Source organism: Equus quagga, chromosome 4 (assembly GCF_021613505.1).
Source record: "Equus quagga isolate Etosha38 chromosome 4, UCLA_HA_Equagga_1.0, whole genome shotgun sequence".
Classification (NCBI taxonomy): Eukaryota; Metazoa; Chordata; class Mammalia; order Perissodactyla; family Equidae; genus Equus; species Equus quagga.
This window is the reverse complement of record NC_060270.1, coordinates 126,307,058-126,451,236: the sequence shown is the minus strand read 5'-3', so window position 1 is coordinate 126,451,236 and position 144,179 is coordinate 126,307,058. Positions and strand designations below refer to the sequence as shown.

The window sequence follows — 144,179 nt, the reverse complement described above, 5'->3', positions numbered from 1 at the left end:
TTTGCTCTTAAAAATCCTTGTCTTTACCCTTTTATCACTCCATTTCTTTGTTTTCCTTTTCAGCAAAACTTAAAAAGAGATGTCTATGCTCACTCTTCCCACTTTCCTTGGTCAGGGCTTTGCTTTCCATAATGCCAGGGGGCAACATTCACGTTGTAAATCCAGGGGGGCCACTCACTTACAATATAAATGCTGGCCCCTAGAGTTGGCACCAAGCTCTTAAACTAACTTTCAGTCAGGCATTTGCCCTTACAACTCCACCAGAACTACTCCCTTTGAGGTCCCCAGTATCTTCCATCTGAGCAATCTAGAGCTTCTTCTCAATGCTCATCTTTCTTGACCTTCAGCAGCACTTGCCAGCTGATTACTCCCTCCTCTTTGAAACACTATGACCTTTTGGCTTCTAGGACACCACTCTGTCCTGGTTTTTCTGCTCTTTTGTTAGTTCCTCCTCATCTTCCTCACTCTAAATGTTGGCCTACTCAGGACTCAGTCCTCAGACCTTGTCTCTTCTCGATCTACACTCTCTCCCTTGATGATCGCATCCAGTCTCATTGCTTTAAAAATCAATCAGCTGACTCCCAAGTTGGGTGCATACTTCTTCCCTCAACTCCAGCCTCCAGTCAGTTAAATATGTATATTTAATATATATAATTTATATATATATAAATATGTACATGCCTGATGTGGAGGCCTCTTGAATGTCAGTGGGCCTATCAAAATCAACATTTCTAGAACCAAACTCTTGTTCTTTTGTCCCAACCTGATTCTTCTGAAGTCTTTCCTTTCTCAGGAAGTGGCAACTCTATGCTTCCAATAGTTACTCAGGAAAAAACTTTACAGTCATCCTTAATTCCTCTCTTTCTCTCTACTCCATATCTAACCTGTTTGCAAGTCTTTCTGATTCTACCTTTAAGATAGATTTAGTATCTTTTTCTCCATTTCCCTTGTTACTATCATGGTTCATGCTACCATCATCTCTCCTTTGTGTCCTTGTCTCTGAGCTTGTCTTCACCCTCACTTTATAGTCTTTTCTCAACACAGCAGCCAAAATGAACCTTTAAAAATATAAGTCCGACTGTGCCAACTCTGTTCATAAGCTTCCAAAGGCTTCCTGACTCACTAGGTATAAACGTTGAAGTCCACATAATGTTCATAAGATCCTACATGATTGGACAACTATGCCCTCCCTCTCTGACCTCGTCTTTTCCTGTCCCTTCCCTTCCTCACTCTGCTCCAGCCCTCCTGGCCTCTTTGATGCTCCTCTCACGCTCTGGGCACGCTCCTCCTACCCCAGGACTTTTGTGCTTCCCCGGTCTGGAATTCTCTTTTCACTGACATCCACGTGACTCACTTGTTTGCCTCCTACCACTTCATGTCTTTGCTTTGACGTTCTCTTTTTTTCAGTGAATCCTTCCCTGATCTCTCCATATTTAAAACTGAAATTTCTCCTTTCCTCTGAGCACTCTCTATGCCTTTTTTCTGCTTTCTTTTTCACCATAATATTTAATGAACATCTGATATTCTGTATATTTATGTACTTACTGATTTATTCTCTTTCTCCTCCCATGAGAATGTAAACTCCATGAAGAAAGGGAAGGATATTCTCCATTTTCTTTATTATGCCAGAATGATGCCTAGTATAATAGGCATTTAACAAACATTTGTTGAAAAAAATGACTGTAGAGTCACTATTGTATTCATTTTAAAAGTTGATGTTAGACTAATTTATACAATCCCAAGGGAATCACAATTTGAGTTAAATTTAATGTGACTTGATCCAAACAACAAATGATTTTCTAACAAAATGGTTTGCGTGCAGGGTGTTTTTAGAAATTTACATGTTAGGAATCTACACTCTTGGTTTATGTGTTTGTATTGTGTAAGTGAGTAGTCTCTCTGATAGGTTTGCACACTTATCTGCCTCTCTCACCTATGTCTGTAGATATGAATGCTACAGTACGAAGGATTGACCAGTTAACCAACATCTTGGCCCCCATGGCTGTTGGCCAGATTATGACATTTGGCTCCACGGTCATTGGCTGTGGTTTCATTTCGGGATGGAATTTGGTGTCTATGTGTGTGGAGTACTTTCTGCTCTGGAAGGTTTACCAGAAAACCCCTGCTCTAGCTGTGAAAGCTGCGCTTAAAGTAGAGGAAGCTGAATTGAAACAGCTGAATTTACACAAAGGTAAACTCAACACAGTGATGAATCCTTTTATTCTGATGTTCAGACCTTAGATGGTGAAGACCAAAACTATTTTGGTTCTAATACAAGTGCAGGCCTGCATGAGGTTAAATATCACTTGGGAGGAGAGTCAAAACTCAGGCTTTTGAGGGTCTGAGGAACAACTCTGGGTTGAAGCTCCTTGGTTGAAATGGGACCCCTGGCCCTTTTCCTTAATGTGAGCAGTAGATACAGAGGGACAATTAATTGAGGGATGGCTGGGCAAAGTTGAGCATACAACAGGGAAGAACAGTAGGAAAAAAGAGACCAAGAGAATTCCTAGGAGTGTATGAAGAGGGGAGTTACGTGGCCTTATGTAGGCCATATGTAGGACAGGGGAGCGGGAGTGAGGACATGAAGGTGGGCATTTCCCAAGAAAAGAGGAAGTTGGGTTTCTGGGCAAATGGAATCTTAACAGGGCTCCAGAAAATAAGATGCTGTGTTTTCCCAGACAATTATTATATTTTATCTGATGAGTTTTCCTGTTATTTACTTTGGTCAGAGTATAATTTCTGAGAAAGAGATATACCGATGGTATTTTGTTGCTTTAACATGCTACTTGAAGATTGTTCCTTGGCTGGAATTCTTAGATTAGTAAAAGAAAATACATGTTATATTGTAGAAGCCAACGGTACCCATGGAGGAGGGAAAGAAGAAAAGGAAAAATACGGAGTAACAGAACTGGCTTTCTTTTCCCCATGAAAATAATGTTGTCTTTTATTAACAGAAACTGAGCCAAAACCCCTGGAGGGAACTCATTTAATGGGTGAGAAAGACCCTAATATCCGTGAGCTTGAAGATGAGCAGGAGCAGAGCTGTGCCTCCCAGTTGGCCGAGCCCTTCCGCACCTTCCGAGATGGATGGGTCTCCTACTACAACCAGCGGGTGTTTCTGGCGGGCATGGGTCTTGCTTTCCTCTATATGACTGTCCTGGGCTTTGATTGTATCACCACAGGGTACGCCTACACTCAGGGGCTGAGTGGATCCGTCCTCAGTGTTTTGATGGGCGCATCAGCCATAACTGGAATAATGGGAACTGTGGCCTTTACTTGGCTCCGTCGGAAATGTGGCCTGGTTCGGACTGGGATGATCTCAGGGTTTGCACAGCTTTCCTGTTTGATCTTGTGTGTGATCTCCGTGTTCATGCCTGGAAGCCCCTTGGACTTGTCCGTTTCTCCTTTTGAAGATATCCGTTCTAGGTTCATTCAGGCAGAGCCACTGTCCACAACTACAAAAATACCTGAAATCTTTACAACTGAAATGCACACATCAAACGGATCTGATCCTGTTAATATTGTCCCAGAGACGAGTCTTAAATCTGAGCCCGTAATCTCTGTCAGTCTGCTGTTTGCAGGCGTCATTGCTGCTAGAGTCGGTAAGACATCTCTTTTTGTATATTGATGAACTAAAGTATCTTTTTGCAGTGTGGTTCAGAGAATTCAACAATAAATGATCTGAAACATTCCCTGAATGTTAATTTAAGCAAAATCCACTATTTATCCTTATGTATAATTCAGTCTTTTATTATAAAATTTTTATTTTATAGTTGAAAAAACTATATTTGTGTATGTGGGTATGTACATATACTTTCGTAAAACATAGGGCTTGAAAAATTTTTCTAAATGCATATCTTAAGTATTACTCTTTTAATGTAATATAATTTTTAAAAAAGATATTAGCTCTAATAATTATACTACCATTTAAAAATTTAGAGTCTTTATATTGCTGTAACTCTACCAAAAGGATTATAATTTAGAGAATATTTCTATGGGACAAGGTAAAAAAGAGAGTGTTTTTGGTTTAAATAAAAAAAAAGACACGATAGAAAAAAAAATCCTTCAAAGGTCCTCTCTAAGCTGATGTGTATTTATGGTATACTTTGCCCAAACACATGGATTTTATAGCCCTGGAAGGAAACACAATGTAAAGACATCTTACAAAGCAAAATTTAAGTAATCATTAATAGAGTCTTGATGAATTATCTCTGCCTCAATTCGTTCTTGAAATGAAACTGTATTCATCTTGTGATACAAAGCAGTTCGTTAATTTATCAAAGACATTAATATTCAAGTAAGACAGCTTTATTGCAAGGGCTTTAGAACCCAAGCAGTAAATGTAATAATGGTTTCAAGTTTCCTTACCCTTTAACCATAACTGTATATTAGGTCCATTCATTTTAAACTTTAAAAATACTAGTACATATAATAGGATTTATTGTGTCTCTGAAATCAGAGTTTTGCTTTCGTAGTATGAATAATCACAGAAAAACAGGATTAATTTCGTAGATTTTATCTTATGGGTGTCAAAATCATTTCTTGAAGCCACTAATAACCCAATATCTATTAATGAAAAATAATTCTCTAAGGTAAGGCTATCATAATACATATATGACTTTCAGGTGATAGGTCTAAAATGTATGTTTTGCACATGTCAACAGATTTTTAATCTACAAATCTGAAATGTAAAGCTGTAAATTAAAAATCTATCTTTAACAAATATCTTTTATTATAGGTCTTTGGTCCTTTGATTTAACTGTGACACAGTTGCTGCAAGAAAATGTAATTGAATCTGAAAGAGGCATTATAAATGGTGTGCAGAATTCCATGAACTATCTCCTTGATCTTCTGCATTTCATCATGGTCATCCTGGCTCCGAATCCTGAAGCTTTCGGCTTGCTCGTATTGATTTCAGTCTCCTTTGTGGCAATGGGCCACATCATGTATTTCCGGTTCGCCCGCAAAACTCTGGGCAACCGGCTTTTTGTCTGTGGTTCTGATGAAACAGAAGTTACGGAGGAAAATGCAGCTAATACATCTGTTGTGTAAGACAGTTTTAACTGCTGCCGTCCCTGTTACTAGATTATATCGAGCACATGTGCTTATTTTGTACTTCAGAATTCCAGTAAATGGCTGGGTGTTTCTCTCTGGTTTTACCACAGCTATACCTTGAGGGCCAAAAGCTATTGAGGAAACCTAAGTCAGCAGAGATGAGCTGGCTAATTTCCCTTACATTTAAGGATGGGAAAAAAATCGGAAAAGAAAAACTCAGTTTCAGTATGGAGACTAAGCTAGCAATACTGATTTTCCCAATTTCTCATGAGTAGATAAAATTTCACATAAAAGAGTGGTTAGTCATGTGAATTAAGTTATTTTTTGGCAGATATTTATGATCTATACCAGAATTTAGATATGTCAGTTTTCCCTAAAACTCACTCTTATTCAAGTCTAGCTAATGTACTTTTTTTTGGTATCTTATTCTCAATTATAGGAAAAAGCAAATAAATTCTGCTCCAAGTCTAAAGATTAAAGTTTGATAACCAGTATTATCCTTATTGATCCTATTAATCTTAAAGGATTTACTTCTATGTGGAAAAACAAAATACGTCACTAGAATTCTCTAAAGGGGTTGGTGGTTTAACTTTAGAGAGCAGCTTCATATTTTTACTATCAGATAGGGCATAGTATTATATTACACATATGTAGCACTTTGTAAAATGGCTATCATGTAAGTTGCAGGTAGAAGCAAAGCTAGATTTATAACACAATGAATGTCTGATGACTGCACATACGCCAATAGTTTGTCCATAGAAACTAGAAGCTGAGAGTCACACAGTACGACAAGATGCAAATTTCACTCGTGCCGCTGTCATTAACGGTCTCTGTCTTGAAATATGAGCGAGTCACCTTTCAGCCTGGCAGGTGAAATGTAGAAAGCAAGCCCACGCTCGGGAAGGTTTTGTTTCATAAATCATTTGATTTCACTTGGAACGCGCTCTGGTAGAGCGTTTTTACATTTGCTGTTTTGTACCCAGGAGTTATTTTTACTTAGTTGTAGAACAAGACTGTCCATAAATGTATCCCTTTCAAATGTCTTGGAGAAGATGGAGGAAAAAAGAAAGACTTTTGTATATCTTTTGAAAAACTGTTGTAGACATCATTTTGCCACATGCCAGTACCACCGTGGTACTTTGCCTTAACTGTTCATGCACTTTCATGGAGACTGCAATACGTTGCTGTGAGCACTTTCTTTATTCTTGAAGTTTAACCTTTTTCTTCTTTCTACAATACGATGTAATGATTTGCTATTGTTGTAAAATCTTTGTAAAATATTTCTACATAAAAACATTTTTAAAATCTTGATTTCTTTTTCCTGAATTGTGTTGTGCGTTTATTGAATATTGCTTTTATTACAGAACATGTTTTGGATAATGTATTTTTTCTCTTTGAAGGGCTGCAGTTTCATATTAATTCATAATTTTTAGTGTTATCTCCCTGTTTATGCGTCTAGTGTATGGTGGCTTGGACAAAAGTGTAGTAAATGCAAAGCCCATACTCATTCTTTGACCTTGATGAAGTCACATTAACTTAAGTTCTCTTTTCTCTTCTGTAAATTGGAGATGATATTATAAAACCAATCCTACTTAGCTCACAGCCTTCCTGATTGAATCAAATAAGTCATGTGGAAGCCCTTTGTGGATTATACAATGAGGTAGTAATATTATTAGAAGTTGGACCTGACTAGTGGCAGAGCCTTAAAGATAGGTTCCTTCTGATGGCCCAGAGAGCAGACCCACATTCTAAATTCAGCAAATGTTTCTTGAATGCTTGATCTATGCCCCAAACTGATTGGTCCTGGGATGCAGATTTGACTCAAACCTGGTTGATCAGAGGCTCCTTTTCTTTTCCCTAAAATGGGGAGCTTGAGAACTTTGGCATCGCCCTTGTAGCTACTGATCTGCTTGTGACTTTTGAGCGGCGGGTAGATACCTCTGTTAGGTTTGACTGCTGTCTTGTACAGGTCATCCGCTCCCTCCCACAAGGATCGAGCTGGGTGATCTGCCCTGAGTGTTTGCAGCTGTAATTGAAGGCCTGTGACTTTGTAAAACGCATAGCGCCGTATTAGCAAAGGAAGGTCTCACTCAGCTCTTAATATGGGCATTTTGCCATATTGGGGGCCTAGAGCGAGAGGCCCTGTGTAGGAGGAGGGAACATGGAGTTGGAGAGTTAGGAATTTTTACAGCTGCCTCCCTTATCTTTGCAGAGTACTGTTCAGAACGGGAAGAGGAGGGAAGTGGAGGAGGAGAATCAGTGCTGGGCTGGACAGCCTTTGCTGTTTACCGCCCCAGGGCATAGGAGTAGGGCAGGGGTAGATGACTTGTGCGTCTGGGTCTGGGTGTGTTTCTAAATGGGGTCAGACTCAAATATCTACAGGGTCAGTTAGGTAATCCAAATGAGTGAAAAATATTAGATATAGGAAAATAGTCTCTTGTGTAACATGTAATTGCATTTCACAAAAGTGTCCCTTATTTTGTTCCCACTTAAAAACAAATTTTTACCTTTATTTTGTAATGCTCTTCTCTATTCCACACATGCTTCTTCTGGTTTGCTTGATATTCTTTTCTTGTCCCGCCTTTAAGAAAAGAGTGTATAAGTAAGAAATTACTTTCCTGTTTACCAAAAGACAAAAAACAGTGCAAGAGGCTTGTTAAAGGGAGCATGGCACTGCAAGCGCTATTGGGGTGGTCAGTCTCTGGGGACTGGAGAGTGCGCCCAGGCTAAACGGGCAGCTGTAAGCAATCCCAGTGCCATGCAGGAACATGGGCCCTGTGTTGGCATATGTTTTGATCTTTCAAGAGAAGCCGGGAATCTCAAATTTTGTGTTAAGTCCCCAAATTCTTGAATACTGGCAACTAATTTGAAAATGCAAGAACATTTTTCTGGCCAAACAAAATACATCTGTGGGCTGCCTCTGAGCCACCCATGGGCTGCCATTTTTTTGAGCTTTTGTCTAAGAGGATGGTTTGTGAGCAAGAGAATGGTATTTGATTAAAGTATGGGAGGAGAGGAGGTATATATACAAAAACTGTAGAGTACTGAGGACAAATAAAGAACTGGGCCAACACATATTTGGGGGAAAAATGTTAAGCTATCATACATCCTTACCGGAAATTATTTAAGGTCAAATAACCTGTGCGTTTATTATCTGCTATATTGATGTTAATGAGAATTCTGCCCCATAGTTTCTTATTCCATATGTTGTTTGCACTATTGAATTAAAGGATAATGATGATTTAAAAAAAAAAAAACTTTTGAAGTTTGTCTGAATTATAAACATAGCATGCTCCTGTTTGTAAAAAGAAAAAGAAAACCCAGAATTTTGAATTGTCAAGGCTCCTCTTATCCCACTCCCCAAGTCCTCAGACGTACCAGTTTAGGTTGCATCCTTATAGATAATTTCTTTTTAATGAAGATTTAAAAAATAACTTTTTATATCATCATTTGGTTTGTTTGCCAAGATCATATTGATACTTATCTATATCTGTTGATTGATCGATCAATGTATATTTTTTCCCTTAAATTCTGAGGGTTAAAGTGACATTTGCATTAAGACTGTTGATGTAGTAATTAAAAACTTTAAAAACAAAAACGGTAATTAAAAGCTTTGAAGACCTAGATATAAGTATGCAAATTACCTAGTCTAATGTATTTGTTATGACTGAGAAATAAATTTAGTCTGAGATTCGTTCCAGCCAACAGACCACTGTGTTTAACATTTTCCTCCCAAATGACACTTACTTTAAACTCTATTACTTCAGTTAAACGTTGCTTCTTTTAGTGTCCCCTTTTTTTCTCTTGATCTACCTTTCCAAATAGTCTTTGCTATCAGAGCATTTTTCTTTCACAAGATAGCAATTCAAGAATAGAGTTGAAAGGTTAGAACTTTGTGACAACACGTTTACATTTTCCACACACAAGTCTGAACTGGCTGCATTTAGCCACACTTTCAAAAGATAAATGACTTTCCCCTTATATGGATGCTTGTTTACATTTCCAAGTCCAAAAGGGAGCAAATATTTTATCTAAAGAATGGACAAATGAGAGCTCAAAGTTCAAGTAAGTGCTTTTTTCCTACCTCCTTCACTCTGGCCTCTGTGTGAGTTAGTATGTATTTTTCTATTTGAACATTTTCCGTGCAGCATTTTACTGGGAGAAAAGTGCATTGCAAAGCTCCTGAAGTAGTTATATTCAAAATTGTCTAAGAGGGTGGTTGTCCTTAATTCACGTTTGTAGTCATAGTAATGATAATACAAAAGTTAATCTAATTAAATAGATTGAAGATGTAAGAGGATAAATATGTTTCATAGTAACTAAAACACTTCAGGAGAAATATATGTTTTGAAGAACTAATTTTCAAAGAACTTACAATAAATGGTCTCTAATAAGCAGGACATAGTCACATATTAAGTCATACCTAAAGGAATATTTGAGCTTAATGTATATATATTCTAGAAAGAATGGTTCTCCAATGATAGGTTTCATTTTTACTTAGTGCTGTGTATTGACCAAATGGACACATATCTTCTTATCTATTAATTCTAAGGTATTTAAGTAAAAGACACTACAGTGGAAAGGAATTAACATTTAAACATCTATTATTTATCAGCACTTTATTCATTTAATTGTCATCATAACTCAGTGAAGAAGGGATTATTATCTGTGCTTTATAGATAAGGAAACTGAATCTCAGCATAAGTGTCATGTACTTAACACAGCTAGTAAGTGGCAGAACAGAATCTAAAACCATTTCTGTCTCTCTCCAAATGCTGTCTTCTTTCCTCTGTCCCACACAACCCTAGCATGAGCTTTTTCTAACAGAAAGGGTCAGAAAATCCTTAATATCCTTAAGGGGTCTATTTGTTCAAGGTAAACATTTTAACTTACAGAGTGAAGTGGGTATAACTCTACACACTGACTCGTTGAACATGAGGGTTTCTACTTGTGTTTCCAGGGAGCTAAAGTTTTTCCAATAGTCATAGCTGCCTCATCTATTTTAAATGTCTTCATTGGTCCTTGGGCAGCACTTACCAGTACTCTGAGGGTGTCCTAATACATATAGGAGGTGGACTAGGAAAATGGTTAGAAGCAGCAGAGAGACCTGGGTTCAAACTTTGGCCTTGCCAGTTACACTTGCCAATTACTTGCCAGTTACACTTGCCAATTACTTGCCAGTTACACTTGCCAATTACTTCTGTGCTCTTGGGCAAATTGTTTAACTTCCATGAACTTCTGTTCTTTGTTTGCACAAAGGGAATGTTAATACCTATCTCATAGGGGATTAGCAATCTTAGCCCAGTACCTGATTTATAGCCCCCAATAAAGCGTCTCTTAAGTTCATATGAGGAAGAATTGAGAGTGTTCTTTGTTTCAACATAATTTGTTGTTACCTAAATTATTCTGATGCAAATGTGTCATGTTGGACAAACTATTCAGTTAAATATACCAATTAATTTTACCTGTTCATTTTTTTCTTCAAATGCGACATATTCGCTTTGACCATGGAAGTCTACACAGAGACCTGTCTAGAAGAAAAAAACACTAAATTAGGTTTAGTTTCAGTTCTTTGGAAAACAAATTGCTGAGATATCTATTGTGGGTATTATAAAGAACCTCTTTGAAAAGAAAAAGAGGAAAATTCTCATCACTGTTTTTAATTCTAATATCATTTCCTAGACTACAAGGTGCTTATCTGTAAAAGCAAAGAAGAGAGGAACAGAAGGTCAGAAGGATGGTGAGAGGAAGGGAGACAGGAAGGAAAGAAGGAAGGGTGTTGAGATCAGGGAGGGAATTCACGAGTTTTACTACAGGATAGTCAGTGGAGTACTTATGTTCATCCACTCTTCCTCCTCAAATGCCACTGAAATGACAGGAAAAGAGTACCCCAACCCTTCAGTTTGTTCTTTTAAGAACAGGTTAGGGTGGGATCATCAGAGCAAAGGCAAACTTCTGGCATAAGGAAAGTAGATAAGAACATATTGACATAAGCCCTAGTACAAAAGGCTGCAGCACAGACGTGAGCCCCCTTTGGTGGAATAGCGTGGGTTGACCAATACGGAGGACCAGGGAGGGAAGTGGGCAGAAGGTTTGCATGCAAAACAGCTACTCCTTCCCCCCATACAGAGCAGGTATTCAGTGCTGCTGACCTGGTGACATTTGCAAAGTGCGTGATTAGTCTGGAAAGGGCTATCGCTCCTAGTGAGGATGTGAGCTCCAGAGAAAGGCCCTCCTGTGCTGATATTGGAAGTGAAACCCTCATCTTCTTTTTGTTCTGTCCATGTGTCTTAAAGAGCCTCCCCATCTACGTGAGTTGCCCACTTACCCAGAAATCCTCCCAAAGTGATGTCTTTTGAGAAAAAAATCCCTATTCAACAGTAGAGGACATCCACATAAACTACTCAAATTCATTAACCTAGTTTTTCTTTCGTAAGTATGAACAGATAAACAACGATGGCCAGATATTGGGGGAAAATCAACAGCAACAAATAATAGGACTAAGATGAATAAAGAAAGTGATGGACCAAAAAACCTCCAGCTAATTCAGGGAACAAAATGAATTCTTTCAATTCTAGTTAATAGCCTCAGAGAGACTTAAAAAGGAATGATATCTATAAAGTATAACGTTTTTTGCAAAAAGAGAATAGGAGGAAATTATTGGACATTAAAAATATGATTGCTTCTCAAAATGCAGCAAAAAGATGGATTTAAAAGTAGAGCAAACAGGCAAAAATAAAGTATGAGAGAAAAATAAGTGACCTTAAAGATTAATCCAGAATGTCAAATATCTTCCTATTGAGGAATCAAGTAAGAGGTAGCAGACAAATGGAGGAGATGAATGGGAGGGGCGGGCTGAAGCGGGGGAGCCAGATTAAAGATAGGATGAGAGTTTCTATGCTTTTTGTCAAACAGCAACAAAAAAAAGGCAACTAGAAACTTCAGAAAAAACCCAAAAACTTGTAGCACAAGAAAGCCATTTCTATACACAAAACAAAGTAAACTGTGGCATAATTCTGAGGAATTCTTGGAGTGAAAGAAAAGAGAATTTTACTTCAATTCTTAAGTCATTGCCTTTGAGTGGCACAGTTTTTCTTACATAAGATTACATTTCTTTCTCCTGAGGTCTAATCATAATGCTTGATTCTGCAGTGACTAATATTGACATAATAATAATGTTTTATATGCTATTTGTTTTGAATTTTTAGAATTAACTTCTAAACAAAGCTCAGAATCTTCTTAATAAAGTTATAAAACAAGGACAGGGTGGCTGTAAATGTAAATGCTACACATACTGATAATTTAAAAGTCCTGGCTTAATTTTAAAAGTCCAAAACCTGGAGTTTGGGGTAGAGAAGTCAAAGATAGATTAGGATTCTTATTTCCTCTTTTTATAGAAAGAGAATTAAAATAATGTCTAAAAATGATGAAACAATAAGTGGAATTTAAGCATATTATTTGAAATTATATAAATTATATCATTTGAAGTTATATGAAATTTTGAGATAATTCATGCTATATGACTTATGTAACCAATAAAAGAGCTAAAAAGTACAGATTAACCAACAAAACCCAGGAGAAGGGGTAGGGAAAAAGAAGGAAGTATTGTAAGATGAATTACTTACCTGGTTATAGTGGGTCATTGAAAGAGATTGTCTTAGGTTGCTAAATCAAGAAATAGAGAGACATCAGTAATATTGAAAATTAGATGTAGCTGGCTTAACATCAGCCATTCTAGCAGATCCTAATATTTAATAAGTCTTTTATCTATATGTTAACAAGCTCATTCGTCTCAAATACAAGTCTAAACAAGCCCAGTGATTGAATTATTGAAAGAATAACCTACACTGTTCGTTTGGAAATACAAGTTTAGGAAGGCATGAGAAGACTTTTTAAAAAGGCTATTGTGATGTGTTAGTGGTCATTGACTTGACTACATCTGTAACAGATTGCCTTATTTTGAAAGTGAAAAGTGTATTTGTGTAAAATGAAGGAAAATATTGTGTGGTCTTAGAACTATAAGTTAATTGCAGTGTTGATAATATAAAATGTGTCATAATGTGTTATAAATTATGTTATACTATTTTCATCAGATGCAGTTATGTTGACTATGGCTGGTAGGTTATTTGCAAGTGGTCCTTTTTCACTCTCCTCATTTCTAATCATTATTTCTTTAATTTACTCTCTCTCTCTTTTTCCTGGCAGTATTTCATACATATTCTCCCATGTTTTACATTTCTTAAAACTTTTGAACCATTGATTTTGAGTAAATAAATGCTTAGCAATACATACAGCTCTTACAAACAGTTTTATATAATGGTAAGTTCAAAATGGTGACACCTGATTGATGTAACACGTAGAAATTCTGAACTTAATTTCCAAAAGATTAAGTAAATAAACACTCAGAAAGACATTGACTAATCTGCCAGTGTCAATATTTATAAAGGAAGAGTCACAGCTTGCATGTTATCATTAAAATCTGGTGTTTCATTGGCTGGAGGAGCACGTGAAAATCACACCTGTTTAAACATGGGGAAACAAGCCTGATGATGAGGCGACAAACTGAAGACAAGAATAATGTGATGTGAACATCTCTAGTTGGTGTAATGAGGGGTAAAGCTGTAACTTTCATTTACTACCGTTCTGTCCTGCTTGAATTTTTTTAAGTAGCACTGTCAACACCGTAAAACCAACACTGTCCTCTAGAATATGTCTATGAATACATTAACAGTTCAGATTAGGTCTTTCAGTTTCTAACCAACTTCATTTAGAGGGCTTCTTTTCACTCTTGAGGTATCTGACATGTTATCTACCCCCTTTTCACGTATTTTATATATTAGATATTATATTGATATCTAATAATAGTTACTAATTAGAGAACATTTCTACCTGCAATTCATATCTGTTACTATAGTTCAAAGGCACTAACCCCAGAATAAAATTTGTAATCTGGCTAAAGGAAAACCTCACAGGATGAAGCCAACAAACTGATAAGAGGAGCTTATTGTGAAACATTTTTCAGTGTTGCTCAGTGCCAAAATATTTTTTTTTCAATGTCAAAACAGAGACAGAGTTCACTGGAAAATTTGGAGCTGAAATAAAGCACGCCTAAAGCAGAGGCCTCGAGCAAACACTGTTAACGATTCCCCAGCGCCACTGTCATTGAAGGTAGATGCCTGTTGCTGGGTGAACTGTTCTCGTTTCCAGTTTGCAGATGCAGAAAGTGAGAGTTCCAGAAAAGCAGACATGTTCCCAGTGAGAAATCACTGTCAGTCATTGTCAAGACTTAAACAGCAGTTTTCACAAGAAGACTTCTGAAGGATGTTGGTTAATTTATTGAGACCCTGTCTCTTGCTTGAAACTAGATAGATCTACTAAAAAAGGAGGCCATTACTTTGCATTTCTCCATGATTTATCTCACTAAAACTATTGGAAAAACCCACATCTTAATCTCATAAAACTCACATCTATCATCTTGAACAATGTATCACTTTACAGGACATTTGTTTGAATTCCCAAATAGTTTGAGTTATTGGGTGTCTGCTACATGCCAGGCTCTATGCTTGGTGCAGGGAAAACACAGTAAATAGGATATCAGGGATATTCAAGAGCTGATGATTTAGTGGAGAGGGATGACACTTACCAATATCTTTACATTGTAATGTGGATTTCCTATGGTTGAGATGTACATCGGGTGATATGGGAAATCAGAGGGCAACACTTAGACCAAGCCGGAGTTAGGGAAGGCTTCCTGGAAAAGGCAATGCTTCAGTTGTATCTCTTCTGTTTCTTTTTTTGGTGGTATTTATGTGCTTGTTAGAAAATTCCAAATAATACATGAAAATATAAACAAGAGACTAAAACTCACCCCAAATCACTTCTCACCTTGTGATAATCACAACTGACATTTTGGTGAATACCCTTCTAAGCATATCTGTGTGTGTGTGTGTATTCATAATTTTATTATATGAATGTGACCTCACTCCACATGTTATTCAGTATCTTGATTTGGTTTTCATTCAACAAAATATCCTGGACATCATTCCAGATCAATGAATTTAAAATTATATCACAATTTTTTTCATGGCTATATAGTATTCCATTATATTTTGTGCCTTAATTTGTTTAGCTAGTCCCTTATCAAAGTACAGTTAAGTTGATTCTGTTTTCTTCTTTTTGCTATTTTGAATAATGATCTCCTTAAGATCATTGTATATATAGCTTTGGACACTTTGGCAAAGATCTCCACAGATAAGTCTCTGGAGGAATTGCTGGATCATAAGTTATACACACTTGAAATTTTGATTGATTCATAAAGGCCAAACTGCTCTCCAGAAAAGCTGTACCAATTCAAATTCCATGTTTTCCTATGCCTTTGTCAACGCCGAATGTTTTCTATTATGTCTTTGCCAATCTGATAAATGAAAAACTATCTTTTTATTCTAATGTGCATTTCTTTAATCACTGGTAAGTTTAAATGTCTTTTCACATTTATTTTGCCTATTTTTTCTTATTTTTGTGAATGACTTGTGTATGTTTTCCTTGGCATGTTCATCACCATCTGGTTGATTTGTAGATCTTTGTATGCTAGGGACATTAATGTTTGCACATCATATGTACTATGATTGGTATTTCGCTTCTTCATTTGACTTTAATTATGGTTTTGAAATGTTTGAGTTGGGCCTACTAATCTCTCCTATTTTGATTTTGACTTTTGTGTGGGCTGTAAAAAGGTCTCTCCACATCAAGATTTCTAAAAGTCCATATTTTCCTGCTTTTTATATTTTTATGTTTATATTTAAATATTTGAGCCATCTAGAATCAGCTGTGATATGAAAAGTAAGGTAGGGTTTCTGTTAGTCCTCTATGTTGAACGATCTTTCTCCCTTGTTGATTTAAAATACTGCATCGTATAGTGATTACTAGGTCTTGGAGTCAGGCTGCCTGAGTCCAAATTCTGGCTCCGCTGTTTAGTTATTAGGTGAAGCTGATTTCTTATATATAAAATGGGGGTAATCAAACTACCCATCTCTTGGAGCTGTCAGGGCTGCATAGGTTAGTGTATGTAAGGGGCTTAGAAAGATACATGGTGCGTAATAAGAGCAGCTATTATTGGATACCAAATTCACGTGTCACGTGGGATTATTTCTAGACTGTATTCTGTTACACTTACTGGAGTCTAGAAATTCATGGGTCAGAACCAACTCTATCTTTATAACATATATGTGGACAAGTTCTCTCATTATTTTTCAGAATTTTCCTGATTCTTCTAGCATTTTTACTTTTCTAGATGAACTTTAGAGTCATTTTGTCAATTTGTAACAAGCTTATTAAAATTTTGATTGTCATTATAGAGAATAGTTCTATTAGGAAAAATTGATTTCTTCATAATTTTGAATTTTCCTTTTCATTAAATCGATAGGTCTTTCCACTTATTCAAGTGTTTCTTTGTGTTACTTAATAAAGGTTTATAGTTTTATTCATACAGGTTCTTCTCATTTCCTGATATTGAATATTCTGAGCTAAGTCTTGAAGGATGAACAGGAGTAAGCCAACAGAGAAGGAGAAAAATTGTTTGGTCATGTCTCTTTAGCTGCCAGAAGTCATAGTTATGCTTGGAACACTCCTAGTTCTAGAAATAATTTTCTTCAGTCAATCCACATAAGACATAAGCACTAAATTGAACTGGAAAAAAAGAGTGAGGTATTTTCCACAAAGAAGTGAAGTGAGACAGGCAGCCAATGTTAGGAAATATTTATGCAGCTGTTGCCTGAACTAGTCCAAGAAACTTCTGGGGACTGGCAACAACATACATATTCGACTTCTTCTGAATCTATTGACTTGTTTAAAAAATCCAAAGTCCAATATGCTCTCAATCAGTGTGTATGAACCAAGGAGTTTGAATACGGATTGATGTATGTTTGTGGTTGTTTTGAACAGAGCAGGACCTAGGCAAGTTTGTGAAGTGGTTCCAGTTTTCCTTCATTTGCCATTTCATCTCATTTTTAGCCATCCCACCTCAACTTCAGAACCACGGCCTTGGAATACCATCGTTGGGAGTTCATTTCCTGCCTAGGTACTTGCATTCGGTGCCCTGTTCAAGCTAACACTGAGCAGAGCCCTAACCTTCAGTTGTCTAGCCATGAGTAGCTGGTCTTAGTAAATCTATGCTGAGCCGAGTGATGAAATAAACAACAATATACTCCCCTCCTCCTACAGAGTGTGCCTCACAGCACTTTTTATCCAGTTATCCTTCAGATCTCAGAAATTTTAAAAAGATTTATAATCCCAAATCTTGTGAAATTTTATTGCTATCTCTACAGCAGCTAGGAACATAGAGTTGTATTTGCTGCTTCCCTAAGCCTTTTAAAAATACCATCTATATTTGGGTAAGGAGACCCATTTCATTCTCAGGGCACGATTCCAACCTACATGCCAACCTACCACCCAACTGTTGAAAAAAATAATAATTAGGCTCTTGCTTTTCTCTGTCCTGCCAGACTCATTGATCTCAGACCTCCTATGAGACAGCTAGGAAGACAGAGTTCATCCAGTATTGTTCTCACGCTAATTAAAATTTGTGCACCTCTCCAACTTAAAAAATTCTGACAGTTCCACTAATAAAGTGATTTCTTCTATTATGCAATATAGCCTTGCAGGGACTGTAGGAAGAATTCTAAAAAGAGTATAATAATCGGGGCGGGGGAAGATTTGCTAATTTATTATGCAAAAAAGCATAAGTCAGTAATGTTCTAAAATTAGATTGTGGTGATGGTTTTACAATTCTGTGACTATATTAAGAACCATTTCATTGTACACTTCAAATGGATGAAATGTATGGTATATGAATAATATCTCAATAAAGGCATTTTAAAAAGTTGTAGAAATCCAGTCTTAGAGCCAAAAAGAAAAAAAGAAGGAAAGAAACATACTTACCAGTTATCTTAATCTGACAAAGTTACTGACTGCTACGAATACTAATAGCTGCAGTACCTGGAGAGGATTCTCTGGAGTGGGCAGTTTACGTGGTCTCATTTAATGTTCGCAATAAACTTATGAGGACAGAAACGCTATTATTACCCCTATTTCACACATGAGAATTTGATCCTTGAAGAGGTTGACTACTTTGGCTAAAGCTGTGCGGTAAGTAGGGATAGAGCTGGGATCTGAGCCTGGGCATCTGTCTCCAGAGCTCCACCTCTGAAACACTGAGCTCATCCAAGCGCCCAGGACTGGCTTGGTTTTGACTGCCCTTCACTGTAAACAGCAATGATCCTCAATGTTAGTCGTTTCCAGAAGACTTAGACAAGTTCTTTCACCTAACTGGTTCTAGCTGTGGCTTGATTTTATACAATAGGCTCTGTAAAACAGTTATTTACATACAGTAGATTCTCAATTATCTTTAATAGACATCTCCTGAAAAAAAATCTATCAGATTCTGCAATTTGAATTATATTTTAAAGCATCCAGGGCTAGAGCAGCTTGCTGTGGGAAGAGATCCCTTTGCCTCCTAAATAAATAAACAAAAAGGGTGAATATTTCCCATATCTGTAAACCTACATTTTTAACCTGTATTTGTTCCAAGCAAGGTACTCCTAAAATCATCATGGTGTTGAATTTCTGTACATTTTTGGGAAATTCTAGCATCACTTTCACTGAATATGCATCCCACCAGCTCAGGGGGAAACCAAGGATATCACGTCAGAGGAGAAAGCAGAGACTCCCAGTCCTCTGTAGGGAAGCTCAGCCTTTAAGATAAATAAAAAACAGACTTGGATGATTTACTGTGATCTTGTGAGGAAGTACAAGGAAGAACTACTTTTATTATTATTAATATTATTATTATTTTTTTTTTGGTGAGGAAGATTGGCCCTGAGCTAACATCTGTTGCCAATCTTCCTCTTTTAACTTGAGGAAGATTGTTGCTGAGCTAACATCTGTGCCAATCTTCCTCTATTTTGTATGTGGGGCACTGCCACAGCATGGCTTGATGAGCAGTATGTAGGTCCACACCCAGGATCTGAACCTGAAAACACTGGGCTGCTGAAGTGGAGCATGTGAACTTAACCCCCAAGCCACTGGGCTGGCCCCCCTACTTTTATTGTTATTGAATGTTCAATTTAAGTAATATTAGGAGGTAAAACCAAGCCTTTGTCTTTTGCAGACAATCTTGTACTAAAGAGCAATAGGAACAGCTATATATGAAAATTTTGTCATGGGAACATTCCTGAGATTAAGATTTGGGATCACTTTCAATAGGGCTCGTGGGTGCATGAAGTTTCCTTCTGCTGTTCCCGGTCCCTCTCCAAGTCTCCAGCTGTTAGCAGCCCATGGAACATTCACAAGACGGTTCTTACGATGTTTCAAAGATAAAGTTACATAATGCAGTGATTAGTGTAAATTTAACAAAGTAGATATTTAGATGAAATAATAATTTCAACCTTCCGTTCACCTATTGGCTGGGAAATTTATAACGCAATTTCTTGGTGTGTCAAGTTGATTTTCCAGTATCATTTTTAGTTTAAATTAACAGTCCTTAATTAGTTGTCTATTGAAGGCTCAGAACAAACCACTGGAAGGGCATATAGAGGCATAGAGAGATGAATAAAGTGAATCCTCACTTTTTAGGAGCTTGCAATCTAGCAGACAGGATAGGACAAGCATGCCAATAACTCTAAAGAAGAGCATATTGGGAAGGCCGTCAGTGAAGACACGTGTTCAGCATATACCATGAGCTCCTCACTCTGCTGGGGCGTGTGTTAAGTGGAACAACAGAGGTGCAAATAAAATGCTGAGCATCAGAGATTCCACTGGGTTATCAGAAAATGACTTCACAGAGACTACAGAATAAACAAGTCTTTGGCCTTAAAGAATGTAATGTTTGGAAGAATCCATTTATGTCAAACCCATTAGAAAAGAAAATAGCATGTGGTCTAGTTTGCAAAGAATGGGGTGCCTGTACAGCACTGGCAGGAGATAAAGAAAACCAGAAGAGTATATCCACAGTACAGAGGTCACAAACGCCAGTTTACAACTTCTGTCTTGGTCTAAAATTTATAGAGAATGGGGGAATCAATTGTGTTTTTCAGCTGAACTTTTGAAAGTGGAAGAAGGAGGGTATAGTTCAGAATGCAGCAGAGAGAGGCAGAGGTAACAGGAAGCAATTTAAACTACTCAGGTGAAAAAGAATGAGGGCTTTGCACTAGGATAAGTCAGAGAAAGATCATTTACACATCAGAGGTAGAGACAACAGGATTTCTAGAACTATTGGACATATGAGAACAAGGGGAAAAACATGTATGCTAATTGCAAGGTTCTGAGCCTGGTTGAGTGGGAGAATAATAAACTAACAGAAACAATGTAAGGAGGGGAGAAGACGGCTCAGGGAGGCAGAAGATATGATGCTTTCAGTTTGAGTTTTAATGAGTTTCAGGGGCAAAAACTGGAAACCTGAGTCTGTCGCTAGGTAGAGAAGTCAAGGCTAAAAATATCAACTTAGGAATCAGATGCCTAAAAGTAATTATTGGGTCCAAGGAGTAAATGCAGTCACAAGGAAAAAGCAGGGAAAGAGGACAGGATGGGAGTATACTTTGAAGGAAATTCTACATTTAACGTCTGGAAGGAGAAGTGTGATACAGTGAAAATGGCAAAGAGTGAGAATAAGGCAGGAGAAGAATCAAAAATGGAGAGCTGGGCATGGGAGCCGAGGGCTGTGAAAGAAGAAGGCTAACGATGGTAAGGATTGCACGGTGATGGGGAGACGGTCTCTTGGGTTGTTGTACAAAAAACCTACTCCTGAGTCCAGTTGTCTCCATCTTAAGAAATAACATTAACTATCTTATCTGAAATGCTCTCATTATTTAAGTTCTTAAAGTCTAGCAATATTACTTTACCCATTTCCACTTCTTTGAAATTAGTCTTGGGTAAAATCTAATTACAATATCTAAATACTGAACAAAATTTTCCATAGCTTTTACCTTGATAAAGGCCTAGCATTCATAAATGTGCATTCTTCCTCCAAATGGCAAGAACAGAGAGGATGGCAATATGCAATGCATGAAACAGAAAAGTGAGAAAAAAATATTCTTTTACAACTTCTCTCTTTTTCTTTTAGTATGATTTTCTAGAAGATCGGTCCAGTTGATATAAAACATGGATTTGGTCCTCTTATAGGTTGAATTGTGTCCCCTCAAAATTCATATGTTGAAGTCCCAAACCCCAGTAGTTCAGAATGTGACCTTATTTGGAAATAGGATTGTTGCCAATGTAATTAATTAATTAAGATGAGGTCATACTGGAGCAGGGTGGGCTCCTAATCCAGTATGACTGGGGTCCTCATAAAAAGGGAAGATATAGGGGCTGGCCCCGTGGCCGAGTGGTTAAGTTTTTGCACTCCACTTTGGCAGAGCAGGGTTTCGCCGGTTTGGATCCTGGGCGCATACATGGCACCGCTCATCAGGCTACGGTGAGATGGTGTCCCACATGCCACAACTAGAAGGACCCACAACTAAAATATACAGCTATATACTGGGGGGGATCTGGGGAGAAAAAAAGCAGAAGTAAAAAAAAGATTGGCGACAGTTGTTAGCTCAGGTGCCACTCTTAAAAAAAAAAAAAGGGAAGATACGGACACATAGGCACAAGAAGAACACCATGTAAAGATGAAGGCAGAGGTTGGGGCGATGCAGCCAAACCCAAGGAGGGAGAAAAATTGCCAACAAACCATCAAAAGGTAGGAAAGAGGCATGGAATGGATTCTCTTTCATGGCCCTCAGACGGAACCAACCTTGCCAACAACTTGATCTCAGATTTCCAGCTTCTAGAAGTGAGAGACAATAAATTTCTGTGTTTAAGCCACCCAGTTTGTGGTACTTTGTTATGGCAGCCCTAGTAAACTAACACAGATCGATAAACAAGTCAGTCAAGCATGTGTTTCCCCAGGTGGTGCACATTGAAATCTCATGTACCACAGAGGAAACAGAGTGACTTAGTTCACTCTGAAAAAAATATGTTCACGTAAGCAGTTTAAAACTGTTTCATTTTCCAAATCCGCTTAATTCTCCCAGAGACAGCGGTTCTTTGACCAGAGTTTACATTGAGCAGGAACAGCCCAGTTTTGGAGAATAAATCTCTTCCACTATGTGGGACTACAAACTCTTCTAAACCGACCTAATAATAGAACTGGCCTGTTCACAATGATTGGCCGTTGCACAGTCGAACCATCAGAGGTGTTATAAAAATAAAGCCAGATGAAGTTGCCTGTTAACAAGCAAAGGCTCTGAATAGGTGTTTTTAACGGAGAAAGTGATTATGATTTCTGGAATTGTTCTATTGATGCTGTCTTTTGATATTCAGTGTAACTGGAAAAAAAAACCCAACTGCCATTTTATAAAGTAGCCTTTTGTATAACTTTGGACATTTACCGCTCATCATAGTTGCACCTGGCTTGGCAGAAGTTTCTCCCTGTCCAGTAAAAACATTTTGGTTGTCAAGTTGCCGAGTGGGTGGCTTCCATGGCAGAGATACTGTTCTTTTGGTACCCGTTAAGTACATTCAGCATTATGCATTTCTTTCTACAAGACCTTTAGAAGTTGTTCTGTGGCCAAAACTTTTCTTCCCAGACAAAACAACCCAGATTCTGGCAAACATCTACTGGATTTAAAACATGATTTTATAAAGCATGATATAAATCTGTCACTGGCTAAATATTGCTAAAATCTAATTTAGTCTCCTGTTCCCTCAAACTGAAACAAAAGCCAGGGCTTCCAAGTGATCATAATCTGCTGAATCCTTATGTGTGTGAGTGATTACTACAAATCACCCATGAAATAATATTGTCAAACTCAGTCTGTCTGTACCCAAGAGGAGATGGTGCCTTATGGGTGACACTTACCATGATGATCCTTGTCCCTCCTTCCAACTTGTCTGTGGACACACTTATCTCCTTTCCCTGGTTCAGTCTAATTCTCTGTCCAGTGCTTTTCAGAGATAAAAGTTGTGGCCTCCCCCAGGCAGGTTTTTAAATTTTGAATGGTTGTCCATTTGGGCAGTTGTTTGAAGGACAACTGGTAGGAAAAAAATGGCGCGGCCACCTGCACTGACTGAGTATTGAGTGAAGCAAGCCATCCCTAAATCACAGAGGACAAGCTGATAATAACAAGCCACACTTGGCTCTTAGGCTCAGCTGGGAACACAGGGAAGGCAAGGATGGTGGAGAACTGAAGACCCAATTCTCCTTCTAAAAGAGGCAGCTGCGGCTCAGTTGATTTCTGCTATGGAAAGTGGACCAAGTGTGGACAGATTTCCCGATTTTCCAAGAGAGGCCAGAAAGAGATATATATACATTTAATGACAAATCTTCTGATTTTTAAATGGCAGAAACTATATTAGCTTCCTATTGCTGCTGTAACAGATTTCCACAATCTGAGTAATTTAAACAACATGAATTTATGATCTTAAAGTCCTGGAGGTCAGAATTTTGAAGTGGGTTTCAGTGGGTCAAAATCAGGGTTTTGCCAGGGCTGTCCTCCTTCCAGAAGCTCTAGAGGAGAATCAATTTCATTCCCTTTTCTAGTTTCTAGAGGCTACCTGTCTTCCCCAGTTTGTGGCCTTTCCTCTGTCTTCAAAGCCAGCAGTGTAGCATCTTCTGATCCATCTCTGACTCCGACCCTCTGCTTCCTTCATCATATCCCCTTCTCTGCCTCCGACTCTCCTGCCTGCCTCTTTCTCTTTCCTTTGTAAGGGCCATTGTGGTTGTGTTGTGCCCACTGAGTAATCCAGGATCACCCCCACATCTCAAGATCTTTAACTTAATCACATCTGCAAAGCCCCTTTTGCCTTGGAAGATACCATATCCACAGGTTCTGGAGACTAGGACATGGACAAGTTGTGTGGAAGGACATTATTCTCTCTACTCCAAAGACTGATTCATTTTTTTAAAAAGTGAAGGCCCAAAGGAAACATGTCTATAGCCACTATTTTGTGATCTCTGGTTAAACACTGGCTGTCCCATCTCTGAGAGGGAAGCTTTGTCCTTTAGAGACGTGTGTGTCTGAGTTGTTCTCTGGATAGCTGAAGGAAGAGGAGTGTCTGCAGCGCATGCTGATGGGAAATTCTCAGGGGGACCTGGACATGACATGTCCGCATCCACCCTGGACTGCTTTGCAAGATAGAGAATTCTGTACACCACTCTGGACCAGCTGGAGCACCTCAGAGATTTATTCTAGGTGGAATGACTTGGGGGTAATGAGCAGTGATGGATGCGCCACCACTGTGGTTACGAGCGGAGTTTCCCAGAGGTGGCGATTTGCATGGTAGAGATTACATAACATGCAGATTACACAAGAAAGGTGCAGACAGGACAACAGGGTTAGGATTTGGGGAGAGTCTGTGGAGGAACTGCTGCAAGAGCTTAAACTTGCTGACTTCTTTACCCCTGGCCAGTTTCTTTTCAACTAAATTACTCCTTCTTGGCCCAGTGCTTTTGGTTACGTTGGCAATTTAGAAAAGACTGGTACATCATACGGCTTTGTGGGGTTATGCTATGGAAAACAAATGGATTGAGGAGGACAAAAAAGAATGGCCTGTCTTGTCTGCTGGTCCTGTGTGAAAGAGTGGCAGCCTCCCTCAAAAGGGACTATGTTTGCAGGTTCTCGAGGATTCTCAGCTGCAAAAGGAGCCATGATAGATGCCAGAGCTCAAAGGAGCAGGGAGGAGCAATTCCTGATACTCAGTTCAGGAAAGATGTAGGGGACAAAGCCTGTTCCTGAACACACCAGAGGGAAGGGTCTCTGCTGAGAGGGGGGCAGGTGGAGGAGGTGACGTGAAGGGGCAAAGCTGCCACAGGTTATGGTCATTTGTGACATCTTACAGACATTTATACCTGTAGTAATAACTCTCCACTAATCAAACCACTAACTTTTGCCTTTGGCCAACAGTTTGAACGTTTTACATATTGGTTTTCTGACAATATTTCAGTGGCATTTAGGGGGCATCAGAGTGAATACTAGTTCATGTCACTATATTCCACTTCAGAAGTCAGTAGAATCGTTTTTCATTCACATCTAACTGTGGTCGTATGTGACCTCTTTCAGATTATGGTTTCCTCTTAGTCTCTACATCTTCAAGAGTTGCCCCTGTGTTTTCCTGGGGAGGAGCTTGGGCACGGATGCAACCGGGCACAATGAATGTGACATTAACCACCCTCAGAACAGCAGACTGATAAATCAGGTTGCTTTTCAGCTTTGTCAGCAACTTGTATGGATCTGGCAAAGACAGAATCAGTACAATGACTGAGCAATCTTATCATGCGATTTATGATCCACCCAGGTCCAAGCCAAAGCAGGGCAGGTAGGCTGAACTAGGATCGTGCCTGGTGGAGTTTTCTTGTCTGCTGGCAGAAAGACTGCTTTCTAGTTCATTCCAGCAAACATTAGACATTTTACTGAGTATATGTGTACACACACTGCTAACAACGTGAAGGAAAACACTGTCTTACTAGTCGCTGTCACCCCAGCACCAGGTTTGTGCTCAGTGAAGGCATAATAATATATATGGCGTTGGCTTTGGTCATGCAGCATGTGTGTCACCTCAGGCAGTTTGCCCAACTTGTTCACTAAGAGAATAGCATCTATCTCTCAAGAATCTTATGAAGACTAAGTGAAGTAATGGGTGTGAAGATACTCTGTAATTCTGAAGTGTCACATAAATGTATTCAGTTATTATTTGTGCAATTTGAATTAGATTTTACCTTTTCTGTGTACTGTGTTCTTTAGCAGAAAATACTAATAATCTCATTGATTATCTGGCCTAGGTATGTTCTAAATGATTACAATACTTACCTAAGAGCATCTCAGCTAACTAAGCTGCCTGGGGCCCAGATGCGATTAGTTTAAAAAAAAAAAAGTTTTTGAACTCTTTTTCTTGAAAAAAATTAAAAAGCCAGCACTAAGCCAGAACATCCATAGCAAATAGAGTATGCCTCACAAAGTAGGAAAAGCTGGTAAATATTCCCTGGAGTCTCAGTCAGAGGATGGGGATTTGGGGTCCTTTTACCTACCACACAGTTGGTAATTGTGTGGAAGGACTGATCTTATTAATCTCATCAGAGAAATTCTGGGCAAACCTCCCTTTAATAAAACAGTTAATTGGTTTGAAGGAAACATGTTGATGAGATACTTTGGAGGGAGAAACAGGTTTGGTCATTGACAAAATATTTCCCACGCACAAAGGCCCTGGTTTACTGGTTGCTGAAAACAACTGGAACGATTCGAGTTTCACCTTATGATGAACTAGAACAATGGCGTTGTATAAAACTCCTCCAACCAATTACAGAACTGAAGAATCACACGCTGCCTGAGGCGTGGACTCTCTCTGAGTTTGGCAGAACTTCGACCATTTTTTTCTTAACTCAATTTTGGTTTCTTCGTCAGTTTTTCACAGTTAATTCGTATTCTCTTCAAGTCACACATCTCCACCCATTATTAAGTTGGTCATTTGACTGATTCAACTGAGTGATTTGTGTTTGCTTGTCTCATTCTGTTGGTCAGCAGGAGGGAGTTTGTATCCTCCTGTGGACAAAGAAGAGATGAGCCTCCTTGTTGACAGGCTGACCTTCCCAGGATCCTAAAACTGCTTGAAGCACAGTCTGCTGCGGGGAGAGGTGCACGCTTCCTCCTTGGGTCTCGGATAGGGTGGGGATAAAAGTTATTGCTGCAGTTCCGTCGCCAGCATTAGAGGAAGCTCGGTGGATGAGGTAAGGAAGAGCATGAATTTTGGAGACCAGAAAAATTGTCTTGGATCTCACTTTGTCATTTTCTCCTGGGCAAACACTGTCACATTATTTTATGTCTTGATTAGAATAGGCCGTTGAAATACTCAAGGGATAATCTTGAGACATGGAATCCCTAAATGCAAGAATTCTACTGGAGCACTTGAGGAGGACTAGAAAGATGGGAGAGAGATGTGAGAAAAACAAACTCAAGTTGAAATAGAGATGCTGGCGAATAATCCCATCTCACTCACTGGTTAATCACTTGCTCCACTAATGCAGCCTCCAAGTGGGCATCCGCTTCAAGTGAATGCTTCAGAAAAATTACAAGTCCTGTCATTTTCGGGTTACTGGAAAATAGCCAAAATCTCCAATATTAAATCTGCAAATGACAACAGTCTACTGTAATACCTACTTCTTAGGTTTGTTGTAACCAAGAAAAAATGTAACACAAGTGAAGAGTTAGAACATGGTGTGATCAACAAATGTGAGACTCCTCCCTTCCAAACTAATGTTTGTTAGATGAGTGAAAGAATTTGGTAAGAGAATTGCTTCTCTTCAGGTGGAAGTGTGATAAGCGTAGGTGCTCTTTGGACATATTTTTCTAGAATTCTCCATCCTCATCCTCTTTTGGAAAATATTGGCTGGGTCAATACATTGATTTTGTGGTCATAGAAGGAAGAAGTCAGGTCGCAGTTGCTCATTCATCCTTCCTCTCTCCTCTCTCTTCTCTATTCTCTATGAGGCTGGATTTGTGCTCATCCACAGTGTGTGTGTTGGAGAGGGGCGGTGTTATTTTTAAAATGTATTTCCTTGTTTTTAACTGCATTTTGGTAAAATCAAATTTTATGTGGCTTAAAAGATGCATCACAGAATTAACATAAATCTCAGAATTAAAAATAAGAAAGAAAAGTTAAGAGAATCAACAGTCACATATTGGCGATATTTTGGTTCATGTGGGAAGTCAGAGCAGGAAGGGCAAAAAGAAGTTGTCCGTAATAAATCATGTAAATCCCATAATTTCTTTCATATATGCACAAATTAAATAAAACATTTAAAAAATTACTTCTAACACTTCTGGCAAACAAGGTACAAGTTTGCATTTTAACATCTCCTGAAATAAAAGTAGAGATGCACAAAAGAAATAAATCAATAACATTAAAGAAAATGAAATTGGGGATGAACAAACAAGTGATTTTAACAAATTTCTGGGAGATTGAAAATGAACAGGAATGGCTTGGTATACGAAACAGGCTGAAAAACAATAGTTTTATAGATGACAAGGAGCTACAAGGAGATAAGAGCTGATCTGCTCTGCAGAATCCCAGAAAAGTCTCTGGCCTTGGAGTTGACAGCAAGTGGGTGAGAAGTGGAGCTGAAATCAGGGAATTCCCTTGAGGTCTGTAATGAAGCTGCTGCCACCAGTGGGTACCTCAGTGCCTCTTCCCCAACCAAGAGGGAGGCAGATGGCACGTAGGGCTCCTCTTTAAATAAACCAGACAACGTTTGGAGAAAGCAAAGATGACGAGCCTTAAGTCAACTGTGGACAGAACATAAGAGGCTTTGCTGTGCTCTCAGGATGACATGTAAATATCAATGACCCTATAATGTGAACACGTAAAAGTGTAGCTGTTTGGAGGAGGAAAAGGACATGTAGAAGGAAAGGTAAGGATGCTAACACACTGATAGCATTAGTGTAGTCATTCAGTCATTCACTGGGTAAATGTTTACTGAGATCCTACTGGGTACAAGTGTTATTCTAGGCACTCGGGATACACAGAAAGGAAAAAATTAGATAGAGAGCCTAATCTTCATGGAGCTTCCACTGCATCATGCATGCCACGAGTAACTGAGGCTGTAAGAGACATTGCAAAAGCTGATGGAATAACAAATAGAGGTTTAAATATATTATTTAAAGATATAAAGATAACTAATAGAAGAACCATGAATAATAATAACATGCCTTGAGTAGAGATGAGTAAGTGACCTGAATTTTAAGCTCTCGTATATGAGGTTTGTAAGATACTGTCTAAAGTGGATAAAACAAAGCAGAGATAAAAAGATGATATCTAGAATTATGGAGGCAGCTACCAGAACAAAAAACAGGAACAACTGGAAGAGTTTCCCTCTGGGGTGTGGCATTGAGGGTGAGAAGAGAGGATGAGAATGTTATTTTGCTTTAATCATAAGTCCTATTTGCTTTCTTACCACGTGAATGTATTATATTGATTAATATATACATATTTTAAATTAAGTGACTTTTAAGAACAGGTACAATCCAAGAATGAGACTCATTTTTCATCTACCAAGCGTTATGGGATGAAGCACCAGTCATTAGAAATGGATTTTCCATTCTGCATCTTTTAGTAAGTGTTTAAAAATAGATACCATTTCATTGTCTTCTCTTAATTGTAACAAATGGTGGGGTCCAAAGAATATGTTTGCAAAGGTAAGTGCTGGGAGTGAAAGATAGCAAGAAGTTTGTAGAGTGTATTATTAGAACAGCTTGGGTGTAGCTCATTGGAACAAAATAATGCTTTTGTTTCCATCTTGTTTGCCTGTGCTAAGCTCCCAGTATTTAGGAAAACGGAGCTAACATTTATTGAATGCTTATTTTGTATAAAGCACTTTGCATGTGGTAAGTCTCTTAACACACTCAACAACCTTATGACATTGGCATTAATTTTCACATTTGGTAGATGAGGAGATTGAAGAATAGACATATGGAGAAGCTTGCTAATGGCAATCCTGTGTGTAAGTGGGGAGCTAGATTTCCAACCTAGATCTGTCTGACTCCAAAAGCTGTGCTCTTTCTTCCCTGACCCTTGGTTTTCCAGTGCATATTTTCTTAGAAAAAAAGGCCAAATGTCAGTAAAATTCCATTATAAGTTATATTTTCCACTATAAGTCAATATTTTCTATGATGTAAATTTCTGTAAGTGCCCAATTTTTGTAGGTACCTCAGACACTTAGCTAGTGTGGTAAATATTTCAACATCAAATTGATAATAAAGGCACATCTCTATTAGTTTCTCAACATTTGGACAAAAAGAAACCTTATAAAGTTTTATTTTCACTCTCAACCAATAATGTCATTCCTATTCCCTATGTTGTATTTGAAACTATTCCTCAACTGTGGTTGATCCCTGGACAACTCTTTTGGTCCATCTCATGACCAACTTTGCACACACACAATTTCTTGTGTTGCTATTATCTGCCGGAATGAGGCAATGGTCCTCCCTTGAGCCCACTAGGTTATCAAAAAGAGATATACTCTGGTAGCAAGTTAGATGCACATCAATTTGGGGAAAATGGTAGTAATAATGATAACACAAAAATAAAGTAGCTCCTGTTTTGTGTGCTTATTAGGTGCTGGATACTTTGCATGCATCATTTCATTTAATCCTCTCTACAGATCAATAGGGCAGATATTGTGATCAATATTTTACAAATGGAAACTATAACCCAGAGAGTTTAAGCAACTTGCTCAAACTTGTCATGAGCTAGGGAGCTTATAGAACTGGGATTTGAACACTAGGTTTAAGAGCATGCTTGTCATGTTTCTGAAGTTGCCTGATGGATAAATAATTCTACAAGTTCTTCCGTGCTATCCTTTGGAAACAAGATGGGCTGTTGAATCGTAAAGTCGGATGAAGTTTTAACTGTTGCTGTGACTGACCTAAAGAGGATTTGCCTCCACCAATGCTACCCTGGAGGGAGGTCCCAACTAGGGTCCCAAAGGTAAGATTCTCTATCTTGTTTGGTTCCACGTGGTTATTAATGGATTAGTTAGAGGCGTGTATGCTGTGCTGCTGCTGCTGCAGCTGGTTGTTATTATCATTGCAGAATGTACAAAGCTGGAAAGAGGAGAGGGAAAATAAGTGAGAATGAGAATATTAAAAAAAATTATAACAGGTGACAGCAGTAATCTGACTCACTAACAAGATGAAATTAAATAAAGATAAAATTATCATCATGCTTTTGTCTGAAAAGTTATCTATGTGAGTACAGAGGTGGAAAGATGTGGCTTAGTAAGAACTCATGCAAAAATTGGGCCATCTCATCAATCTCAAGGCTTCATTATCATTTTTACAATGATAGCTCCCAAATACTTGTCTCTGGCCCAGACCTCTACATACCTCCAGTCCTGCACGTCCAACAGCTCAGCAAATTCCTCTTCTTGGAATTGGGTGTCCGGAAGTCTCCTCAGAGAGCATGTTCAAGACTGATCTCTCTTTTCTCACATTTTTTTATTGGGGTAACATTGGTTTATAACATTATATAAATTTTAGGTGTACATCATTATATTTTCATTTCTGTGTGGACTCCATAATGTTCACCAAGATTGAACTCAAACCATCCCTTCCAAGCCAGGTCCTGCTCCAATATCCCCCAATCAGCAAATGTTGCTACCATCTGTTCTGCTAGTAGATTTAGGCATTATTGTTGATACCTCTTTCTCCCTCATCCCCTCCTCCCCATCTTTAACTCCTCTCTTGATTGTCCATTTTAACTCCTAGAATCTCAGAATTTGTCACTCTTTTGTCTCCCCCACTACCTTATTAGTCCATGAGACCGTCATTTCTCACCTGTGCTATTGCTGAGGTCCATCTGATCTCGATGTTTCTACTCAGGCCCTCTTCACCCAATTTAACACACCAGCTCTAGTGATATTTTCATAACACAAACATGATTGGGTCATACACACATCTATCATCAGATTAAGTTTCTCTAATGTCGTTTTATTTTTCTCACATACAGATTAAAATCATGTCCCTGTATACCTCCCCTGCCTTGTCTCAGCGATCTTCTCCTTTCTCTCTGTAGTCCAGTCATATGGGCTTTTTTCAGTTTCTTGGACACACTATGGAGCCTCCTGTCACAAAGCCTTTCATAGGTTGTTCCTTCTGTCTGAAATATTCTTTCCTCCTTCTCGTCTGGCTAATACCTACTCATGCTTCAGGTCTCCGTTCAAGTGTCATTTGCATTAGAAGCCCTCCCTTATTCTCTAGGTGGAGATTTTTTTGTTACATGTTCTTGTAGTTACATGTACAAGTTACATGTGCTTGTAGTACATGTACTGTTCCTACCCTTTGGAGTTCTTATCTGAATACACAATTCATTCATTGGTTTACATAAGACATAGTTGACTGTTTATTACGTGCCAAGCTCTGTTCTAAGTGCTGGGGATACAGTGGCGAATAAAACAGTTCCCTCCTCAGGATCTTCACTTAGTGATGGAGGAAATAGACAATAATCAAATCAACAAATAAAATATAAAGTGTGTTCACTGGTGATAAGGGCTATGGAGAAAAATACATCAGAGAAAGAGGATAGGATGTGTCTCTGTGTGCACACAAGTACATGCTATTTTAAATAGTCAGGGAAGAACCAATGAGGCAACATTTGAACTAGATGAGAGGGTGAAACTTGCATGTACCCGAAGGAAGACTGCTCCAGGTAGAGGGAAGAGTAAGGGCAAAAGTCTTGAGACAGAAGTGTGTTCCATATATTTAAAGAGCAACAGGAAGGCCAGCGTGTTTGGAGCAGAGTAAATGGGAATGCAGAGTAAATGCAGGACCTGGACGGTAATGCAAGAGCTTTGACTTTCAGACTGAGTGAGTGGGAAATAATTTTTCAGTTTAAGCAAAAGATGTGATCTGACATATGTTTTTAAAGGATTTCATTGGCTACAGGGTGGGGAATAAACTCTGTGTGTGGGTGGCGGGGGGCAGGAAGCAGGGGTGGAAGCAGGGGTATCAGTCAGGAACTTGTCTGCACTAATCCAGCCAAGACATGTTGGTGGCTTGATCAGGGTGGTAACAGTAGAAGTGGAGGAAGCGGTCAGATTCTGGGTATTTATGAAGGAAAGCTAAGAGAATATGTTGACCGATTGGATATGTGTTACAGGAGAAAAAAAAAATCAAGGATTACATTAAGGTTCATGGCATAAGTAACTAGAAGAATGGAGTCACCATTTACTGAGATGGGCAAGTCCATGAGAGAAGCAAACTTGAGGGGAAAGATCAGGGGTCAGTTTGGACATGTTAACTTTGTGATCCCTATTACATATGCAAGTGGAGTTAGAGAGAGGATAGTTGGATTTATGGATCTAGTGTTCGGGGGAGCAGTTTGAGCAGGGTAACCAACCATCCTGGTGTGCCTGGGATTGAGGAGTGTCCTGGGACATGGGACATTTCGTGCTAAAACCAAGAAAGTCCTGGGCAAACTGGGATGAGTGGGTTATCCTTGGCCTGGGCAATAGATACTAATGTGTCAGTCTTTGGCATATTTGTTGTTAGTGCCATCAATTCTGATTCCTATTGACCCTGTGTACAGGAGAGCAGACCTCTGCTCAGTCTTTTTCCACCATCCTCTCACCTTTTGACACTATACCAGAAAACGATCCCCTGCAATTCATAGGATTCATGAACTTCATGGCCAATTTTTTCAGAAATGGGTGGCCAGTTCCTTCTTCCTAGTCTGTCTTAGTCTGGAAGCTCTACCAAAACCTGTTCACCATGGGTGACCCTGCTGGCATTTGAAATATGGTGGCATAGCTTTCAGCATCACAGCAACACACAGCTATCACAGTATGGCAATCGTGGGTGGTGTGGTTCCCTGAACAGGAAACGAACCTGGGGCCACGACAGTGAGAGTGCTGAATCTTAACCGCTAGACCACCAGGGCTGGTTCTTTGGTATATAAGCGCCACTTAAAGCCAAAATATGAGATGAGATCATCCAGAGAGTGAGTGAATTAGAGAAGAGAATTGATCCAAGGTGACGGGAAAATTTAGAGTGAAGAAGTTGAGAAAGAATCATCAGAAGATAGTAAGAAGAAAAGTCCAGTGAAGTAGAAGGAAAGCCAGGGCAGTGTGGTGTTCTGGAAGTCAAGTGAAGAAAATGTTTCAGGTAGGAAGTAGTGGTCAACTGTGCCAAATATTAGGGATAGGTAAAATGAGACAAGGACTATGAATTGACTGTTGGATTTAGTGTTGTGGTAGTCATTGATGATCCCGAAAAGGACTGGTAGCATGGAATGGTGGGGGCAACACCTTGACAGGAACAGGTTCAAGGAAAAGAGCAGTTAGAGATGGAGTGCAAAGGAGGATGGGGAAGTAGGGAAGTAGCCAGAATGGGAAGTAGGGTCAAGAGAGAGGTTTTAAGGTGGAAAAAAATATAGCATCTGGAAATACCCCCAGAATAAATGCTGTAGAAGAGAAATGGAAGAATTGCTGGAGCAAATTCCTTGAGCAGACATCTAAGCAGCTATAGATAAGAGCACAAACAGTTCACTAATAGTGATAAGAATAAAGACAATATATGGGCCAGATGTAATTAGGCAGGTAGACACAAAGAGCTTGTTCATGTTTTCTTCCGATTGCTCTCATTTTCTCAGTGAAAAGAGAAGTTTGGTCATTAGTCAAGAGTGGCAGATGAAAGGTGGGGTGAAGGTGTTGGAAGAAAAAGTTGAGAAGAAAGAGGGGCAGATGAACAGATGACTCTTGTAAGGAAGGTAATGGGTAGTATAGTCTGAGGACATGAGATTCAAAGGTGGGGGTGGGGGTAGGAGTTAGGGACAAGAGAGGGAAAAAGATTTAGAAGAGGAGCAAGGAGGACACATTTCCCACCTCCAGGCCCAGAGAGATAGATGAGCTACCACCCGAGAGGGCTGGAGGGAAAGCAGAGTCCGCAGGGTTGAGGCGGCTCTCAGCTGGAACACAAAACTGATGGGGACATTCATGGAGACTTTGAGGATATTGGGGATTTTAATAACATTGCATTGGGCACTCTTGAGGAGATAGTAGAATGGTTTGAAGGGTTGGAGATGTGGGTGGGGCCTGAAGTCAGAGCCTTAAGGAGATTAGGGTTTGGATTTGTGGTATCTCCTGAGAGATCTGGACTTTTTGTGCTAAATAAGTAAACAAGAGCTCCCTCTTTTTTCCTGCTAATGGAGGGGTGGAGGACAAGAGAAAGCAGTCTTAAGGGGAGCATGAGTGGTTTTGGGCCACCTCCTCACTCATGTGTGATGAGTGACCCTTTCATGAGTGTGATTATTTTTGCTCAGTGTCTGACTCTCCGACCAGATACTAAACTACATGAGGGCTGTGTTTTGTTTTTGTTTTCCTGCACGTGTCCAGTTCCTTGAACAGTGCTTGTCACATAATAGGAGCTCAATAAATATATGCTTAATGAATAAACAAATAATGAAAGAAGTGAGGCTTTTAATTGACAGAAAAGTCCATCTAAGCAGTGTGATGAGGCTGCCAAGAAAAAGGGATGATATTCGGAGTGGAGAGGGTGATAATCTCTCTACTCCTTATTGGATAGTATACCCTATAGGATTTCATTCATTCTGGCTACTGCACTACAAGAAGGATGTAGTTAACTGCTTAGAAATGTTGGAGAGGTATGTTAGGCAATTTTGGCTGCCAAAAAAAGAGAGAGCAGTATGATTTCCGAGTACCCCAAGCTCTGAGGGATTTATTGTAAATATATTTGTAGAAATAAGGCCGTAGAAATAAGGCCGTAGAAATTTCACGGAAACACAGGAGTAGCACTATAAGTGGGCCTTGTAGGGGTTGAAACACACTTTGGGAACTGGATTTTTTCGTGGCTCCTTCAGTTTCTGAAGATTGAGAATCAATTCTCCATCTTAATGGTGACTCAACTCCTTTTTGACTGCTCGGACTGCTCTTATCACTGCCAAACAACTGTTACCTCTGAACCTAAATATCTTTTTGCTACTTCTTATTCATCCATAGTTTCTGCTTATTCGTTTTTTCTGCTTAGTTATCCCATAATGCTCCGAGCATTTTAGGCTGATCTTCCCTATTTTCCCCCATCATATCCATCCAGATATTCTGTAACTATTTTTCTTAACACTTCTCTCAATATTTAAGGTACTCAATTGATTTTCTGTCTCTGTGGCTTTAAGAAGATACTCTGCAAGAGTTTTCCGCCCTCCCAGGTTGTGTCTCTTCTCCCGTGTTACAGGACGTCACTGTTTCTGATTTGATAGCAACTGACCCGTCTTCGCCTTTTCTAAAACCTTTGGAAAGAGCAGGGAGACCTGGGAGCGTCTTTTCTCTCTCATGTCAATCTCTGCTGGCCTTCCAGACTTCATTTTAATCGTCCTAGGTGTCCACTAAGATCTCAATCTTTTGTTTTAGGATATCTTCCTCATCCTCCAGGTTAATCAGTTGTCTTCTTGTCTCTGTTTTGATAATAAGATGGAAAAATGCTTTCTAAACCACTAGAGTTCTTACTTGATTTCCTAAGCAAATCTGACCTCCACAGACAGAGGTTGTCATGTACAATTTTTTGGTTGCCTTCTTAGCTTTAGGGTTTGTATTGATTTTGTCCAGTTATTTCTCTACTTCAGTGAAAGATCCATATGTACATCTGAGTACTTATTGGACAGTGCCAACTTAGTGTCCTATAAGAAGTTCATGGCTTATTTCCCTTAGCATAATGTCTTCAAGCTTCATCCATGTTGTCACATATTGCAGAATTTCCTTTTTTTTTAAGGCTGAGTAATATTCCATTGTATGTATATACCACATTCTCTTTATCCTTTCTTCTGTGGATGGACATTGAGGTTGTTTCCACATCTTGGCTATTGTGAATAGTGCTGCAATGAACATGGGAGTGCTAATATCTCTTCAAATTCTGTGTGATCCCTCTTATATGAGGTATCTAAAATAGTCAAATGCATTGAATCAAGGTGTGAAATAGTGGTTGCCAGGGGCTAGAGAGAGGGGAAAATAGGGAGTTACTAATCAACAGGCATAACATTTTAGTTGAGCAAGATGAATAAGTTCTAGAGATCTGCTGTACAACATTGCATATACAGTCAACAATACTGTGTTTTACACTAAAAAATTTGAGATGGATCTCATTTTAAATGTTCTTGCTGCAAGAAAATAAAAATAAATAAAGAAAAAAGTTAAAACTGATTTTCCCCTTAACGTCCTTCCGTGTTTCTACTTCAGCTAATTTTACCACCACTTACCCAGAAGCTAAAGCCTCAAGTCTGGTGTTCATTTTCCATTGCTTCTCCCTTGCCCCCGTTCTACACATTTAATTAGTTGGCTAACCTTAACTATTTCTCAAATATGCCTCCTCTCCGCCATTCCCATTGCCATCCCTCCAGTTCAGTTTCCCACTATCACTCACATGAACCAAGACAGTGACTTTCTCGCTAGAAATCCTGCCTCGAATCTCCACTCCATCTCATCCTCTCTCCACCTCCACACTGCTGAGGATGACCTTTCTAAACTCTGAACTGAGTTATTTACTTCCTGGATTAATACCTTTCAACGGGTATCTATTACCTTCAGGATAAAGTTAAAACCCCTTATCACTGTCATAGTAAACCCTTCATAATTTAGTCTCTGCCCCCTTCTCTGACCTCATCTCCCCAATCCTACTCCATTCCATCACACCCTCATTACGTCAATAAGCCATTAGCAGATACCCAAATTTGCCAGGTCCTTCATACCTCCCTGTGTTTGTTGTGCTGTCACATCTACCATTATGCCTTTTTCTCTGACAAAGTCCTTGTTCCTCCATCTTGACTCAACTCGAAACACCTCTCATTCATGAATGTTTTCTTGAGCTGCCTGTAGGAAGAATGAGCCTCTTTTATTCCCATGCTCACCTCTTTTGTGGCACTTGTTACACTGCAGTACAATGACTGGTTTGCATGTCTGTCTCCCTACTAGACTGAGAGCACGTGAGGGCAAGATCTGTGTCTTATTATCTTTGTGCTTCATGTGCCTGGCAGAGCACCTGACCCATTGTAGGTACTCAGCGAATGGTTGCAAAGTGAATGAACCTTATCTGCATTTTCTAACTTTTCCTTATTAAAATTTCTTAAACAGAAAAAGGGAGGGAGAGTTATAGGGAGATTCATTTTTGTCCTCACATAGCCTGTGATATAAGAGTTTAGAAGACTGTGGAACGGGAGAGGTGAAGAGAGATGGTGTGTGGTATGACTATGGCAAATAAAAATCCTTGTGAGGCTCAAGATTAAAAAGATGTGGAGAGCTTAGTCTATCTTTGTTTTTGCCTGGCTGTTTCAATAGGAAATATGAGAGTTATCAAATGGCCAAGACAGAGAAGTTAGCACATCTCAGGAAAGGAAAGAAGCGGCGATGAAACATGGTTCAAAATCCTCATGTACACCACGCCTAAAGCTTGTTTTGTCAGGATCCCTGCTTTTTTTGTGTTGGAGTGTACCAAGTCATGTGATGATTACAGAACTAGTTCCATGGCTACTTCAAGCAAATCTTTATGCTTTCTTCCTTAAAGGTCGTGCAGTGAAAGAAAAGTGCTTACTCTTCCTGTGTGACTATTCACAGTGAAATGAACACAAAATAATTTTCATGCGACAGCTGTTAATAATTACAGAGAAAGCGTTTTATGGCTGCCCAGCCAGAGCACTTTTGTGTTTAAGATGATGACGCATTGGTTGACAGCTTCTTTCCCTACTTCACCCATTTTAATTTTCTTACCTCTAATTGTATTTATTTCTATCACAGATGCCACACCTGTCCCACTAACCCATCTCATGTCCCTTTCTTGTTAGCTAAAGGCACCACCAAGTCTAATTCAGACTCTGATCTTTGGTCTCTGAGCTGCTGAGTAGTCTGTCATCATCTGTCCGGTATTTAGCAGGTTAGTCTGAAATCCAGAGGATAGAGAATAGTCTATCAAATAGTCTATTGTCCAATTCCAGATTCTCTGGGGTATCTTGAAATAAATTGTCTGGGTCTATGTCATTAAATATTCTCAACTTGTGTCTGTGGTGGTCTGCCCTGGATTCTTGTTAGAAGGAATAAAGAAAACAAAAATTTAGGTGACTCCTTTGTGTCAGGCAATATATTAAGCATGTCCATATATACTAACTTATTCAAACTTGCTAAGAATTCAGTAAGGCATTATTTTCGGATTTTACAGGTACAGAAAAGAGTTGACTCAAGTCACACAACTGGTAAATGGCAGAATAGGGATATGAAGCTGGCTGGGCTGTCAAAACCCATGCCTGCTGCAGTATATGTGCCAAGCTGTGAGTCCATGGTGATTTACACCAGGAGGGAAGAGATATCTGAAGATGTGGTTACCACGTCCCACCTCTTGTCCTTGTCTTAATTCTCAGCCTTCAGCTTGTGACCCATCATCAGAAAACGGTATCTCCAACAACCCTTTGGCATTTGACAATCTGCCCTCTGCCTGCTCGTTCACTCCTTGGTTTCTTCAGCCTTTTCTTTGACTCCTGGAAGAAAAGAATGTCCAATAGTGTCATAGTATCAGATGGTTGAAATCTAGGCTCTGCTGCTTCTGCAAGGAGTGAACTTGGATAAGTTACCAATCTCCTTGGGACTCAGTTTCCTTATATGTAGAATGAGTAGATTGGATGAGATTGTCTAAGGCTGCTTCCTGCTCTGATAACAATGTTTAACTCTATTAGAGAGTTCATGAAATTTTCATATTAGGATGCAGGTATTATTTAAACTCTCATTCAAGGAAATTGAAAAGAAAAACTCTCAATGAGGAAACTAAGGCTCCGGGAGTTTAAATAACTCATCCAAAGTCACAGAACTAATGGATGGTTGATCTTAGATTTGAACTCAGACAGTTACCAGAGCATAAAGTCAAATCTTCTTAACATGGCAACTTCTTCATGAGGTTGGCCTGTCTACCTCTCCAGACTTAGCTCACACTCCAGCTTTATATTCTAGAAGCTGATGTGTTTTTAGATTCCCTGCGCAAATCATGGGTAGGGTGTACCCAGGGTTTTCATTGTGTTCCGGTTCTCTGGGCCTTTGTTTATGTTCCTAAGTTCCCTCTGTGGTGTATGTTTACTTCCTCTCAATACCTTGCTAGTTCCTCTATGTTCCTTCCCAGCTTCGTTCATGTGTATTCTCTTCAAGAAAGTTTCTCAAGTTCCTCTGTTGGGATAAATACCCCTCTTCCTTGCTATGACAGTACATCACACATACTTTCCTCTTCAAATTTACTGCATTTTCTTAAATGTGTGTATTTTATTCTGTCTCCTTTGATAAATTGTAAGCTTTTGGCAAGAATGCACATTGTTTATTCATCTTTCGGTCCCAGGTTCTAGCATGTGCTCAGTAAATATTATCTGAACTTAACTGAATGGACTCATGCCAAATACAGGGCTTTACCCTTGTATTTCTCAAGTTATTTTCTGAGTATGATTATATTCACATCCTCATTTCACAAATGGAGAAATGCAAGCTACATAACCGAGGATAGAAACTAAAAATTCTGCCCACGATCAGGCTTCTGGAAAGAGCTACCTTTGCACATTTTCCTAATGCCTTCACTTCCCTTTCACAGCTAAGTTCCCTCCAATCCACCATGTCACCCAAACTGTTCTAGCTAAGATCTCAATGGTGGCCACATTGCAAAATTCAACATACTCCTTCTGTCCTCCCCTTCCTTGACTTCCCTGAGTGATCACTTTCTTCATTTGAAATTCTCTCTCTTCTTGGCTTCTGTAATTTGCAACCTAGTGTAACGCACAATCTAGAGTTCTTTCTACTCCTTCTGGCCAACCCTTTTCATTTCCCTTTAACACCTCCATTCTACTTAGCAATTGGAGTGCTTCAAAGATCAGTCTTGAAACCTTGTTTCTTTCTTGTCTCACATTCTTTTCCTATGATGCCTCATCCGCTGCCACAGCTTGTAAAAAGTACTGTGTATACACCAATGACTCAGAGATTGGTTTCTCCAACATAGATCTCCCATCTGAACTATAAAGTCGTATACACAACATTTACTTGCTATCCTCTCTTGGCCGCCTCTCATGCATCTCACTTTAAACATATCTGAATCCAAACTCATTTTCTCAACCCTCAAACCTACTCTTTATCTAGCATTCTCAATCTCCTGATCTCTTATCCTCCCAACTGCTCATGACAGAAATGTTGATGTTACCCTTGGCTATTGCCTCTTTATTAAGCATCTGTCATTGTCACCTGGTAGATGAATCTCAAACCTGTCTACTTCTCCATATCTCCACTGCCACTCTTCTAGCTCAACTGCCACCATCTCTTGCCTGAACTACAGCAGTAACTTCCCAGCTGGACCTTTACTCTCATCCATTTCTGTCACCATCTTGTTTTGCTCATCTCCTCCAATCCTTTCTATTTATAGACCACTAGAGTGTTGTTTTCAAAATGAAATTTAAATCCTGTTATATCTCTGCTTCAAACCTTACAATGTTTTCCATTTCTCCTAGGATAAAACAGAAAATCCTTAACATGGCTTACAAGGCCCTGCATAATCTCCAAACTCTTCCTATTTTGGCCCTAATCACAATCTTAACTATATCCTTATTGTGCGCTCCTTTTTTATTTTTCTTTTAAAAATAGCTTCCCCTTATAGTGTAAATTCTATGACATCAGTATCCAAATCTGTTCTGTTGATCACTGAATCAGAGAAACCTAGCACAATGCCTGATGTGCAAAAGATGGTCAAAAAATATTTGTTGAATAAATGAATGAATCAATTAATGAAAACTTCTTTTTGGTGCATAAAAATAGGTCATCATTTAGGACTCTCCCTCTGGACAATTCTCCCAATTCAAGCATCTTTAAGATTCCTATTTTTAAGAATTAGATCCAGCTATATTGTATCCCAAACTATTCACTTTTTTTTCCATCATTTGTTTACTCCCGCATACAATTCAACTATGTGCCAAACACAGAGATAACATAAGTAAAAGGACAGCAAGTTACAGTGAGCATATAAGACCCAGAAGGATATACAAAACTGTATTTTAACGTTTTAGAACAAATATTTACTAATTTGAGTGTCGGTCTGCTGGTATATCTCTCTGAAATTTAAAAGATGATTGCTGTGGTTACTGCTTTGAAGGATGGGAGCCTGCCCAACGTTTTCTGCTGTGTGTTCCATGATGTTTGAGCTACAGTACTTTTTCCGTCTGCATATACCCTAAGTGGCATTGATGACCCTACTGAATGTTCCTCTATTTTTGTTGTGCTGACTCTAAGAAACTAGTCCAACCCTTTTAGGAAAGTGTTGTCATGTTGGCTATTGTCTTCAACTTGGATATCTCGGCTATCGCCTACAGACTCTGTTATGTTGTAAGCCCTGGTCTAATAGTAGAAGGAATCTGACCTGTATTTTTGTGAGGCCAATGTTTCCTCATGCCTGAGGCAATGTAGGCTCACAGAACTCAGCTCAGGAATGGAGTGAAAGATAGCCAGTGGTGATAGTGGACTAAATTCCACTGAAATTATATTATAAATAAAATAAAATATTATGTTATTATAATTAAAATAAAATAATTATTAAATACACTTAAAGTATTAGTAAAATAAAATTAATAAATAATAAATAAAATTGTTATTAAATATTATTAAATTATGAATAAAATAAATAATTTAGTGGACTATTTAGTCGACATTGGTCATTAGTTAGCTAACCATCACTGAGCTTTCTTCACTAGATAATCCTGAGCAGGAGATTACATGAATACCTCACGTCATTGTGATTCAGCATTTTCAGGAAGAGCGCACCATTGCACTATTGAAAGTAAGTGAAGGGCCAGGGTGGTGATAATAGGTAAGAGAAAATCAAGGCATATATATTTAACTAAAAATGTTTACATGTCAAAAATGTTAGAACTGTCAGGAATTCATATGATTTGGCTATTAGTTGTATGCCGTTGCTTTTTTTCTCCCTGGAGAGATATCCCAGTATACTCATACTCAGATTCATACTGGGGACCTAGCAAATGACAGATGTGGAAAAATATCTAAGGCCACGTGTTTACCCATAATTTCATTTATTTTAGTTACTAAATCTTTTGTACACAGGAAATCAGCACAATTTGCTCCTGAATATATGAAAACCTGTAACTTTAGCACTGTTAAACGTTTTATTGTGTTAAGAATGTTTAGTGAGAAGAAGTTGACTCTCTTAGGCTTACATAAACATTGTGGGTTTTTGAAGATTGGACAAAATGTGTAGCATTAAAGGACCGCAAATTCCTAGACTGAAATTTAAGGCAAAGTTCGAACCCTTTCTTCTCGTTTTCTTGGCAGACTCTGTGCGTTTCTATTCATCCACAATGCTGATCCTCCCCAGGACTCTCATTTAAATTCTTCTTTCTTAAAATCTTTATTTAAATCTGATGTAAACTGTTAGAAGTTTGTCTGGGAGGAAACTTAAGAGACCATAGCATTATGACATATTTTAAACATTTTCCAGAATCTCCATTTAGTATTAATTAATCCAGAAAAAAATACGATAACTAAAATATTCAGTGACTGAATTAGTCTGCTTAATTATATCTTCTAGATAAACTAAGTGCTACAGTTCTTCGAGCTTAAGCCTGCATTCTTGAAATCTTTGTAAAATAAAAATTTTTCCTTCCCTATATTGGGTGGGTAGTTTACAGTGGACACAATGTAATCTTTATTTCATGGCTGAACCCCTGAGATCAGTCCTCACTTACACGTCTGATCTGGGTTCTATGGTTGTGTGCATGTGTGTAAATAGAGACCTTGGATGACGCACTTCCTCAGATTACCTTTCTGCTTAGCTCAGGCCGACTTTAGAACTCCAGGCGCACTAAATCACACTTCATGGAAGGGAAAAACTGTGGTGCTGGGTTGTTGGTTTTTTTAATTAATTAATTAATTTTTTTTACAGCTCTCAGTGTCTATTTTGGCAACTTCTCCTACAGTCGGGGGAAGCACTGCCTGCAAGTTTGGCCCAGGAGCGATTGCCACAAATCTTCCCTCTCTTCCTCCTGAGGCATGCATGCCAAAACAGCTCAGGATGAAAGGCATTTTCGAGTTGACTGCATTTTTCCTTTTGGTTAAGGACAGAAATTTAGAAGAGAGAAACCACTAAATGAGACCAGAACTGCTCAAAGTGATGAGTGTGCTCAAAGGCGGCAGGAGAAGGGAGGTGGTTGAAATGAAAGGGCTTCTAGAAGCAGGAGGAGGCTGGGGGGAGTTCCAGCGTAGAAATTAAGTTGTCCAAAGTTAAGAACCTTCTCCAAGTGTGAGGAAAAGCAGGAGAAACGAACAGGGAAAGGACATTTAGAGAGAATGGGAATAACTGGCAAGCATTACCTGATACTCTGTGTCTTCCTGGGGAAGACATTCTCTGTGAGGAAATGCTCATCAGAAATGAGGAAGATGGCCGAGGAGAGAGCACAGAATAGCTGAAGGTTGAAGGCTGAGCGCTGACGGAGAAGGAGGGTTTAAAATAGGACAAAGAGGAGGGAGAATAACGGCCTTGCAGTGGGCAGCGGGGCCCTATGGCTCAGTAATAATAGACCACATGCAGGAGGGGATCCATATTCCATATTTAGGAAAAAGAATAGAAAATTACCAATAGAGAGTGTGTACAAGAATAAATATTTAGAATGAAAAAAATCCTTTCCGCCTTGCTCAGGCTGAAAGAAGATATCATAACAAATTACAATAACTCACTTTTGCTGTTTGACAAAAACATACAACCATGGGAACCCATTGCCAGGGCTCCTCTTAAGGCTTGGAAGGAGCCCTTGTGAGAGAAGTACTTAAAGCTTAAAGCCTTGTTAGCTTCATGGGAAATCCACCTCGGGTCATAAGGATATGATGCCACTAGAGTAAAGGTATGGCTGGCACTGTATTACCTTCCAGACAGCACCACGAAGGAGCTTTCGTGGAAGAAGATGATGGATGCCGTGACAATACTGGCCTCAAAATGTTCAGAATGTACTCAAGAACCACTCTAACTTCTGACTTTTTGCAAAACTTAAATAAGAACATACAGGGGCCGGCCCATGGCTGAGTGGTTAAATTTGCGCACTCTGCTTCTGCGGCCTGGGATTTTGATGGTTCGGAGCCTGGGCGTGGACCTAGCGCTGCTCATCAGGCCATGCTGAGGTGGCATCCCACACAGCACAACTGGAAGGACCTGCAACTAGAATATACAACTACGTACTGGGGGGCTTTGGGGAGAAGAAGAAGAAGAAAAAAAAGAAGATTGGCAACAGATGTAGTTCAGGTGACAATCTTTAAAAAAAAAGAAAAGAATTGAGGTGACCTACTCAAAAAAAAAAAAGAAAATGCATATGAAAGTGCTTTAAAAACTTGTAAAGTTCTCCCCAAGTGTTACTTTTTCTTTTTTGCTTTCTGAAAAACCCATTATATCTCAATCATTTATCAAATTTATCTAAGCCTTCACAGAATCTACTTAGTTTTACCCTGTATAAGTTCCTTATAATTTTGTTTTATGGTTACTATGCAGTATTACCTTTCAATTTCCTAGAACATTGTTCTTTCAGCTTCTATGTTCCATGTTTAAGAAAATAATATTATTTTAGCCACCATTTTAAAATGATTCACCCTTGGCTTTCATTTTTCTAGACTGAAATTCAAATCTTTCCTTTCATCTTCTTTTGGTAACCCTTAATTCTCTTAATAATATACTGTTCTCATCTTTGTACATTTTTAATATTGATTCTTGTGTTTTTTAAGGCACCTGGCCAGAACTGAAACCAATGCTGAATGGAAGAGAGTGTCATAATTTTATAAATCGTGCGTGCATGTATGTGTGTGTGTGTGCATGTATGTGTGTGTGTGTGTGTTTTCCAATTCCTTGTTATATATGCCTAGCCTGTGGTTAGTTATGGGCAATAAATGGCAGATTTTTTTTCAGTTTGCTATCTCTTTTAGAGTCTCTTTAATTGTAGTTAGTGGAGATCATAGGAAAAATTTGATCAAGATAATCGAGGATCCAGAGGAAGTTTGGAATAGTGGGCAAAGGCATTCAATGTACTAGGGAGAATTGATGAATAAAGCTGACAAAAATCAGTAGAAAGAAATGGGACTATAATCTGAAAGAAGTATTTGAGAGACCATAACATGGCAAGTAAGGTCACAGAACAGGGAGCATTGGTTAATTGACAAGATAAGAGATTATGGCCCTAGAGAAAAAGCTGGAGGTTAGGGCACCGGGTTGATATAATGGAGGTGGAGCTGTACCTTGTAATTAGGTCCAAGGTTTTTTCATTTGATGAGTGTCCAGGGTGGGATGGTGTAGGAGTCAGGATGATCAACTAAGAAGGACTTGTGAGGCAGAGATTAGAGGAGTTGTTCCCAACTCTGTCTACATATGACAATCACCTGGGGAGTTTTAAAACATGTCAATGCCCTGGTCCCACAGGCCAACTGAATCAGAATCTGGAGGTGGACCTAGGCATTGACAGATTTTGAAAAATTATCAGGTGATTCTTGCATGCGTTCAGAGTTAATATGGATTGGAGTGGTGGTCCTAAACTGGAGAGGTTTTTATAATCTTGCTGGTCCAGGTGACCTCACTCCTTACTAATTAAATCAGAACATTTGGGCATGAGATCTAGGGATCATCGGGTTCCAATGTGCAACCGAATTTAAGAATCATTGAGTTAGAGGAATTGTGTTCTGTCTGATCTACTATGCATCACCAATAGAGCGAAATTATGTTGTATGATAGCCCTTGTGTATTAAAATCATACTTTCAGCCTTGAAGTTTAAGGCACAGAAAAGAATCCAGATACTGCTGTTTGTCTGTGTTCTGATGCTTCAGTGCACCATTCCACCTTAACAAAATTAGAATAACGTAATTTTGAAAACTGGAGGAGCCATTAGAGAAGAAGTAACCCAGCTCCCTCCTTTTACACGTGAGAGATAAGAGGCCAAGAAACGTTAGTGGAATTGTTCGTGATCATTGGGGGTAGTTAATGACAGAGTGAGGTCCTCTGACTCAAATCTTTTTAGATCTTCTTCCACAACGCTGGCTATATTAAAACTCTTAGTTCTAAAATGACAAACACTAGAAGGGATATAATTTAATTTATAAAATTTACAATGTACATGGACAGGGTCAATTTGAACTTGTCCACAAAACTCTAGAACACTAGAAGTAAAAGCTATCCTTGAAGCATGAAAAAATTTACGTTAAAACAAGTAAATTAAACCATTGTGTAACAACCTAATACCCAATATGGCATTTGTAAAGTTCCCGGCCATGAGAATCCTTATAGCCTAAGAAACAGGCATCGGACAGCCACTGTTTTACTTAGCAAGGCCAGCATTTGGGGGGGCTTTAAACCTGGGAAAATACTTGGGTTTCCTAAGATCACATGCTAAACTGTGAAAGGAAGTTTTGTAATCAGTACCTAGACCCTCAGTCATGTGGCTGTCATGTGTTTTCATATCCTCTGAGTTGGTTAGTCCAATTCCTGAACTAACCCAGCAATGAAGACATCAGAACAAAAGCAGGTCCCTAGAGGGGATAAAGTTAACTGTATATGATTATATTCTGTTTGTTAAATGTGTTCACTTTCTTGTGTCCTCATGGACTTAAGTTCCAGTATACGATCTTTGTAAAAAATGTAGAGGGCACTTCCCACCCCCCTCGGTGATATCCTTTGGTTGGTGTTCTGTCCTCAGCAGTTTTCCAGCTGAATGTCTTTTCCAGTGGCTGTGGTGAAAACACTGGAGCCTGCTGATCAAGCCTAAAAGTGACTTGAAGGAGGGAAAGTGAATAGATTAGATCACAGAATTGGGATTCAAAAAGGTCTCCATGGGCTGGAAAGAATGGCAAAAATCTAAGCAGATGCAGTTCAGTGGGGAGAGAAGAATGCAACTCTCTGTACTTGGACACGTTGCTTGGTACAGAGGGAAAGAGCGCTCTTCCCCTGACGGCATCTGAAGGGCTGTTATTGAAGAGAGTTTCCAAGCATAAGATCCACAGACCTTACATATGCCTTAGGGGGTCTGCAATGCCCCAGAGATTGATTGTAAGCCTTTTGTACACGTCCACAGTCTGTATTTTTTCTGGAGATAGGTCTGTAATGTTTATTAAATGCTCAACATAAGAAAAACTGGATTAGACCTAAAGGATATAACTGGGAAAACAAAAGGAAGCTACAGACAGATTTTATCTCAATGTGAGGAAGAAATTCTCAGTTAATGCTGTCCAAAGATAGAGTGAGGTGTGGTGGGAGGTTTCAAATTTCCAGACCATTGGGCAAGAATATCATAGAAGTGATTGAAGCAACAGATGCATAGTTGAAATGTGTTTTTATGTTTCTACAAAACAAACAATTGTGCACATGAAGAGAATGCCTGAATATGACTAATGCGAGTGCTGGTGGAGTTAGGAAGTCTCAGAGCACTGAGGGCCTGAACCGCAGAGGCTGTGGCAGGAATTGTGTGTAATGGGGGTGCCTCCTGTAGGCAGATTCTGGATCACAGATTATTAGACCAAAAGGCACCCTAGTGGTTTTGTTTTGCCTTTGAGTCTAGAGGGAGGACTTACTCTCCAACTAGTTCATTTATGGTGTCTGATAGACAAAATACCCACAAACTGTTACTACAGGAAGGGAGGTAGAGAAATAATGGGTGAAAAGTGTAGTAGTTAAGAGCATGGACTATAGCGTCTCGAACTGAATTTCACTCCTGCCTCCATTTTCACTAGTGGTGTGTGACCTTGGAGAAGTTATGTAGCCACTCTGTGCTTTGTTTCCTCACATGTAGAATGAAAATGACAGGGGTACCTACTTTATAGGTTAGAGAATTAACCTATAATGTCACATAAAGTATTAAAAACTGTGATAAAAATGTTGCTTTATGATTGTTGTTATTTCCAGTTACTGGTTGAAGATATTTGAACTCTATTATAAACTGTCCTTTATTTGTTGTGTGATGTAGGGAAAGTTCATTACTTCTCTGGCTTCATGTTTTCCAACCATAAAATGGTGACCACATTTACATTAGACCAAGATACTATCCCATTTGATATTGCCCCTAAAAGCCGAAAGACTCAAAGTACTCTGAAAGGTCCTACTTAGGAAGCAGAGTTCAACAGTAATTTTACTAATTTAGGTTTGTGTTAGCACATTAATTCTCAATTTGGGGGCAATGCTTTAGGTTAGGTTTTGAAATCAAAGGCAGGCTGAACTCATCTGCTACCTCATCAAGCTTTGTTAATTCCAAATATCCGGGAGGTATTTTTTGTATCAGTAGATCTCAAGGGTTTCACAGTACTTTTTGCTTTGGCCCCAATCAGAGGTGGGATTCCCAGAATTAGAGAGGAGCTCTGTCTCCTAAGCACTCAGATCTTTGGATGTCGCCTAACAGATGACTGACTCTCCTCTGTTGGAATGTTTTTGCAACAGGGAGCACCCTGCCCATTGGCTAGGGAGGTTCACCATGCTTTATAGTCTATTTATAAAGTTTTCTTTTTGTCTTAATATGAGGCCTTGTATACATGTAGCTAATGTGTAAGAATTTAATTAATAACTGATGAAGCCTCATATGAAAGGTAATAAGTTTTTGCTTTTAAATTCAGCTTCAACTGCTAAATTAATAGTGTTGGCAAACATACATCAGTGTAGCTTCATTGGTTGGGACTCTGTTACTGTGAGCTTTGGATAATTGGCTGGTCCAACGTGTATATTTGCTCAGTAAGTCATCTTCTTTATAACATAAATTAATAGCATGCCCAAACAATTCAGTCTTAAAAGAAGTGCTTTTAAGTACTTTATAAACAGCTACTAAATGCTCCTTATAATTTACTCTTATCTAATCATCACATCTTTTCTTGAGAGGAGTCAGAGACGTAAGAAGTTGACACGGCCAACCTTCAGATCTGAGTTCTTGGCATTCTTTGAAAAGAATTATTTTATCAAGTACTTGTCTTCAGGCCAGGCTTCTGGGTTTTTTTCCCCCTCGCCTGCCATGTCCTGTTTGGCTGTTATTTTAATTTATTATTCAAGCAAAGTATTTGAGTACTAATCTATGCTGATTTGCAGATGTCAGCTTTTCCACAGGCAGTTCAACTTCTTCTGAAGTGTCTGGGAAATCTGCTTTCTATTTGTTGTGTTGGGTTAAAAGCGAAATAATCAGGAGGGAGATAGCCTCTCATAAAACTTTCCTTCATTGCTAGGAAACATCTCTGGGCCAACCTTCCCAAATCACTCCTGTCTGGAGCTATTCAAGAAAGAACCTGGAGTCCCAAACCCCATCTCCTTCTCTCTTAACCCACAAGCTCCTTAAACCTCTTCTTCTTCTGGTGTATATAGCTTTCCTCCTCAGAAGGGCTCCACAGTTTAAAATTTTGCTCTTTGAACATTTCCTTTCCCAAAGTGAAATAACAGTTTAGAGACCATTTCTAGAGTATCTTGTATTCAAGAACAGAAAAGCTGAGACTTCATTCAAACTCTTAGATACAAATTTTTTTCAATGGTAAAGCAATTTGAATTTAGGACTAATGTCCAATCTTCAGATAAGCCCTTCGCCTTCTCCTGTGCACCTGAAAATCTGGCAATATTGACTCCCTAACTTTCCCCCATCTCTGTCAGCCGGATCTCATCCCCATGCCTTTGCCCACATTGGAAGGCCCCCCTCACAGATCCCAACTCTGCATGAGGGATCTTCAAGGCCTTTTCCTTTAGGACTCAGCTCAGCATGGCCTCCCATATAAAACACTCTCGTGCAATGTCCCCGCCAAGCTGTGGTAGGTGCTCCGCTCACCACCGTAGACCTTGTATTCTTTTTATAAAGTCATCTTGCTTCAAGCAGAATCTATTTCCCTGTTTGGATCCCTCATCAGGATGTAAGCCCCTCCAGAGCAGAATGGATTTCTAGATTATTGCGTCTAGCAAGGTGCCTGGCCAAATATAACGTGTCCTCAATATGTGTTTGTAGCGTGACTGAGAGAATTATAAGCATCAGGCCATTTTATAAAAGATTAACAGAATTAGTGCAGAGTCTAGAAATTATAAATTTAGAGAGGTCATTGTTAGGCAATTCCTCTGAAATAGAGAGAAGGGAAAGTTAAGGTTATTTCAAATGAGGGCAGCGTATAGTAAAATTCCATTGAACAATTTTGTATGTCAATAAATTACAGATCCCTATTCAGAATTAATACAAAATGTGAACAGTAAAATTGTTGTTGTTGTTTTTAAAGCAGATACGTCTTACTTTTATTCCTACTTTTAAGTACGTAGACAGAATATCTCATACTAGGATTTGCAAATGCCGCCTGGTGGAGATTCTTCTTCATTCTAACTCAGCTGTCTGCAGACGCTCTCATGGCTTCTGAGAACTGCTCCTTTTGAAACATTATAGGCTGACACTGTAGAAATAAATTTATATTTTCAGCAATTTCATAGGTACTAAACTAATTTATACTTTAAAAGATAAATGTAAAATTAACATAAAATTATAGTAAAACACTAATTATGACCAAGACTGATTAGAATTTGTGAACAACTTGAATCAATAAAATATTTAAATAGGAATGCAATTTTATTACTTTCAAATAGAGACAGGATCTGGATCTCGGTCTTTTTTAAGGAATATAGAAGGATGATCAGTAACTCTGTGAATTAGGCAATGTGGTGCTGATTCACCTCACCATAGAAATGTTTCCATTGGCAAATATTCACTGCAAAGTTTAACGCAATTTATACATTCTAGTAAAAATTACGCTTGAAATTGTGTTTACTCTGTTAAGTTGCTTCTTCAAAGATGTGCAAAAGAAAAATTTGTAATTAGTCCATTTCTGAATTACCCCAAATTTTCAATTAGAGAAAAGATGCAATGCAAGTTGATTTAAAATGATTTTTAATGCATAGATAGAGAGATGGGAGGGCTAGGATATGGAATTGTAATCCAGAAGACAATTTTCAAAATTGCAAGTTGTGAGCAGTAACTCAGCAAATCATAGTGTGTCCACGTCGTCAGCATTTCTGCCACAGGGTTCCCTGTTCTGCAGTTTTCTAGAGTGAGCTCGGAGTCTTGTGACTGGCCCAATAACCTGTCACGTTGACCTGAGACGATGTGAGATAAAAATGAAATATTCTCCAATCATGTGATGTTTAGATTCTAAAATGAAACATATCCATTTTTCAGCTGCGATTTTTATAAACTGTGCAAGTCGGGTCGGGTTTGAGAAAAATAGATGAGGAGAAAGAGAAGGCAAGTGAAGGATGTACATCCTCTGGGAGAAGGAGTAGTAACTGGAGGGTGGAGAGGGTGAGGATGCCAAGAGGGCTTTCCCTTGTCTCACAACTAAAGCACTGCATCTGGTTTTGAGACTGGCTGTATCCTAAGTGTAGCTGATTTCATCGAGTGTAGCCTCCCTATCCGGCTGATCAGGCTTCCCGTTTTCAGCACCGCCTTACTAGAAAGACTTTGATTTTAAGAGCCATGGTGGACAGGGAACTTGCAGACCCATTTTCTTCTAGGAAAATGGAGGAATTTATGGTGATTCCCACCCTCCCTCTGAGCACTTAATGCTTCCAGGCAGTCTTTTGATTTTAGTTCCTTTCTTTTTCTCAGTGGGATGATCCCAAATCTTTTCAATTTTTCTGCAACTCTTTATCCTATTCGTCTTCTCATTCTAAGTGCATGACTTTATCTCTAAAGTCCTGGATGAAATGAATCTCATTTGTTTCCCTTCCCTATCCTTCACCCACAGCTCCCTTTTCTCATCCTGTCTCCCTGCAGGAGTCCTTCACCTCCCCGCTTAGGACTTCGTTCAGTCAGTCAGCAGTGGCTTCACATTCTGTGCTTTGTCTCCTCCCTCTTAAAAAATGAGCCACAAAAGACTAAAAGAATCTTCCCTTGCTTCTGCCTCCACTTCAAACTACTGCTCTCTCTCTCTTCTTCCTTTTGATCCCAAAATTCATATAAGATGTGTCTGTATTTGCTCTCTTTGACTTCCAGATCTTTCTTTGCAAACTGACTTCTATCTCCACAGCTCCAAAGAAAATGCACCAGTTAGGATTACTAGTAACTTCATAATTGACAAATCTTTTTTTTACTCCTCACCTTCCCTGGCTTCTTTGTAACAGCAAAACTATTGATCATTTTTTTCTTCTTGATTTCTACAGTGTTACCTTGTCTTAATTCTCTTCTTTTCTTTTTATTGCTTCCTCTCGGTGTCTCTCACCCTTTCTGCTTCTTTATCCTGACCCTTAAATGTTTTTGTTCACCAGGATTAATTTGGCATTTTTTATTCTCATTCAACGTTCTATCCCTGAGTTAGTCATTTCATGCAGCCCAACCATGTCAACAATTACCAATTCACCATCAATTATCAACACCAAATCTATTTCTCCTGCATTGACTCTTCTTTTGACCTCCATTTATGTATTAGTGACAGCAGCTTTGACATCTGTTTGACCGTGGACAGTTTATGTGTTTCTGAACTTTGTTTTTTTCCTCTGTAAAATGTTGCTGTAAAATTAAATAATACAGCATTTCCTGTCATGTACTAGGAATAATAAAGGCCAGTGAATATTATTTTTTATACTAATGTTTTGTTGAGCAGTGAAGGTGAAAAGCAGCTTTAGCGAGCATGATGGGATGGTTGTGGAGGAAGCTGGAATAGCAGATGTCAAAGAGGGGAAGCACCACATTTTGCTTAGAGATGAATTAATGCTGTGGAATAAATACAGAATGTGACCATGCCTGTGACAAACATGAAGAGTAGCAAAGATGAGACAGCAGAACTAGTCCCAAACTAAGCAATTCAAAATGCTGAGTATTATTTCATTTAAATACTAGCATATTCCAAATAAGAAGACATTGTCTTGAATCTTCTGTTGGCTAATTAGTGTTTTCCTTAAATTTATGCATTTAGAAGTTTTAATCAAGTAACAAGTTGTATATTATCTATAATCTAAATAGTACAGATTGAACTATGTTGAAGGCATTCTTTTCTCTGTCATTTGTTGCATTGAACCTCAAGTATTATACAGATTCATTTATTCATTGATTTAACAAATCATTTTTGCATATTGCTGTGTGCCGGGCACAGTTGCATGGTGGTGTAGTTTATTAGAAGATACAGATACTTGCTTCAAGAAGCTTAAAAAGACAGCTACAGGGAATCCTGAGCAAGAAAAACAAAGCCGGCGGAATCACAATCCCCGATTTCAAAACATACTACAAAGCTACAGTGATCAAAACAGCATGGTACTGGTACAAAAACAGGTCCACAGATCAATGGAACAGAATTGAAAGCCCAGAGATAAAACCACACATCTATGGACAGCTAATCTTCGACAAAGGAGCAGAGGGCCTACAATGGAGAAAAGAAAGTCTCTTCAACAAATGGTGCTGGGAAAACTGGACAGCCACATGCAAAAGATTGAAAATTGACCATTCTTTTTCACCACACACCAAAATAAACTCAAAATGGATCAAAGACCTAAAGATTAGGCCTGAGACAATAAGTCTTTTGGAAGAGAATATAGGCAGTACACTCTTTGACATCAGTTTCAAAAGAATCTTTTCGGACACTATAACTCCTCAGTTGAGGGAAACAATAGAAAGAATAAACAAATGGGACTTCATCAGACTAAAGAGCTTCTTCAAGGCAAGGGAAAACAGGATTGAAACAAAAAAACAGCTCACTAATTGGGAAAAAATATTTACAAGCCGCTTATCCGACAAAGGGTTAATCTCCATAATATACAAAGAACTCACACTGATTAACAACAAAAAAACAAACAACCCGATCAAAAAATGGGCAGAGGACATGAACAGACATTTCTCAAAAGAAGATATGAATATGGCCAATAGACACATGAAAAGATGTTCATCATCGCTAATCATCAGGGAAATGCAAATCAAAACTACACTAAGATATCACCTTACACCCATTAGATTGGCAAAAACATCCAAAACCAAGAGTGACAAATGTTGGAGAGGTTGTGGAGAAAAAGGAACCCTCATACACTGTTGGTGGGAATGCAAACTGGTACAGCCACTATGGAAAACAGTATGGAGATTTCTCAAAAAGTTAAAAATAGAAATACCCTATGACCCAGCCATCCCATTACTGGGTATCTATCCTAAGAACCTGATATCAGAAATCTCAAGAGTCTGTTGCACCCCTATGTTCATCGCAGCATTATTTACAATAGCCAAGACGTGGAACCAGCCTACATGCCCAGAAACTGATGATTGGATAAAGAAGATGTGGTATATATACACAATGGAATACTACTCAGCCATAAAAAAAGACAAAATTGGCCCATTCACAACAACGTGGATGGACCTCGAGGGTATTATGTTAAGCGAAATAAGCCAGTCAGAGAAAGACGAACTCTATATGACTCCACTCATAGGTGGAAGTTAGTATATTGATAAGGAGATCTGATCGGTGGTTACCAGGGAAAATGGGGGGTGGGGGGAGGGCACAGAGGGGGAAGTGGTGTACCTACAACATGACTAACAAAAATGTACAACTGAAATCTCACAAGGTTGTAATCTATCATAACATTAATAAAAAAAAAAAAAAAAAGACAGCTACAGGGGCCAGTCCTGTGGCCTAGTGGTTAAGTTCAGTGCGCTCTGCTTCAGTGGCCAGGGTTCAGTTCCCAGACGTGGACCTACACAATGCTTCAGCGGCCAAGCTGTAGCGGTGACTTACACGTAAAATAGAAGAAGATTGGCACAGATGTTAGCTCAAGGTGAATCTTCCTGAGCAAAAAAAAAAAAAAAAAAAAAAAAAATACAGCTACATAATTAGATAATACATTTGATAAACATGTGCAACAGGTAAGAAAGGAGGTCATTTTGCTCAAAGTAGGAAGCAGAACAACCCATGACTGGGGTTCACCCTCCTTGATCAAGTTGCTCTAACAACTCAGGAATGCTGGTGAGGTACCTGTCTCAGACATCTCTCTCTGGGTCAACATCCTAAGATCGTCTATGGCTCAATTCAAGACTAGAATCTGCCATATTTTCTTCCTCTTCACCATCAACACTTCTCCTTTCTATATCTTGTTCTCATGGGACTGGTCTTGCTACTTCACCAAACCACTCTGACACCGCACACTTCATTTCACTATACTGGATCTTGAGTTACGCACCTTCCAGGATGTTAGAACTGATCTGAGAATTTTAGGATTTGTGGTTTGAATGTTCTGATCCCAGGTCTCAGGACAGTCTTTGAAGATTCGAAGACGTTGAATATGATTAATGTACGTGCTTGAGCAGTTGCTTTGATTAATAATAAAACTATTTAAAAGGTAATCGGGATCTTTGAAGTTAGAGGTTAAAATAATTATTTATTTCACTATTAAAAGATTTAAGAGTGAAATGGTATATCTTCAAATGTTTGATTAACTGAATCTATTAATTAGATGTGATAAACTCAAGAGCAAATTCGGAGAAAAGATTATTTTACTCTTCAACAGGTATGGAACCTCCTGGAGTAGTTGGAGCTCACACTGATATAGGAATCTGATAAAAAATAAATTGATGCTTCTTGTATTTTGGTCAAGACTTACTGCTGTGACTTGTTCCCATGAACCAACATCCTCTTGTGAAGGAAGGGCCAAAGTTTCCTTTATTCCCAAGAGAACTGATTACAGTGACTGCTTCTATTTTGGTAAGTTATATAAACATGTTTCAGTGAGAGCAAAAAAAAAGCATAGCATGTTTAGTGATTCAGCAAAAACGAGGATGGCTTTGGTTAGACAAAAACAGTTCAAGTCTTCTTATTAGTGCCATTTCCACTGACTCTCAAAAACATTGCTTTTAAAATTGCCTTAAGAAGAAAAATTAGACTTTTTTTTTTTTTTTTGAGGAAGATCAGCCCTGAGCTAATTACTGCCAGTCCTCCTCTTTTTGCTGAGGAAGCCTGGCCCTGAGCTAACATCCGTGCCCATCTTCCTCTACTTTGTGTGTGGGACGCCTACCACAGCATGGTGTGCCAAGTGGTGCCATGTCCACACCCAGGATCCGAACCGGCGAACCCTGGGCTGCTGAAGTGGAACGTGCAAACTTAACAGCTGCGCAACCGGGCTGGCCCCCCAAATTAGACTGTTTATGAAAATCCCTTTCAAGCTTATGGTAGAATCATAGCAAAAGTGACTGTAGGGAGGACATTTCCAGGAAACAAGATCATAATTTGGTATTTGGTCAGATATTGCCTTCCAGATAATACTCTCTGCCAGCTTTGAGGTTTCTGTGTTTTGGACTAACAAACTATCAAAGTCAATGTTTCTACACATAAGAATAGAGAATGGAATGGTTTTTCAAGCACCTTTCAGTTGAAACCTAGATGCTTAGTCTGTTAACATGGTGGTGTATTTGCTGTTTGAGTTTTTTTCTTATTTCAGGAAATTAATTTACTGAAAGCCAAGGTAACCCCATTTCACTTCTCCCTATCAAAACAGGTAAGCCCAGCTGTAAGACCGATATCAGGAGACAGGGTCAGACAATGCTGGCAGGGTAGGCTTTCCATGTGCACAAAAGAGTGTAAATATACCACTAATGTAACCAACCTAAGTGGAAGTGAGGCACTTCATTGGGGAGATTTATTGGAAAATAATAGTTTGATTATTCATTCATTCAACAAATATGTATTGACCACTTACCATGGTGACACAGCCTCTGACCTCACAAAGCTTGCATTCTAACGGTGGAGACCATCAAGTAAACAAGTGTAACCAGGATAACATTTTGAAAGTGCTAAACAGATGTAGTTTTAATTCCCATTAAATCACAATAGCCTGAAGCTTGCCACCATATATGCACACAGATGGACCATACAATCCAAACTTGGGCTAATAAGGCTTTGTTATAAGGATGAATAAGAGCTGGGGGCTAAATAGTGATAGGCAGAAGTGCAAACAAGTTGAAATCCTGGATCCCAGTGAGAGCATTTGAGGAACTGAAAGAAGTTCAGCTGGAAATAAGTGGCTGGAATCAAAAAGGAAGTGGCAAAAGATGAGGATGGAGAAGTGAGCCGAAGTACATCAAGTATGTCCAATAAGCCTTATTACCATGTATTTGAGGAATGGAAAGGAGGCCCTTGTGACTGGAACTATCTAAGTGGAATATTTAAAATCATCATTATAAGTGGTGACCAACTTGAACATTAGAGTTCAATTAATCTATCAACCTCGGGAACCATGATGTTGCTGTGATCCAATTTGGATGAGCACCTTGTGTAAGCAAGAAAAATGAAAAAGAATTTGGGTGTTTGGTCAAGTTGCCGTCACATCTGCACTGGATATAGGAGAGTGATGGACTCTGCACAGCATCCTATGGGTGCACATTCTCAAATATTCTAAGGTCTCATTGTGACAAGAGTGGGCGTAGGCTCGGGTTCAGTAAACAGCAGCAGAAAGTCTTGTGAGGCAGCTCTGATTCCTCTCCTCCCTGCCCTTACTAGGGGCAGCTTCCCCAGAGGAATGGAAATTAGCATTCATAAGAGGCTTTGACTATGTTCCCTGAAAGAGCTGTAGAGCCCTATCATGGGGTTGAAGGGAGGGTGAGACAGGCCTGTGGGGTGCTACATATGGTGGTTACTATTTAACTATAGGTATCAGAGGGATCCAGAGAGCTAGTCTATAGCATATGTCTAAGAAAGAGTGCTAGGGATCAAAACTAGAAAAATCAAATCAGTTATGGGTCCAAGAGTCAAGCAAGAATCCAGAAACAAGATGAAGAGGAGAAAAAAGCTCATGAGTGAAGGGGTCTAGGTCTGGAACTTTTGCAATGAGCAGAGTAATGACACTTGGGTTCTCCTTAGCTGGGCACCAGCTGTACTTGCATGAATAAGTCAGCCTCAGTTAAGACATGGGGTCATAGTAGACATGTAAAGAAATGAGGCACACTGCTGACAGATGGACACTGGGACTACTGTCAAAAGAAACCAAGAAAAACCACAGCTGAGTGTTCCAAGATGAAAATGGCTCCTGGAAGGGTAAATAGAGGATCAGGCTGGGAGAGCACATGACTCAGTGGTCTCTATTCGGCTTTCTCTGAAATTCCGAAAGAAGTCATTTTGGTATAAGAGAAAGGAATAGAGATGAGGCAAACTGGGAAACAGAGACTCCTGGCAGGGCCTTAGACCAACTAGTACACAATTATAACCTCTTCTTGGATGCCTGGTAGAGACTAAGAGAAAAGATGACTGCATAAAGCTAAGAGATGTGTGGCGTCCTTTGTCACTGGTTTTTGGTTTGCAAACGGGCAGATGAGAAATGAGATTCCTTCAATGGTGACCTAATGGCCTTTCACATCCTAGTCAGTTTTTATTAATAGATTGCCCTTTATGATAATAAATTTTCCTTCTTTGTAATTTTCCTTATACCCAAGCAGAAAATATATTTACACCAGAGTCGTTTCTTTCCTTTAGGGCCAGAAACTATTTGGGGGAGTCTCTGGCAGGGTGTTTGTTTTTCTTATTTTTTTTTGTGGTCTACTATACAAGTTATACATGGTGATTTGAATTCAGATTAAAGCAATCTATGAAGTCAAGAGAAATCTATGAAGTTGTTAAAATAGGGAACTCAATATCCCTGAGTCTGAGGTTTTGAAGTCAATTGAAACACGAACACATTAAGTAATCCTGCACGTGTCCTTTGGCTCGGTCTATTTCCTTCAAGTGTGTTGTTTATCTTTGTGTAAAGAGACTTAAAATAAATTATGCTTAAAATAGTATTATAAAAATGATTTTATGATTAAATTATTGTAATTAAATTAATTTAAATTGGCTTAAATCTTTGACAAAATTGAAAAATACAAACTTTAAGACACATTATATTGAAGTAAATAGGGTAGGAGGAAGACTACGTCCATAGTTAGGCTAAAAGCAGTCAATGAGCACAAAACTTAGATGTGACTTTCTTGATTGTTAGAGCACAAATAAATCATGTTGGATTCTATATTTCTCATGATCTAACCTAAGGAATTATACCTTTGTATCCAAATGGACATTTTGCTTTCCCCAACACTCTAGGAGAAATTTATCACAAAAATCATTATATAAGAGACCTTTAACAAGATGGTAGACAATACATTCAGTTCACAGTTGAGGAAATGCAGAAACAGTCTTCATGTGGTTATTTCTTATAACAACCCTTTCTACAATAGGAGGTAAAATGTTAAGTCTAATTTGAGAAAGTATGACTTTGTGAGAGTAAATTAGTAATGGGATTTTTGTGCGTGTGTGATCTGATGGTGGCAGTGGTAAACTGTTGAGAAGCTGGGGCAATGAGCTCCCCCTCATGATTCAGATGTCCCAGATGAGCTTGTGAGAAGAGGAGTAGAGAAGAAAATTCAAAAGCAAGCCTGCTCCAGAAATGGCAAGCATCTGGGTTGTAAGTTGATGGGAGATCCTCATGTAGCCACTACCCGTGTAGGAAGCAAGGTCAAAGTTGTTAGGCAAGTTAAAGAGCCTTTTGCAAACTCTTGCCCAGATGAAAGTTCTACTTCGATTTTCACAGAAGTGGATTGTCATGAAAACAAGGTTTGGGAAAAATTAATGCTTGTGGTTTCCACATACTAAATTGGCTACTGGCATATTATTCGAAGAGAATATAAAGCATTCATTGACTATCTGAATAAAAAAACTGCTTAAACTCTCATTTTCCAGCTCATGTGGTGGGATATACTATTGACACAGCTGTCTTAACCTATGTGTGGCAAAATATTTGCTTACTAAAGACCATTCCTCATCACCATTTTCCTTAGAGGAGCATCATGCAAAAAAGAGAAGCCCATGGTAGTCAAGACTGTGGTAAGAAAACTTGCTTTGTACTCTCTTTTACTTGAAATTTTTTATTGAGCTGTAGATTCACATGCAGTTCTAAGGAGTAATACAGAGAGATCCTGTATATACTTTTCCCAGCTTCTCTCAGGGGTAACATCTTGCAAACTACAGCATTTCAGCACAACCAGGATATTGACATTAATACACTCCACTGATCTTATTCAGATGTCCTCAGTTTTACTTATACTCGTGTGAGTGTGTTTAGTTCTAAACAACTTTATCAGGTCATTTTCTGTATCTATCACCACAGTCAAGACACTGAACAATTCCATCACCACAAGGATCCCTCCTGTTGCCTTTTTATAACCATACCCTCTTCTGTCCCCCTCTACACCTCTCACCCCCATCCCTAAACCCTGGCAACTATTAATATGCTCTTCATTTCTAAAATTTTGTCATTTCAAAAATGTTATATAAATGGAATCATATATTATACAAACTTTAGGATTGGCTTTTTTTACTCAGCCTAATTCTCTGAAGGTCCATCCAAGTTGTTGCAAGTATCAATATTCATTTATTTTTGTTGTTGAGTAGTATCCCATGGTATGGATGCACCACAGTTTATTCATCTGTTGAAGGACACCTGGGCTGTTTCAAACTTTTGGCTATTACAAATAAAGCTGCTATGAAAATTCAAGTGCAGCTTTTTGTGGGGACATAGGTTTTACTTTCTCAGAGATCAATGCCCAAAAGTGCAAGGGCCGGCTTACTGCTTGTAAGCAAATAAGTACAATAGTATTGATTGTCTAGTTGTATAACAAACTGTCAAGCAGTTTTCCAGAGTGGCTGTACCTTCTTACTTCCTACCAGCAATGTATGTGTGATACAGTTTTTGCACATCCTCACCAGCATTTGGCATTGTCATTATTTTCATTTTAGCCATTCTGATGAGTGTACAGTATTTTATTGTGGTTTTAATTTGCATTTATCTGAATGGCTAATGACGTTGGATATCTTTTCATGTGCTTATATACCATCCAAATGTCCTCTTCAGTGAAATCTCTGTTTGTATCTTTTGTCCTGCTTTGTATTCTAAAGTATACAACTTTCTAGCTTCAGTAGTGGGTTTTTTTAAATTAGAAAAAACATTGATACCAGGTACAAGACGTTTGTCGTTGTTTCATTTCAGACAGAGACGCCAACACATTTCCCACAGATAGAACCCTTATATTTGTACTCAAGATTCACTTGAGGGCTCGGGAACCAAGGGTCAGGGAAATGGCTTCCAGAACACTCTTTAAAACATTTTTTTTTAGTTTCACAAAGTATTTGGGATACTTAGGTATTGTAATCACTTCAGTTAATTAGTTAATAAATTAGGTCAATAATGGAAAATAAATTTACATTATTTTTATACATCTGAATTGTAGGCAATACTATACTCCCCATCAACAGCCAGATGCAGCTAGAAGAAAACTTCCAAGAAGAGGCAGCAGAGTCTATAAGAAGATGTTGAACCTGTGTTGGGCAGCTGGTCTCAGCGGGGCCTGTAAGACAAGCATCAATTGCCAACCCTCGGCATGTGGTTTATTATCAGTGAGTGGCAGTAGAGAACTGACTGAGTGCCAAGAGAAGCTGGAACCTCCTCTTGCTCAGCCACAGCACAGACCAGCATAACCGGACCAACGGCTGGGTGCTTGGGGCAAGTCTCCCTGCAGTGAAGGGAGGAGGAATGAGTAGTGATGCCTGGGACAGAGAAAGTAGTGGTGTCCCTGGGGGCCATACCTGTCTAGAGCCCAATATAGAGAAGGGACAGTTTCCAAGCCAGTGAAAACAGAGATGGGTGGGATGGACCCACAAGAGATATTGGAGGGAACAGGACACGGCTTTGCATGGTTTTTTGGGGAAAGAAGTCTTCAAATGAGAGGGAAGCCCCAGATCTATGTGGAGAAATATTGCATCTTTTTTTTCCTTTCCTTCCAGAACCAAAGCAGTGAGAGTGGCTTTTAGAAAATACAGAAACTGTAAACCCTGGTGTGGGGCTTGTTTGCAGTGGGTAGTGAGTGAATGAATAACCCATTTAGGATTATATTTTAGATTTTGGAGTCTACATATATTAGTCCAATCTCTGTGCTCCTCCTCAAATACTCCCTAAAGCAATAGCCTGGATGGACCAACACCGCCCCAAATTAAAGGAAGAAAGAAATTCTGGACTAATAGACTAAAGGATTGACTCTCATGATTTGAGGAGTAAATAAAATGTCTCCCAGTATTTCCCAGCTTATCTTCCCCCTCAGCTACCATGATCTTTTACTGCTAATTTTTAAAACCTAATTGCTTAAACAAACTGACCCCACTTCCTTATTCCCCTCACTCTTCAACCTGACTTTTGTCCCCATCTCTCCTCCAATAGAATTCCTGCTAATGACCTCCATGTCACTAAATGCAATGAGCATTTTTTCAGTCTTCATCTTACTTGACCACTCAGCAGCATTTTTTTTTCTGTGACGCCTAATGTCCCTCCTACCTTCCTATCTCTTATTTTTAGACTTATCCTCTTTTCTTGAGACCTTAAAAGTTGGTGCCCCTCAAGATTTATTCCTAAACTTTTTCTCTTAATCGACATCCATAGATATGGGATGTCACCCCTACCCATTTGAAGCTATCAAATTCTCTCATTCAATCAAACTTATCATACTAATCAAACTTAACTCTTATTCCCCCTTGCCCTCCCATCCTCCAATTCACTCTCCACAGTGTTGTTTTAAAGAAGTACTCTTGTCACTTCTCTGCCCTTGGATAAAGACTGGCTTCTGCTTGCTTCTCCTACTGCACCACATTCAGCTTCTATCAACATCCTCCTTTCAGTTCTTTCTCTTTCAAGGTCTTTGCTAAGGCAGTTACCTCTGCCTGGAATATTTCTACCATTCTCTGTGCCCCCCACAACCTCATCTAGTTCTTGCCTAATCATCCTTCATGTTTTTGCCCAAATGTTACTTCCTCAGGAAGGCTTCCTGACAACACCAAAATAGATCAAGTCCATCTCTCACATGCAGAGCCCCGTGAACTCTTCCTTTAAAGGCTTGTCACTGTTTTTATGTATTTGTGTGATTATTTAATTAATTCGTGTCTCTCGTATTAGCTCCAGAAGGGGAGATGCCTTGGCTGTTAGTTCTCTCTGCACCTCAGGAACCCAGGACAGAGAATGAGTGAAGAAACCGAGGTCTTCCACAGCCAGAGGGCATGGGGATGCTGGAGTAGGTATACCAGCCTTGGGAGTAGGCACAGATTGTGACTGTCTCATACTTAATTGCTCCAAATTCAATTTCTGGTGCTGTTTCCTTTCTGATTATTGAAATAATTCCTGAAAACCTTGCTCAGCCAGGAAGTTGTCTCAGATTTTATTTTTTTAAATGTCTTTAAATGACATTTGTAGAGCATTTTATAATTTACAAAGTATATACGTTTCCATTATGTCATTTGAATCCCCAAACACCCTCTCAAGCAACATATTATTCTTAATTGACAGATGTGGAAAATGAGCCTTAGAGGGATTAGGTGACTAACCCAAGTTCTCTGAGTTAATAAGGGACTGAGTAGGGACTTCACCCCAGATTTTGCAGTGCCGAGTTCTGTCTTTTCCCACTGCTGGATAATTGCTTACGATTTCTCTTCACTCGGTCAAGTCTGAATTTGGACTTTAATGGTTAACGATACCCCAAGAATGATACAGTTTTTATTACATTTACATATATAGCAAAAATCACAGCATTTATATATGTATGTCTCTTAATTTATATATGTATGTCTCTTCATACAGACACTTCTATCTGGATCGGTCTTTCTTATACTGGAGGAGAGACATTTGATTCAGAACCCAAGGTCCTTAGTTGGATAGTTGTCTTTGTAAAATGGTCATATCTTTTTTCTGTTTTTTAACTGATAACGTTCAGGAGAATTGATGACCAGGTTTACAAAACAAGGCAGACCTTCAAATCTATGGAATCATGGTTAATGTCAATTATTTCAATCATTACTCTTTCATTATACCATCAAGTCATATTTATATTATTTCAGATAAAATCCAAAATATAAACCAATTTTTTGATCAAGAAACTTTTATAACAGCTGATTAGGCATCCTAAATTGGGGCAAAGCTTTACATTTTCCAGAATAAAGAAAAGAAGAGCATGTATTAATAATTCAGCTTGGCAATTACAGCCAGGTCCTTTATTGCTGGTCATTTAGTTGCACAAAAACTTTGGAAGTCCATTTCAGAATCCAAGTTTTGTTAGTTCTAATTAGCAGATTAGTTACTACTGAGAAACTGAGAAAAATAATTGCAGTGGAAAAGTAGACTCTTTGATTTGCGTGTATTTAGATTTTTATCAAGAGTGTTTTCCCTTAAGGCAAGCTTTATGGTGGCAGTTAAAGCCTAAGTCTTGGCTGCATAAAATTTGTTTGAAGGTCACTTGTAAGCTTAGGTCACGGTTCTAGTACCAATAATATTAATGTGATTAACACACTCTCTTGTGGGGTCTCAGTAAAGAAAGAAAGAAGTTAAAAGGAGCTTATTCAATGTATTTGGAAAGTACAGACACTTGTGCAGATACCATTGATTGTAAGATTCATCACAAATTTGGAAACAGCTTCTTTCCCTTTTCATGGCAAGGTACGCATGGAAGGCTGGCAGGAGGTGATGGGCCGGAGGGCTCCAGCAGGACCAGGCAACACCAGATCTCTCTGAAAACAGAGGGGAGGAATAAAACCAAACGGACAAACAATCAAAAGACGTCCCAGCTCGTTGCAAAAGAACAAGACGCTATTTTAAATATAAGCACATTAATAAAAAAAATCTTGATTCCAGAAAAGTTACACTGTCTTGCCTAAAATCATCTTGCCCTATAGCCAATGGTTTAGAGAAATCATGCTTTTCAATGGGACCTCTAAAAATATATACCATTGTATGGATGGGAGAGTCTGTAAAGAGAATTTATACTATAATGAGTCATTATTTTAAAAAGCCCCAATATATAATCTGTGGCATGTGTACAACAAATGGTTAGATTTCTTTTTGTTACTGATAAATTACTAAAAAGTCCAGCTTGTTCAAACAAATGTTTTATTGTTTTTACAATTTTCCTCCTAATTGAAAAATGGTCAAACATTAAACAATATATCTTCCACTGGGTGAAACATAGTTGAACTTTATTGTTTTTTGGCTGAGGAAGATTGGCCCTGAGCTAACATCTATTGCCAATCTTCCTCTTTTTGCTTGAGGAAGATTCTCCTTGAACTAATATCTGTGTCAATCTTCCTCTATTTTGTATGTGGGTCACTGCCACAGCATGGCTGATGAATGGTTTAGGTCCATGCCTGGGAAGTGAATCTAGGCTGCCGAAGCAGAGTGCGTTGAACTTAACAACTAGGCCACAGGGCCAGCCCCTTGAACTTTCTTTTTAATCAACTCTACAACTGACACAGCTTGTCATTGTTGAATCCATTTTTAGACACCCAGAAATGGATTCTTCCTGTGAGTGACATCACACAGTTGGATTGGAAGTTTCCTGTTCCATCTCCAGAGGAGATGACAGAGTGTGGCTTTAAGGAGATACTGGGTAGGAATAATATAATTGATTTTGTTTGATGGTAATCTGAGGTTTCCCCTGGCAGAAAGATGTACAAAAGTGTGCCGTAATATTTAAGAAGCACATAATGCTTTCTATCTCAGAACCACACTGAGAGATTTAAGCTTGAGGCTCCTATGAGGAGAAAAGCTGCCTTCAAAGATCTCAGCTCCTTTTTCACTTTTTATGTTTTTCCAGCAAAGAGCTCAAACTTGGTACTTCTACAAATGCATATTTGTTAGCTGTATTGTGACACAATGTTTCCCAAATTCAACTAAGGAAAATGCCCTTCAGTCCTGTAATGTTAATACTCTTTCCCTTTTTATGGCACCCACCATCCATTACTACCCCTCAATCTCAGCAGGGTTGATTTATTTTCCAGGGATATTTTCTCTCTTAGATGACCACAGTTGATGGTGGATTAATCCACTCACATGAACTGTGCTAAAGTTTTATAGGAATTGTGGACATTCTGGCAGGTAAGTAATCAGAAACACCCTTTGGCTCCCCTCAACTACCAGGTGCAGACCTTGCCTCTTGGACTGAGAAGCCTTTCAGTGAGTCAGAAGAACAGGTAATTGCATTAATCTTATGTAAACCAGTCACCAGGAAACACTTGCTATTTATTCCACAATCTATTCTCCCTCTTTCATCATCACCATTTGTGTTCCACCCATACAGCAAAGCTCATCTAAGAGAAAAAACATTGCCAGCAGTATTTACCTTCTGCTCAGCATGAGAACGTTTGTCTTTGTGCAGTGAATACGTCTATTTATAAGCAAACAGTAATACTCTGGAAAGAAAAATGAAGTATGTTAATAAACCCTTGTCCACACAATAAATACTGTTGTCTTTTCCTTATAAATAGGATATGATTGACTCTGACACTGGACCAGACACTGGAATTTGTTTTCCGTTAGTGATGGTGGATTTTCACAGATACACCCACACTTGCTTGGCTCATCGCTGGTGACCTTAGAACTAATTTGAGACGCAGTTGGCAGGGGGTTAGGAATGTAAGTCAGACCTGGAGTCTTTAATGTTGTCCAAGTATGTTCTTATTTATGAGGTGATGTGAACTGGCAAAACAGCAACTCCATCATTGTTGCTTTTAGGAAAGTCTCATATAATCATTTACAAATGAACCAGAACAAACCACACCTAACCAGGCCATAGGACCTGACCCCGCTCCTCACTGAGGGCACCCAGATAACCTTTGCTATCTTCTCCATCTTAAATTTCTCCCCAAACTCTTAAGAACACAAGATATAGGGAAATCTTCTAGATTTCTTCTTTTTGTTGCCCTAATGCTCCCTGCATATCTCCTGCTAAATTTAAATAACAGGAAACTGTTGTGGTGGCTGGGCTTTCTAGGCTGACTTACTTTGGTTCAGCTCATTTAATTATTAAACTAAATACTGTCTGAGCTAACTGCTCCCACTTCAATTTTGCTGTGGTTTCATTCCTTCATTAGCTTGAGATCCACTACACACTCTTTGTCAGAATTAGAAATGTCTATTGAACATAAAACAAGAGCATATCTGAGGAGCAAGGCTACTTCAAATACAGGGAGTGAACACTGAGACTGATGCCCAGCAATTCTTTCTGACTCTACAGCCAGTGGTCATGCTTCCTACTGAAGTTAAGAGAAATTTTTGTTGCTGGTGTCCCACAATGGGACCACATCAGAATTTTTCAATGCATGCCTACTCAATGGAATAGAAGTATAATTGGAAAAGGGCCACTAGCATCATGGTTCAGGTAATTTATAGATTAGAGTTTTTAGTGGTCTGGCTTGGAAGCCCAGCCGCCATTTTCTAATCTGACACAGGAACACATTTGCCCATTGAAATAGTCAGCTTAACGTTCAACCCAATGATATTGTTAGAAACTAACAAGAATACAGGTGCACAACAGAGAGGCAAGGGAAGGTCAAAATAAACCCAATACATGAATAGACACACTTTATACGGTGTATAAGGATATATTTATTTAGGGATAGGGAGTGAGAAAATGAATTTATGGGTTAGCAGAGTTGACTAGTTATGGTGGTTCTAGGTATACTTTTATACTTTTAGGGGGAGAATAATAAGGAACATCTTTTGAGTGAAGGTGACTGTGCAGTAATTCAGAAAAGCTGGACAACTAATTCAGGAAGAATAACTTTCCAGTGCCATGGTGTCCAAGGGCCTGGGTTCAAACTTGAAAAAAAAATCATTTTACTGCCCTTCGGCGATTAGCCAAAATGCTACAGGCAATACTGATATGTTTCCCTGTTAAGAACCATGGACCTAGATGATCTTTAAGGTCTCTTCTAGTTCTGTAATCAGAATTTTCCTTGAAAAGATATTATTCTACTTATACAGCTAGGAAGATTTAGCAATTTCCTCTTGCTTTTCTAGCAGAAAACGTACTTCAAGAAGTGGGGTTGCAACAGGCGAACTATTCACCCATAGTCCTTTGTTGGAGTAAAAGTTATTCTAGGATTTATTCCCAAATCCCGGCTGCAGGAAGCAACACATTAGGACTGGACCACAGCGCCCTCTAGCCTGCACGCCTGCAAAGCCAGAGGCTGGGTTTTCTAGGATTCTGTAGAAAAGCAACCGGCTTTGTTCGTAGGAGATTTTCTTCACACAATATGTTTTCTTATCATTTGTTTATGTAACTTATAGACTTCAAAAGTGTTGCTCCCTCTTCAAGTTAAAGGAAACTACTATTCATTTTAGGGAAATTAATAACACCACACCCAAGACCTGCTCCGCAACACTTAAACATTCCTTGGCAGTTTTAATTTTTAAAATCTGACTTCCAGATATTTTATCTCCACTAAGGAAAGAAGTTTATAACAAAACATCCTCATGTATAAGACAGACTCACCGAGTGTATTACGATCACATATTTGGAAAAGTAAATGGACATGCATATAATATTAGATGGAACCAAACTGCGTTTCTTTAAACTGATCTACAAAAACAGCTTTTTTGCATGGTTCACTCTAATGTCTAAAAGGATAAATAAGAAACTAGGAAGAAACTAAGGAGGGAAGTGGGAACGGGGAGACAGGAGAGGCACACTTCTTTTTCTACATATATTCTTTGAAGTCCAAGGATCTTTTTACCATATTCAAAAAATTAACATAAAAATTTTAATAGGAGAAAAAAAAGATGTGGTCATAAATTTCCTTAGACTAACTTATTTTCTCCTCTTCCCATATTTCTCGCCATACTCTTCTCCCTCTCTCTGTCAGAGTTGTTTATTGAATTAGCTGACAATCTATTGTTTTCAAACTTCTGGTAAAAAATTTTTAGAAACATAACCTAAGGGAATTTATCATTTGATTACGGAAATATATACGTGCACAGGTTTTTATTGTTTTAGGATAGTGGAAAATTTAAACAACGTAGATGGGAGATGGTATAAATAAAATATGATGCATTCATCTATCAGAATACTGTGTAGGCACTGGGGGGTTTTTTGCTCTTTTTTTGGGTATGCCTTGTAATATTTTTATTTTATTTTTTTGATAGCTGGACATGATATAGTGGGTAAAAGGAGCCGTAGTAACAGACTTTCAGTAATGTGGTAGTAAGGAACGTGTGTGGGGGCAAGCATTCTATAGTCCTATGATGAGGTCTCAGTCTTTTTTTTTCTTTTTTCAATTGAAGAATAATTGACATATAATACCCTGTTAGTTTCAGGTACATCATAGTGACTCAATATTTATATGCATTATGAAATGATCACCATGATAAGTCTAGTGACCATCTGTCATCATACAGAGTTATTAAATGCTTTTGATTGTATCCCCATGCTGTGCATTACATCCCCATGACTTATTTATCTTATAAGCGGAAGCTGGTGCCTCTTAGGTCTCGGCCTTTGGGTGAGCCTATGACTCTGGACTGTGAACTTCACAAGTGTTTCTCAGTTTTTGTCTCCCCTTGTAGGTGGGAGAGGATGGCTGGAGAGGACTGATGTTGGGTATTTCCCTTCCCCCAGGTGGAAGGCTAGAGCTGACTCGAGTGGCTATTTCCTTTCCCCAGGGTGAGTTAGGCTCTGGTTTAGTTTCTCCTGAGGGCAGGCCTTGTTTACGAACAGAGTGATCTGGCATATTTCAAAATGGGTCCTTTTTCCTTCCCCCTGAAGGAAGGAAGCAGGAGGGGATTTTTCTCTGACATTTACTGTGGGAATCTGCTCAAGCTCCTGGAGGTAAATCTCACAAAATTATGGGGGCCTCCCTATGACGGGGTCCCCTGGAGTTTTTCACTCTCAGACTTGTCCACACTGGGCCTCCAGCAGTTCATCAGTTACAGTTCAGGTTTTCCCACCTGGCACTGGTTCCTGAACTGGTTTTTGCTGGGGAACCTCTGCTCTGGTAAGTCATAACTCCTTGTATTCACCTGTTGGTCTCTCCAATCTTAGGGGCAGAAATTTGCCCTGTGTCCTTCCATCTCTTATGGATCCAAGAAGAACTATTGATTTTCCAGTGTGTTTAGCTTTTTACTTGTTGTTAGGATGGAGTGGCTACTGCCAAGCTCTTCAAATGCAGAACAGGAAATGGCTCGAAATCAGTTTTTAACAAGCCCCTGAGGTTCTTCCTAATGAACATTAAAGGATGTTAGTGGAGAAATGGAAGAAGTCTACAGGGCAAAGGAGAACAAAGGAAGGAAGCCAGGGGGTAGGAAAGGAAGGTAAAATACCAGGAGTCCCTAAATGGAGACAGTGGTCCAAGAGAGAGCCCCTCTACAGAAGGTGTTAGGGGCAGTGGGTGTGAGGAAGGACTGCTGTGAGGTGCCAGGAGTGACACTGGATCAGAGACCTTGGCAGCCAAGAAACTACTCAGACTTCCTATGAAAGAAAACTTTACATTGCCTGCACCCAGGACCTGTGCCTGCCAATCATTCGACTTGCACTCTGGGAAAATTGTCAATGTCTGTACTGCGTTCTCACCAGTTGATTGTCCAGTATGACAATGCCAAGTCCACGCCACCAGTCTTTGTTTTCTGCCACTGAGTGGCCGCCCACTGTAGACCTCTCCTTGCAATGTCCTTAGGGCACCTGTCAGCCCAAGGTGACCTACTGGTGTGTTGGTAGTATGGGAGGGATGGTGCTGACAAATTGATTGTGTTTGAGGACCCTAAGCTGCAGCAATGGGGCATTGACGCCACTGTTCTGTTTGAATGCATAGGAACAGGTCTGGAAGGAAATATACCAAATTAGGATAGGCCACGTTGACCTCTCCATTGGAAATTTTTTCCCCAATATTTTTTTTTTTAAGATTTTATTTTTTTCCTTTTTCTCCCCAAAGCCCCCCCTGTACATAGTTGTATATTCTTTAGTGGTGGGTCCTTCTAGTTGTGGCATGTGGGACACCACCTCAGTGTGGCTTGATGAGCGGTACCATGTCCGCGCCCAGGATTTGAACCAATGAACACTGGGCCACTTGCAGCAGAGCAGGCGAACTTAACCACTTGGCCATGGGGCTGGCCCTGCCCCAATACTTTTATACAAGATTTCTTTGACTTTGCTTCTAAATATCAGTCCTTTAATGACTATTCATGGCCTTAATTGATTTTCAGTTAAAATATATTAATTTTCCATTTTCATTTTTATTTTACTGAAGTTATTTTCTTTGGGGGACAGGTTTTCTTTTTTTTTTTTTCCTTAAAATTGCCACCTGGGCTAACAACTGTTGCCAATCTTTTTTTTTTTTTTTTCCTGTTTTATCTCCCCCAAACCCCCTGTACTCAGTTGTATATCTTAGTTGCAGGTGCTTCTAGCTGTGAGATGTGGGATGCCGCCTCAACATGGCCTGACAAGCAGTGCCATGTCTGCGCCCAGGATCTGAACCCTGGGCCACCGCAGCGGAGCACCCGAACTTAACCACTCGGCCATGGAGCCGGCCCCATGGGGGACAGGTTTTCTGCGTAAATTTTATAATAAAGGGTTTTTTTCTTTGATGATGGAACATAGTATTTCACCTTTATTTGGGTGTATTACTATTACCAAAACTAATTTTCACAGGTCAAGTTTGCATTTTTTCAAGGAGATTGACTTCTTTCATTAATTTTAGTCATATTTTTTAATGTGTAAAGTTTTTAGCAATTTTTCAGTTTTATTTGCATTTATTATTTCTTCTAAGAAAGCCTAAAGTTTTCTAGGTTAGCGTGTGCAGTTATCCCTCAGCCAATTTCCTGTTATAATGAAGTGGGGTCTGGACCACGTGGCAAGAAAGAAGAAGGAGGCAGGTGCAGGAAAGGAGTTAGACTTGACAGTGGGAAGATGAGAATGTCTGTCTGAGAGCTTCTGTTTTCCCCCATGATGTATGAGGCAAGGCAAGCAACTAAGAATGAAAGAGGAGAAGGACATGAGCAAGTTTTTGGAAAGAGGAGAATGTGCGATGTAGTTATTTTGAAGACAGAAGTCATCGTATTACAGAAGTAGGGCAGGACTGTTGGCTGGTGTTAAGTGTTCTTTTGAGATTTGTGGTCATGGCTTTTAAGCAAGACCAGCTGTGTATTTTTCTCCCACTATGTTCAGCTGCTTGAGTTCAGGAGCATGGCAGATGGTTGAGTTTTACCTGAGTTGGAGTTTGGCAAGGTGTTCACAGCTGAGGGAGAAAGCATTGCTCTCATAATTATCTCTTTTCTCTCCTGCATCATCAAACTTTTACTCATTGAGTATTTCCTTTGGTATAAAATACATCCAGTAGCTATAATCCTTAACAACAACAACAAACACAAAACAAAATACAAACAAACAAACCTTCCTTTTACCCTACTCCTCTGTAAAGAGCCAAGCTACCACCCCATTTATCGGTTCCTTTCACAGCTTGACTTCTTAAATGAGTTTTCTGTAGTCTCGGCTCCATTTCCTCACTTTACATTTTCTCCTAACCCATTCCAGGCAGGCTTCTCTCCCATGACTCCACTGAGACTGTGTTTATCATGGAACCCACCCTTGTGCTGAATTAATAGTCAGTTCTCAGTCCTCATCTTACTTGAACTCTCAACATTTGGCCTCTTGAAATGCTTTCTTCTCTCGGATCCATTGACACCATACACCCCAAACTTGGAGCCGAAATATAATGTCAAACCAGTTGCAAAAGTGTACAGCAGAGATCTCTTGAGGTCAAACCTCCTACCCAGATATGCAAAAAAACCTTCAGGACCCACAGCTTGTTGACCTCCTCCCGTTTTGTGTGAATTTCACAAAAAATTCATATTGTTCTGCTAGATTGGTAGAGAGGATTTGCTCATACCCCTCCCCAATCTGACCTTCCTAGTCTTTTAAGAGATGCTGACGTATCCTTCCAACTTGTCAGAGGGTGAAGGGGGGCTGGAAACTAATTCTTCATCCAGCAAGAACCTGGAGAACGAGCTGCTGTGGGTGCTGAGGCGTGAGGCTGACTTTCCAAAGCACAAGCTTCACTGATTAAGAACAACTTCTGAATGTCTCCACCTCCGATAATGACTGTATTCTTCTCTTACGTTCTGAAAAATTTGCGCTGGAGTTGCTGCAGAGTGGGGTCTGCGTCCTGAGCGCGGCGTCCGGCGTCTGGGCCTGGAGCGCGGCCGGGCGGAGGGGCGCCGCGCCGGGGCTTCGGGGACCGGGGCTCAGCAGCGCCTCCTGGGCCGCCGCGGTGTCACCCCGCACGCGCGTGCCGCCGCCAAGCGGCCGGGGACCAGGAGAGGATGTGGCTGGAACCTCTGGCTCCTCAGCGGAGCTGGGGGGCTAAGCCGGCTCCGGTGACACCGCCAGCACCCCCACAGGAAGTGATTTTAATAACAGTGGTCACATGTGTCGCTAGAAGGTACTGTGATTAATTAGCAATTGTAAAGTATTATATAAACATCAAACACGGATAAAATAGTGAAATAACTGAAAACTAGTCTCTGAGATTTAAGGAAAAAGAAACCACACTTATTGTTTTGTATTTTAATACGTTTCCTCCTAGTTTATTTTGGAAGACTAAAAATACCAGACCCATGATCCTAAGTTTTTCAAGTGGGAAGAACTCTTTTTAACATAAAATATTTTACAGGCCTTTATGTGACTGAGTTTATAAGTAGTATGTCTTACTGAGAAAATACATCAGAAAAAGCTATATTGATTTACTAATATATTTAAATAAACCTGTATGTTCTTAGTCACGTGCTGCAGGTGGTGTGGTGAAAGGCCAGCTTTAGAGTAAGGTTGGTTGGTTTCTAATCCTGCGGCATCACTTCCTGCTGTGCAGCAAACGTAACTTCTAGGTATCTCAGTTTCCTGCTATTTAAAATGGGGAAAAATAATACTTATTTCACAGAGTTGATCTGACGGTTCATTGATATATGACATGGTAAGCCCTTAGAAGAGTAGCTGGCATATAGTATATTCATTTTCAAAATAACACACATATTTGTGTTGGACTCATTTGTAGTTGACACATGATGTCCGGCAGGCTGTATTAGAGACTAAGAAGTGAAGTCCTGAAGGGCAGGGGCTGTGTTGCTGGTTTACATCTGATTGTAAACCAGACAGACAGATCTGGGTTCTCCTTGTTGCTTTGCTGTTTATAAGCACCTGCCTAAGTTACTTGACCTCCCAGCTGTAACTATCTGTAATATAAATGCAAAATAGTACATACGAATAACTGTAAAGTAGCTGTAAATAGCTGAGGATAGCTTCATAGGTTTGTGGTGAGGATAAAGTGAGCTACTGCACGTAAAGTACTTTGTGTAGTACTGGGCACATACTGTATCAGAGATGTTTGCTGTTAGCAGGAATTCAGACTAGGAAACTGAGAGTTGGAGATGTTAAACAGTCTATATCAGCCTCCTCAACTATTCATGAATGTTATAGCTGGAAACTCCCGCTCAGGAAAGCAACTGGTAACTAATTTCCTTACTTCCTCCTCTTCTTCCCAGTAACTAAACCAGAAAAATGAATTTCTAAGGCTTCTTTTGACTAGGTGTGGAAGACACTGTTGGATGGCTACCCAACAGCTATTCCATTCTCTCTTGCTGTCAGGGCCCCAGTTTGTCTGGAATGAGGGGATAGATTGGATTTTTGTTCCCAATCTTTCATTCCCTCTCTGTAATAGAATTATACATCTAAACCTTTTGGCGTGTGAATTTGTGGCACTTTCCACTGGAGTAGGTAAAGTATATATTCCTGCCTAGTTTGTGATGGACTTGGTCAGGTGATTTGTTTGGCAAATGGGATGTTACTGGACACGACATGAGCAGAGACTCTAAATGTGTTGGTGTGATTTTATCTAACTTCTGATGCACCTACCGTTTGCCATAAGAAGAGTATGCCGTGGTGCCCAGTAGTGCCAGAATAAGAAGATACTTGGGACAGACATGAAAACACACACAGCCTGGATCCAAGTCCAACTGATCCCTGCCAAACCTAGCAGAGTCACACATGACCTGCATGCCCATAATTGAGAAACAAATGCTTATTCTTGCAAACCACTAAGATTTGGGGGTTGCTTGTTATGGAACATTATCACAGTAATAGCTGACTTATATAGGTAGCAGTCTGCCCAGCTCCAGAGGATGAATCATAATTGATCTAAGCTAATCTTATTGTTCTTCTCCGTACACTTGATTTTTCCAGATTCTCTTGGAGCTAGGGGTGGCCAAATGACTCAGAGTTGGCCAATGAAATAGATAAAGATGTCTACTGGGGACTTCTGGAAAAGTGTTTGCTTCCCTGATAAAAGGCACAGTGGGAGCTGGAAGTATTTTTTCTTTCTTCATCTTTGCTTGAAAAGTCAGTGAGTGTCTTGAGACCATAAACTGAAAGGCACAAAGATGAAAACATAACAGCTAAGGATGATTGAGCAAACAAATAGAAATAGAAAGTCTAGAGTTTCTATTTCATTCATTGTAAGAACATTTTAATTTCATTGTAAGAACAATGAAGCAATTATGTTATGGTTGCCGTTAACCAAAAATGTGGCGGGAACTGATTTGGATACAGAAAATTACCCCCCCGGTCAACATTAGATGCCACCATGTCAAATGGTGCTTTCTGAAAAGGAAGCTATGTCAAGTGTGGAGCCACACGGTAAGAGCATCTCAGAGTGTTGTTAGGGAGCAAGCTGTCCAAGGTGTTCAAGAAATGAGTGATGTATGTGATACCACCATCTTCAGCTTGCACTGGGTGTATCCTCAGTGTGAGTTTGGAGTGTGTGTACATTGCCAGAAGAAGAGGAAAAATTGTCAACAGGGTACTCCCTACAAGACTTTTCCTTGGCTTAGATGCATGAAGAGTCAAGTACATGAACCGGGGAACTTGATGCCTATGCGGATCATTCTTGGAAAAGCTCTCTAATGAGGTTGAAGGCTGTTCCTTCTGTAGGACCAAAATGTGGAATAGAGGCAAATTGTCCTTGTTCACAGAGGCAATTCAAGCTCTTTCCAAAGCCGGCCTTGAAGGAAGATGTAAAACAGACTTCCTTAGTTGGAGAAAAATCTATTCTTGGTGCTATGCTCCTGCAGAATCGCTGAGTGTTGGAGCCAGCAGCCGTGGGTGGAGGTGCAGCCTCCAAGTGAGCCAGCAGCATGAAATCAGCCTGTTCAATCAGTGCTTCTCCTTTAACCTGGCTGGCAGACCTACCCAGGGGGGACGTCAGCAAGGAAGAAACGACGGGAAATGGACTCAAGAATACACTAAAAATCCTTGATATCTTTGCTTCTTTGGTAGAAAACAAGCCTTCCCCCAATTTATGTAAGAACCTTAAGGACTACTGACAAACCTAGCATTCTACACTTCTCACTGTTGGCTGTGTGGTAACTGTTTGCTGTCCTTGTAAGATCTCAACAACAGGAGCAACTGGAGTGTGTTCAGAGAGTGCTGGAAACAAGGGCCAGTGATGGTGTCTGGAAAGCATCCTAAATTGAACACTGAATTTTGGAAAACTGAATCTTTTGGCAAAGAGTTTTGTGACCAGGAAGTCGATCTAGTTAACTGTAGGAATGTCTTAGTCTGTTTGGGCTGCTATAACAAAATACCATAGACTGGACAACTTAAAAAAGAAACATTTATTTCTCACAGTTGTGGAGGGTGAGAAATTCAAGATCAAGGTGCCAGTAGATTTGGTATCTGGTGAGGGCCCACTTCTTGGTTCATAGATGGCTGTCTTCTCACTGTGTCCTCACGTTGTGAAAGGGGGGAATGGAGCTCTCTGGGGTCTTTTTCACAAGGGCACTAATTCCAATTGTGTGGGTTCTGCCTTCATACCTAATCACCTCCCAAAGTCTCTCCACCTCTCAATATCATCACTTTGGGGATTGGGTTTCAACATATGAATTTTGGGGGGATACAAACATTCAGTCTCTACCAAAGACCAATTAAATCATCACAAAAACCACAGTAGGAAACTTCTGGAATGGACTCAAAGATGTTCCTAATCTCTTGGGAAATGAAAAAGAATTAATGATGTTGAATCTTAAGGACTGGCTATCAGGAGGACATTTTAGAGATATGATGCCCTCCAGGCTTGATGATCTGATGGTCAGCGTCCCATTGCTTGGAGTGTGCAAGGTGAGATGACATACTGATTTTGTCTCTAGGCTGACAAACTACTTTGTTTGGCCAGATTGGGGTCCCAAGGTGTATAATGCTTGTGGATTAATTACTCTAGAAGATCGAAATTGTGGAGCAACGTCTTTACTGAGACGTGTCTGGTGCAGCTAATGTCCTGGTCTATGTGAGAATTCCCAAGGACAGTGTGACCAAGAAGACCTTAAAGCTGTCCAAGAATGGAAATTCTCATGAACTCACAATAAAGCAATTTATTAAAGGAAAAGAGAAGCCAGGAGCCTTCTAGCCTATATATGCTAGTGAAGACGTGGAAAAGATAGGAGAATTCCTTAAAATGGCATCAGAAGAGCTTTTTCAAGAACACCCAACAACCTTGATCCTATTAATGATCAGAGCTGGTATTTAGACTGATCACTGAGACAGCATCTTCATCAAGAGTATGGGGTTCAAGGCAGGGCTATTGTACAGTTTCTCAGAGATGTGGCATTCTGCCCAGCCTGAATTCCATACCAGGTTCATGACTTACATAGCTGTATCAAAGTGGCTGAAGATTTTGTTTCTCCAGAGCAAGTTAAACAATGCTTCTGGCTTATTCAGGAATTCTGTTATCTGTCACAGACTCATACCAATTGTGAAGTTAAATTACAGATGAATGTTATCTACCACGCCATTGCTATAGTGAAAGCCAGTGAATCCAGTTTTGGCAAACCCTAAGGGTTTCAGAGATGCCTTAACCTCTGTACAATGGAAGTGAATTATTGGCAGCTGTTCAAACTCTTCGGGCAAGATTCCTGTGGACTTTGAGAATTATGTTACCTCATCTTTTTTTTATATGTACCCGACTTTTGAGGATACTCTGTCTAATGTATGTTTCTAGTGTTTACAGACACTATGTGTATGTGTGGTAACTATTTACAGAACATGCATCTTTAAACTGTGATTTTTCACCTAGTACAGAGCTTTTACCAAGTTGTAAAAACAAAAACCTCTTATCAGCCCTGGAGCAATACCTGCGGTTATCCCTAGCTACTTGGTTGGATAGCTTAGTCAAAACGCATTTCTAACTGTTAGGAATTACTTTGCATAGTCTATTTGGGTTATATTTTGTTTGTATTTGTCTGAATACTTCTCCTCTGCCCTTCAGGGTTCAGAAGAGTGATGGGAGAAATGAACAGCTCATGATGCAGTTCTTATTATATTGCATAGGATTGGCATTGTATAGCAGAAGTCAATTATTGTACAGTTCTTGGAGTTCATCATCTTCATGAAATGAAGTTTTTTATTTAAATGAAGCTTTGCTAATTTTAAGTGTTAAGCATTTTGCATTAAAATATTCATATAACAAAGTTTACAAAATACCTTTGCTAAAAAAAGTGATGTAGCGTTAAAACACACAAGACAAAAACTAATTGCAAAGAGAAATAGATGAATCCACTCTCATAATTGGAGACTTCAACACCCCTCTCTCAGAATGTATAGATCCAGCAGGCAAAAATCAGTAAGGATATAGTTGAGCTCAACAATGCCGTCAATCAACTGAATATAATCAACATCTATGGACCACTTCACCCAACAACAGCAAAATACATATTCTTCTCAAGCTCACGTGGAACATTCACCAAGATAAATGTTCACCAAGACCACATTCTGGACATAAAACACACCTCAACAAATTTGAAAGAATAGAAGTCATACAATGTCTGCTCTTAGACCACAATGGAATTAACTATAAATCAATAACAGAAAGACAACCAGAAAGTCCCAAGATTAAACATAGAGATTAAACAACACACTTCTAAATATCACACTGGTCAAAGAAGATATCTCAAGAGAAATGAAAAAATACTCTCAACTAAGATGAAAACACAATTTATCAAAATATGGGGGAGGCAGTAAAAGCAGTGCTTAGAGGGAAATTTGTAGCATTAAATACATATATTAGGAAGGAAGAATTTTCTACAATCAGTAATCTAAATTACCACCTTAGGAAACTAGAAAAAAGAAGATGAAATTAAAGCCAAAGTAAGCAGAAGAAAAGAAATAGTAAAAATTAAAGCAGAAATCAATGAAATTGAAAACAGGAAATCAATAGAGAAAATCAATGAAACCAAAAGCTCTTTCTTAGAAAATATGAATAAAATTGATAAGCCCCCAGCCAGACTAAGAAGAAAAGAGAGTGCACAAAGTTCTAATATCAGAAATGAAAGAGGGGATGTCACTATAGATCCCATGGACATTAAAAGGACAATCAAGGAATACTATGAACAACTCTATGCACGCTAATTTGATAATGTAGATGAAAGAGACCAATTCTTTGAAAGACACAATCTGCCAAAACTCACACAAGAAATACACAATCTGAATAGGCCTATATCTATTAAAAAATTTAACCAATAATTAATAACCTTCCAAAACAGAAAGCGCCAGGTTCAAATGGGTCCACTTATGAATTCTTCCAAATTTTTAAGGAAGAAATTATACCAATTATATATGATCTCTTTCAGAGGAGAAAAGCAAAGGGAATCTTCCTAAATCATTCTATAAGGCTAGCATTAGCCTCATACCAAACTAGACAAAGACATTACAAGAAAATAAAACTGTAGACCAATATCTTTCATGAACATAGATGTAAAAATCTTCAACAAAATATTAGCAAATCAAATCCAATGATGTATAAAAAGAATTGTATACCACTGCCAAATGGGATTTATCCCAGATATGCAAGGCTAGTTCAATGTTTGAAAATCAGTTAATGTAATCCGTCACATCAACAGGCCAAAAAAGAAAAATAACAATTTAGTAATCATGAATAGATGCAGAAAAAGCATTTGACAAAATCCAACACTCATTCATGATAAAAACTCTCAATAATCTAGGAATAGAGGAACCTTCCCCAACTTGATAAAGAATATCTACAAAAAAATACTACAAGTAACATCATACTTAATGATGAGAGACTTGAAGCTTTCTTATTAAGATCAGACACAAGGCAAGGATATGCCCTCTCTCCACTCCTTTTCAACAGTGTACTGGAAGCTCTAGCAAATGTAACAAGACAAGAAAAGGAAATAAAATATATACAGATTGGGAAGGAAGAAATAAAACTCTCTTTGTTCACAGATGACATGATCATCTATGTAGAAAATCTGAAAGAATCAACAAAAAAATCTTGGAACTAACAAGCAGTTATAGGAAGTTTGCAGGATCCAAGGTTAATGTACAAAAGTCAATTACTTTGCTATATACCAGCAGTAAGAAAGTGGAATTTGCAAATAAATTTTAAATTTACATAATACTATTTGTATTGGTATCCAAAAAAGAAGAAATGCTTAGGTACAGATGTAACAAAATATGTACAAGATGTATATGAAGAAAACGGCATAATTCTGATAAACAAAATCAAAGAAAAACTAAATAAATAGATATTGCGTGTTCATGGATAGGAAGACTCAATATTGTCACGATGTCAATTCTTCCCAACTTGATCTATAGATTCAATGCAATGCCAATCAAAATCCCAGCAAGTTATTTTGTGGATATTGGCACACTTGTTCTAAAGTTTATATGGAGAGGCAAAAGACCCAGAAACACCAACATAATATTAAAGGAGAACAAAGTTGGAGGACTGACATTACCCAACTTCAAGACTTTCTATGAAGCTACAATAATCAAAACAGTGTGGTATTGGTGAAAGAACAAATAGGTCAGTGGAACAGAATAGAGAGTCAAGAAATAGACCTACATAAATATAGTCAACTGATCTTTGACAAAGGAGCAAAGTGATGCAGTAGAACAAAGATAGTCTTTTCAACAAATATTGCTGGAACAACTGGACTTCCACATGCAAAAAAAAAAAAAATCTAGCTACAGATCTTACACTTGCCACAAAAATTAGCTGAAAATGGATCACAGACCTAAATGTAAAATGCAAAACTATAATCTAAAAGATAACATAGGAGAAAAACAAGGTCATCCAGATGACCCTGGGTATGGCAATAACTTTTTGGATACAACCCCAAAGGCACAATCCATGGAGGAAAGAATTGATAAATTGGACTTTATTAAAATTAAAAACTCCTGCTCTGGAAAAGACAATGTAAAGAGAATGAGAAGACAGCCACAGGCTGGAAGAAAATATTGGCAAAAGACATTTCTGATAAGGGACTGATATCCAAGATAGAAAAGAACTCTTAAAACTCAGCAATAAGACAATAACCTGATTAAAAAATGAGCCAGAGAACTTAACAGACACTTCACCAAAGAATATGTACAGATCGCAAATAAACATATGAAAAGATGCTTCACATTATAAGTCATCAGGACAATGCAAATTAAAGCAACAATGAGATACCACTGCACTCCTCTTAGAATGGCCAAAATCTGGAACAGTGACAGCACCAAATGTTGACAAGGCTGTGAAACAGCAGGAACTCATTCGTTCCTGGTAGGAATGCAAAATGTTACACCCCCTATAGAAGTCAGTTTTGTGGTTTCCTACACAACTAAACATACTCTTACCATATAATCCAGCAATCATACTCCCTGGTATTTATCCAAAGGAGTTGAAAAGTCACACAAAAATCTGCACACAGATGTTTACAGCAGCTTTATTCATAATTGCTAAACCTGGAAGCAACCAAGATGTCTTTGGTAGGTGAGTGGATAAATAAACTGTGGTACATCCAGACAATGGCATATTATTCAGTGCTACAAAGAACTGAGCTATCAAGCCGTGAAAATATATTGAGGAACCTTAAATACATATTACTCAGTGAAAGAAGACAATCTGAAAAGGCTACACACTGTGTGATTTCAACTATACGACTTTCTGGAAAAGGCAAAACTATAGAGATAGCAAAAAGCTCAGTAGCTGCTAAGTGTTGCGGGGGAGGGGGGAAGGAGGAATTAAAAAAAAAGTGCTATTGTCTTAGATTATCACATACTTAATTAGCCCACTTACTGCTGCCATTTCCCAGTATTCAATTTATGTCATATGGCGACAAGTGGAGTTTCAACGCATTCTGATACAGTTTCTTAAATTGGTTTAGTTTAAGAATTTATAACACTTTCACGTCCTAAGAAGTTGAATAAGAGATACAACAACTATTACAATAATTAACATTATAATATTAACATTATTGAGTGCTTACATAGAATTAAATAGAATTCATTTAGTAAAAAGGATTCGTAATCAAAGTTTTGTAATCAAAGATCTAAATTAGAATTTGAGTTCTATTTGTTCATTATCATATGACTTTGGGCAAGTTACTTGACTTTTTCTGGGCTATACTAATCACTCTTCTGACTTATTTATGGTTATAGACATCATTGAGGTCTTCTATGGTATTACATTGCATTTTGTAAATGGCAGGGGGGTCCGGATAGATGAGTTTCTGTAAATAGTACCTGTCTTCAGGACAGCTGTGTGCAGTGACAGCGAGGCAGCAGTTTTCATGTGGTTGTTCTGAGGCAGGACATCTGGTTAGAGTCTTCTCTTGCTACTGAACAGTAAGCCTGTCTATATGTGATGATGGTAGGTCTGCTCTGAAACTGAGTAAGCCATAGTTTCAGGTCCCACTGGCCTATAACAAATTGACCACATTCACTGTTGCAGCTTAAGGACAAAGACTTCATCTTACCTTTTCAGGAAGTATAAACTCAAAAACTTGTTGAATAAAATTGGATTTTTGGACACCAGGAATTTCCAGGCCCTCCTTGGCATGATTAGAACATTGTGGGTCTTTGCAGGGAAATAAAGCTTCCCTAGATTTCTTCACGCTCCGGTGAAAAGTTCCCCAACACTCTTCACATACCATGAGAATTAGATCTCTCCACTTATCTGGTTAATTGCTTTGATCTGAAATGACAATAAAATTTCTCTTCTATCTCTGAGAGAGCCAAATGGTTCTTACAACACAGGCTAGCTCCCTAGGTTATGCCCTAGGGTGCCAGGACTACGATGGCAGTGCTATCTCCTTCGTATGAAGCCCAGGCCTTGGAGGCATCTTTAGGTCATAAAATTTGAGACTTATGGGGTTATCTGGCCCCTGGTGGTATTTTATTCACAAGAGGCACAAGGACTCAAACTCATGTTTCTAAGGAGACTATTTCAGGAGGGGAAGCGGACAGCTGCCTCCTTCTTCATAAGCAGAGAAAAATCACTTTCCATCATCACTCACCTATGGAGTGTCCAGCTACTCGAGTAAGACATTTGATCTGGGTCTCACTGCAATACCCTGAGGGGGCCGGTATGCTTATTATTTACTGTACGGTAATTAACGTGAAATCTCTCTCTGATCTAGGATACCTCATGTGCATATTCAGGATAAAATTAATAAAGATAAATATTAACAACTCAATGGTTTTGACATAATTGTAAGATTATCTCCTGAGTTTCTAGCCAAGGGGATTGATGGCCAAGATGTGGCCTGAACTGTAGATGCTTCCCCCAAATCTTCCCTTTAAAAAAAAAAAAAAAAAAAAGAACAGCCCATACTTTATTTAGGAAAAAAACCCTTATGAGTATGGGTCCAGGCATAGGCAGAAGCGTGCAGCGACTGAGAAGTGAAAAGGTCGAGGGACTACTGCACGGCTGAGACTTGGGGAGGCCAGAAGCCCCCACTCCTGGAGGGAACATTGCGACAGGTTAAAGGGGACACAGGAGCCAGAGGTCAGCATTCTTGGAGGTGAAGATCCCTTGGGAACTTATCTTTTGCTGTTCCAGGAGTTATACCCCCGGGCCGGGTGTTCCAGAGGCCTGAGGCAAAGGCTGGTGTGTGTCCCTTCAGCTCCAGGGGGCTCCTCCCCCGGGGCAGCAGTCCTCTCAGAGACAGACTATCTTGATAGGAAGAGCCAGGACAGAGAGCAGCTCTCCATGGTAGGTCCACAGCTCTAGCTTTGCCTCCAAGATGGGATGTGTCCAGGAGCTCCGATTTCTAGGGCTTGGAGGAGGGATGAATATCTAGAAACTTCAAGGCATCACTTTTTTGCCTCCATCATCCAAAGGTGAGAACACCAGGGGCAGAGCCCAGCGTAGGAGTCTGAGTCATTTTCTTGGCTCAGTCATTCAACGGATTAAAAAAACAAAGACAGCCAAAAAGCAAAAGCAAAAAATAAAACCACCCCAAAGCTGAGAAGCATCACTATGTCTTCGTTGACTCCATGGAGCCTCCATTTCCCCGTCTTCCTCAGAGAGAATTCTTAGTGGGATATTCAAAGGCTCCCAAAGAGGTACCAGACTGGGCAGAGTCAAAGTAAAGGCTGGAGCCCTGGATCCCTCAGAGGGGCACTTACAGCACACCAGCCTCCCTATTCTCATCCAGCAAGAGTCCAGAAGCTGAGGCAGCCCAGCCCAGGTAAAGGGAGGTGCTTGCCACCAGGTGCTTATGGAAGTCCCAGGTGATGATATGGGCTTGTCCAGCAGGTGAGGATTAGGGTCAGGATGAGGATGATGAAGATGATCATGGAGGTAAACACAAGGCAGATTATGGACGCTTTGTCTTCTACACAGGTGTTATACCTGGCCCCAGCAAGGTAGACCAGCAGGCTCATCAGGGCGACAAAGAAGATGGTGATGCAAAGGGACGTTGGTAGCCTGCAGTTCCTGAAGGCAGTGCCAGCAGCAGAGGTATCCATCTTGCACTGCCTCTGACCCAGGCTCTGTACCACACAAGACATCCACAGCCCCTCCCATACCAGCTGGGACGGCAATGATTCTGTTGCTGAGGCAGGTGGTTACCTTCCACAGGGCCAGGATCAAGCCATTCACCCAGCTGAGCAGCATCAGGACGATGCCCAGGATTTGCAGACCAGTCAAGGGTACAGCGAGGTTGAGAAGTACAAAGGAGATTGAAGGACCTCCAGAGGGTGGGGATGGGGGCAGAAGAGGGTATCACTCTATCACTGCACAGCCGGCAGAAAGGGCGGAGACCATAGCTCCCGCTCAGACTCATCGGAGGAAGGATGCTCCAGACTGGAGGGGGCGGGGGGTGCGTTCTCTGGAGGCCCTGGGGTGGTGGTGAGCAAACCTGCTAGCCGGCTTTGGGAACCACAGTGGTTGAGGGAGCGGGTCCTAGAACCAAATGGACCTTGAATCTCCTCTCTACCACTTACTAGTGCTTTGACCTTGGGCAATTCACCTAACCTTCGTGGGCCTCAGTCTCCTATCCTGAAAAATAGAGATAACAAGGCTGCATTTTAACGTGTAACTACATCCTAAGGTGCAGATTAAATGGCACGTGGTGAGCCCTAAATAAACGTTGGGTATTATTCTCATTATTATGTTATTATTATATCTCTGGGGCCCTTAAGAAAGTTCGAATTATCTCTGGAATGAGATGTTTCCTGTCTGACTCTCTCTCCGCCATTCCTTCACCCTTCTGTTCCCCAAAACACACACATACATCTGGCCTGCAGCACCGAGAGGGCAGGACGAGGGTCAGCATCACTGTGGCTTGTGCAGAGGTGTTTGTTGAATTGTGCCTCCTCTTTTTAATTGTATAAAGAATTCTGCACACCATTGTAGGTTTCTCTAGTCTATTAGTATATTCAGCAATGAATTACTGCTATCAAAGCATTACTGTCTTGATTGCAAAAGATATTATGTAGTACACTTGCAAGCAGGGACTATCAGAGCTGGAAGGCATATCAGTGAGGACGGCCTCCTCCCACTTTACTGATGAGGAAACAGATGCCCGTGGAAGATCAAGTGATTGTTCCAGTGATTTAGCCACTGTCACTGGGTTGAGGGTTGAGCTACATGTTTTTTGCCCTGCAAGAGCTGCCAGGGTAGACTTTATAATGTCTTGAATAGGAAATATAGGCCCACAGTAACTGGCATACAGATTGTTCCTGCTACAGATCTTCTGAAAGAGGCAGAGATATTCACTGTGGCCTAAATTCTTATTAAAAGTTGGAATTTAGAAGAAAAAAGACAAATATAAAATAGCAATTTATTGTCCTTGGTTCAAGATATTCCCAATTATTAGACATACCGATGAAGGTGTGCTTTCTGGATAGTGTAGTTTCAATAGCCAATCACACATACATATCTCCATGCTCCTCTATTTAAGGGGCCTTGACATAGCGGTATATTTTGTAGTGTTCAGTGTAGTGTTGAATGTTTCCTTTAGGTTGTCTTATATAGTGAATAGGATATTTTATATGAAGGTTATGAATTGGGGGATTGAGAGCAATGTTACACAGGTTGGATCCACCAGAGGGATAGGGTGAAATGGATTTAAGTATATTCAGTTAGTAGGAGTTCCAAAAATCTCACAAATTATGGGGCTGGAGATGGGGCAGAAATGCAGAACAGATTATGTTCCATAATGAGAACCATTTGAGTGGGAGTGTTTAATGCCCTGAATGGAGGAAATATGGGCATGGTAAAAATCTCAGAACTCAACTTGGAGGACGAAACCTGGTCCAAACGCTATAGAATAGGAGAGCAGGATAAATGAGAGGAGGCCAAAAGAGCAGAGTAAGGGGAATAAGCAAAGGGTGGGGTCATCAACGCTGAAGCTAGAGAAATTACTTAAGAGTGGCTGGGAAAGTTGAGGGTAGTACAATTCTATGAGGAAAGAATGAAGTCATCAGGATACTTATTAAGTGAGGAAGCTGAGCAGTTTTGGAGACAACCTAAAGATAGCGGGACAGGTTGAAAGGACTTGGTTGTGCAATAATAGTGATAGCAGACATAGAAGAATTTTTATATTTTTTTCTATTTTTATTTTGAAAAATTTTAAACTATAGAAAATTTGAAACAAGACTACATTGAGTATCCATACTCTTTACCTAGATTTACCAACGGCTAACATTTTGCTAGATTTTCTTTCTTCCTTTTTTTTTTTTTGTGAGGAAGATTGGCCGTCAGCAAACATCTGTTGCCAATCTTCCTCTTTTTTTTTTTTCTCCCCAAGACCCCAGTACTTAATTGTATATCCTAGTTGTAGATCATTCTAGTCCTTCTATGTGGGATGCTGCCACAGCATGGCCTGACAAGTAGTGTGTAGGTCTGCACCCAGGATCCAAACTGGCAAACCCTGGGCTGCCCAAGTGGAGTGTGGGAACTTAATCACTCAGCCACAGGGCTGGACCTACTAGATTTGCATTTTGTCTATCTATCACATACACATCTTTTTTTTTGAAGCATTTACATTACCTTTGAATTTTGAATGGTTTATATCACACTTCACATCTAAATATTTCCTCATGTATTTCCCAAGAACAAGGGCATTGCTACATGACAACAATTCACTTATCACTTTCGGGAAATTTAACATTGATATAATCCTATATCTAAAATTGTGTACATTCAAATTTCCCCAGGTGTCCTGAAAATGTCCTTTATAACTTTTTTTCCCTCCAATCCAAGATCCAACCAAGGATGACACACTGTATTTAGTGGTTATGTCTCTATTAGTCTCCTTTAATCTATAATAGTTCCTCAGCTTTATTTTATTTCAAGACTTCCATTTTTGAGTCCAGATCAGTTGTTTTGAAGAATGTCCCTCAGTTTGGATTTGTCTGTTTTCTCATGATTAGATTTGGGTGATACATTTTTTCAGGAGTAGCATATAAGTGGTACTATAATCTTTATAGTAAGTCATAATGCACCAAAATCCTACAAGCCTGCTGTGATTCCACTTTTTAGCTTGAATGTGTGTTTTGTAAAGAACAAATGGGATGATTTCCAAGCGAACTGGGAATGTGCTGGAAGCTGATCTAGACTTCCATGACATAAACTGCATTCATCTCCAAATTCGACTTCACTCTGTTACGTATAGCTCAGGAATCAGAGGGCTCGTTTCCGTTACTGATAATCAGATCTTTTCAGTATAGAGCTTATATTTTGCACCTTCCTTTGTCTTAAAGGAACTGATTCAAAAAACAGATATAATATGTTTGGCAATATAAATGTGAAGTAGCAGCCTCAAGATAGATTTGATTCTTTTTTTATTATTTTATTGAGGTCACATTGGTTTATAACATTGTGTAAATTTCAGTTGTCCATCACTACATTTCAGCTTCTGTACAGACTGCATCATGTTCACCACCAAGTCTAGTTTCCATCCGTCACCATATATGTGTGCCCCTTTACCCCTTTCACCCTCCCTTCACTCTCTTTCCCTCTGGTAACCACCAATCTATTCTCTTTAACTATGTATTTATTTGTTTATCTTCCACATATAAGTGAAATCACATGGTATTTGTCTTTGTCTGACTTATTTCGCTTAGCATAATATTCTCAAGGTTCATCCGTCTTGTCACAAATGGCACAATTTCATCTTTTTTATGGCCAAGTAGTATTCCATTGTATTTATGTGTATATATGTGTACCACATTTTCTTAATCCATTCATCCATTGATAGGCACTGAGGTTGCTTCCAAGTCTTGGCTATTGTAAATAATGCTGCAGTGAACATATGGGTGCATGTATGTTTTTGAATTAGTATTTTTATGTTCTTTGGAAAAATACCCATAAGTGGAATAGCTGGATCATACAGTATTCCTATTTTCAATCTTTTTAGGAATCCTTATACTGTTTCCCGTAGTGGATGTACCAGTTTGCATTCCTACTAGCAGTGTATGAGGATTCCCTTTTCTCCACATCCTGTCCAACACTTGATATTTCTTGTCTTTTTAATAATAGCCATTCTGATGGGTGTAAGGTGATATAGTAGTTTTGATTTGCATTTCCCTAATAATTAGTGATGTTGAACATCTTTTCATGTGACTTTTGGCCATCTGTATATCTTCTTTGGAAAAATGTCTGTTCATATCCTCTGCCCATTTTTTGACAGGGCTGTTTGTTTTTTTGTTCTTGAGTTGTATGAGTTCTTTATGTACTTTGGAAATTAAGCTCTTATCAGATATATGATTTGCAAATATTTTCTCCCAGTGGATTGTCTTTTCACTTTTTTGATGGTTTCCTTTTGTTAAGTTATTTTCTTCTTTCTCACCACCGTTAATATTCTTTGTCATTGACTTTTTTTTTTTTTTTTTGGTGAGGAAGATTGGCCTTGAGGCTAACTTCTTTTGCCAATCTTCCTCTTTTTGCTTGAGGAAGATTGTTGCTGAGCTAACATCTGTGCCAATCTTCCTCTATTCTGTAGATGGGACACCACCACACCATGGCTTGATGAGTGGTGTGTAGGTCTGCACTCGGGATCTGAACCCATGAACCCTGGGCCACCAAAGTGAAGCATGCAAACTTAACCACTATGCCACCAGGACAGCCCCACTTTGTCACTGACTTTTGACAGTTTTAATGTAATATGCTTGGAGAAAGTCTTTTTGCATTAACATAATTAGGAGTTCTATTAGCTTCATGTACTTGTACATCCAGTTCTTTCCCCAGGTTTGGGGAGGTTCTCAGCTATTATTCTTTGAATAAGCTCTCTGCTCCTTTCTCCCTTTCTTCTCTTTCTGGGATATCTATTATCCTTATATTGCTTTTCCTTATTGAGTTGGATATTTCTCATAGAATTTCTTCATTTTTAAAAAATCTTATTTCTCTCTCCTCTTCCACCTGAATTATTTCTAGATTTCTATTGTTGAGCTCACTAATTTTCTCTTGCATATGGTCTGCTCTGTTTCCAATACTTTCTACTTTATTTTTCATCTCATTAATTGTGTTCTTCAGCTCCAGAATTTGTTTGAATGTTTTCAGAGTTTCAATTTCTGGTGAAGTATTCCTTCTGTTCATTAGTTTTATTCCTGAGCTTGTAGAACTGTCTTTCTGAGTTTTCTTGTAACTTGTTGAGTTTCTTTATGACAGCTTTTTGAATTCTCTTTTCCAAATTCTCTCTAATTCACTTAGTTAGATTATAATCTTCTGTGACTTCAAGTTTGGTTTCTGGAGAGTTGTCATTTTCTTTCTGTTCTGCCATTTTGCTATAGTTCTTCAAGGTAGTTGATGAGTTGATCATCTACTAGCACATTTGTGGTAGTAAACACCTTTCTTATTTGAGTGAGGCTTTGGTTACTTTGGTCCTGAACTGCTTCTGGTTATATTTGAGAGCCTATATTTTCCACCCTCCACTGTCTCTGCCAGAGGCATTGTCAGTGCCCTCCTTGTGCTGCTTGTGCCTCTGGGTTCATAGGTGTCACTATTGCTGCTGGGGTTCAGGGTCTTGTTCCAGCCCCTGCTGCTGGTAGAGCCAGTGTTGGGGGCCACAGTAGATCTGCCACTGGGGGCTGAGTCACAGGTTCGGTGGTTCCTGAAGCCTCAGGTTGAAGGTGCCACCTGCCACTGCTTGGGGAGCGGCAGGGTCTAAGCTGTGAGTGTTGTTGCTAGTCCTGCAGCCTCTGGTCACTGGCATGCACCAGTGTGCTTTGAAACCTCAGGTCAGGGCACCCCACCCCAGCCGGGAAAGTCTGCGTTTTAGATGCTGACCCCACTGTTGGAAAGATTGGTGCTGCTGGGAGGGGAGATGAGTGGAGTGGGCTGGGTCACCAGGCTACTCTGTGTCCTGCATCCTCAGGACATGTGCACCACACGCCACCACTGGGGGGTAGGGGCTAAGCTGTGACTGCTATGTCTGCCCTTGCAGCCCATGTTTGCTGACATATGCACTGGTGTGAGGATCTGCGTTTTGGATCACCACCACCGGTGGGGTGGGGCTGCTCCCCTTGTTCCACTACCTCCTAGAGGTCCAGTCCACTCACCTTCAGGTCTATAGATGCATGGATCTCTCAGGTGTTCTAGTGTGCTTTGTTAGGAAAGATAAAGGGAACTCACTTCGCCATGATGCTGATGTCTCTAGATTTGATTCTTGCTATAATTCATCCCCCAAGTGAAATTGAAATTCTTTCACTATTCGAGAGGATACATTTTAGTTAAAGTGGCTAAATTTGCCAACTGGTTTGCTTAACATTTATACAAAAACTTATATTTCTACAAAGGGCTTTATCATTCATAATTGTATTTAATGTTCATAATAACCCAGTTAGGTTGTGAGATGATTAAAGCCTCAGAGAGGAGATTAGGATGGTCCTAACTCCAAGTGAGACTCAGTGAAGCCCTTTGCTTGTGGAGGCTGGTTTGCAAGTACACATACACACCTTCCCGTCTGCCTGAGAAAGGTAGTTGTTTCAGAATTGGTTACTAGAAAATCAGGTGCCCAGAGATCAGGTTAGTTGAGATTTCTGAATCCACAACAAATTTTGTAGAAAGAAGGCCAGTCTTAACACAAAAAAAATCTCACTGATTTGTTGTTTTAACTGCATGTTATCTAATAAATTAAGACATTTGTTTGCTCATTCAGTTCTCAAACTTTCATTTGGAACTTATTTGCTAGATACTGGATGACGAGTTGCAGGTGATAATTGTTAGGATACATGAATATTAGCATGTCCTTATATTCACGTCTATTTCCAAAAAGATTTAAGATAGCTTACAGAAATACATGATTTAATAAAAAACAAAATAAGAAAGAAAATAAGTACACGTAATTGGGGTGAAAGAAAATAATGAGATTCATACACAACACAAAGTAAAAGCTGTGAGATTTTGTTTTAAAGGTTGAAGATACTTAAGTGGAAGCATGTTCCTATGCCAAGTGGAAAGGGAAAGTGAAAATTAAAGATAGAAGAGTTGGAGGCAATAGTTGCCAGAGGAAGGTCATAAGCCGACCAGAAAGAATGGGAGCAAAACCACGAAGGTGGGTGAGGATTAGTCCATCATGAAACTCAAAGGATGTACAGAGGGATGAAACAGCTATGGTTTGTAATCATTAGTGTGGAACGGAAAGCAAGCCAACCTCCCCTCCTGGGGCTGAGGAGTGGGGAGTGGAGAGCAGCCTCAAATATCCAGTGAAGCACTGTATTTTAAGACTGGAAAACCTATATTCAATTTTCTTTTCCTATCCCATTGCCTAAAACTCGTGGGCTGTGCTGCTCATGTTGAGGAATACGTAACTTCTCAGTGGTTTCTGGGAGTACTGGGAGCCTGGGAAATAGATTTGATTACATAAGGCAAGCTTTGGCCCTTCATTTTCACCTTGACTTTGAATATAAGTAAAAGCTGTAAACCTACCTTCTCTTACCTTCTTTTACTCTATGGTCTCCTTCATCGAGCGATATGAGTGCCTCTTGCATGTCATACAGCCTGCTCCCTCATTTTACTTTTCACTTTTGTTCATAGCTTCTGGGGAAGTTATTTGTGTGGAGTTCTGACTTAAATCTGTTCTCTTGGGTAAAGCCTGCAGACATTCAGGGAAAGGGCAACCCGAGCCTAAGTAGGCACAGGATCTTCTCTCTTATTCAGAAATGAAATCTTTTAAGCTGTTTCCTCTTCTTTCCAGCATCAAAGGAGGCGGTAATTTAGCAGCAAAGCCACACATTTTTCTGAGGAGGGCTAATAGAATTCTGGGCACTTTGGAGAACCACAAATGTGAGAGCCAAGAGGGAGCCTCAGAGGACAATCTGAGAAACACAGCCATCTTATTTTAGAGATAAAAAATTAAGGCCTCAAATAAACTTAATACAAGCACAAACGTACTAGGAGGCAGAGCTGGAAGTAGCAGTCTTCTGGCTCCTGGACCAGTGGTCTTTCTGGCATGAGACTCTGCTCACCAAATAAAGCTGGGCTAGTGGACTCAAATTTCACAACTGCAAACAGGTATGTGAGGGAACAAAAAGTTTAAATTTACCTTCCAGTGATAGCTAGAATATAATATCAATATTTGCATTTTAAGTGCTTGTTTTCAGAGCACTTATATTTGTCCTTCCGGTAAAGCAGGCAACCACTGAGTAACAAGGATTATCAAAACTCAACACAACAATGGGAGGAACGGGTGTGCTTTCATGTCCTATTATTTCGTTTTGTGAACTAAGTGCTCTGATCTCCCAAGGAGTTCCCAAGCCAGAGGTATGTCACGCCTGAAGATGGGAAACTAAGATAGCTGCCTCTCTACATATTCCTACACAGGTACCACACATTCAGTGCTTGCAAGACTAGATTCTCGGCATTTTGGGGCATGGAGTGGGAGTGGGGGCTATAATACACCACTCTGGCATCTAAGTTACTTCTGTGATCAGAGTGTCAGAGTTGGAAGAGACAATTTTGTCTAATTCTGCAATTTAGACAAAGGAATTATAACTCAGAGATTAAGCAGTTTGCCCATTGTTTTAGAAAAACAAAAGCAATTTGAGCAATTTAATCATTGATTGCATCTCTCTGGTTGATTTTATTTCATTCACACCTCTCCTCCATGGTACACTGCTATCAATTCCCAGTTACTTCCATTTCTCTCTCTCTTTAATCTGAATGATAAATAATCTACTCAGGATCCTAAGTCCTTCCTGCATTTTACCTTTCACCACCTTATTTAGGATTGTGTGCTGTTACAGAATCTTTAGTGTCGTAAGAGAATTTTGCCATTTTCATGGCTATCAAGCAGCACAGCTAACAGAGGAAAGCACAATTTTCAGAAGCAGTAGTTTAGATAAAGAAGCCTCACAGAAAAATCAGTGCCATTTACAAGACTTAATTTTAACCACATGGTTAACTTCAGAGGTTTCTGTTAAAGGCTCCATTATAGTCATAGTACAAAGACCTGAAATTACTGAATTATCCACAACGTTACAACATAGTCTATAATTTCTATACTAGGTGCTAGTCTATGATAAGGAAGAAAACCAAAGAGGATTGCAAAGCATTGCTCCAGCACATTAACAATGAGCCTATTCTGATTAACATGCAGTCGTCCAATCAGCCTAGACTTCTCATTAAAATTTTGCATATAATCAAGTGCATAATCTCATACAATATCCACATTTTATACACTTTTCCTATATTTGGGACAAATAGTTACTGGTCAGACAATCAAAACCATTTGTATGGGAGGGAGCACTTCATTTTACAGCTGAGAGGACTGAAGCTCAGACAGATCAAAGGACTTTAGCCAGGTCTCAGAGGTAGCTAGCTCTTGCCTGCGGCTGGGACTGGCCCTCAATCTGGGCTGTCTACTGTTTGCTTCTTATCACAATGCCTTCCCAATTGCAGACACCTTCGAAATGCTGTTTTAACCATCTAGGAGTCAATGTGCTATTCCAGAAAGAGCAGAGGATTTGGGATTTGACAGACGGAGGAGGGGTTCGTGTTTTAGCCCCACTTCTTGCGAGACCAGTGATCTAGATAAGACTGACTTGCTCTCTCTGGAGCCAGTTTTCCTCATTTGTCAAATAGGGGTAAATACCTGACAAACGGAGCTGGAGCTGTTGGAGAGAAAGTGTGATGTATGTGAAATGTGTGGCCTGTGGTGGGTGAACATATGGTCCCTTTCCCACACAGGAGGTGGACTATACTTTCCAAAGTACCGGCTGCACTAGTGAGAGTGCCAAGTAATGAGTTCACGTCTTGATAATTAGGTAGAAGAGGGAAGACAGAAGGTGAGTCATCTTTATGGGTTCACTTACTATGACAGGACTAATTTTCTGTGGGAGAGAAACTGAAGTCCAGATTTTAAGGAACAACGTGGCCATTTCCCTTTTATCTGTATAGCTGTCTGTGGAAGAAGACAATTTTTCTTTTAATACTGCAAGAACTAGAATAATTCCCCACAACAAGGCTGTCATGTTTTAGAGTGAGTGATCAACTTTTTAGACAAAGGAATTAAACCCACACTTAAAAAGCAATTATTCCAATTATATAACCCCTATTTTAAAGACATGTTCCAAATTTACTTTGAAACTATGAAAACTTTCATACATAACTGCAAAAAAGAAGTATTTTTTAAACTCGGGGGTACCATGTCAGTGTCTGAATAAGGCAAAATAAAAATGAAATTTATTCGTGATTATGTCAATATACTCCACTCCCTGGGCTGAGAACACAGGTGGTTTGGGTCATCCTTGCCCTGGCTTGCTTAGAGCAGAGGTTCCATGACAGGAAAAACAAGCAAAGATTAGAGACTACTGTGTCTGCCCAGTTTGTAAAATGGAGCTGTCACCCTGAGAAGGGGCCACTGGGTCTGTCCCTGCTTCTGGAGCAGTGGCTGAGAGATTCTGCCCAGGGGCAAGAGGCAGTCCATAAGAACAGACTTCTGACGTTATCTGAAACAGTGTGAAGTTCAAGCTCGAGGGTGTTCTTGAAAACAGCGGAGATTTTGGTGATAGGCACTTAAGTATTTTAATTAAAAGAGGCTTGTGGCTCTGAGATCAACAAGCTAAACCATAAATCAGAGAGTTTACCAGAAAGAATCAGGAAAAGAGACAGCTGGAAAGAATCCTCCTGGGACCAGAATAAACCTCAAACACTGGCCTCACAAACTAACTGTGCAAAGGGACCGAAATTTAATAGATCAGACAGTAGAACAATTTATGCCTCACATAATGTAAATAATGTAAAAGTTTTTAGGTGATGAAAATGTTCTAAAATTGATTGTGGTGATGGTGCACAACTGTGAATATTCTACAAAACTACTGAACTGCACACTTTAAATGGGTGGAGTATATAGTTTGTGAGTTATATCTCAATCTAGCAGTTATTTAAAAAATACTATAGGCCTTACATGGATACCAACTCTCACATCCTAAAAATTCACTCAACAGCAATTTTGCGTACATTCATTTAGACGTGCTCTTATGATTTCTACACCTTACTGTTTTTGGATTAACTTTTTAATATAAATTTTGTAGAAGTATATAAAGAAAACTTCAAATGCTAAGTGGTTAAAATGTAGCAACTTCACTACTTTAACATAACACAGGGGAGACAGATTCTTTTCTACTAGCAATAGGACTTTGGTTAAAAAGTACTTCTTTGTCTCAATATACAGTTATAACATTCACAGAGTAATACCAGCTCTTCTTATCTTCCAAGGCTGTCATGAAAATTCTATTTACAAGTATGGCAGACAAGCCCTCATCTGAAACGCTTGGGGCCAGATATTTGAATTTAGAATTTTTCGGATTTAGGCAGCCCACGTTATTATATAAAACCCTCAGTGGGGTCTGTGGAACACAACATAATCAAATTATTCCTCTAAATTTCTCCAAGAGAAATAAATACACTTACGAGGGATGAATCAGGACTATAGAAAACCTTACATCAGGTTCAGGTCATATTTGGCCACCAAATGAATTTTGGCATCAAATTTAACAACAATATCATCAACAAAACCTTTGATTTTCAAAATATTTTATATCTCCAAATTGCAGATAAGGGAACATATGCTACATAATTTCAACTCCCAGCTCTGCTATATCTCCTGTGAAAAAAATATCTAGCTATTTTCTAAGGCTGATGTGACTCAAAATAAAAATGAGACGATGTGTATCTGAATGTACCCAGCAACTGGAACGCAGGATGCAAACACAGCTTCATATTACCAGTTATTTAAAAAGTAAAGTCTGTTAATATTTAATATTTTAAGAACAGAGAAAACATTAAAAAAGATGTTTTTTGAGTATCAACATACAAAAAAAAGTACAAGAACCCGCCCCCATCTCTAAGGCTTAAAGAGCAGTTATCCAGCTGTAGTCCACTTTCCTGAATTTTCTCAGTTCTTTTTCTTCAGATTTTGACAACTGATGTATAATGTCTTCACCCAAATCTGTGTTATCTGTATCCTGGACCTTTTCAGTAAAGTCATTTTCTTCATCTGAATCATCACTTTCTTTTTCTTCTTCCATATCCACATCATCAGGAATTTCTTCAGCACTTTAACAATAAGAGCACAAAATATAAACAACTACTTTTTAAAAATACATTTCTAAACAATAACTTCCTAATTTAAGACACCTATGTAGAAATATAATCATATGGACAAAGTACATTAAAAAATCTTGTTATTGGGTGCACTTTAAAAATTATGGGTTGTTATAAAGAGAAATACAGGGGAAGAATATTCTCTTAGAGGATAACACAAACTACACTGTTTCCCAAAACAGAATATCCAAATGTTACTTTAAGAACCACGTTACCTCTTAGACTCCTTTGACAGCAGCAAGGAATTTACAAACATGGAGCACAGGAAGGAAGCAGAGGGTAGTACATGGGCTGGAGTGTGAAGCAGCTGGAGTAAAAACCAAAAAATAGGGTTTCATTTAAAAACATTAAATGCCAAGAGCTGAACACAAGAAGCTTTCCCCACAGAAAAACCAAACCAAAGAAAAATCTACTCCCACCTTCCTACATTTATGCAAATGACAACCCCTCCCCTCACCCCAGGTCAGGCCACAATAATCCAAAATCATAAGTTTATGCTATTTGATTTGGGTTTTTTAAATGCACAGTATACAAACGATTATTCAAGTTATTTGTTAGACCGATTTTGTATAAAAACTCTAACTCAAGGTGCCTAAATGCATTTAATCTGTTCTGCATTGTTTTAATAATTACTCACCTCATTAATTGCAGGTATGTTTTCTGTTAGGGGTAGTTGTACCAGTTCATTCTCTAAAGCTGCATTTAATTTCTCATCCTGCTGTTGCCTGTGCTTTCCCAATATGAAATAAAATGGGGTTGTCGGAAGACTTTCTTCTGCTAGTAGCTATAAGGATTTTAGATAAAGGAAATTACTTCAGTAAAAAGGAGGAATTGTCCTTGACTCAGAAAGAGGTACGACAGAGTCATAAAATGTCAGGGATGGAAGGAACTTTAAAAATTATCTAATATGATTCTTTCATTTTACAGGTCAAGCAACTGAGGCCTGGTAGCCCACTTACTATGGGAAAAGCTAACAGGGGACACTCAGACGACAGAACAAAATACGCATTTACCAGTGTTTCTCCTCCAAATTCTACAAAAATGACAGTAAAGGAATTTTCAAAAGGGCATAAACCCACAGCGATAAAAAGTAACATACTGGAAGCCGGAAAGTAGGGTGAAGGGTGCTAAGTAACTGAGTATACCCGAGAAAGCAGAATCTGAAGCTGGCTGTGGGGAAAGCCAAGCAGCAGCCAAACTTATCCTGCGGAATCCTGCAAATGCTCAGGCACTGGTACTAACAGTAACAGTACTTCTGTAAAGAGCTAAACACCCACCAGGGAGCCCAGCTGAAAGTCTATTTAGAGAGCACTCAGATTCCCAGATCTCTTTCCCAGCCCCAGCAGAGGGCTGCAAGTAAATTCCTTGGAGAGCAGAACAAAAGTGCATCTCTAGATTGGACTGCTATGTGTAGGGGTGGTGAGGGTGGTGGTAGTGTCTTCACAGTCACAGCTGAAGGCAGCTCTACTTCACATAGGGTGCTTCTCAGAACACTGGCAGCCAGGCCAACATCCTTCAGGCAAGAACTTACAAGAATTTTATCCGGGCAGTTTGACCAGCCTAAAAAGACCTAAAAATAATGACATTGGACACTTTCTCAAAATAGCTCAGGCAGAAAGTGGAGGCCAGTAGACAAGTTCCACCTAGGCGGAGACCTCCCAAATTGCATTTTTTTTTTTGAGGAAGATTAGTCCTGAGCTAACATCAGCTGCCAATCCTTCTCTTTTTGCTGAGGAAGACTGGCCTTAAGCTAACATCCATGCCCATCTTCCTCTACTTTCTATGTGAGACGCCTGCCACAGCATGGCTTGACAAGTGGCACGTAGGTCCACACCTGGGATCCAAACCAGCAAACCCCGGGCCGCCGAAGTGAACGTGCAAACTTAACTGCTGCGCCACCAGGCCAGGCCCCACAAATGGCTTTTTTGTTCCCTTTTGTTTTTGTTTTTGAGAAAGATTAGCCCTGATCTAACATCTGCTGCCAATCCTCCTCTTTTTGCTGAGGAAGACTGGCCCTGAACTAACATCCGTGCCCATTTTCCTCTACTTTTTATGTGGGACGCCTACCACAGCATGGCTTGACAAGCGATGCCATGTCTGAACCTGGGATCCAAACTGGTGAATGCTGGGCTGCCGAAGCGGAATGAGTGCACTTAACTGCTGCACCACTGGGCCGGTCCCTTGCTCCCTTTTAAATAAGAGCAGACAGCTGAGACTCTGAATCAGACTCTCATGAAAACTTCCAAAATGAAAGACAGAGACCAACATACATTGAAAACAAAACAAAAAAAAGATAGAAATGGACCACGCAAGAGAGAGAAAAAAAAGTAGATTAGATGATAAAAGATGAAGAAATCTCTCAGACAACAGAAAGAAAATAAGAATATTAAAGCACCATTCTAGAAGGTCTAGAACTAAATGATAGGAGTTGCAGAAAAACAGAGAAAATGAAGGCAAAAAAGCAATTCTTCCTTAGTCACTTCTCTGATCAAAACTCTCCAAGGGGCTCTACTGAGAGGAAAAGCCAGTGTCTTTCATCAAGGCCTATTCTGACTGTCCTCTATAAAATGGGAGCTGCACCTCGTACCCTCTTTTCCTGTATATTCCTCCCCCCATAATTCTCATCACCTTCTAAAACACTACATATTTTACTTATTTAATGCTTGCTGTTTATTGTCTATATCTTGTTGCAGAGTGTACACACCACAAGTTTAAAAACTCGATTATTTTGTTCACTGATATACCCCAAGCATCTAGAACAGACCCTGGCATACAGATGATAAACAAGAAATTGTTGAACGAATTCAATGAGTCTTCAGAGGAAAATAAACAAGCCAGGTTACAGATAAAGGATCAAGAATACGAATGGTATTGGACTTCCAGTAACACCCCAAGCTATAAAATAATAGGAGAGCACCTTCAAAGTTCTACGAGAAAATGATTTTCAATTTATAATTCTATACCCAACCAACCAATCAAGTGGGAGAGAAGAGAAGCATTTCCAAACATGCAAGGTCTTAAATTTGCCTCCCATACACTAACAGAATGTGCTTCACCAAAGGGAGTGACCAAAGAGGAAAACTCCGGGACCTATTACAGCAGAGGTGAAATGGTGCCCAGAACGATGGTCACTGTAGGGCCTATGATGACTACTGTGCACAGGTTTACAGAGCAATCAGTCCAGACTGAAGCAGGTCAGAAGGCGCTTGGAAATATTTCTTTAAGACTCGAAAGAATGCTTAATATGTCTGAAAATTCTGAGAGAAGATTTACACAACTTCAGTAGAGTTTAGGGGGTAAATTAGATGAGAAAGAAATAGAAAACTAAGCAAACGAGAAAAGAAGGTAATCATTAACTTCAGAGGAAAAAAGCTGGGCATAAAAGGAAAAACAATCTGTCTATTATTACATGGCTCAGCTATGAATTGGTTTACATGGCTGTAATGATGAACGCTGACCTAATTTAAGATTTATCTACACTGGGAAAATTGGGTGACAGTAAAGGTGTGTGTGTTGTGTATTGGGGGGAACAGTGGTATGAAAAAGAGCCAGAACTTCAACTTCAATAGGTCATAGTTAACAGATAATACCTAAATCTGAAAAATTCAGAATTAGCAATATAAACATGTTTCTTGCAGATATGGAGGTAAATAAAACCTCCAGCTAAAAGAGCTCAAACTGATTATCTTTGTAGGTAATGACAGTGGGATTACGAAAGATTTTCCTGAAAAGTCTTGAAGAACTATTTGACTCTTTACATCGCAATTTGGTATTACAAATTGAAACTACATTTTAAAAGAGTAATATAACCCCAGAAGAGGCAAATAGTTTCCTTTTTTTTGAGGGGGAAGATCAGCCCTGAGCTAACATCTGCTGCCAATCCTCCTCTTTTTGCTGAGGAAGACTGGCCTGAGCTAACATCCGTGCCCACCTTCCTCTACTTTATATGTGGGATACCTACCACAGCATGGCTTGCCAAGCGGTGCCATGTCCACACCCAGGAACCGAACCGGTGAACCCCAGGTCGCCGAAGCGGAACGTGCACACTTAACTGCTGTGCCACTGGGCCGGCCCCGAGGCAAGTAGTTTTTAAGTGTATGGTTTTTAATTCCACTGTAGGGCAGATGAAACATTTTACTCATAGCTGAGTTCTAAAAGATAACCTTATCTTTGTAGGGAAGCAATGCAGTCTGCACCGTGACTATAACATACCTGTTTGCTTGTGGGTGTGAGTTTCTCTTCTGGAGACTTTGTACTTAATGTCAATAAACTCTGAAAAGAGAGACTGATTAATGATGCAAAAGATAAACTGCAGAATGCAAATCTAAGCAGATGTTAAAGTTAGAAAATGAGAAGGTCAATTTTTCATCTTGATATATACAGCTGCCCACAGAAAAGTATCAAAAGACTTAAAACATATTTAATAATTGCTGTGACAGTTATAAGATTGTTCTGAGAGATCATATTTAAGAACTGGTAATGAAATGAGATTCAACTGATGGATCAGCCTGAGGCCAAAGTTTTCTTCATGGCAAATCAAATACTAAAACCCCCCCCCCAAAAATCAACTATACTAATAATAAATACAATTTAAAGTATTGTAGGCATCTTTTTTTCTTCTTTTTGGCTGTCATGGAGTTAATGCAAACAGCATGTAAAGAGCCTCAAAGTTGTGGAGTGAAGCGTGCTAATATATTCACACTAGCAATACTGCTGTATTGAGCATATTAGATTATTTCTTTTGGGAAATATCCTTTAATGAAACTATTCTACCTGTTATGGGCTGACTATTACTCTCAAATATTAAAGCAACTGAAAATCACATATACTGAGGTGGGATGGTTACCTGCGATTTTGTTAGAAAGTAAAACTGGGATCTGTTCAGCCACTGGTAAGATTCTGAGGTGAATGATTCAGGAACATCTCGTGGGACAAACACTCCCCACTGGACTTCCTCCCTGGAGATATTCTTTTGAATATACAATGGCCTTGGCTCACTAGGTTTAAATACAAACACTAGAGAGAAAAAAACAGACAGACAATGACATTTGGCCTGTAAAGGTTACTTCTAGCCTCAGGTTGGCAGACCACACGAATCCTGAGACTTACCCCATTGAGTATATGGCCCAGGTCATAACTATTTTAGGCTTTGATTCAACAAATATCTACAAGGTGCCTAGTATGTGCCAAGCAGGTTAGGAATGAGGGCTATGAAGATGAAAAAGAAAAAAAGAATCCCTGCTCCAGAGACCAGGGTCCACTGCAGAAGACACACTGAAATATTATTGCAGTATTTTGTCTGAAGTACCAGAACAGAGATGTGTAGAAAGTGCCTGAAGAGCATAGAGGAGGAATGATTAAAGCTTCTTAGGGGAACTGAGAATGATTCAAAGGGGGGAGATTGATTCTGAAGGCAGTGTAGGAATTGGCATGTTGAAAAATGAGAAAGGTACTAGAGCTGTCTCAGAGCTAAGTACAAACGCACACATGACAAGGTGTCGAACAAGAATTCAAGAAAGGAAGGGAAGTGCCTCAGGCAAAATGGCTTCATATGAATATCTGATTCAAAGGCAAGTTTGACTCAAATTATATTAAAGACGTTAAAAAGAAAATTTAAGTACTCGATCTCTCCTTACTATTAAAGTATGGTCTGTACTTACAGTCTGAACCCATGGAAGAGTGAGAGATTGCAGCAATATTCTCTGAATTAAGATCAGGCTCCATAACTCTAACGTTTAATTTTGCACTCCATTCCACTGGGGATAAAAAAAAGTGATTCACTTCTAAGAAGAGATTTACCAAAAGCTTTTTTAACCTGGTTATTTAAAGTAGGTACTCTTAATGTTTATTGGGAGAATCAATTCCATTATTCTTAGGAAGAGGGATTTTACGCTTCCAGATAGCACATGGAGACACAATGAAATTATCTGTGGCAGGCTGCACTAAAGCAAAGGGCAGGAAGCAGAAAAATAACGTACTCCTTCCTCACACTATGAAATGGTTACTATTTCAGTGCAACTATTGTCTGGTGCTTTTTCACTGCTGCTAAATGTGGGCAAAGTGTTTACCAGAGTCTCTGTGGAGAATACACAAAAATGTTATCACACACATTCATCACCAAGCAACCATCATACCTTCCAAACATATACTCGAATGAGTAAAATAACACTAAGTCCACATTTGTTAGGAGGATTGTGGCAGGCTACATTCAAATTTAGAGCTATCAGGGATACCGCTGGTTAATATGCACTACAAATTAGTAGAAACAGTTCTCAAATTGCCATGAGGATGACGGAGGGCAACAGAAAGTCCTATGCACTGAAGACAGTGGAAAAAGACAAGAATAATGGTGGTCGATTTAGAGGTACTGACAATTAGGCAGTTTATAAATAATCTATTACAGGCCTAATACTTCATATTTGGTGGTATAATGTTATGTGAAAAATTACATATTCTCTGGGTAGGGACATGAAAATATGATCCACAAGTCCTAAAATGACAAAGTTTAATGGCCCCTTCCTACATGCTTTGTCAAGTCATTTTAGAGTAAAAAATATCTTACATGCACAACTGAGCAGATTCCAACAGCAAAGAATACCATTTTCAGTAGCACCAAGAAGATACTTTGAACAAGTCAGTCTCCCAAAGCAAAGGTGCCTAGATTAAAACCACAAGGAAGTTAGCAACAGTCAGTTCTAGCGCACTTAGTTACAAGGGACTGCAGACTTCCGAGACAGTATTAGTCTTATGCAATGCAGATTTCTAGACAGACACCTTTTTTTGGTTTATAACGATCCTGCAGAAAAAAGGGCTAACAAATACAAAAGGAAAAGTTTATTTAGCTATTTTGTTTCTGTAGGAACACAGATTTGATGACCAATTCTTTTCTCTCATATGTTCTGCACTATACTAATAATATACATGGACAAAATATATGTGAAATGCACAAAGTCACTTAACAAAAACTCTTTTTTGTGCTTGTTTACCTAGAAGAGGTAAATTTTCAATTTTAATTCTTAAGAAATTTTTAAAAAGTAAATTCAGGGGCCAGCCCCATGGTCGAGTGGTTAAGTTCGGGCGCTCTGCTTTTGTGGCCCAAGGTTTCGCCAGTTCAGATCCTGGGTGCGGATACGGCACTGCTCATCAGGCACGCTGAGGCGGTGTCCCACATGCCACAACTAGAAGGATCCACAACTAAAATATACAACTATGTACTGGGGGGATTTGGGGAGAAAAAGAAGAAAAAAAAATAATTAAAAAAAAAAGAAGACTGGCAACACTTGTTAGCTCAGGTGCCAATCTTAAAAAAAAAAAAAAAGGAAATTCAGAATCAGACATATTGGGAATTAGAAACCATTTCATTAGCCATCTGCCATTCCGTCCTCAAATGCCCAGTTACCTGAAGTAAAACGGAAGAGACTATTATCTTCCCCAGCCCGTCTTAGAAACAATGAGGCTTGAGCATAACACAGTTTTTATGGGGATACACAGAAAATAAGCATTGTTTGGATCTACTGAGGCTTATGCATATCTTCTATTATTATGCAGCGCAACCATGAAAAATATTTATTACAAAGAAAAGTCTGTAGGCCAAGAATTAAATGTTAATCCTGATTTCAGAAATGGATAAGAAATCAGCACATGGTTCATGTACCCAGAATGCTTAGGTTCTCAGCACCTTGGTTAGTTTCTGGCCTCAGTGACCTACAAGCTACCGTTAGACAAAGCATCAATTATTAGTTAATTTTATGTAGAAAGACTTGTTTAAATTAAAAATAATATAGTACTATATACTCCCCATACTCCCCAAATTATTTACCTACCTTATTTTCCCAGCTCGTTGACAAAATGTACATTTAAGTTCCCATGTCTCTGAATCCCATATTGTAACTATTTCCTCAAAACTAACTGCTAGTAAAGAGCCATCTTCAGAGAAACAACAGTTAGTTGCTTGGTATTTGTGATAACTACCGACGAAGTCACAGGTCCAGCCAACAGCTTTTTCTGTGGAAATATAGACCATAGAGCTCAGAAATGGTATAAATGCTAGGTAACATTACAGGGGACTTATATGCAGTAAGGATTAAGAAGTAAACAACCTGCTCCCCAAATCTTCAGTCAGAAGTGCCACAAAACTCTGACTGGTGTGAACCGCACATGCTCCTTCCTGGAGACCTCGACCTCCCTCTATGGGAACAGTGAAACGACTAATCACATAAGCCTTTCTTAACTTTACCCTCACAAACTGGAACAATCAGCACACGATTAATCAAGAATGCCATTAAAAAGGTAAAGATTTGCGGAAAAAGGCACGTAAAAATGTAACTCTCAAATCTTTTTAAAATTGGGCGACATCCTATAGAATTAAATGAGGTAGAAAATGTTCTCCCAGAATGGATGCAATTCATGAAGATAAATATACCAATTCTTAAAATTGTGTACTCACCCTATATGTTTAACTAACTTACTGTATATGTCAGAATCATCTGTTAATATCCACACTTTGAAGTGACCATCTTTACTAGCTGTAACCAAGGTGGGGTTTTCAGATTTTTCTGCATTACAGAAACAGAGAGCTGTGATGTGGTCTTCATGTGGCATGTTAACCTTTGTATTAAGAACAAACCTAAGAGGAAGGAAAGCACCAATTTATTCTTAGATCAGGACAACACAACATACCGTCATGAGCATAAGAATTTCTTACATATTGTACATTTTACAGTAGCATCTTTAAGGATCAGCAAGTGATACATTATCACCAAGAATGACAACTGAATGCTCTATCTCTAGTGGCCACAGGATGCAGAGTTCTAACTGTCTCTGTTCTCATGTAACTTTCATAATATAGCGATACTTATGTATAGTGTCAACTTACTAATACAAAATGAGTATAAAATAGGGGTCATTACAAAATGATACTTGGAAGCCTACTATAACAAACTCTGCAGGAAAACTGTATAGAACCTAGAGGCCTCACTATCTGCTTTTGAAAATCAGCAAAAAATGGAATGACTGTAAAAGCCCCTACCTGTAGCAAGAAAATACAGAAAGAAAACTACCTATCTGAACTGCCCTGGTCAATGTCTAATATTTAGTCATCCAAACTACCTCTCAAAGCTGGTTCCCAGCTTGGCAGGGCTCTGCTGTGAATGAATGATAACCTACGCCAGCACTGTGTTCTTAAAAGAACATCAGGGCAAGATAATGGTGAGATTCTAAGAAGTCCAGGATACAAGAGGGGTGACTAGAGACAACCAATTAACCCCTCTGGGCCTGTTCCCTCACTTGTAAAATAAGCTAATCTTACACTATTCCTGTGAAGACTACAGGATAGTAGGCACATACAAAAGCATGAAGACTAGTTCCATGATAAATGGCTACTGTAGCCGTGGTCTGAGAAACCAGTGGGCTCCCTATCTTCTCAAAACACACACACCACACCACACCACACTACACCTCTGCTGCCCACCACGGCCATTTTTCCAAAGGTAGCATACTGTTAATAAAAGAGCAAAGAACTAAGACATTTGGATTCTAACCCTGGATTTGCCTGGAATTAGGTATTACATCCTTAGGGGTGCCACTTTCCCATGTTTCCTCATTTATGCATTGAGATGACACTACTTGGAGGACACCAAGGCTTTCTCAGAGCAGAAAGCTTAAAGGCTTTATTAGAAAAATAATACCTCCCTCATTGATCTAAATCCAAAACTTATCAAAATGAAACATCTTAAAGACCGACAATTGAAACCATAACATACAAAGTCAAATATTTTCTACTCTGAAATTAAACTGCTACATAGGTAGTATTACCCTTGTGTTTTCTTATTATACATCCACAGTTTCATTTGCAACTCCAGCTCTGTTTCCTTTTCTTGACGTTGTTCTACCGTTGCAAGCCAGTTACCATAGCAGCCAAATGCAGCCTTTGTTAGCTCAATTTGGATCAGACCGTAATCATTGATATATTCTTGCTGTACAATATCCAACTGATGGATTAAAAAAAATCCAAAATGCTTATTAATGTAAATACATAAATGTTAAAGCTTTCAAGGAATGGTAATTAACTACAAAGACAACTTTTAGAATCTATAGTAATAGATTTTTAGATAAAAGGGAAAAATGAACCAATTGTGAGTCATGGACATCAAAACTGCCACTAAAAAAGAGAGCACATTATACAGTATCAACTCAGTGGTGAATATTCTATGACCTTGAACTTTAGTAATTACTATGATTCATTTGTATGATACAGTAGAACCTCTGGCTTAATGTTTTTCTATTGTTTCTATGAATAAATGGCTTCACATAAAATCTCAAGGCTGGATTCCACAACACTAAAAACAAGAACAACAAAAATAACACCTACAGTTTTTAAGAAGTGAAAAAGTAGGTGAGCATTTTATTTATGACTGTTCCTTTTATTCAATTTCCTCATCTATTTATTAAACATGTATTTAGTGTCTATTATTTCCAGGCATTATACTGGAAATGTACAAAGATTAATAAGTTTCCTTTCTTTGAGGAGTTTAAAAGCAATGGAGAGAAAGAGATCAAATGTTACAGCTGCGATGATAAAAATCTGTAAAGAAATCTGTACTATAGGGCACAAAAAAGAAGTGGCAAGTCTCGATTGCACTTATCAGGATTAATAAGAAGCATTCCTCTTTAATCTACATGGAAAATTTTATCATTGGTATGTACATACGACACTGCTTCACCATAAAGCAGAGACATATTTGTACTGTCAATCCCCACATTCTCATTTCCTTCTCCTTGGGACTCAAAGGCACAGATGTATGTGACAGCTAACTAGAGTGCAGTCGGAAACAAAATAAAATACACAAAGAGAGAGCCAGCACGAGAGTGGCAACTGGCTTACATGTAGACTCAACCTGCAACTGTGGCCTCAACAGAATCATGCTGTAAACAACTGAACTAAGTACTCCAAAGACACAGTGACTATGTTCAAGGAAACATGGGCAGAGGATCTTGTTTTAGAAGCTACTAAATAAGTTATTTGACCCAGTGGTGATGTAAAGAGCTTTCACTAATTTTACAGCTAGTTAATGAATCAAAATCATACGTTGTATAACTGCTTATCACTCTGGAGAGAATAAAACTGCAAGTGGCCAGGTTTTCCATTCAAAACCAAAGCTTTAGTTCTTGGATCAATCATCAAACCAGTAAAGATATTGCTGTCTGCAAAAAAAGTGACAAACAATAGTTGAAATCAGACAAATATTCATTTTTAAAATGTACGTGATTCCAAAGCCACTGGCTTCTGCAATACCTTTCACTAGGCCTTGAATTACTGCGGATGCCTCAAGGTTTCGGTGAATGACTATTATCTCTGGGGAAAAAAACCAAAACAAAACACACTGATGAGAACTTAAAGATAAGAAAAAAAATCACTTGAATTTTTAACATTCTGAAACATACCAGAACACAAAACAAGTGAGCAAGTTCAATTTACTTGGCGTGTTATTGGAAAATCAAGAATGTATTTTGCAATTTAGCTAGAAAAACTAGATGTGGGGATGGGGGTTTTCCTGTCGGAGTTTTTAAGTTTTATCAGCTGTGCCTATGAATATATTTTAAGTGTTACTTCAGAAACACATACACCCTAAAAGAGACAGATAGTTCACTTTGAAATGAGTCATTGCACTAATGGATTGCTCAGAGTTATGCACTATGGTATCTATGTTTAGGCTGAGAAGTAACAGAATGAGCAAAAAGTTTTGGAGGAATACAAGATGCCTCCCCTTCTGTCAGACTCCATAGGCTCCCACACTGAGATAATGGCTATATCGAAGGAGATCCTCATAGTGTTCTCTTGAAAATGCCATTATATTTGTGAAAGCAAAAGGCCCACTTCAAATCCCTCCCTTTACTTTCCCACATCATCCCACATGAAAAGGTTTTGAAATGTACGTGGCACGACAATAACCAAATTCACTCAGCCCCACATTTTCATAAAGCAACTCTGTAAATGTTGGATTCTGGTGGCATCTAGGGGCAGAAAGGGGTAGAGAAAAGAGGAAGAATGGAAGAAAAAATGCTCATTAAATCTTATGCTACTCTTAATTAATTTTAGGTTTCTATTTTCCATTCCCTACAGATGCTAGTTAATTTAGGCATTACACACAAATTATGTTTCCTCATGACAGCAAATTTCAACTTACTATTATCAGAGTGAGAAGTACAGAACAAATCCCCCGCTGGGGAGACGGAGATATGTTCAATAGTAGCTCCTAAACGGGGGAGGAACTCCTTATTCTTCTCTGCTGCATCGCGCCACTCGACAAGGACAGACTCACGGCCACCACTCAGCAGACTGGTGCCTTCTCACCCATCCATAGAAATGAAAAGGACGATGTTTGGGGGGAAAAATAGAAAGAAAAATATAACCAACATTTTAATTTCTTCTACCATGTTAGAGAAATAAACTACTTTGAAGAACATGCAAACAAGTGTCTTTGTATCTCTTAACTATCTTCCTATCTTAAATCTTAAGACAAAAGATTTAAAGATCCTGGTTTAGGAACTTTCCTTTCTAATGACATCTGACTAGTTTGGTGCTGACCAACTCTTCCACCACTAACTAGAAAAATGAAACAAACGTCCTCTACGCCCAGATGGCTTCACTGGTGAATTTTTCTAAGCATTTAAGGAAGAAATGTACCGATTTTACACTCTTCCAGGTGACAAAAAAAGAAAGAACACTCCCCAATTTGTTTCACAAGACCAGCATAATCCTATACCAAAACTTGTACTTTGTAAGAAAATTACAAGCCAATTTTATGACAGATGAAAATTCCAAAATAAAATATTAGTAAGCTGAATCCAATGATACATTAAAAGGCTAAGATGTCATTGCAGAGTTGAGTTTATTGCATGAATGTGAGATTATTTTAACATTTGAAAAAAAAATCAATGTAATAAATTCCATTTACATAATAAAGGGAAAAATCATGAGTATCTTAATAGACGCAGAAAAAGTAAATGACAGAATCCTACACCCATGATAACAGCTCTCAGCAACCTAGGAATTGATGAGACCTTTTAAATTGCATCAAGGATACCTAGCGAAAATCTATAGCAAACATCATTTTAAGTGGTCAAATACTGAACACCTTCCCCTGTGACTGGGAACACTATTAATCAATTTTATTCAACATTAACCAGAGGTCCTAGTACAGAGAAATGAGACAAGAAAGGCTGAAGGATTGGAAAGAAAGAAGTAATTGCTTCAGTGCTCACACACAGCATGACTGGGTTCACAGCACAGCCTAAACAGTTTATACTGCTCATATCTGCCTTAACTTACAAACAGCTCTCAGAACTATCATTTGTAGTTCGTTTACACAGACAATTAACTCATACCTATACAGGGACAATACTGAGATTTCATGGTCAATGATGTACTAGATTTACCATTACTTCTCATTTACAAATATTCACACTGCTTAAAAATATAAAGAATTCGACTCTCTTCTAGCCAAGGTTACCTGCGGTACCTCCTGTATCAAAGCCCTAGCTCAGAGGTGCTTTGTATTCCTTCTTTACCATTCTTCCAGTGCCGACTTAGTCTAACTACGTATTCCTTCTTCCCCACACCCGACCCGAAAAGGCCAATCTTCAATGTCCCAGGGCTTAAGGAAAGTACGGCAACCACAGAAAGCTGTGACTGCTAACTAGTGAGAGAGGAGGTGGAAGAGATGGCTAAGAGCAACAAAACAGAGAAAGGTCACAGGGACAATAATATCAATTGGTCTTGGCCCTGATTTGCGCAAAAGCCACAGAAGGGAAAAAGAAGCTGAGGAGGAAGGGCAGACGAAACCACCTCAGATTAGGAGAGAATAGAGGCTCTGCCTAGAACATTACACAGAAATGTACACACATGCCACAGACACACTTATTTGTATTTCTGAGGGGTGAGGTGGAGAGGAGGGTGGAGAAGATGAGTAGCCTACATCTTTTATCCAGAGGGTTAATAAGCTTCTCCTTCTCTTTCTATTCTCCTGTATGTCAGAACTGTATTCCTGAGTATGTTAGGTTGGGTCCCACCCCCACACCAGTCACTGTTCCCCCAACTCAAAGCACAAACAGGCTGAAGGTGCCTCCTACTTTCTGAGGCTCCAGTGAGTTAAACCCAAGTAACCCTTAAGGAAGTAGAGCCCTGGCAGGCTCCAGGAAGACGTGCAGAAAGAAAAATCACTTTCTCCAGGCATGTAATCTTCTCTAGCATCTAGCCCCCTTTTTCCAGGACCAGTCAAAATATGCCCACATCACTTTCACCACATGAGTGTGAGGATGCTAAAAGTAACCAAAGACAAAATGTCCTTCTCTAAACTTCGGTTGAAGATCATCCTATTTTCAAGGAAGAGTTTCATCTGTTGCCAATCTTCCTCTTTTTGCTTGAGGAACAGTCGCCCTGAGCTAACATCTGTGCCAATCTTCCTCTGTTTTATAAGTGGATCGCTGCCACAGCGCGGCCATTGACGAGTGGTATAGGTCTGCGCCCAGGAACCAAACCCAGGCCTCTGAAGTGGAACGTGCTGAACTTAACCACCAGGCCACAGACCGGCCCCTCAAAGAAGGATTTTAAATCACTACAGCCATGCTCTAATGTGGCGTACATGGAACAAAGGTCTGAATTAATTTAAAATTGTGACCGTGAATGAGGCAATCTAACAGTCAAGAACATGAACTTCTGAATTAGACCTAGGTGCAAATCTCACTAGTCATGTGACCTTAGGCAAGTTGGTTCTCAGCTACAAACCTCACCTCCTTCACCTGTAAAATGAGAATAATGACACCTACTTCACAGGGTCAAGGATAAAATGAGATGATGTAAAGCACTAGCACAGTTATTTGCACCTGATAAACTGTAGCTACACTTACGGACAACAAGCACTTGGCTATGGAGACACACATTTGAATTTGAACAGGTTCTTTACGTTAATAACAGAGACTTTATCACAAGTGTACACCTTAATACTCTGAAGGGCTTTGAAACCTAAAGTATATGGTATTGTGCTGAGCAAAGTCCAAAACACAGGGTGAGAGACAAGTGTTCACAATTCGTTTGGTCCATGCAATTCTAAGGCTTTCAAATTATAAAACACAGTGAATTAAAATACTTGATCCACATACTTCAGAAATTCATTGTAATTATTAAACTTGCACTCACCTGTCACTGAAAAAGCCAAATCCATAACCATATCATGGTGCCAATGTAAACATGTGTATGTATATTTCTTATCATCATCAAAATTCCTCCTATTGGAGAAAACCAAAATTCTCAATTTGATTAAAGGCATACATTACGAAAATAATGTATGCCAAAAACAATAAATCACGGTATGAAGCTTATAGGTCTCACTGTGCAAAAAGTACATTCTGTATTTCTAACCAAAGTTATTTCCACAAACAACAGGCCATCATGGTATCTTACTAGTTAGATATTCACTACTGTCACTCCTTCCTTTTTAGAGGCTTGCAAAAAAGTTCTCTTCAATAAAACAATTATAGGCAGAATGGCATTTTTTACTCCTACAAGGGCAAGGTTGGAAATTCTGAAACATTAAGTCTCTGCAATGAAGCGCACAGGAGGACGAGAAAGGGAGGGAGGAGGTCAGCAGAGCCCAATCTCCCGTTTTTGGCTTTTCTGTACTATCCCTTCTCCTAGACCCAGGAAGTGCGCTGCTCTACAGGACTAACACACAAGAGTTCACAAATGATCACCACGCTCGCTTCGGGAGTTAACTGACCAAAGACGGATCTTGCCATCCTTGTGACCAGTTGCTATGCAATCTTCCTTTGGGTGACATGCCACACACGTAAAATTGTTCTTAGCATGCTTCTTATTTCTTGATGATGATAAAGTAAACCTAGAAGAAAAAAATTTTCCTTTGATTATTAAAGCCTCTTTGTAAGTGGTGATGTAGTTAAGGAAAAGGGAATTCCCACCCTTATCAACCAAAACTGGAGAGCTCTCAGAATTCACTGAATATAAATGCATGGTTTAAAAAAAAATTATGATCAAGAATCAAGAGTTTTGTTTTGTAAACATTTATTAATATACAATATAAACTTCACATGACTAACATTCTACCATGGTAACTTGTCTATGGAGGTCACTGAGAGAGAAGTGAAGAAAAGCAGTCCTTTCAGTGGCTTTTTGCCTGGACAAAGTTTGTTCAAATTTCTTGTTCCTGTTGAAGTTAAGTTCTAGCATGAGGTATGAACAAGTCTAAGAAATCTGAGACAACTGGCTAATGTGTCCAAAGATGTCAGGATCCTTCTTATATTGCAAAGAAAAACAAACGTTAATCTTGGTAGGGTAAAAGGGAGGAGGGGGCAGTGCCACTTGAAGAGTGACTACTCATACTTAGCATGAGTTTCTTTAAAAGTTACTTCACTCATCTTTACAAGTCTATTAGGTAGGTATTATCCCCATTTTAAATATGTTAATTTGAGGTACAGCAAGGTTCAATGGACTAAATTTGACTTGTTTTAATTCCAGGTATCCCAAAGCCTATAGTCGTTCTGACAGCCACAAAATGGCAATGAAGATCACTTAAGAAGCCTTATTAAACTACATCCAATTTTGACAACTAGGATGCACACCAGAATCCAGGTGTACAAGGGGTTTTGGCTGGACAAAGCTCCCTAGGTTTTTTTTTTTTTTTAGAGATTTTATTTTTCCTTTTTCTCCCAAAGCCCCCTGGTACATAGTTGCGTATGCTTAGTTGTGGATCCTTCCAGTTGTGGCATGTGGGATGCCACCCCAGCATGGCGTGATGAGTGGTGCCACGTCCGTGCCAGGATGTGAACCGGTGAAACCCTGGGCCCCTGCAGCAGAGCACACAAACCCAACCACTCAGCCATGGGGCTGGCCCCTCCCTAGGTTTTTGCGACTAACGATTCCCTCAACCTTACCATTCTGGGTTAAAACTCGACCTCTCTGTTTGTGGTTTCACAGTCACTTGCAACATGAAGCTAGAAACAGCTTTGGCTCAGAGGTATGAGAGTGAAATAAAACTATAACAAATCTTGAGTAAATAAAGCTAACAAAAAGGAATTCCTTACCTCGATGTTGTTTTCTTTTTGAAAAAATAAACAGACAAGTAAAAGTCCCGTACTGCAGCAACGTATTCTCCCTGGTATTTCAAACACAACATTCAAAAAATTAGAAGAAACATTCTCATCAAAAACTTAACACAGTAACAATCTTTTTAGATTACGGGTATATTAATATAAAATGACTATGCCATAGTTTAGCTATGGAAAGGATAATCTTACTTTTAAAACAATCATAGAAATTAGAAGACGAACTTAAGTCCTAGAACTAGACTCTCTAGCTTTAAGTATAATGATTTAAATTTTTTCCATTGAGGCATAATTTACATACAAAAAAACGCACTGTGTGATGTACGTGTGTCTCCACGTAACCACCACCACAATAGATTTAGAACACTTTCTTCACTTCAGGAATGTTCCCTGTTCCTCTTTCCAGTCATTCCCCAAAGCCCCCACTCTTATCAGCAATTACTGATTTCTATCAATAGTTTCCTTCTCTGCCTGTTCTAGAACGTCATACAAACAGAATGGTACCGTATGTACTTTTTTGTGTATCATTAGTTCCTTTTTATAATGAAGCAGCATTCCAATGAAGGACTATACATCGTGAATTGTTTATTCTCTTGTTGATGAACACTTGGGTTACTTCTGTTTTGGAGCTGTTATTAATATTAACCATTCTTGGACATGCCACTTGTGGTCATGTTCTCATTTCTCTCCCTAGGAGTGGAACTGCTGGGCATGGTAAAAGTATGTGTTAAACTTTACTCCATATCTTGCCAACTCTCAGTATTGTCAAGATTTTTACTTTTAGCTGTTCTGGTGAATGTGAAGTGGTATCTCACTGTGGTTTTAATTTGTACTTAACTGATGACTATGATGAAGAATGATGATGTTAATAACAATAGAGCATTCACTACTCTAAGAAATTAACCATTTTCAGATTGAAGCCAAAATAATGCTATAAAATTTAAGACTAAAGAAACACACCACCACAGTGATGTCTAGAGGCTTTTGATGGCTCTTAATTTAAAAATAATAAAGTGATTACTAACGGGACGGCTGAATAAATCACAGTATGAACATCACAGTTATTATTCCTCACGAATACTTACGTACACACTCATGCTGCAACGTTAAGTGAAAAAAAGGTAAAAAGCCTTAGGATACTAATTCAGTTTGGGAAAAATTCTTTTACAAACGTTTAGGAAAAAGTCTAGAAAGAGATTCCTTAAATATTATCACTGGTGAGATTTCATTTCTTCACTTTATTTTTAATTTCCAAATTTTCTATAATGGACATATTAATTATGGACAAGGAGGTCATATTTTTTAAAGACACATAGTCTAAAATGAAAGGATTTGAGTGGCTTTTACATGGGACAGGCTAAGAAATACGATACAAATGCCAAAACACTGATATTTTTGGAACAATTAGAGGGTTTAGAAGAGCAATAAGACAGTTCATACAAAATTAAGATGGTCCTAAAAAATCTACACCATAAATACATGCTAAAGCAATGAAACAGACTTCTTAGTTACTAACAAAACTATTGTAACTTAAAGCAATATTAAATCACTATAACATAAAATTCTCAAAGGAAAGACTGTAAGAAAGAGATTTTATGCACAAAAAAGAAAACCAACAAAACAAATTTTACCTCATTTCCAAAGGCGATGTACTTGGGTGACTGGTTTATGTAATCCAAAACAAAGGAAAGCTCCTTAGACTCTATTTCTTGGCTTGATGATTTTGGCAGTTTCACTGAAACCAGCTGAAATATATCTAGCCAAAGGAAGCTATATTAATATAAACCTTCTCTAAAGAAAGTGAAGATGCGTGTTTATTCATATAAAACTGTTAATTAGTACTCTAGAATTGACTGGATGCCAAGATAATTATTCTAGGCTATCTTGAACAAAATGTACCTTAAAGTTGGACTCTTCATTTGAATACACAAATTTTAATGGAAGTTCTAATTCCACAACTCATATATATTCATGCTCTGTACATGTAGAAATAGAAGACAATTTATCTTACTGGTGCATTCTACATTACAAAGTATTAAGCTGACCTTTAAAATGGAGATGGAATATGATATGCTGGTGAACTGAGCAGCCAAAGGCAACAAACCCTGAGAGAGCTTTCTGAAATGCTATAGGCTTGTCACACACTTGTAGGATAAATCTCCTTTTCTGTAACATTGACATGCTCTTCTCTTTACATTCCATTTAAAAATTTCTCCCCAAGGGGAAATAGTTATATTTTACTATGCTATCTCTTTATCCTCCTAGGCTTTATAATGAATATAAAATTCTGTAACACATTGATCTACCACTTTCCTGTTTTCCAGCCTGCTTATTATATGCCCTGAACTCTTGATTCTTCTGGCCTTCTCAGTCATCTCAAACTTTACATGCCCAAACCCTGAACTCTTGATTTCCCTTTTCAAACTTAGTCTTTCCCCATTTGACCCTCGTAGGAAATGGCACCACCATTTACCCAGCTTGTTAAACTAAATTGTTGAGTTATGTCTGACTTCTATCATATCCCACATCAAACCATCAGCAAATTCTGTTGGTTGTATCTTCAAAAGATATCCAGAATTCAATCGTTTCTCACCACTTCTGCCACTACCAACTATCTAAAGCCACGATCACGTTTCATATTCTATGTTAGGAGCAATGGCCCCTTAAACCTTCTCCCTACTTGCATGGCATGTCCCTTTAGTCTATTCTCAACAAAGATGCCAGTGATTCTATTACGACTAAGTCAGATCATGCCACTCTTCTGCTCAAAACTCCTCAATGGCTTTTTACCTACTCATAGTAAAAACCAAAGTCCTTCCAATGGCCTACAAAGCTCTATATTATCTATACTCCCTTGGCTTGGCTAACTCCAATCCAGCCTCCCTGCTATTCCTTGAGCACACCAGGAAATGCTCTAGAATATGCTTTTCCAATACAGCTGCACAGCTTCTTCTTCCTCTCAGAACTTTCCCTGACCACTTACTTAATACGTATTTCTCCAATGTTGCCTATCCCCCTCTCCTGCTATATTTTTCTCTAAAACACCTTCTATCTTATTGTATCGTATGACTGATCCAGTAGGCTTACTGTTGAGATTTACTGTCTGTTCTATTCTCTGCAACCAGAATAGTATCTGGCACAGGGTAGGTCTTCAATTAGCTGTTGAATGAATTAATTACACATAATCAAGAAATGATACTATACAGATACCATGTAAATAAAAGATTAATTTGTTTTTAAACCAGAGAAACATACTAATATGATTTATACAATTTTCTACCAGACACACTGGTTTTGGGCTGTGGAACAAAGATGAAATAAATGAAGAGAAGAGATACATTTATATGCATTTTATGAGACGCTAGTCACAGGGACTCCTTCCAAGATCAGTTTTCTAATCTGGCTTGCACATTAGACTCAACTAGGGAATACGTAAGTAAATACTTAGGGTCACACTACAGAGAATCCTACATTTTAAGTTCCTTGGAGTGATTCTAACATGCAGCCAGTAAGCCAGAGAGTTACTGGTCTCAGTCATATGGATAAAAAGTTCTGCTACAGCTATTGGAAACTATCCTTCCAATTGAGGAATCGTGGTTAAGTACAGAGTGGTTACTAAATGTGAGTGATGAGCAGAATCAGCTGGAGAGATATGAAAAAGGCAGATTCCTAGACTAAATCTTAGACCTAGTGCATCACTTCTCAGGTAGGGACATTAGGAATCTGCATTTTTTGTAAGTATGTGGATAGACATTAAGAATTCACATATTTATATACAGAACAGAACCTAAATATTGAAGAGTATTAAGTCATCTGGCAAGGTGACAATTATTTTAAGAATGTTATCATTTCCAGACATTTTTTGGAATGTCCTTTAGAGGTGATTTATGGGCCACATAAGAAAACTAAACTTACTGATTTTTATTGATTCATGTCACTTTTTTTTTTTTTTCTGCTGAGGAAGATTTGCCCTGAGCTAACGTCTGTTGCCAATCTTCCTCTATTTTGTATGTTGGTCACTACCAGAGCATTGATGAGCACGTCATCTATCACTGACAGACGACACTAGTGTTGTAGGTCGGTGCCCAGGAACTGAACCCGGGCTGCCAAAGTGCAGTGTGCTGAACTAGTGCTGGGGCTGGCCCTCACGTCATACTTTTGATAGATGAAATACTACTCATCAAAGACTGGGCACCAAATGAGTTTTGCCTAAAAAATCAGATTTAGCTTTCACACTTTTGACTATTCTAAGATAACTTAAAAGTCCATGATCTCTAACAAAAACCAACCAACCAACCACTATGGGAAAAATTCACTTAGCTAATGAGCTGTGAGCCAGTCTAGCTGACTGCCAGTAACCATCTTATAGCTGCTTTAAACTTTACAGACTGAATACAACTATATTTTATAGAAGACACCACAGGGTGCAGCAGGAGTTTTGAATTTTGGAATTAGAATAATTCTTTGGATCTATCTTTCACGTCAATGTTCTGATGTATGAAATTCTCTGCTAAAGGATAATTATTTTTAACTACTGAAGACACCCCGGGAATTCTAAAATGCTCTGAAACATGGCAATTTCAATGGAATGATGTTCCACTGATAATGAAAACATAATGATTTAGTCATACTATTATCACACTAGTATCAATCTGTTTTCTATACCATTTCTGACAGATTCAAGATCAACAAAAGAGGTATTCAAGGATGGGTGCAACAATAGTGATGCTTAAGAATGACAGATTAAGTTCAGTAGGAAGACAAATTCTAGCCAACCTCTGCAAAACAGCATTAAAATTGGAGCCCTGCAGTCTCCTGGTTACAACCATATATAAAGTAATCATTCCCTCACTGCATAGTTCAGAAGCGATATGAAGCCTCCTCAAAACGAATGTAATAACAATGAAAGCAATTTAATACCAACTCCAAAAACTGCTAACTTTAGACTAAATCCAAAATGTTAAATTTTGAGAAACTAAAATGTAAGGAGCCACTCAATGCTATACAAAACAAATTATTTATACTATACCTGGTTTTTCTTTATTTATTGTAACAAAGACAGAATCTTCAGCACGAGCAACAGTAAAGAGGGCATGAAGTTTATGTCCAACTATGAAAGTCTGAAAGATAAAAAGGATCCTACTGTTTACTGTCTGCCTGCCATCCCCCGACCCCTGCCCCAACTAGAACATAAGTTCCATAAAGAGTAGGGGTGTTTTTATCCATTTTGCTCACTGCTGTATCCCCAACATCAGAAGAGTATCTGGCCTATAGAAGATACTCAATACATATTTGTTGAATAACTTTTCAAGTTAGTACATATAGGTCTTCCTGTTTCTTTTTAATGGTTGTATAGTATTCTATTGAATGAATAGACATCAAGGTTATATTCAATTTTTTCTCCCATAAACAATGATGTGAGAACTATATACACGTGCCATTAATTCAATAAGAGATTTCTAAAGGTGAGACTGCTGGAGAAAAAGTTATTTTTTCACTTTCAGTTTTACTCTCATTGACTGTGAACAAAAAGTGTCAGTTCTCTTCTTCACTTCATGCTATCTTTAAACTACATTTTACATTACATTTTACCTATCACTAGATTTTTTTCTAAATCTGCAATTTGGCTAAACTGATAGAGGAAAATGCTGTCTCATTTGTTTAAAATTACATTTCCTTAATTATTAATGAGGTTAACTATCTCTTTATGTTTACTGGGTGCTATTTCTTTTTCTGAGTATTATATATTCCTACCCTATGCCAATTTTTTCCACTGGGTTATTAGTTTTTTCTTTATTGGTTTTTGGGGATTTTTTTGTACATTAGGGATAATATCTCTTACAAACATTTTCTTCCATTTTATTGCTCATCTTTTTGTTAGAAGTTAGTCAAATTTGTCTTTCTTTTATGGTGTGTGACTTGCAAAACTTGTGTAGGAAGGCTGTCTAAAGATTATGCCTTACGGAAAGGATCAATATATCTGTAATTATGTTGTCATTCCCTTTCACATAACGAAAATGAAAGATCAATCCACATACCTTTATCAAAATGCCATCCACATAGTCCCACAGTTTAATTGTGCCATCAAAGGAACAAGAATATAACTAAAAGGGTAAAAACAGCACAAAATTGATTAAAAAACAGAGCTCCATTAAGACAGCCAATGAGTCATTCCATGCTGATACCGAAGACATTTTCTGTTCATTAATTCATTGCTGGCCTTAAAGAAGTGGGGTCATTTACTTATACTGTTTTTGCAAAAGAGACAATCTTATCATAGCTCTTTTGAGGAAGCAGATCCATCAATTTCAAATTTTTAGCAAAATGGGGGGGAAAAGTCAACCCTCTATCTTCAAGAGGCAGATGGTAACGTACTGAATTGTGAAAAGCACTTAAGAGCTTTTGCTATTTCTCCCAGAGTCTGGTCAGTTTTAACAGCAGAACCGTGTTCATCTTACATGGGTATTAAAGGAGTGCTTCTCAAATGATCTGAGACCGTCTTGGTTTTTTTTTTTTAATTCTCAACCCATCAAAGACTAATACTTTTGTAAAATACAATAGAAGTTATTATGCACTTGGATGCTGTGGCAGTGTCAAAGTCCTCTAAGTTTTGGGACACTCAATTTCTATCCTTATCTCATTGCAGACTGATGACAAATAGCTTACGGCACTGGTCTGTGGACTATACTTTGGTAACATCATAAGGCCTCAGCAACATGTGTTTTTATTTTTTTTGAGGAAGATCAGCTCTGAGCTAACTGCTGCCAATCCTCCTCCTTTTGCTGAGGAAGATTGGCCCTGAGCTAACATCCATGCCCATCTTCCTCCACTTTATATGTGGGATGCCTACCACAGCATGGCTTTTGCCAAGTGGTGCCATGTCCGCACCCGGGATCTGAACTAGCAAACCCTGGGCCACCGAGAAGCGGAACGTGCGAACTTAACCGCTGCGCCACCAGGCTGGCCGGCCCCGTATTTTTATTTTTATCCCAGTGGACATAGTTTTACTAAGGTCACACTGGATTTTTTGTTGCTGTTATTGTGAAAACAGTTTGCTTACAATGTTTATAAAGAATTTTAAGGTTTTTGAATGAAAGTGGTAATTTTAAGAGTTCTGCCAATGGGGACATGGAATCAGAGAACAGAAATAAAAAATGATGAAGTAAGAAAGTATCTACGCAAGTAAAAGAATTAAAGTAGAAAATATCATAACTACTACATATAACATAAGAATCATGAACATTGATTAGTAAAATATAACAAGGCAAACACATAATCACTGTCAAAACAATGGTTAATTCACAAATACTGTGACTCTGAAGTCCAGAGCATCTGCACTGCCCACTACCTCAATCAAACCTGTAGATAACACAGCCCTCCTCTAATTTTAACTTTCGGTCACCAGAAATAGATCTTTTACACAATGTATATGTTGTTTTTTGTTTTGCTATAAAAGTAATATAGACTTCATAAATTCCAATTTTAATGAAAGGATATTTTTGCTATCAAAGACATTCAAATGCTACATGTAACAATAAACTATTTTCTCAAACCCTCAGAAGATAGCAAGGAAACAATGAGTGCTTGGGGGCCAGCCCCGTGGCCCAGTAGTTAAATTCAGTGCACTCCGCTTTGGTGGCCCAGGTTCAGTTCTCGGGCACGGACCTGCACCACTCGTCAGCAGCCATGCTGTTGTTGTGTCCCACGTACAAAATAGAAGACAACTAGTACAAATGTTAGCTCAGGGCAAATCTTCCTCAGGAAAAAAAAAATACGTGCTTGGATCCTGCAGAAAAGCTACTTAACTTTGATTTTCAAGAGAAGCTAACTGAATTTTAGAAAGGAAAGATCACTGTTGCTTTATGCCTCACTTCCTTTGTGATAACACACTGGGTGGCAATGCAAATCCATTCTCATATCAAGCAATAACTTCTAAGTTGGTTGTGATTAATCCAGAAAAATGGAACTTCATCAAAAACTAGAGCAAGAGTAGAATGTTTTTGAGATAACTCTTTCGTAGATGCTGAAACTTAAGAACAGAATTAAAATGACATTTTATTATTCTTGAATTCTGAGAAACAAGAGCTGCTTTGTGAGGGCAGTGAGGAAGCTGGGACTAAACTCGATTCTTAAATTTGTCCTGAAATTAACTGGTCAATCTAGACTAAAGAAGCCCTTCCTCTTATCTGGAAACTGGCCTTAAGATTAGGTAACACCTCCATTAACACTAAAGAGCCTCACCTGTGAAAGAACAGACCCACTAAATCAATACCTCTCAGCCAACCTTTTCACAAATGTGTTCCAAAAACCAAAGGATTCAAGGGCATATAAGTTGGAGAAAGACCACATACTATATATCCATTTTGGATATTCACAATGCATATAAAGAGATCTGAGAAAAACCACAATCAAGAAATTCATTTAACTGTGCTTACTGCTGAATTTCAGAAACTCATACAGCCAAGAATGCTTCTTTCAAGTAACAACTATTAGCATCGTGTGAAACAACTGGTTCACAGAGCATACCAAGAGCAATGTAGTTCTAGGCTGTGCCCCTATTTTAATAGCTAAAAGTAAGTGAAAAATACCGAATCAGAAAATCAACATATTTTCCTGATTATAACCTGGAAAGTTTCCCAGCCAAATTCAATTCATAATTTTCTCACAACAACAAAGTCAATATTAAAATATTCAGTATAAATCATTTTGACACCTGTAGATGGTTGTTGGGGTTGAGTTGGATGCCAGTCACCAGATTTCTGTGCCCTTGCAATATGTGTACACATTCTTCTGTAGCTGTGCTATAAACTTTAACAAAGTCTCCAGAGACACAGAAGATATACCTGGAAATAAGAGAAAAGTTTTATGCTCCATAGACAGTATAATCTTTTTATTGTCCATGAAAATAATTTTAACTTGCAACAGAGGTTTCTTTCAAAACAATAGTTTAAGAACTGTATACTCAAAATTGGGTGCTATGTATTCACTTACTATCCACTACTACTCTTCAGTGGTTCTGCTAACAGCAATGTCTTCCCACATCCCCAACTCTCCATTGTTCACTGGGGACACCAGCTTACAAACACTAAGTCAAAGGTTCTGTCTAGTCGGTGAGGTCTCTTGTATAGCAAACTACGAAGACTTTGTGACAGTTCTTTTTCTTGTTGCTGAAATGCTGGTTCTGCTTTTGTCTTTCTGCATTTGTGGCTTTATTCCACAAAGCAGAGGCTATTAAATTATTAAAATTAGTATTAAAATTAGTTAAGGTGGGGTACTAGTCCTCTGACAATTTTCACAATAGATGTAACTATAGGACAAAGCTCAGAAATGTAAAACTTTTAGTATCTATCAAATAAAACATGTTTACTTTGTGCCCATTATGTCTAGCATTATATGTATCTACCACGGTGTTTTTCCATACAGTGTAGAAGGTACGAACCACAGAATCCTTAGGCTGTACATCTTCTCTGTGCTCCCAAAGCACCCTGTGCTTGACTTGATCCTAATACTTTTCACACTGTATTCAAATTACTTGTTTATGTTATATCCACCTCCCTTAACTGGCCCTAAGCCCCTACAGGGCAAAGGCCTTAATTTATCTTTGATTCTCAATGACCAAGTCTGTTGAATAGAATTTGCCTGATCCTCAAAGGTTTTATAAACCAACTGGATAAACTGAACCAATAAAAAATTATTACAAAATAATAAGAGTCAATCTTCTGATGTTGACTTGCTCCTACGCTATTTTATCAATTTTAAGATACTTGATTTTTCACAGGTTCACCTCTCTGAAATCAGGATGCATCTTGTAAGTGCTATAGCTAGGAGGAGGTCAGGGCCTGGTTGTGGCCAACTGTCTAAGAGACCAAGAAAGTACAAGTAGCGAAGCATCTGAGATATATGGTTTCCCCTCTGGCTGGATCCTCCTCTCCATTCCCATGAGTGCTGTAGTTCAGTCTTAACATCTCCAGCCCGGACCACTCTTAAGGGCTTCCTACAGTCTCCAGGTGTGGCCCTTCAATTCGTCTGTCACACATAACAGACCATTTACAAAACTGACCATATCACTTCCTTACGTAAAGAATGAATTAAACTAAAATCTGTCAATGTTTTCCTACTGCCTTCAGGATGTGATCCAAACTCCTAAGGCTTTGGGTGACTTATCCCAGTCTGACCGGAACCACCTTTTCACTTTAACACGGTATCAAGTACTTCACAACTCCAACAGCCCCACTTGAGCCCTGATGCATCCCATCAGTATTAACAGGTCCTTCAGGCAGTGTTTCCTTGATAGTGTGGGCGAGGGGGTACTGTTTGCCAAGAAAACTCCCCTAACGGACTCTGATGTCCTTCCCCAAAGGAAAGGAATTTCCTTTCTCTTCATTTGAATGCAAGCCCCTAAAGGAAACTCTCCACGCTTTTGCACATTCTGCTTCTACATAGAACACTCCTTCTTTCCGACTACTTCTTTAAGATAGATTCAGCTCAAGGTAAGCCTTCCCTCATCTTCATTCCAGAGCAGCACCCATCCTAATGTGCTTCCACAGGACAGTGGGCTTAACTATTACAGCACTTACCACAGGGCATAATGAAGGACTTCCCTCTGCAGACTGTGAGCTCGAGGGGAGGAACCGTGTGTTTACTAATTTTAAATACTAATAGAAATATGGTATGGTAGAAAAGAATGTATTTTTAAGAAGTCAGACAGAAATGGGTTCGAATGCCAGCTTTACCACATACTAGCTGAATGACGTTGGAGAATTTCCTTAAGCCTTCTAAACCTCACTGTTCTCCACTGTAAAAGGCAGATAACACTTCCTCATAGGGTTACTATGAGGACTAAATGAGACAATGCATGTAAATGCAAGCTTAGCACACACAGAAAACACTCAATAAATGCTTCCATAAAATCAGGATATACCTAGACCCCGCCAAGAGGAATGCATCTAGAGCACCCACCACAATGCCTGTCACACAAGACTCAGTCACCTTTGTTGACAAAGTGGAGAAGTAAGAAGCTAGGGATGCTCTCAAGTAGAAACCTGTATTTAAACAGAGCTCTGAAGGATGCATGATTTAAGGGCTGGGAAGGGAAAAGAATAGCAACATAAGCAAAAGCAAGGAAATAATAATTAACATGGTACCTACAAGAGACAGGGAATGTAGGTGTCTAACAAGCAAAGTGTGCACAAAGGGTACTATGAGGAAACTCAATTGGATAAACAGAGCTGAGCGAGGTCAGGGAAGTCCCTGTAGGTCAGAGAAGAGCTGTAGTTAAGGAAGGAAACAGAAGACTGTTACAGGGCTCTGAGCAAGACTAAAAAATAAGGGTTAGGGTAACAATGTTATGACAGTAGTAACACTTTAGGAAAATTATTACAGAAGCAGTATCCAGAATGATCTGCAAGGGAAAACTATTTAGAGTCAGGAACATTACCTTTGTGATAATTTAGGAATCAAAGAGGTAAGAATGATCCATTGTTTTAGTTTTCTATATGCTAGCAACCTAATGCTATAATGCACAGCACCATATAACTGTAGGAGGTAATAGGATGTGATGCAAACTGTGCTGGACCGGGAGTCAGTAACATCTGCTACAGGAACTCCAGGAGCTGTCACGCACACCCGCCTCTCCTAACCACCATCACAAGCAGGCAGAACAGAGTTTCTGCCCTGGTTCCAACAGGACCTAGTGACCAAGAGGAAGCTGCTAAAATTCCACGATTCTGTCATTTTATTTACAATTTCAGCTTTCTTAATAAGCTCCTTGAGATAAAATAAATTACCTTATTCTTCTTTGTATAAACTAGCTAACCCCTAGTGGCACTTTTTAGATAACATTCAAATTCTTGATGAGTTCCTTATAATCCTGCTAATTTGCTGGAGAACTGGTTTTAATCATTAGCTTCTATATAGATGACCAAGAAAGGTCCATCTCTCTAAATCTTCACCAAGTTCCCCAAACTTCAGTTCTGAATTTCTACCTCCTACTTACTACGTCCACCTGGTTGTTTTACAAGTACCTCAAACTTCAGCAAGCCCCAAAGTGAACTCAACGTCTTCTTCTCATTCATCGAAATGCTAGATTACTTCCAAAGTCTGTCTTTTCTCTTCATCTTCAATATTATCTTAGTTCAGGTCAGGCATTTCTGCTCGGACGCCTGATCAGCCTTCTAAGCCCTGGTCTCTACCCTTCCACACTCTTCTCCCACCACTTCCCTCTACCTTATGCTGCAGTGATACTGACCCATGTCCATGACACCCCCCCACCCCCTACCCTTCCAGACACTCACTGTGCCTGGATGCCCTCCCCCAATATCATTCCAGTTAGTCTTGCAAGATCCTACTACTGAAGGGAAACTTTGACTATGTCCCTCCCTCTTCTGTGCCATCAGGGTACCTTGAGCATGCTAGCCTACTCACCTCTCATCTATCCAACACGTCATATAGTTTTATACATAGTTTTCAGATTAATATTCTTGAAGAAATAATCATGTTACCCCCTCCACCCTTATCTAGAGAATAAAAAAATACGCTCTCTTTGGACCAAACAACCAAGAACTGGCTCCAAGTTCCCTTTCCAGTCTCATTTCCCACTAGCTCTCTTCATATACCATTCCTACCAGCTAACTATACCAGTCTGTTCAATATAAGCAGGATTGTACTCCTCTTGCTTACACTGTGCCCTCTACAGAATGCCTTCTGTCCACATCTCCTAGTCAGAATATCACCCACCTGTCTAGGCCTAGCCTAAATGTCACTTCCTCAGCAACCTTTCCCATCCATACAAGTCTGATGTTCCTTCTCCTTCTTATGAACTCCCAAAGTATATCTGCTACTGAGAATTTTCTTTTCCTCTCTAGACTGTAAGCTCTTGAAGGTAGGATCAAAACTGGAATTGTCTTAGTTTTTGTCACCTCAGCTTATTACAAATAATACATAGCTGACAAATACTTAAAAATGAATTGTAGAACTTAGCAAATGAAACAGCGTGGATCTCAATACAATGAATAAGATGTACAAACAGTACACCGTTGGAAGAAACTGGATACCTAGATATAAGTCCAAAGTGGCAGAACTTTGGCAACCTCTTTTAGTTTCAGTTTCTTCCTCTAACTCATTAAAATGAATATCAACAAAGACCTCTTTACTGGAAAGATCAACCATTCCCTTTTTTTTGCCTTTAAGGTAATTTATCAAAGCTCCTTCAGTCACACATGCATTCAATAACTCTCTGCCATACACTCAGAAGCAAGATATTATGGGGGACACAAACTTTCTTAAAATATTATCTCCACTCTTCCAAGATAGAAAGGCTTTTCAATAAGTGTCACTCTACCCTTAAATGATTTGAAAACCTTGTCTTTCTACAACGTGTCACTTCTAGGTGATGCTGACAATATAGAAATGATGATGATAGCCAAAATACACTGAGTCATTAAGCGCCAGGCACTGCTTTCCGCACTTGACATATACTAAAGCATTTAATCCTCAACAACCCTATGAGATGAATTACTAAATGTTACTCCTGTTTTATAGACGAGGCAAGTGAGGCAGAGATTAAGAAACTTGCAAATGTCACAATGAAAGAACCAGGTTTCGAACCCAGGGTGTAGTTTGGTTTTCAGCTACATGAACTCCTGAGGAGGGGCCACGACTTCTATATGTTTTCACCCCGCACAGAATCTAACGGTTTCCACGCAAAGCTCCAAAAAGGTTGCTGAAATGCCCTTCTGGTGGACAGGACAGTGTGGAGAAAGCGAAATCTTGAATCGTTCAGTAATCCCAACTCACGACTCCGTCCGAAAGAAGGATGGGCCTCGGGGTAGTGCGACTGCAGTGGCGTACACATCCACGCCTGGACCATCTTCCAGCCGTCCCAACGCCCAGCCGATTCTAGACACGTGGGCCCGCCCCCTGGGGCCCCTCAATCTACCAGCAGGTGACAGTCTGGGGAGGGGACGCGCGCCCCAGGGTGCAGTGCCCCGGGCCTGAGGGGTATCTCCTTCCTCACACAGCAGGCAGACACCCGCTCCGTCCCGCGTGCCCGGGGGTGCCCGCATGCACCCCTTCCCGAGCCCAGATCCGCCCCCGAGCGAGTCCGGACGCGCCTGACAGTTCTTCCCCGCGGCCCCGGGGAGTGACCACCCTCGGCCCGGTCGACAACGCGTGGTGGCCCCATACTTAGAATCTGCAGAGAACACCGCTCTCCTAAAGTTCAACTCGCTGCCGCCACAACGAACCACGCGGACACACTCCTGCTCCACCATCTTCGCGCAGACGCAGGACCTCGCGCCCGCGGGCCCCGCCCAAAACTTCCTTTACGGAGGCCGGGTGGGAGGGCGCTTGTCCCGGACAGCGGAACCCACGCACGGGCTCCTCTAGGCCGCGGTCTCGATGGTAGGACCCAGAGCCTTTGCCGCCATCTTTTGTTTGGGCAACGTCAAATTAGGATACATGTGAAAAAGGTAAAAGCGAAACAAAGACATAGAGACAATGAATTTATACTAAATGCCTCTGAACTCTTATTTAGTACAGATAAATTTCTCCCTGGCCTTGTCAGTCTGACTGTATAGCCTTTTCCGCCAGAAGGGAAAGGAGGCTCATAATGTGTCACGTGACCTGAACCCCACCGCGCCCCGCCCCGGCTCTCCTCTCCTTTCTCGTAGCGGTGATATTCGGGCGCTGCGAGATGACGTCAGTGTCTCGTGCCAACTGGTTTCTCGGGTGGAAAGGTAGCCTTCTACTTTTTACACATCTGTTTGTTCCTCTCGTTAGCCGTCACTTTGTCCTCGTCCTCTGAGCACAGTATACGTTCCTACAGAATCTCCGCAGCTCCGAGAGCCTTGCTTTTCCCTTTGGACCCGCGGCACCTACTCCGGGGTTCTGGTGCATCCCTGTCTCTCCGGAGCTGCTAGGGCGGAGTTGACATTCAGCCCCACCCGGCCAAGCTCCGGGCCGCTGCTCCCTGGTTTGCGACTCGTTGATTTGTGCGTGTTGCCTTGGTTTTAGCTTCCTCGATTAGTCTACGGTGCCAGTGGGTTAGGAAGCCCTGAGCTCAGAGAATGTTTATGCCTCTGTCAGCATTCATTTGTATAAAGTTATGTGTATAATTTTCGTGGTCCATGTATATTAGGGAGTGCTTGTCTTTATTCATTCAGTAAACCTGTACCGATGCCCCTCTGAGCCAGCTCTGTACCGCTGCTAAGGGTAAAGAGTCACCGACTGCTTAACTCTAACAGGAACAGGAGAGAGATCTGCTTTATACGTGTCACTCCTTGATGTGTTAAAATTTACTACATCCCTTCAGTCTTTCTGGAGGCGAATAATTATTGGGAACTTTCTATACGTGAGACACTATGCGAGACAGACGTGATCCCTGCTCTGTTACCTTCCATGGGAGGGACGATAAAAATGTTTAACAAAATAGTTACAGATTGTGTGCTGAAGAGAATAAAATAGTAATATGAGAGAATAGTTTTCTCTGAGGAGGTTTAGGTTTAACCTGATGAATATGTGTTTGGTAAAGTTGTGCACGTAAAAAACATATTGTAAAAGTTCAACATTAATACAGATTTGATGGAAAATAATTCAATACAGAAATAGAATGGTCCCAGTCTATCTTACACCCTTACACTTGTTTCTCCAGCATTAAAAATTTGATGTATTCGCTTCCTGATATTTTTCTAGGTATACGTGTATCTTAACATTATTCTTCAATGTAGTGCACTGGGTATCCTTTTGTTTCCTCTCCCTATGTGCTTTCATGGTAGTGTATACAAATCTCATCTCCTTTTTAATGACTAGGTAGTATTTCATAGAGTCAATGTGCCATAATTGATTAAATCATTCTCTCAAAGGTGGATATTTAGTTGTTTTCATTTTTTTTAAAGTCGCAGATAGTGCTACAGGACACATAAATTTGTGACAGTGTTGCTGTAGGGCAGATTCCTAGAATAGGCATTGCAGGGTTAAAGGATATCTGCATCTTTTTATTTTGAGGGAATGTTTTGTAGAATTGACACTTGTTACTGGGGAAACCAGGAGGAATAACTAATGGCAGTTAAAAAAAGGGAAACATTTAACTTAGTTTTTTAGTCTGAAGTTTGGGGAAAATCCATAAGGAGAGGGAGTATTATAAGAGAGTGTGATTTCTAAGAAATCAGGAGGGAAAAGGATTGATGAAATGGCATAAGGGAGGTGAAATTGCCTATAAAAACTGCATCAGTGAGCAGCAATTGAAAGGTACCAAGCGCTGGGTGGTCCATTGTTTAAAATTTAGACTGTAATGTGGAGTTTCACTTATCAAGAATTGTTAAGTATAATGAATTATGATACCTGAGTCTGTAGGGGAGGAAGACATTTCCTCTACCTGCTGTGGATTCTTCTGGCTGGAGAATGAATTAAATTTACATGAGACAGAATAACAGGAGAAAATTAAACAAAGCTTTATAATGTGTATACATGAGAGAGACTCAGGCAAGCTGAGCAACTCGCCAAAATGGCAGAAGCCCCCACCTTAAATATCATCTTCAGCTAAAGACAAAGGAGGATATTGGGGGTGGGGGGAGTCAGTTATGGGAGGTTACCAGACAAGTACAGTAAACAAGGGTCAGGTTATTATGCAGATTTAAGTCCTTGCCTTCTGCATTGATAATAGTTTCTAGAGATAAGGTCATCCCCCTTCTTCCTGTACAGAGAGGGAGACCCCTTTGCAATGTAAATGTTTTTTAACAAAGGGTAAGTAAACTCTGCTTTTCAGATTTCTTTCCTGTCTGCAGTTTTTAAAGTAACCAGCCCAAAATAATCCTCATGCCAAAGAGACATATCTTGGTGTGGCCAATTCCAGTCCCCTACAAGTCTAATGTTTCCTTTAATATACTGACATTTGTATAGTATATGTTAATTGGCCCTCAAACACTAAAACACAAAGTTTTCTAAAGTAGTTTGGAAGACTGGAAAGAATTAATGTAATATTGAAGATGATAGGAAGTGGCTAGATACAATCTGCCCGTGGTGTTAAGTGATGGGATACTTCCCTAGGCATTTCATAGAACAAAGCAAGGAAAGTTTGGCTTATTTGTTGGGAAGGGAAGCTGAGCATCTGACAGGTCCCTGGTTCTCTCCAGCTCTCCTCTTTTCTTTGTGAGTCCTCACCAGAATCATCTTTAAATATGCCTTCATGGCAATACTGACTTTTTCTGGCACACATCTTAAAACTTTTCCAGCCTCTACGCTTATCCAGTTCCAAAGCCACTTCCACGTTTTTAGGTATTTATTAGTTACAGCAGCATCTCACTCTTGGTACCAAAATCTGTATTGAAAGTTCTCCAGAAAAACAGAAGCAATAGGATTTATTTATTTGTTTATTAATTAATTAATTAAAAGGAATTGGTGCACTCAGTTATGGAGACTGAAACCTCCCACAGTCTGCAGTCTGCAAGTTGGACACCCTGGAAAGCCCTGGAAATTCAGTCTGAGTCTGAGGGCCTGAGAACCAGAGGAGCTCATGGTGTAAATCCAGTCCGAGTGCATAAGACTGCAGTCCCAGCTCAGCAGTCAGGTAGAGAAGGAATGAATCCTCCATTCCTCTTCTTTTTGTTCTATTTAGGCCTTTAATGGGCCCTGAATGATGCCAACCCACATTGGTGAGGGCAGTCTGCTTCACTGAGTCCACAGATTCAAATGCTAGTCTCATCTGGAAATACCCTCACAGACAAATCTGGAAATAATGTTTAGCCAAATATCTGGGCACTCCGGGACCCAGTTAAGTTGACACATTAAATTAAGCATCACACCAGGCAACCACCAATCTGTTCTCTGTCTTTACAGCTTTACCAGAAAGCCATATAAGCAGTATTCTATAGTTTGTAACCTTTTGAGTCTAGCTTCTTTCACTGGGGTAATGCATTTGAGATTCATGTTGTTGTGTAGATCAGTGGCTTCCTCTTTCTTACTGCTGAGTGGTTTTCTATTATATGGGTGTTCCACAGTTTGTTTATTCATTCTTTTGTTGAAGGATGTTTTTGATTTTCCCTCAGTTTTGGAAATTATGAATAATACTGCTCTAAACACTCATTTGTACGTTTTTGAGTGAATGTAAATTTTTATTTCTCTAGGTGAGATTGCTGAGTCAAATCATATGTTTCCATTTTTAAGAAACTACCAGACTGTTTCTCCAGAGTTTCTATACTGTTTTGCATTCCAGTCGGTAATATATAAAAGTTTTAGTTGCTTCACATCCTTGTCAGCACTTGGTGTTGTCAGTATTTTTTATTTTAGCCATTATAATAGGTTTATAGTGGGATTTCATAGTTTTTATTGTCATTTCACTGATGACTGATGATGTTGGGCATCTTTTCATGTATTTATTTCCTTTTTGTATATCCTCTTTGGTGCGGTGTATTCAAATCTTTTACCCTTTGTTTTATTGGTTGGTTGTTTTCCTATTGTTGAGTTTTTAGATTTCTTTATATATTTTGGATACAAGTCCTTTGTCAGATATGTAAATTGTAAGTATTTTCTCCCAGACTGTGGCTTGTCTTTTCATTCTGTTAACAGTGTCTTTCATAAAACTGAAGTTTTAAATTTTGGTGAAGTATACTTTATCAATTTTTTTTTTTTTTTTTAGGGATCATGCTTTTGTTGTTGCATCTGAGAACTCTTTACCTATTCCCAGTTTATGAAGATTTTCTCCTGTGTTTTATATGAAAAGTTTTATAGTTTTATGTTTTACACTTAATATTTAAGTCTATGATCCATTTTGAGTTAATTTCCATTTGGTTCTTTTTTACAGCCTCTATTTCTTTCATAAAAATTTCTATCTTTCCTTTCCTCATAAGAGCATTTTTCTTACTTTTTGGAGTATTGTTTTATAACCCAATTAAAGTCTTTTTCTGATAATTCCAATATGTGGGTCATCTTGGGATTGGCATCTGTTGATTGCCTTTCACTTGAGAATTACTGAGATTTTTCTGGTTCTGGTTTTGTGTGTTGAGTAATTTTGGATTTTATCCTAGACATTATGTTGGGAGATCCTGGGTCCTATTAAAATCCTTAAAGCCTTGGCCCTGCCAATTCTCAGTTGTGTGCATGCACAGCTCAGAGTGAGCCCAGTAGTTTGTGACTTAAAGGATCCCTCTCTCCAGCTCCTTTCTCTCTGTGATACTCTCTACATTCTTGGGCTTCATTGTCTTCCCTTCTTGTTGTTCTGGTTAGAAAGCCCAGACTTTTTTCTCCCACATTGTTGCCTACTTTTCTACAGCTAGGCTTATGTTAGGGCAAAGAATGTAGTGGGGCCTCCACTGCCATATCGCATGCCACTACCATTGTTAGTGCTGGTGAATAAATGTAACCTCATTGTTGGATCTCATCTGGGGTGGAGCCAGGAGAATCAAAAGAGCTCCATCTCATTGGGGCCACTGCTTCCAGGTGGGGGTAGAGGAGAGGGAGAGCGTCTTCATTTCTGTCACTTGCTACCAAGCCTTCCATGGAGTCCTCATCTTTTTCTACCTAGTCCACCCACTCTTATCTAACTTTCAGAGGTCTCTGCTAGTTTACTTTGTATTTTGTTTAGGGTTTTTAGCTGTAATTAGTGGGAGAGAGAGGGTGGAGTGTCCTGATTCTGTTTTGACAGGAACTGAAAGTCTCTAAGCTAACTTTTTAGCAAGATCACTGTGATACTTGTATATAAGAGACCGATGGGGGACAAGGATTGAAGATTGAAGCCCTGTTAGGGGTCTCTTGAAATAGTGTAATTGAGAGATGATGGTGGTTAGACTAGGGCATTAAGAGAGGTGAGAGATTTTGAATTCTGGATATGTTTTGAATATAAAACAAATAGTATTTTCTGATGCATTAAATATTGTATGTAAGAGAATAGGAGACAAGATGACTTCAGAGGTTAGAACTGAGACTCTTGAATATTGGGATCATCATGTGCTATGATGAAAAGATTATGGAGTAGCGGATTCAGGGGGGTGGAGACTACTAGGAAATAGGTATGAGCTTCTTATAAGACATTCAGATGGAGGTGTTGAATAGGTAGTTGGATATCCTGTTGGAATCGAGGACAGAAATCTCTGCTGGAGATATAAATTTGGGAGTCATTGGCATATAGATGATATGGGGGAGCAATGAGACTGGCTGAGATCGCCAATGGAGTGAGTGTAGATAGGAAATAGAAGAGGTCTGAGGACTGAGTCTGAGGCACTTTTAAGTTTAGAGATGAGGAGGATGAAAAGGAAACCAGCAAATGATTGGCCAGTGTAGGAAAATCAGGAGAATATGGTGCCAGGAAAGCCAAGTGAAGAAAGTATTTCATGAAGGTAGAACTGATCTTTTTTGTCAAATGTGACTGATAGGTTAAATAACAGGAAGGCAAAGAATTGACCATTGCACTTAGCAATATGGAAATCATTGGGGATCTTGATAAGAGCAGTTATGGTGGAGTGATAGGAATGCAAATCTGGTTTGAGTGGGAATAGAGAATAGAGGAGCCAGGCAAGGAAAGGGTTAGTGAGAATCTGATCAATAACTAACATGGTCTGTCAAATGTTTTCCAGACAAGGAGAAAACTAAATGCGTTGGCTTTCAGAAGTTGTCGTCTCTGGTTTGCAGATGTTGCCTTCTCATAGTGAAACTTAGATGGTTGCAGCAAGACCCCCTGTAAATTGTTCCAGCTCCAAGTATCCAAAAGTTTCCATGGACCTGTTATTTAATGACACATTCCTTGATCTTCTTATGTAATGGCATGTTGCATTGAACTGGTTGTCTAATAGCCTGCACATGCACCCTGATTGAGCCAAGTGGTTACACAATTGTAACATATTCCTTTGCACTCTTGTATAAAGTCTCCACCAGCACTAGGCTTGGGGAGGACACTGCTTTGGGAGCTATCCCTGGTGTTCTTCATTGCTTCACCCACTTCAGCCTTGGTTGTGCTTTTTGGCTCTGCACTCAGCCAGGAGACAAACCCATTGAGTTCAGTTATATCATCTCTCTCTTGAAAATAAAGTTTTATTGGACACAGTCATGTCCACTTGTTAAAATATTGTCTGTGACTGGTTTTGCACTACAGTCTAAGAGTTGAGTAGTTGTGATAGAGATTGTATGTCATGAAAAGCCTAAAAATATTTACCATCTGGCCCTTTTCAGAAGAAGTTTGCTGCTCTTGGTTTAGGAGGTGGGAAGAGAGAAATGGAGGTTGTCCATGAAGACTGGAAACAGATAATATTATTTTATTTTTACAAACTGAAGATATCATTCAATTGGGAAGTATCACTACAAAAGAGAAGTCTTCTTGTTGCCCTGGTAAATTTTTTCCTCATATTATCAAAATGACATCTCAAAATTAAAAAATTAATTAAACTTTCAGATTTCAATTTGAGAGACTAGGCAATAAGGAATAACTTCATAAAGGTAAAAAAACCCCACATTTTAATGACAATTGTGCAAAATAAGCCATAAAGTAGACTCTCAAGCCCTACCCACATAAAAATCAGCTTATACAAAACACTGTATTTTTAGGGGCCAGCCCCATGGAGAAGTGGGTAAGTTCGTGCTTTCTGCTTCTTTGGCCCAGGGTTTGCTGGTTTGGATCCTGGGTATGGACCTAGCACTGCTCATCAAGCCATGCTGAGGCAGCGTCCCACACAGCAGAACCAGAAGGGCCTACAACTAGAATATACAACTATGTACTGGGGGACTTTGGGGAGAAGAAGAAAAAAGAAAAAAAAAAAAGAAGATTGGCAATAGATATTAGCTCAGGTGCCAATCTATAAAACAAAAACCAGAAAACACTATAAAGCACCTGGCCTTAATACATACTTTATGCCAGTTATGTTCCCAAGAGATATTCTAGCTACTTATACCAAACTCTTTACTAAATTCTCCTTACTATATATAAAAAAGTAGTTACTTAGCTATACTTAGGAACCACCTGGGGTGCTTTAGAAAATAATGAAACCTAGTCCTGCCCCAGAAATTCTGATGTAATTTGTCTGTGGTGTCACCTAGGCATCATGTTTTAAAAATTGTTGCGAAATACACATAACGAAGTTTTTATTAGGGTCATTGTGTACATTCACAGTGTTGTGTAACCACCACTCTATTTCCAGAACGTTTTCGTCACCGCAAGAGGAAACCTTTTACCATTAAGCAGTCACTTCCTATCCCCCCATCACTACTAGTGTATAGAAATAAAACTGATTTTTGTGTGTTGATCTTGTATCCTGCAACTTTGCTGAATTTGTTTATTAGCTCTGGTAGTTTTTTGTTGTGTGTTCTTTAGGATTTTTTTTTTTTTTTAAAGATTTTATTTTTTCCTTTTTCTCCCCAAAGCCCCCCTGGTACATAGTTGTATATTCTTCGTTGTGGGTCCTTCTAGTTGTGGCATGTGGGACGCCGCCTCAGCATGGTTTGATGAGCAGTGTCATGTCCGCGCCCAGGATTCGAACCAACGAAACACTGGGCCGCCTGCAGCGGAGCGCGCGAACTTAACCACTCGGCCATGGGGCCAGCCCCAAGGATTTTTTATATATCAGATCATGTCATCTGTGAATAGATATTTACTACTTCTTTTCCAATTTGGATGCCTTTTATTTCTTTTCCTTGCCTAATTGATCTGGCTAGAACTTCCAGTACAATGCTGAATAGCAGTGGTGAAAGTGGACATCCGTGTCTTATTTCTGATCTTAGGGGGAAAGTTTTCAATCTTTCACTATTGAGTATGATGTTAGCTGTGCGTTTTTCACAAGTGCCCTTTATCATGTTGAGGAAATTCTCTTCTATTCCTAGTGTGCAGAGTGTCTTAATCATGCAAGGATGTTGGATTTTGTCAAATGACTTTTCTGTGTTAATTGAGATGATTTTGTGGGATTTTTCCCTTCATTCTATTAATGTAGTATATTAAATTCATTGATTCTCATATTTTGAAGCACCCTCGTTCATTTCTAGGATAAATCTCACTTGATTATAGTGTATAATCCTTTCAATATGCTGTTGGATTTGATTTGCTAGTATTTTGTTGAGGATTTTTGTACCTATAGTTCATAAGGAATATTAGTCTATAGTTTCATTTTCTGTGTATCTTTGGCTTTGATATTAGGGTAATGCTGGCCTAATATAATGAGTTAGAAATTGTTCCCTCATCTGTTTTTTTGGGGAGATTGTGAAGGATTGGTGTTAATTCTTTAATATTTGGTAGAATTCACCAGTGAAACCATCTGGCCCTGGACTTTTCTTTGCTGGGAGGTTTGTGATTGCTGATTCAATCTCTTTACTCCTTATAAGTCTGTTGGAATGTTTTATTTCTTCTTCAATCAGTTTTAGTAATTCATGAGTTTCTAGGAATTTGTCCACTTCATCTAGGTTATCTAATTTATTTGCTTATAACTCTTCATACTATTCTCTTATAATCCTTTTTGTTTCTTTAAAACTGGTAGAAATGTCCCCACTTTCATTTCTGGTCTTAGTTATTTGTATCATCTCTCTCTTTTTCTTAGTTTACCTAAAAGTTTGTCAATAAAACATTTTTTGATCTTTTCAAAGAATCAACTTTTGGTTTCATTGATTCTATTTTTCTATTTTTCTTATCTCCACTCTAATCTTTATTATTTCCTTTTTTGTCAATTAGCTTTGAGTTTAGTTTGCTCTTCTTTTTCTAGTTCCTTAAGGTGTAAAGTTAGGTTATTGATTTGAGATCTTTCTTTTTGGGCATCAGGGTTTTAAAAGCTTCCCAGGTGATTCTAAAATTGAAAGACTAGTTTAAAAATCCTCTTGTGTTTGGAAACTAGCTAGGCCTGGCTTACTGGTTCTTTCCTTCTGCACATTGGAAACATCTGAAGATAGTTTTGAATTTGAATTAGAGTGTCATTATGAATTTATGATGTGTTTTATTTTTTTAAAATATATTTTGTCACTAACCTGGTAGCAGTGAGTACTCTTGGCACCCAGATGTTGCTTCTAAATTCCATTTTCCACTAAAAGGAAACAAAGCTCCTTGTAGAAATGGCTGATTTTACTGGTCTGATAACACAGATGTACAAGACATTTTATCATACCAGAAAGCAAGAGAGCTATCAAAGACTCCTGGAGTTGAGTCAAACGGACTCAGGAACCAACTTGAAGAGGGTCTCACTGAGTTGAGACATTTTGAGTATTAAAAAGAATAATAATTGCAATGGATTGAAACATATATGTTATGCTTGAAGCTATGAATTCATAATGATACAAAGTCACTGGTCATCTTTGGAGGGCACTAGGAAATGAAGTTATTACTTCAAAAAACTTACTTAAAAAAAGAAATTAAGAATCAGGCATTTATTCTGCCTTTCCTATATGAATTGTACCTTGGGATAACCAAGTAGTTGAGAGAGGGAACTTTCTCTTCATATAAGTATTCTAAACAGTAGGTAAAGAGTTACTGAGAGAATTATAATGTCACCATTTTACAACCCGTACTGAGTTAACGCATTGTTAATGGCTGCTAACATCACAAAGGAACACCCAGACATTATGTGCCTCCTGTGAAGTCTCTAAATTAATTTTGAAGAAAATAGTATAAAAACTGACTGTGATCAAGTTTCTAGATCGCTTACCAATTTTCAAAAAATACAAGGGATAGAGAAAGATGATGATATTACAAGGATATGATTGGCAAAATCAGACTGAGGAACAATCTGTAAGGCAAACAACCTGATTTCCTTAGTAAATAAATTGCAAGGAAATTTAAAAAAGAGGAATGGTGGACCCGGGGCTTAAATGAATCTTAAGACGTGTCAACCAATTACAACACATGGACTTTAGTTTTTCCTGATTCAAACAACTATAAAAATATTATGAGTCGATCAAGGGTAAAATGGTGGAGTTGGGGTTTTTCTAGGAGAGGAGCTTATATCCAATAATAATAGTTTTATAAAACCAATAGTACAATGATCAATAGATATTTCATGGTGGAATATAAACTTCAGAGTATTTTCAAATTTGGTTAAACTATTGTTGCTTGAGAATCAGACTATGTACTGACCAAGGTGAAAAAATTAAATCAAATGGTAGGAGAATATTGCTTAGATTTTTCAGCCTAAGCAAAGTTCTGTAAGAAAAAGATTAACTCAGATAAAATTTAGCTCAACTGAAAGCTGAGAGGGAAAGATGGAAAAGCTGGATTCCTTACTCCAATTGGTTAGTGAGACAGGAGGGTCAGAAAGGCAGAAGATGAATATGTGGCAAGATTAGATTGGGTCAGACAACAAGGGTAGTATCACAGGTCTCTCTCAAGCCCATTCCTTTAAAAATGTTAGAGGTAAACCAGCTGGCTAAAATCAGATTATGGGTGATACCTCCTTATTAAAAACCACTGCAGTATTTCATCATAGTTAGGAATCATTTTCACATCTCTGGTGTTGGGATATGTCTTACAGTCAATGGCATCTGGTAATTGATGGCGCCTTAATTCACCGTCAATTGTCATTGTTTCCATAGGCTGGGTCCTGGTTGTTATTTCTACTGACATGACTTAATACCTACACACCCTTGATATTTTAGTCAACAGGCCATTTAGGGATGTTTCTCATTCAGTGACAAGGAAGTTTTTGTAATTAGTCAAGTCCCTTAAAAGTTACGTCTTTAACAATTTTTGTTGTTGTTCAGAACTTTTAAGTAAACTTGAGGCTTATCTGACACACATCTTAGGCCCTGCATTTCTCAGGAAGCCCCCATGCTTGCAAACTTCTCTCTCGTTTCTATATGCTTGATTTATGCTTAATCTGAGTTGCTTGACCTGAGTGAGGTTTGGACCTAATTCCTTTGGTTCTAGTTCTGCATTCTGGGAATATCTACCTTGTTCATTGTTCCCCATTGCCACATCTGAGATGGGCATTTGGGAGACTGCCCTTTAAGGGTGCTGTATATTTTCAGAAGTTCATTTCATGTTGGTATACATTCATTTAGGGACCCAGGGATTAACTACTGGTTGAACTATCATAGCTTCTTATTGAGCAGGCTTGAAGTTACTTTGAATGAATTCCATAAAAATGGAAGTCTTTTAGTCGGTTTGCTCTTGGTCATTTCCATGGTAAAGGAGTATGACACACTGAAGATGAATCGTCACATGTATAGTAATATTTCATAAATCTGTTATCTTGTTACTACTGCTATGTAACAAATTACCCCAAAACTTAGTGGTATAAAACAAACACAGTTTTTATTCACAATTTTTTGGGTCAGAAATTCAGGAAAGACTTGGCTGCACAGTTCTCACTTGGTGTCTCGCATGCAGCTGTAATCTTATGTTGGCTGGGCTGCAGTTTTCCAAACGCTTGACTCGACTGGACATCCAGAATGGTTGGCAATTGATGCTGACTGTTAGCTGCAAGCTTAGCTGGGGTTATCAACCAGAGCACCCAAATCTAGCCTCTTCAACATGGTTATCTCAGGGTAGCTGGAATTTTTACGTGGTGGCTGACAACCCTTAGAGAGAATGTCTCCAGAGAACCAAGCAGAAGCTTAATGGCCTTTTATGATATAGTGTCAAAAGTCATCAAAGTAGTCACAGTTCCATGTCAAAGTAATCACGGTTCTGGTCTATCGCGTGATCTTGGAAGTCATTACCCTCATCCTCACAACAAGAAAATGCTGAACCAACTGAAAATCAACAACTCTTATTAGATCCATCAAAGAATTGAGATCACAGGGAGTAACACCAGTAACACCAGCCCTGCTCCCAAAACTGGAGACAGGCAGATAGAATCACAGCTTATCCGAGCAGATGCCCAAGGGCAGAAGTTGCCACTGCTGGAGTCAGTGCTGGGGAAAGAAAACTTAAACTGTAATTGACGAATTACTGAAGGCTCAGCGTGAACAAGGCTGAGTTGAAAACTCCAAGGGACCCAGTCTCAGGAGTACCCCCACAGTTTTATGTGTTTACCTCCAGGAACCCTACCAGGTTCTCACAGTGAAGATGGGAGAAAAATTCCCCCATGCTTTCAGCAAGAGGACTGAAAAAGTAGCCATTTTGAAATATGCCCAGACTATTCTATTCTTCTTAAAAAGGGCTGCCTTTGACAGCTATTTTACCAGAGTCTAACTGACAGTGGGCAAGGGAAATACCCAACTCTACCCTCTCTAGCCTTCTTGTCTCACCTAAGGGGGAAAAATCTGAGAAGCATTTGTGAAAGTCACAGCCTTGGGGACTAGATTCACTGAAAGACTGAGACCTAATCATAGGACTGTAGAACACTTCCCCTTCCCCACTCTTTACCACCACATCAGTAGGGCTCCTGTATAATAACAGTGAAATACAAGTGAATACAAGTGAAAAAATTGCATGGCTGAGACCTTATGTAAGAAAAATTATGAGATAAAGAGGGGCATTACATAATGATAAAGAGCTCACTTCTCCAGGAAGACAACTATCCTTAATGTGTATGCGCCTAACAACAGAGACTCAAGATACGTGAGGCTGGGGGCCGGCCCCATGGCCGAGGGGTTGAGTTCATGCGCTCTGCTTCAGTGGTCTGGGGTTTCACTGGTTTGGATCCTGGGTGCGGACATGGCACCGCTCATCAGGCCATGCTGGGGTGGTGTCCCACATGCCACAACTAGAAGGACCCACAACTAAAACTATACAACTATGTGCCAGGGGGCTTTGGGGAGAAAAAGCAGGAAAAAAAAAAAAAGAAGATTGGCAACAGATGTTAGCTCAGGTGCCAATCTTTAAAAAAAAAGAAATGTGAGGCAAAAACTGACAGAACTGCAAAGAGAAATAGATGAATCCATTGTTAGAGTTGAAGACTTCAAAGCAGTCACAAGCCTGCCCAGTTTCAAGTGAAGGGGACATGGACTCACCTCTCAACAGGGGAAGCAGTTGGGGCAGGCCCAGGTGGCTCAACGGTTAAGTTCTCACGTTCTGCTTCTCGGAGGCCTGGGGTTCGCTGATTCAGATCCCAGGTGCCAACATGGCACCGCTTGGCAAAAGCCATGCTATGGTATGCATCCCACGTATAAAGTAGAGGAAGATGGACATGAATGTTAGCTCAGGGCCAGTCTTCCTCAATAAAGAGAGGAGGATTGGCAGTAGTTAGCTCAGGGCTAATCTTCCTCAAAAAAAAAAAAAAAAACCAGGGGAAGTGGTACCATCACATTGTAGAAGTGACTAGGATGGGAGACGTTGTAGCCATCTTTGGAAAATACAGTGTCTGAATCTACATCGTCACAGAGGAGGTCTTATTTTTTTCCAGAAGTTTTCCTCCCCATTATGGAATGTTCTGGTCTCACCAGCCTGTATGTTCCTGTTGAGGTTACTTTTTGTCAAGGCAATATACAGGTGTTGAGATTGTGTTATCAGAGCCTCTGCCAGCACTATAGCTGCCCCTCTGCTCTAGTCACTGCTGCTCTGTTGATGTTTTCTTGTCTCTCCATCCAATAGAGAAGAGTCTTCTGTTTTTTTAGAAATCCCCGACAGCATTATATGAGCTTGTAGCAATGCAATCTTTTCATTTCACTACACAAGCACTTTTGAAGGCTCAGTAGGTATGCTGTTAAGAACAGCTTGAAACGGTACTGGGAACCACTGTTCTCCTGACTCTCTGGCCCTAAAATCTTTATGGGTCCTGGAGATCTTTTCTCTCAGGTGCGGCAGAATTTCCTGTCAGTCTGGCTTTCTTTGTTCCGCACCCCTTCTTTTGAATCATTCCATTATGTGAGTATCTATATCTCAATATCCATTTGTAGATAGGAAGAAATTCCTTTCCTATGGGACTTAAGGGTTCCGTGCACATTGGGATATTTCTGGGCAATCAATATGTTCCCTGGACAGGAGATAGCGAGGTGGGTACAGTTCAGGGGTGAGGAATACACCTGACTACACTTACGCTTTAGCCCGTTTTACTTGTTTGAGAGCAACTTCAAATCAAATCTGTCAATGCCAGTTAAGAACATTGAAGACCGCATTGTGCAGAGTGTGGGTAAAAGATTAATGAAATCCTTTCTTATTCTACATAGGAATGTGACCTTAGTTAACGTTCCATCTCTGTTCTGTTAGAAACCAGATAAAGATAGAATGTCAACTGTGTTACAGGCAATATTGCCTTTGGTAAAATGACCCCTGATTGATAAATTGCATCTAGATGGGGAGGAGCTATAAAACTCCTGCCTCAGAGAGATTCCTCCAAGGCACAGATAATTGGGGAGGGCATCTGAACCAGGGAGCCAATCAGATTCTCCCACGTAGGAATGTGGGATACAGAAGCTGAAACTGAAGGCCACAAGAATTTGGATTCTAAAGTTGCAAGTTATGTTTCTTAAGGTGAGGTTATTTGTGAGTAGAAGAGAGATCAGGGAAGAATATCCTAATTCAGTAGGTCTGTGATGGACCATGTTTGTATATTGAAGTGAAGAATATTAATACTTTAGAAACATCACAAGAGGGGCTGGCCCTGTGGCCGAGTAAACTTTGCATGCTCCGCTTCAGTGGCCCAGGGTTTTGCTGGTTTGATTCCTGGGCGTAGGATTCCTACACACCGCTCATCAAACCATGCTGTGGCAGCGTCCCACATACAAAATAGAGGAAGATTGGCATGGATGTTAGCTCAGGGCCAATCTTTCTCATTAAAAAATAAATTAAAAAAATAAAGTACAAACGCAAACAGTGTTTACTTGTAAAGTGCAAACAATGTTTACTTATAAAATATTGTTTTAGTGATCATTTTATTGTACAAAACAGAAATGTCCTCAATTAATGTCCTTAATTGAAAAGGGGTTAGGGACAAGGAGTTCGGGAAA

The 144,179-nt window shown here is 39.2% G+C and overlaps 3 protein-coding genes, 1 long non-coding RNA gene and 2 pseudogenes across 7 annotated transcripts in view; 4 read left to right on the top strand and 2 right to left on the bottom strand.

Annotated features, from left to right (window-relative positions):
• LOC124238059 (solute carrier family 40 member 1) overlaps positions 1-6,366 on the top strand; it is a 21,430-nt gene extending 15,064 nt beyond the window's left edge. The window contains exons 6-8 of the mRNA XM_046658539.1: positions 1,946-2,191; positions 2,955-3,602; positions 4,739-6,366. Of these exons, the coding sequence (XP_046514495.1) occupies positions 1,946-2,191; positions 2,955-3,602; positions 4,739-5,052 (1,208 nt within the window). The 3' untranslated portion in view covers positions 5,053-6,366. The remainder of the gene's footprint in view (positions 1-1,945; positions 2,192-2,954; positions 3,603-4,738) is intronic.
• A 22,742-nt stretch (positions 6,367-29,108) lies between these two features.
• Positions 29,109-66,840, top strand: LOC124237891 (uncharacterized). 4 transcript variants are annotated; one of them, XR_006888173.1, is made up of 8 exons: positions 29,109-29,190; positions 30,393-30,564; positions 42,331-42,416; positions 56,089-56,282; positions 60,282-60,425; positions 61,829-61,947; positions 63,541-63,655; positions 65,909-66,840. It is a non-coding gene; the product is annotated as an uncharacterized LOC124237891 (long non-coding RNA). The 4 variants fall into 4 exon arrangements; XR_006888171.1 differs by having other exon boundaries at positions 61,829-61,994; XR_006888170.1 differs by having other exon boundaries at positions 61,829-63,655.
• Positions 66,841-67,777: 937 nt separating this feature from the next.
• LOC124238705 (lysine-specific demethylase 3A-like) lies at positions 67,778-78,277 on the top strand (annotated as a pseudogene).
• A 5,802-nt stretch (positions 78,278-84,079) lies between these two features.
• On the bottom strand, positions 84,080-92,665 carry LOC124238704 (claudin-6-like; annotated as a pseudogene).
• A 4,242-nt stretch (positions 92,666-96,907) lies between these two features.
• On the bottom strand, positions 96,908-128,700 carry LOC124238397 (WD repeat-containing protein 75). Its single transcript, XM_046659327.1, has 21 exons — positions 128,583-128,700; positions 123,112-123,241; positions 120,437-120,502; positions 119,428-119,518; positions 116,030-116,154; positions 114,378-114,448; positions 113,057-113,176; positions 112,477-112,565; positions 109,466-109,624; positions 108,574-108,633; positions 108,367-108,482; positions 107,094-107,269; positions 105,749-105,906; positions 105,104-105,284; positions 103,843-103,937; positions 102,941-103,036; positions 102,127-102,296; positions 101,493-101,552; positions 97,918-98,064; positions 97,496-97,587; positions 96,908-97,232 (listed from the first exon to the last, which is right to left on the bottom strand). Exons 1-21 carry the CDS (start codon positions 128,666-128,668, stop codon positions 97,028-97,030), a joined length of 2,493 nt encoding a protein of 830 aa, XP_046515283.1. The 5' UTR covers positions 128,669-128,700; the 3' UTR covers positions 96,908-97,027.
• A 417-nt stretch (positions 128,701-129,117) lies between these two features.
• Positions 129,118-144,179, top strand: part of LOC124238016 (collagen alpha-2(V) chain-like) — a 400,620-nt gene continuing 385,558 nt past the window's right edge. Inside the window, exon 1 of the mRNA XM_046658382.1 lies at positions 129,118-129,133. The gene's annotated coding sequence lies outside the window, so the exon portion shown is untranslated. The remainder of the gene's footprint in view (positions 129,134-144,179) is intronic.

Bases quoted from the DNA above. Each gene is read 5' to 3' on its own strand.
- LOC124238397 (XM_046659327.1), bottom strand. From the start codon at position 128,668: ATGGTGGAGCAGGAGTGTGTCCGCGTGGTTCGTTGTGGCGGCAGCGAG. The intron at 109,625-112,476 runs GTGAGTGCAAGT...ATGGGTGAGAAG, and splicing joins TTTGGCTTTTTCAGTGACAG to GCACCAGTCTGCTGAGTGGT. The intron at 108,483-108,573 runs GTATTGCAGAAG...CTTTTTTTGCAG, and splicing joins AATTCAAGGCCTAGTGAAAG to ACAGCAATATCTTTACTGGT.